This window comes from Syngnathoides biaculeatus, chromosome 17, assembly GCF_019802595.1.
Source record: "Syngnathoides biaculeatus isolate LvHL_M chromosome 17, ASM1980259v1, whole genome shotgun sequence".
Lineage (NCBI taxonomy): Eukaryota > Metazoa > Chordata > Actinopteri > Syngnathiformes > Syngnathidae > Syngnathoides > Syngnathoides biaculeatus.
In genome coordinates, this window is record NC_084656.1 from 10442931 (window position 1) to 10564826 (window position 121896).

A 121896-nucleotide genomic window follows, 5' to 3' on the forward strand; every position below is an offset into this window, starting at 1 on the left:
TATCAAGATACATTTTACAGGAAAAAAATAAAGGATTTAAGTCTTGTATGTCATGAGATACTACAAGTACTTTCGAGGCAGAACATGAAACATTTCCCCACCAAAATTAATTTTTCTTAATTTTGCTTTTTAAGGTGTCATTATCGTTGCAGTGTTTTTTTTTAATAAATCAAAGCTACAATATTACAATATTATAGTTTTTATTTCTGTGAACAAAGTGTTACTATAAGAATACAATTTTATTTTTGGAGTATAAAACATTATTTTTAATTTAGGTCTTGTGAGAATATTTTTGTTATTTTCTTTCAAGAAAAAACGGAAATATTAAAGTCTTAATTGTTTTAAGAAAAAAACAATTGATGCTCATAACAGCTTATGACAAATATTTATTGTTATCGTGCTAATTGAACAAGAAAAGCAAATAAGAGAGAGAGGTTATTTCTCAACTTGTCATTCCTCCTATTTTTAATCATCTCCTCACAAGAGTGTCAATTTTCGTACTTTTCTACAAAGTCGAATGAGAGGCCTCCACGCTCATGCTTAGCGCTACACACTAAGTACATGCCTCGGCGTCTTGAAATTCTCCCTTCCTGTGAAATTGTTCATTCCTTTTTGACATTTACTCTGCCTTTACCATTTGTACGCTTTGTAAAGAATAAATGTCAGGAACTCATTTGGGCTGGGTGTCATTTGCTTGCGTGCACACAGTCAAAGTAAATGTCAGGGTGAATAAAATCATTTAAGATGGAAAAAAGTAAGATAATTTCATGTATATGTTAGGATATTAAGTGGAAGACAAAGGCTAAAGGGCTTAAAGGTCTAATCTAGAGGGCCGAAATTTTATTTATAAATCACACAAACGTAGCTAATTTTTCATGAAAAAAATATTTAAAAAATTCTCACCAGACATTCTCAACAAAAATGAAATAAATTAGCGCCAAAGTGCACATTTTCTTGTAATCCGAATGTCTCCGATGTCTGTTTCAAACCGTTGAATCTGCTCTCGTGTGACGTCACATCCTAGCAATGGCTTCCTGCACAGACGATAGAGAGAGATAGACAGCAGTGATGAAGAGGTTCTTATGGAATGCTCTGTGGAAGAGATAGGAACTGAAGAGGAGGAATTTTGTTATTCTTCCCATGTTCGAAAAACATCCCAGGCAGATGTAATTCAACCATGTAGCTTCAAACAAGAGTTGACAAATGCAACACAAGGACAGGATTCGGCGTGACCTGACGAAGTTGACACGGAACTTCGCACCCAAAACACAGACTGGTAGGTACCTCAAGAAATCTACGTACACTTTGTTGACGAAATAATCCAATTCAAACACGTTTAAACGTCTATTGCTGCTTGCATACAACGGTGAGTCGTTTGTCGTCGTTGTTGTTGTACTCGCGACTGAGTCGGAGTAAAACAAAAATCGAAACCCTCGGTATCATTCCACATTTAAAGATTTAGCCCATATTTTAAATAATGCACCTAACACTTGAGAGCGCACACTGCCCTAGTCGAATTTCAGGAAGACCTCCGCATCAACAGTACTCTAACTCTATGCAGTGTCCAAATTTCGTCACATGGATGCAGATATAGCTGGGTTGCACGTGACGTCACGCTTGTTCATCCGGGTACTTGACCGGCATTGTTGCAGACAAGCAGTCAGCTGTCAAACGTCATCATGCTGGACTTTTGCTGCGTCTACGGATGTGGAAATCGCGGAAACACAAACATTGCAAAGCGATTTTTCCATGTCCCAAAGATTAGATTGCATGAAGGAGAAGATACAATGGAGTTATCAAAAAACGGCAACAAAAGTGGCTTACAAATATACGACGTTCAGATCTGAACGAAGCTTGAGAACGCAAGGCAAATGGTTATTTGAAAGTCTGTTCTGATCATTTTGTAAGTGGTAAGCGTTTGTATTTCTACTCTCCGGGTATTCTACTTCAGGGAAGTGTTTCAAATCCTTTGAAACTACGTTGTTGTGGAGACTATACGGATCGGTATCTTCACAGAGTTTGATCTTCTGCACATATCTAGCTTTGGAGACATCATCGAGTGAATTAAAGTAGGCAGAAAACACCGGCCGCTCGCCCCTCACACATGGGTCTGTGGATGTTGCCAGGGTGATGTCGTCTGCAATGCCTAGCTTGTCTGTAGAAATGGCGGCGATTATCACGTGATTGCAACCCAAGCATTACCTGACATCTATATCTGTATCGGTATTGTACTTACATTTAAAATGAGGTAGATACTTCTAATACTAAACAATTGAACACGTACGTACCTACTTGCTCCCGAAGCCAAGTGAAAGTTGTACCAGGTTTTCAAAGCAGTCCTCATTGAAATGCTTGGTACATATTACTCTCCATTTTGATTTGTAAGTCCAATGCGCCTGCTTTGTCTTCGCAAACCTGGTCCATAACCTGCCTACCCGTTCATGTTTCGGCCATTCATGTGAGCTGACTCCGTCAGCATTTGATGCGGAACAGCCGTATTAAAAACACTTCCTCACCATCTTTGCTCGCTTTTTCACTCAGATCTGTGAAAAATAATGTCAGGATCAGGGGCAGTCGTTTAAATACAAGAACTTTTACAGGCTGCGGATCCGAGCGAGCGCAGACGCAACCAAAGTAAATGGCAAAGGGAATCAAGTCATTGAGAAAAGAAAAACAATCAGAGAATTCACATATTTAGCAAACGCTCGCTCGCTCGCTTGCTCACTTTCAATAAACAAAACTTTTTTTTTTTCCTAGCCACTTTCCAAGGATAGAAGGAAGATAATTAAAGTAAAAGTGGCCGTCTTGCTCGTCTCTGCTTATCGCGTTCTTCCTGCTTTGATCGAGCTCCTCGTATAACAAGGCCCCCGGGTCCGGCGCTACGAAAAACTACACAAATCATAATTGCGTGTGTGTGTGTGTGTGTGTGTGTGGGTATGGGCCCGCGAACACTCACACAAGTGTGCATGCTTAAAGTATGCACTGATTATCGTCTTACTTATGTCAGACACCAAATTTGGCCTCGGGGGATAATTTTTCATGAGTTGTGCATGTGCGTGTGCGTGCATGTTGCTTGAAAGCATTCTGCTCTCTAACAGAAGAGGATATTGCATTACCATTTTTTTTTTTTTGCAGACACTTAATTGGCATAAAAGTGCTGATACTTTTTTTTTCCCCAGATAGGGTTATTAAACTGGATACGGGGGCTCAAAGTGACTCGCTCTGTGGTATGCTTCTTGTCATTATGTTTATTTTCTATTGCAAAGTATTGTTTTTCATGATATAAGAATTATTTTTGAAATCCATGTTTTGAGATTAAAGAGATTTTTTTTCAAGAAAAAAAGTCTTCATACATCTGAATATTACAACTCAACATTCACTTACTTTCGCAACATTAAGATTAGACATTAAGACATTAACTTTTTAGAAAGTGAGTCTTAATGAGTGGGGGGGGCAGATTTTAAAAAAATAAGAAAGAAAGAAAAATGTCTCCATAATGTAAAAATATTTTTTTTCAAGATCAAAATCATGATCTTGGTGCATAAATCTTTTTTTTGTTGTTGTTGAGAAAATGGTTTTTAAAATGTAAAACTATTTGAAGGGTTTAATTTTGAAATCACAATTTTATGAAACTTTTTTTCATTAACAAAGTCACAATATCAACAGTTTAAAATCTCTAAAAGATTTTAAATAATTATGATATTATTTAATATTCAGATTTTTTCCTTTTTTTAGTATAGTGTGTAATTATCTTCAAAGAAAAAAGGCAGAATATTTCAAGATTACTTTTAATTTTTTCTATGAAAACGAAAAAAAAACACATAAGTACAATAAATTAAATTGTTTGGTGTGAACAAAATCAACGTATTAAAATCTTGTTTCTGTCTAAAAAAATTTTGTCAGACTATAGCAAATATAAAGCACGAATATGCTATGCAGAAAAAAATAAGATGAATATGACATATGATGACCAATTCCTCAATCAATTCATATGCATCATTACCCAAAAAAGACTTTTAACTATGGGAATACATTGGTATTTTTTGGGAGGGGGTGGAGGATCTAAAATTTTATATCTAGCTTGTACTACTATAAATATACTGCCTTTGTGATGATGACAATGATGATACTTCCTGCATCGTCAACGTGTATTTTAGGGCTTGTGAATACACATTACAAACGTTTGATTACAGGCTGACCGCTTAAGGGCAACGTCTGGGTTGAACGGGGCTTTTGGGGGTGTTCAGTGGGGGCGGGCGGGGGTCCAGCCAGAGCGTCTCCCAGGCGAGGAGGCTCCTCTGAAGTCTGCCAGCTGCTATCTGGTTACTCCTTGAAGGCCCTGCCGTGATTAGTCCGCGCTCGCATTCCTCGGCGCCCCCATTTACTGCGATCCGGCGTACTCAGCGCTACACAAGGCAGCGCTCACACAAATACACACTTACTAAAAAAAGAAAACTGATTGCGGAACGGTCAACAAATATTTATTAGCATAAATATGGGGCCGAGCTGGAGCCATCACCCCAAATTTCACCTCAAAGTAAAAAAAAAAAAATCTTGGAAATCTGGGAAGAATACTCTTAGCACTGTACTGTAATAAATAATAATCATAGTAATAATTATAATAATATGGAGATAATAACCCATAGGTGTGGATGTGAGTGCAAATGGTTGTTTATGTGTGCCTTGTGATTGGCTGGCGACCAGGTGAGGGTGGACCCACCCACAACCCATGTGAGGATAAGCGGTGCATGAAATGAAATGGGGAAAAATAATACATTTTATTTCAAGGATCTTTTAAAAAAAAAAAAAAAAAAACCTCCAGACACTAAACAATAAAATAGTGGTTAAACTCATTCAGCTGCACAAGTAGTAAAGTAAAATTTTATTTTCTGTATTCAGTATTTGTACTTGAAAAGTAAACACAAGTACAGTGTAAGAATATAATGGGATGAGCTTGAGTCAGTTTACAACAAAGAATTCTTTATTACTATTTTTACAGGATATACTGTATAAAAAAATATATTTAATATTAGTGTTAGTACTGTTAGTACTTGTTAAATACCATTCCCAGAACTTCAAAGGGTGCTCACACATGCTCAACAGGGTTTAGGTCTGGAGATATGCTGAGCCGGTCCATCACACCCTACCTTTAGTTTCTTTAACAAGTCAGCGGTCATCTTGAAGAGGTGTTAGGGGTCATCGCCATGGCGGAATGTTGCCCCGCGCGTAGGAAGCGGATTGCGCTCTGCTCGCTACGTGCCAGTACACGCGGCAATCCTGCAGCCCCAGGCCACGCGTCTTGCGCCTCCATGCTTGACTGTCGGCAGTCAGTCTGTCTTTTGTGCACCTCACCAAGGGGCTTCCTCTGGAAGATATGGTCTGAGTACAAACTGGCTGACCCCCGACCCCTTCAACCTCTGCAGCAATGCCGACACCACCTTGAACGTCAGTTTTCCAAAGATCCCCTCTGGACTTCTTTGGTCAATTATGGTGAGGCCTGTTCTGAGTGATGTCAGCTCCAGTCCATCTTTATGTTGACTAGGAAGTTGTTTACTATGACGTGTATAACTTCCTGTGACGTGTATGAGAGAGTGTGAGAGTGATTCCCACTCACACCTGAGGCCTTGAAACAGGATTGAGTCACATAATGCCGGCTGGCCAAGCGGGCGCATTCTGGACCTTTTCACTTTTGCTCCCAGTGGTTTGAACATTAATAGCTACATGTTGAAAGTAGAACGCCCGATCTCGTCAGATCTCAGGAGCTAAGCAGGTTTGGCCCTGGTTAGTACTTGGATGGGAGACTGCCTGGGAATACCAGGTGCTGTAAGCTTCTCTCTCTGGCTAAACTGCAGAGAGGTTGCATCAGGAAGGGCATCCTGTGGGAAAACTGTGCCAAACAAATATGAGCGTTCATCTGAGATGACACGCCGTGTCGACCCCTAATGGAACACCCTGAAAGGAAATGAAGAAGAAGAAGGGTTATGGGTTATTACCTGTTAACTGAGTTCGGATTTCAAAATCTATCAGTTTGTTTTATAATTGGGTTAGGGTTACGTTCTATAACAAAGTGACAAGACATTTTAATGGTTTCTGAAACCGGAACTACAACAGAAAGGAGTTTGCGAGAAGATGACTACGGACAGACTAACTTACAACATGTCAGTACGGTTGTCAGTTAAGCGTCCTCTAGTATATCAAAAGTAAACAAAAGTCATGTACGTGTGGTTCCTTATGTGAACTTTAAGATGGCAGAAGTAGAACGTTTGTCCAGTGGTTGGGTTTGTTGTTGGCGTTGTGGTGTTACTCGTAAACTGGTGTCAACCACAAGTACACGTCAGTCACCTGGCACAAAAGTGTGAGGGCTGAATAGTGGTCCTCCTCCTCCTCCTCCTCCTCCTCCTCCTCCCCTGCTGCTGAACCAGACGACCGATCGTCATTTGATGACATACAGTCGCTGCATTATTGAAGTCGGCTGTCAGCCGAGGAGGCCGACATCACAAGAAAATGTCTTTTCCCCGCGTCGCCTTATTGAAAATGGATATCGTCGCCTGTCTGGTGGCGATATTGCAGCCATCAATCATATTTCATATGCCGTGTTCACTGACATTTCTCTTGAGTTATCCTCCTAATAATGTACGTATACAACCTATAGGAATGCACCGAGGGACAGGAGGGAAGTTATAGCGTGGTGACGGTAATGCGATGTGACGCAAACAACCATGAAGACGGAACCAGAATCATGATGCGCGTCATCCCGGGTCTGGGGGGTGGTGGGGTGTTGAAGCCTTAGAATACGCTTGAAGTCTGAGAAATCAATGAGGCAACACGTTCATGCCACTTTTGAAATATTTCATTAAACAGTACATAAAGCTCATCTAAGCTTTGGTTGTGTATGAAACGTGAAGAATCTTGTGAAGAAATATGTACATATTCCTTAATCGTTGTCAAATGAAAGTCAGAGTTCTTTTTCACTGAAAAGCCTTCATTGGCGTTTTAGTTTCACAAGGGTCGCTGGAGTGTTGGAGCCTATCCCAGATGTCAACGGGCAGGAGGCAGGGTACACTCTGAACTGGTCGCCAGCCAATTGCAGGGCACATCAAGACAAACAGTCGCACTCACAATCACACCTCGGGGCAATTTAGAGTGTCCAATTAATGTTGCATGTTATTGAGATGTGGGAGGAAACCGGTGTGCCCGAAGATAACCCCCGTAGTCATGGGGAGAACATGCAGACTCCACACAGGCGGGTCCGGGATCTAACCCGGGACCTCAGAGAGGCTAAGCTTTCCAGCTCAGCCACCGTGCCCCATTTTAGTTTCATCCAGGAACATTTGTGTATTATTATGAGACTGAAGTTGTACGCAAGGTAAAATATTTATATATCACCCAAAAAAATACAAGGACAGTTAACTATTTTTTGAGTTATTAATATTAATATCAATTTAATTTATTTAACAAAATGTGTAATGTTATGGGAATAAAGTCGTAATCAAGTGAGAGAGGAAAAAATAAACATCTGATGTTAATCCTGTAATATAATGGACTTTCCCTCTAAAAGTAGTTATTTTTTCTCAGAAAAAATTATGACTATTCTCATGTGATCCCCCCAAAATCCATATTTTTTAAAATAATGCCACTTTATTTTTAAAAAAATTGTAATTGATTTTTCTTTAAAAATTAAAAATTTATTCTTGCAAAATTAGATCGTTTCTCCCCCCAAAATTTTAAAGATGAAAAAAAGAATGAATTTATTCTCATAACATTCATCTTTTTCCTCACACCATATATTTCTTTCCATGAAAAAAAAAAAATTTACTTTGGGGACAAATAGTAGAAAATAATAAATAAATAAATGGAAATACTGATTTGCCATTATTTTTCTCGTAAGATCGAGATTTTTTTCTTTTTACTTATTCTTGTCAAAATTGTGACTATTTTGATTTTTCTTGCGGGTGGGGCTCCAATACAGCTAGTGAGAATTGTGTTTTTCACGAGACATGAAAGATTGCAGTGGACCTCAGCTACATAGTTTCAAAGTTTGCCCCTTCTGCTGTAGCAGCGACTTTGAAGAAAAAGCAGCACATGAACAAAGGAATCGGGGGAGTTAACATCTCGCTGAAGAGACTATATACCTGTGCGTATTCTTATATGTTCTCCTTGGACATGTCAAGGCACTTTTTGTGTTAAAGTAGAAGTTGTTTGGAGGTTTATATTCACCATCGCATCCATGCTAATTTCCATTTACCTGTCTATGATGTTTAACGTCATACGTTAGCGTTTGTTGTTAAATAGCTTTTGGTTAAACATTTTAGTTTCAAAGTATTGACAGAATTTCATTTGGTTTTGTTTTCTGTGGCAGATTTACAGTGAAATTCAACTCGGAGAGATAAATGCTCTTGTTTGAAAAACTGAGTTTGGGTCTATGGAAGTAAATAAGTGCCATCAGGATTTGAATTTCAAATGCCACAGAAAACAGGATTTGAATTTGAAATGTAAAGTGATCAGATTTTCAATAGTTGTATTTCAGCGTAACTTTTCAATGTTAACAATTCAACTGGCTACAATTCGCTGACTAAAATTCACCATCTGTGCCACCAGGCAGAGTTACTTCAGGTCAGAACCGAACACCCAGCCAATCGCAGTTACGCTTTCTTAGTCATGTGACTACTTAATACATAATACTTCTGTGGCATTTCAAATTAAAATCCTGGTGGCACTTATTTAATTCCATAGGGTCACTGTATACGATATACGGTGTATGTATTTATATGACAAAGAAAGTGGATGAGTAAGAATGAGAAGTGAGTAAAAGTTGAACAAAAATAATATACAGTACCTTGCTGATGCCACAGAAAGACGAAACAAACTAATAAAAAATGAGGTTTTTTTAATTAGTTTCATTGTTTCAAACATCATTTCATGTCATGTCATTATCCAAGCTGCTTATTCTCACAAGAGTCACGGGAAAGCTGGAGCCTATCCCAGGTAGTTTCGGGCAAAAGGCGAACCACAACCTGAACTGGTCGCCAGCCAGTCACAGGGCAGATAGCAACACCATCACTGAGAGGGAATCGATCCCACGCTGCCCACACTAAAGGCAGGCGTGTGTACCACTACACCATCAGTGTGTGATAGATATATGGCAGATTTGTATTGAATCAAATGGAACGTATGTCCCACGATAACCGTCGTAATTCTAAAGTTTGCCGAGGATCTCGTGCGCATTCGAGGGGGGCCGCTACACAGCTTCGTGCAGTATTTGTGATCACACGTCTCTTCTATTAAAACATATTGTAGGGTTTTTGTTGTCGTTGTGGTCATCCGTTGATAACAAGTGTGGGATTGCCTCCAGGTTGATGTGAGCTAAAACGTCACTGGAGGAGCTAAAAAAAAAAAAAAAAAAAGCTTGAAAATGCCACAAGCGATCATAGCTGTCTTCAACCCCCCCCCCCCCCCCCTGCCTTCCCCATCTGATTGACACTTCCAGCCTGTAATTGTGGGCAGACTTCACCCCCACCCCCACGATCATCCCCCATCCCGGCTCCTCTCCTGTCTTTTTTCCCCCTCCGGCTAGGAGCAGACAGACTGTCTTATGCGCACCCCCCCCCCACCCCCATTTCTTCCATTTGAGTCTATTGGCACAGACTTTCATGGAAGGAGGCACGTGTACAGGAATCCATACATACACACATATACAGTATGTATCCAAACATATTGCATGTAAGCGTATGACGTACAGCGGGCCCGTGGATGGACGGGTCAGAACCCTTGATCTGGAAATACAGCGTCCACCTCCAAACAATGTTCAACTTTTAAGGGTTGACTCACCTTCCACGTTCAAACAATCAAGAGGACGATGGTTAGATCACACGCACATTTTACGTGTTTATTAGCGACCAGGCTGCAGTGACACTGCTCTTGTTGCAGGGTTGGATCGGAGACATGGAACCGCTTAGGCTGGACTGCGCTGCGAGGGCATGTCGTCCGTGACGAGGCCTGCGACTTCAAGGAACGAGGTCCAGTCACGTTTCCCCCTCACATCCCCCCTCCTTTGGGAATATTCATGCCAACTAACGGCCTCTCTCAGTACATTGACAGGTTTGATTGGGTTGTTATTCCCAACCATTGTGACCTCGTCACCCTTCGCTCTGGGTTTGTTTTCGGGTTGTTTGCAGTTTTGTTGTGCGTGGTGTAATGTTGGCCTCGCCGATGTAGGTCTTTTGAGACAGTGGACGTGGGTAAAGCAGGCTTACAGTCATAATCCGCTTCACAGACACCCATCTGACAGGACGAGGCCCAGACGGGAGGGGAGGGGGGACACACATGCACATCTGAAGCCACACACACACACACACACACACACACACACACGTTTGTCTTGAACGGGTCGCAGTCTAGCATGTGGCTCATTTCCTCAGGCGTGCCACCAAAATTCTTTGTTCGATTCCGTGCGTTCGTCCGCTGATGACAAAGACGGGCACCTTTGTTGACTGTGTGGCTTCCTGATGTGCGTCACGGCTTCCTGTGTGTGATATCGTCAGTCATCAAGGACGCCCGTACCAAAATAACTCGCATCAAGGAGACCCTTTAGCAAGGAATAATGAGGATTTTGGATAAGAAGACGAAAACAATCGCGATAGTAGGACGGAGCGTCGATTAATCATGTTTGAGGAGAATGAACCGAATCAAAATGGGAGTTCACCGGTTATCACTCGCAACTTGTTTGTGGTCAAAAACAACAACAACGCAAAAAGTAATTTTTGTTTGCTTTTCAAAAGAGGAAAGTATCAAGATCAATTAAATTGTTTTTAAAAAAAATTGGTTCTGAGCACTTGGGTTCAGATCTGGCCCCCGCCTGTGTGGAGTTTGCATGTTCTCCCGGTGCCTGTTTTTTTTTTTCCTGGGTATTCCAGTTTTCTCCTAAAAACATGCATGATAGGTCATGTGAAGACTCTATATTGTCCGTAGGTGTGAATATGTTTACCGATGGTTGTTTTGTGTTTGTGCCAAGATGGCGACCACTTCAGGGTGTGCCCCGCCTCTCACCTAAAAAAAAACCGCTGGGATATATATAAAAAAACAATAATAGCAATGTAAAAACAAAATATACTTTGTCAAAAATGTAATTTTAAAAAATTGCAAGAATAGTTGTATCTCCCTTCCCCGCAAAACGCAGTACTAAAAGATATTGTTCCGCCCCCTAATTCAGTCATAATTAATCAGGTCTTGAAGCAAAAACTGTAAAATAAAATTTGCCTAACTGAATAAACAATTGAAAAGTGATGGATATATTTGAACATGTACAAATTATTATTATTGTTATTACAAACATTAAAACAAAAATTGTATTTTGTTTAAATAAATATGAATATATTAAAGAATACAAATGTTTTCTCGTTAGAGGTTGGCATACCAAAATATTATACTCGGTTTACTTGTAATGATTTTTTTCCACGTATAAAATTTGTGTGACTAAGAAACCCCGAAAAAGGTTTAGTTGATGTCTTTCTTGTTGTGTCTTTCGTGTGTTCTCAGTCTCAAGAAACCAGAAAGAAAGATCAGTATTTTATTGTATTTTTTTTATTTTGGCATTTCTTTGTTTTGCATTTATATTAAGCAAAGTGCATCTTCGTTTCTTTTTTCCTCATCAACACATTGCACAATACATAAATAATGATGCATATAAAACATCTTTGTATTTACAATTAATAATATATTTATATATAACATAAAATACATTTCTCGCCTCTATTTTTCATTCACTCGAGTCACTTTTTGTGTAGAAGGTCTTGTGTTTCTTGTTCTCCGTTAACTTTCTCTTGCTTCTTAACAAAAAAAAAAAAAAAGGGTAGATGAGGGTGGGGGTTAGAGTCTGAGGGGGAAGGGGGCAAGGGGGGGGCCGCTGCTATCGAGTGTTGAAGATGACCTCCAGCCAGCAGGGGCAGCTGCTGATGAACTGTCGCGTGTAGCACTGTCCCCAACCCTTCACGAAGCTGATCTGCACCGTGAAACCTGTGCGAGGCTGCTGCGTGAACTCGTGGTCATTGGGCCTCCGCAGGCTGCTGGCCTTGTCGTAGTCGAACGCCTTTATGGAGAACCCGGGAAACACCTTATGCACCAGCAGCGTGCGCGAGTCCGGGTTGTCCAGTGTGGCCGACTTGATGAAGATGGGGTAGCAGCTTCGGTTGTACACCCACACGCCGTCGGGCTCGCGCGTCAGCTGGATACCGTAGCCGATCTTGGCGCGCACCATCTGCACCAGTTGCGACTTGTTGTCCGAGCAAAGCTGGCCCAGGCAGAAGCCGTTGCCTTGAGGTAGATCGTAGAAGATGTCCAAGGAGGACTCCTGGACCGAGTAGAGGCGGCCTACTCGGGTCTTCTCCTCCCAGTAGGCCACCACACACCAGTGGGACCGCTCACCCGACTCCTGTATGGCAAGGGAATCTGGGGAGAGAACAAAAGGGACACAGAGCTTAAAACCTGAAAAAAAAAAAACTCAAACACTTGCATTTCATGGGCAGTTGAAGCTTGAGTTTATAAAAGTCTAGATGGGTTGGTCTTACTTTTAGGACCAATAAATAAGGGCTTGTTCATGGCGTGAGGCCATTCTGAGCAAGGTCCTAAACCCCAGACAGACGACTATAGGGGGGGTGCTCCATACCTCTACATCCTAACCTACAGTACAACAAATGCAACCACATTTCTCTGGTTTGTCTCTGATAACCAAAGCCCCTGGAAAACACAACTCCTACACCCAGATTTCATTGAGTCATTTATATAGATTTTGTTGGACTTGGACAGAAGAAAGAAGGGTTGGCTGATCGAGTGCCCTTGCACCAACCCGACAAGGGCACTGGCAAAGATGGACAACTGAATTCTCTGGTTTGTTTATCTAGAGTACTCAGACGTGCATACTCGTGGTGGAAACTCACATGTGTTACAATTAAAGGATTTAATGTACTCCACACTGAATGTATCCTTGATAAGGAAGACACAATAGGTGGCACAGTAGATGCAGTCGGGTTTTCGAGAGCAGATTTCAGTCCCCCTTCCATGCCTCTAATTGACATGCATGGAACCTGAGGTCGACAATTATGCTAACCATGTACAGTGACTCATTTGTTGTTAACACCACTTGGCACTCTGTTATTGATCTCCGACGATCCCCACAAATATTCTCATTAAGAGCATCAGCATGCAGCAATGTTGACTTTTAGCAGTAGAGGCTTAATCTGGAAGCACTTCAATCTTTGTATCAAAACAGCACCGAAATTAAGACTAGTTGTAGGAAAGAGTGGCCATGAGCAAGATCAAATCCCAGACTAGAGAAGCAATGCCAAAGAAGTTAAGGTTGGATGCTGGGGAAGGACCCTTCATCAGGGACTAAACCCTAGACTAATCCAGGGTTGTGTCCCCACATCGTAAGCCGTTCTCAAGTACTAGCAACAGTCAAGACCAACTGAACGCTGTAGTGCAACTGTGCTTTTTTTCTCTTATCTGTGATGACACCTAAACAAACCATCCTCTGAGGTTCTATCAGCACTAGTCAAATACCAACCAAAAACACACCTGACTTGATTAAATTGACTGGAGACTGGCTAAAAGAAAAAAAAAAAACAGAGATAATGTATGCGCTCCCTGGGGTAGGGAAGACCCTAGGATGGCCACATACCTCTAAAAGGAAATGAAGGCTCACTAATTTCCATGATTATAAGGCATAACGGCTTTCTCCGGCCCATTTTCTGCCACGCCGCAAGCGGCCACGTAGGAATTCCTGGAGTCCGAAGCGGCAGTCGGGAGACGCTGGCGGGCAAGTGTCCACATGCACTACATTATTTGTCAAAGCATTATAGCGGTTATCTTCTGTCTGGCTCACTGTGTTTTCGTTAGCGGCACGGGCCAACAATGCGCTCATGTCGCCACAATCATCCCCCCGCATGCTGCGGGAAATCATTGTGCAAAATAGGTGGACGGACGGCATAGCATTGTCGAGTTGAGTAATGTTTCCATAAACATTCCCGCTCCCCCCACCTTAGTTGGGGGGGCATACATGTGTGAGCAGAACAGTGGAGGTGAGTGACGAGGCCTGGCCAGTCTAAAGTTTCGCCAAGCGTACAAAAGTGTAGCATTGGCCACGCTCCAATTTCCAGCCTCCTTCCTCGTTCCACCTCCTTCCTCATATCTCTATTCTGCAGCAATGTGGTCGCCAATGACAGCCCCCCGCCCCTCAAAAGGTGGGAGCCAGCCAGTGAGCCGCGAGGAAGTGGAGGATGAGGGGTGGGAGGCGTAAAGAGTGGGAAGCACACAGACTGCAACTTTTGCGTCCTTGACTAATTGCGATGTCCTCTAATAGATGTGTGTTTACTTCCGAAAGCAAAAGGAGACCCCCCCACCCCACCCGCCAACTCATCTCACGGCTCTCCCTTCTTCCGTTTCATGTTTCCGTTACGAGACCCCCAGTAAACTGGAAGGTCCCACCACAAACTGCAAGTCTAATGCAGAAGGATCCGTCTGTGGCGGTCCAAGTGAGCCTCGCTGCGGCCCGTCATTAGGCTTCATTAGAAAACTCTGGCAGACGGAATCAGGGAGATGGACGGGGGAGGGACTTTTAGGCAAGAGGTGGTGGGGGGAGGGTGGTAGGTGGCAACTGAAAGCCTCCCATAAAACAAGCGGAGCTGTGTTCTTTGAAGTTGGTCAGAGCCGGGCCTCGGGGGGAGTTTATCGTAAATCCGCCCTTGTCGGGCTTGCAGGGAGGGCAGGAGGTGGGTGGTGGTGGTGGTGGTGGGGGGGCGCCTAAGTATGCGACTATCTACCTTAAACTAAACGCAAAGGGGAAAAAGCCATTTATCTTTGAGATAAGAGACGGAAAACGTCTCTGACACTGCTGGTGACTGCGCTCACCTGGGAGGAGGTGGGGTGGGAGTCTATGTGTGTGTGGTTGGTTGTGTGGGGGGGTGGGGCACAGACATGGAGAGTGTGTCTGTTTGTTATTGCTTGGAGAGACGTGGCCTGGCGTCAGAGGTCATTAGAGCTGGACTGCCTGTCTGAGCATGTCAGAAAACACCCCGCTATTCATGACGACACCAGCCGGGCCCGCTGGACCCCGCCCCCTTCGCCACAGCTCCAGGCAGGAAGATGCATTAAATGCCACAAAGACTGAAGATAAGAACATGGGGGCGGATGAACGGCAACTAGCAAAACGAGATAGAATTTAAAAAAAAAAAAAAAAAAGGGTTGCCCGCAGACTACATTTTTGGCGACAAAAGAAAGAAGAAACAGAAAGAGAGTTGAAAGAAAGAACAAAGTCGTTACATGAATAAAGGCATATTTTGTTTAGAAAAAGAAGTACTCTGAGAAAAAAAAGTTTCAAGAAAACTTATTTTGTTTGGAAAAAATGGTAGCAAGAAAATAAAAAATATTACAAGATACAGAGTAAACCTTCAAGCAAAATCTCTTTTTTTTTTTCTAAAAAAAAAAAGGTATCACTATTACTAGGACAAGCGTTATAAGAAAAGGTATTGTGTGCACAAATAATGACTAATATGACGGCTGGTTGGTTCCCAAGCCAACATTTTGGGCATCAGAAGTGGGGCACATGTATCTGTTGCATCAGAGGCGTTTCTTCACAGAGTGAAAGCGATACGGGCGCCCGTCTGTCCTGTCAGGAGCTTGTTCACAGCTTGTCCTGACAGCACAAGAGTCACACAGACACGGGGGAGAAAGTGCATCTTATTGCTGGATTTTGGACGGCCTTACTGTCTGACGCTATTTGTGGCGTCCGTCATTGGTGCCTGCGCCTCCCGTCTTTTCCATGGCAGGGCAGGACACCCTTTCCATTTGTACATCTGTCTGGACGTCTGCCAGTCCAGGCATTAGTCCGTCTGTCTGTCCGTCGGCCGGACGCTCCACCTGCTCTCGGCGGTTCTGCTCGCCGGGATAATCTGGCTAGCCGGCAGTCTCAAAGCCATCTGTCCGCCTTTTTGAGCCTGTCGGCCGCCTGTGTCGTCCTGGCCTGCAGCCTCGGACGTAACTGGACTGGGTGGAGGGTGGGGTGGTGGGTACAACTCTCCAGGAAAGACGCACAAATTACGGTGGTGAGGTAAATAGTTAGCAGGAATGCTACAGCACTTTATTTTGTATCCTACAACAAACTCTCTATATGATTTATAATTTAGCTTCACAAATATTGCTCACCAGCAGTATTTGTTTATTCTATCACTTGTTGCTAGGGAGAATTTGGGAGGGCTCTGCTTCGCACCACAGGAATGAAAGGACAGAGAAGGCCAGGAATAAAGTTACAGAAAATGGCATTTATATAGGCCAGCCATCTATAGTAGTAGTAATGATCTTAATAAGTACGGGTTGGAAATGCGGACCAGCTCACTAGTCTATGCCATAGTGCATTTATTTTTATTCACAAAAAGTATTATCGCATGATGAATGTAAAGTACGGCTAAAGTTGTATTTTGTTCAGAAAAAATCTGTAAGAAAAAATTCATTTTGCTCACAAAAAGTTGTACTAAAAAAACAAGGATGTTATTTTGTTCTCAAAAAGTGGAGAAAAAAACTCAGTAACACAAAAAAAGTAATGAAAAAAAAAATTTTAGGTTCACAAATGTAATAAGCAATTAAAGTTGCGAAAAAATGTCTTTTTTGTCTCCATAAAGTAGTGATGACAATTGAGTCAAACTTAACACTTAACTATTGTGTTTTGTTCAAAAAAGATTTTAAATAATAATATTAAAATAAAAGAAAAGGTTACAATTTGTAATAAGTTGGAATATTAGGAAGTCTTAAGGTTGGAATCGCAGATAAACTCATGACATCGTACCCGGACAATTCAAATTTGGGGCATCGGGACAAAATAGATTAGATTGATAATTAATCCGACAGTCACGAGATTGATATTTGACAAGTTGTTTCGAGAAGGCATCACAAAAGATGGTGAGAAACCACAGCATTGGTGGACTTTTTTTCTCGCACACTACGTTAATCATCGAAACACCCACCAACCCTAAACAAATGGTAATAATAAAGATGTATTTATATGTAATCATTTTCGTCAAACTAGCACCATCTGTTTGTATCCAAAACTTGGCAAGATGAAGACGACGTGAAGGGCGCAAATGCTGTTAGCACGCTCCTAAAAGCAGCAGATTGTGCGTGCGTCTCACTGATGATGCAGATGATAACTGGCCATTTGGCGCGCCTGGAACAAAATGGCAGCCGGCGGGAGCACACGGGTTAGCCATTTTAGCACGCACCGCTATAATGTCTTCATTTAAAGCGTAAGATGAAGTATGGTCTATGATATCAACAGATGCGTTCATTGATAACCTGGAACTGTTTCACAAACAAGTATTAGCGCATGTCGACTGGTGAGCTTTATTAGCATTGATGCTAAGCTAGCTGGGACAACTGGACAAAGGAGGAAGGAGGGCTTGTTGGTTGTTGGCAGACTGCATCCTTGCAGTCTGAAAAAGTTAATTATTACCCTCGTCAGTCTCCACACGCAGCGGTGCGGGAATGCAGGAATGGGGAAGAGATGAAGGAAACGGACTCTTGGCGGCGGTGCCTTATTTTATAAAGTCAACACACTCTCCCGAGGAGGGTGGAAGAGTGGAGTGTGGAGGGGGGACATTTTGGCGGGGGTCTATTCCAAAAGTTCAAGGGTCACTGCGGAGGCATTCCTTTTGTTTTGTTCCGAGGCATTCGTCTCACTCGTAAAACATGCACAGAAATGTAAGCTCCGGGACTTCACGAGAGCAACTGGAACAAATCAAGGCAACGCTAACTAGCGTGTAACGTGAGCAGTCACCAAGTGGGGCAGAAAAAAAAGGGCTGGATGACATTTTGAAGCTTTTGTGGGAAAAGTGGTTGAGACAATGGGGTGTCTCCTGAGTGGAGTCGGCCAAGGTTATGGCTTCATCCTTCCTGATGTTTGAAAATCTGTCTTAAACTGTGATTTTCGTATTATTAACACTAACTGTCATGTAGAGCGAGTTCATGCAAGTAGTGTGACTCCATCACCGTATGACCCGGAGACAGCATTCAATTAATCTTACAAAGAAAAGAATAAACTAATGGTGCTGTTGAGCCACTCAAGTCTGCTCTCCAACCTTGATATTAAAAAAAATGTTGGAATTACAGCAGCGGGGGAGTCAGAATTTGTAATCTTTTGAAAAAAAAGTCACAAGAATGAAGACGTAATTGGTTCACAAATACTAGTCAGACAAGGTCATAAGTTTACGAGCAGCATTTTCCTCACAAAAAGTACTCATAATACAGAAAAAGGTTGAAGTTTCTAGAATTGGTATTTTGTTTGCAAAAAATAGTGAAGTTACAAGCGAAGGTTAGTTGTATTATGTTAAAAACTCAGGCCAAAGTCAGTTTGTTCACAAAAAGTATCGTGACAAGAAAAAGGTCATAGGGTTACTCTTGTGATATTTTATTCTCTAAAAGCAATAATATTGCACGAAAAAGATGAAGTTGCGTAAGAAAAAAACCCCTATTTGGTTAACAAAAACACTATCGAGAAAAAGCTGCAGTTACAAGAAAGTCGTCATCCGCTAAAACACAGGGGTCAAACTTAAGGTGTGGGGCCCACATCTGGTCTGCTTCATCAGTGAATGTAGTCCACAAAAGCAAATCATGTTGTGTTGACTTCATGTTTCTTGCTAAAATACCACAACTGTAAACTGTCTTTTAATAACATTACCAATCCCCCTTTTAAAATAAATTGATTACATTTGTTTTTTTAAGAAATAACATTTTACTAGCTTCTGATTTTAAAGCAAGTTCTCCACAATTTGTAGTATATGTAAAATAATAGGAGGTCACCATATATTTTTATGGGTTCAATCGTAAAGGCCTTCTGACGGCAACCATAAATAGAATGCGGCCCTCAACAAAAATTAGTTTAATACCTCTGCTCTAAAAAATATATGAGAAAAAGTTGTAAAGTTTCCTTAAATGGCCATATATAGATGACAAAAGCCGTAATACAAGAATTGGGTCACATTTTGATTTGAGAATGAATGACAGACAAAAGTGATTGCGTTGACATGGAAACAGGAGTTCAGAACATTCAGCCCATGCATATATTTAAGAGAAACATCACCAGAGTTAAGCCTTGCTAAGCATTAGTAGACAAAAAAAAGGTGTGTTTTGGCTAAAAGAGGAAGAGAAGCGACAGTAAGTGAGCCCTGATGGCAGGAAAAGCCCGGCATGGGAGTGGCATACTTTCACTATCTGCACATCTTGGACATTGACTCGCAGACATGCGATTTCTTCCCAGAAGCATCCGGGGTGGGAGATAAGGAGCGGGAATGTTTGGCTGCCGCAATCACATGATCTTCACGTCTGGGCCACGACAACACATGCTGAAGAAGCATCATCATCATCATCCTCATGAGAACATTCTGTTCCCGTGTAACTCCTCCTTTCGCTTCATCCAGACTGACTTATTACTATTGTAAAAAAAAAAAAAAAAAATCATCACACTGACCACACACACACACACAAATTTGTTGTACGGCCAGTTTTGCCAGGGTGACAGGACAAATAAACACCACGTCTGCGCACAAGGGGTGCCAGGCAAGCACTGATGATATCATCATGGACTCCCGAGAAGATTATAACCACGCTGAGTAACACAAGTGGCCAATAGGACGCACCCACTGCTTTCTGTGTGCCATTCAGGCGCCAGCATGGAGAACAAAATGCAGACAATCAGCAGAGAGAGTTTATAACGTATGTGTACAGGGAGTCTTCGGTCTATGACTGAGATCCGTTCCTACAGTAGTAACTCCAATTTTTACTTGAGTGGGATTCCACCATTAAAGTCATCAAAATACTTTGTATAAAAAACAAATACATTGAAATAAGATGATGTACTTAGCATTACTGCTGAGAGGTGGATTGAGAAGAAGAAGGGGAGGCTGTGCTTAGCTATTGCGAAGGAAGAGGATGGTCCTCAATCCTCTCCATCTCGACAACAACCCCTTTTCAGGTGTTTTTCTGTCCTGACAAAAAAAAAAAAAAAAATCTGTAATGTTGTATGAATGAAGTCAATCAACAAATGGAACACTAATGGAGCGATGATGGTGTCATCAATTAAACTGAATACCCAAAGACACATCCACTTCTCTCCCTGTGGTGTTGGGGCAGCGTGGGAAAAAGAAGAACCAGCGGAGCCAGTCTGGCCTTTGGTTGTGTTTTTAATAAACAGCGCTACCACCTTGTGTGCTGCGTGCATGATTACGCAATACACTAATGTCATTACACAATCCAGTGCCTCGTTTCCTCTGCCCAGTACAAGGGGGCTTCATACATGAAAAATGTGAATGGGCTGTGGGGCCAAGACGGGGGATCGCCTTTGAGGAATCGAACACACGCGCAGGAATGCGTGGGCATGTATTTCCGTCACCTCTCTGTCGTGTCAGAACGCACTTTCACAGTAACAATGTTCATGTTGTTCTGGGCTAGCCACCAAAAACACCCCTCTTCCCTGCTTAAAGGTAACCGTAAACGCCTCAGAATGGGAGAAGATTCAGTACAAGGCGAGCGAGCTCGGGGCCCACATTCCGTTCCCCTTCCTCCTCCAACTCCTAACCTCACTGCTTTTTCGATTTGCGGCGTAATGACACAGGGTGGAGAAAACAAGAGGACGGCCAAAAACCAAAATGGAGCCGCCCCTTGCCAAGAGGCGGCTTTGGCGGCCTCGCAAAGAGAGGAAGTGGGGAAGTAATGAGAGACGGCGGCCGCGGCCCGACTCGGGGGCGAGGGCCCCGGCCTGCGTCTCCGCTCGCGCACGCCGCTGAAAATTACAGAGGATGGCGCACAAGGACTCCGCCCAAAAGACGCGATCTTGCCTCCTTGAAGGGAACCCGGGTGCATCAGGTTTGGGGGAGAGCACATGCCGAGGATTGTGGAATCTCCAAAGTCCGACACCAACTTCCTTTTGCTCCCATTCAGGCCTCAAAATTTCCCTACGGGAAATGTTGTAAACAGAAATGATCTGTTTCAGGGCCGCGCGAGTGTAAAAAGAAGCTGGATTGCAACAATAAATGGAACAACTTGAACAATCCAATCACAAAAAGGTTGCTGCAAACTCTCGTAAACTAGTAGGGATCATTTTTCTACACCTACTGTACAATGGGACGGCAGATGCAAGCGCCACTCAGTTTAGAAATAAACTGTCGAGATGATGCTAATCTGAGGGAAAAGTGTCCTTAAAAGGACAGGGAATGTCCAAAGTTTGGGATCATTTGGCAAACAAAGAACAAGTCAGTCAACATAACAAACATCTTTACGTAGACATGAGTTCACTGATGCCCACGTTACTCAGCAGGCCAAATCCTGCTTTTTAGAGCCATTCTTACAATCAAAAACTATTATGTCACTTGCACTTCACATATACGTCACCATGTTTAATGTTTTTATCCAAACGCTCAATTAATCATTGGAATATTCAGTCTACCAATCGGTTCTAAAAGTATTCTAAAGCTGGAGCCCCTGTAAAATATTAATAAAAATTACTTGGTGAGGACAACAAAACTGAATGTTTTATGTATATATGGTGAAGTTCATGCATATTTTTCATTGTACTGAAGTTGGATAATGAGTATTTGTTTCAAATAGAAAGTACAAAATTCGAACAAGTGCAGCATGAAGACGGAAAAACCTGCAGTAAATCCTTTCATGCTCGCTGAACAGAGCTCCGGTGAGTTATGTTGACAAAAAGATTCCGTTGTTCTTCTTTCTTTTCGCTTCTCCTGCGTGTGTGTGTGTGTTTTTTTTTTTTTTTTTGATGCCAAGACTTTTCCCCGCCGTCTCAAAGACATGAGGTCATATCCTGCGCGGCCCTTTCCTCTCGCCGCTAACCCAAACAAGGCGGGAATGCCGGGAGTGCATGAGCTGGAACGCGAAGGAACACTGAGGGCGCTCTGTTCAGCAGGCGAGCTGGAAGTAAGTTTCCGGATTTAAAAAAAAAAACAACCAAACAAAAAAAAAAACAATATATATACATACACACACTGGGTTATGAGGGTGACACTTTGCTTCCCGTCATTAATGAATGTAAAAAGAAGAAAATAGGGCAGTCGTCATGACAGCCGGTTTGATTTAATGAGCCTGGACTAAATTTAATCCCCCTCGCCAGAGACAATGATGAAGCTCTCACCTTCAGCAGATTGAGCTCCCGGCTAATTGACGCTGTGACTTGGATGTTGAGTGTGTGATGGCATTTTTTTTTTTAGAAGCGCCGGCGTCATTGTATAACGTGGCAATGGACGTCAGTTGACAGTTAACTCCTGTACAATTTAAAATTTTAAAAAGAAGGAAAACATGATCTCGTGATATCGTGAAGATAAAATGAAAATGCATGGCAATGCTGGACAAAAGGATTGGGACAAAAAAACAAAAACATGTCTTAAGAAACTCCATTTCTGCAAACAGGCCGCTGAGTGATGTGACGAGATTTTTTTTTTTTTTTTAACGTGGTTGAATTTAAAACTGGTGGGAGGAAGCGACTGTGTGACTGAGCAGCGTGCCAGGGGATGCAGCGTGGGTCATTCTAACTCTACTTGCGTATGTGCTTGTGCACGTTTGTGCGTGAGAGAGAGACAGAGACATCGCAGCCAGACTGGATCCCAGTCGGTCCCCGGTGGCACCAGGGGACATGCCACTGAGACACTGATAAGAACTTAGCACAGTCCAAATAAAAACAGTGCCTGATCCAAGTACACACAAACAAAGCCAAAATGCCCAACTGAAGATTCTCTTCCTAAATGACAGCATTTCAGAACGCATGCCTCAACACATACAGTACATACAAACAGACAACACACATACACACAGCGGCCCACGCCTGCGTCACGCCGGGTATTCGGGCCCGTCGCCAGAATTTCAACAGCCCTCTCATCAATTCTCGTTAAAAACAGAAGCAGACGTGGGCGCAGCCTCCACACGCAGGAACCACGTGGGGGTGGGGGGTGGAGAAAAGCCAGCACGGATGCCAAGTCCAGCAAGGACCTCCGCCAAGGAAGGCCAGACAATCCTAATTTAGATCAGATTGGACACAGACGCGGATTTTCTGGCGGGCCCACTTATCATTGGGATTGCTGTGTTAGTTACTAAGACCTAAATGCTATGATGATGAAGCTAACAGATGTTAACAAAAGCAACACCGACAAATACCTGACAAAACAAAAGAAAAAATCCAATAACTACCAAACATGGCAATAGCGAACTGTCAAGAGATTGATAAACAAAAATAGCAATATGAACAAAACTAAATCCCAATCCAAAATGTTACATAGTTTTATTTCAGTTGGACAATGCTACACTAACAAAGCTAGGAATACAGGCAAAACCGTCTGGCGCTGTAGGAACTACATGCATCGGTCCTATAAAATAGTTGACCTGCAATGGACATTCGTTGAGTTGTTTTTGCAAAATTCAGTAACAGTTAGGAAAATGCTAGTCTAACAAAGCAGTAGATTCTACTTCGCTAACCTACAGAAAATGATCATCCATCTAGCCACTATCTAAGCTGCTTATCTTCACTAGGTCCTATCTCAGCTATCTTTGGCCAGGATGCGGGGTACACCCTGAACTGGTTGCCAACTAATATTTTTTTTTTGCAAAATTCAGCAAAGAATTGTCCAAGAGTGAATTGTTGTCTGAAGAATAGTATGCCAACCATGCTAGGCAATGTAAACAAATCATGCTGAAACTATAATACATGCAGCTATATTAAAATATGGTAGGTTCTATCTGTGGTTAAGTAGATTTTTCTCCCACAAACTAAAAACAAAAAGCATTTTAGAAAGGATTCATATTGGAAAAATGTTAAGCGAACAAAAAGTAGCAATGTAAACAAACCGGAACTCAGTCTGTTATTCTGGAATAAAATAAATCTACACCCCTCCAATATGGGAAATGGTCATTTTTGCATAATTCTGACAACAGATAAAATATTATGTGGGTGATTCACGTCCAGAAAATGCTATGCTAACATTGCTAACAATGTAAAGAAATCATCCTGAAAGTATTATATGCATGTGTATGACAATAAAAAGGGGGGTTCTACCTCACTATCTTCGAAGGGAATTGCTTAAATAATTTTTGCCGAACTAACTCCGGAGAAAACATCCTTGGCGGAGGTACTAAAAGTCCCTACCTCTCTTCATTCACAAAACAGTTGGTGATCCCTCTCATCAGTTTCTGCTCTCAACTGAAACCCGATCAATCAACTTACTTCCCCCCCCCCCCCCTCCCACCCAACTTCCCCAACTGTTCCTCCCTGTTCTGTGTCGTGTTCCAAGCGGATGACGCGAGGCGGCGAGAGGCCGCTACAGAGCCGCTAGCCTGGCAGGCAGCCTACTTTGCATTTGCGCTTGTCACTGTCGCAGCAGTTCACTTAACTCGTTCCCACCCGCATTGCTCTTTTCCCCAAGTTTGTGGGTCGTGCGCTGCAGTCAACAAGCACTTTAAGATTCAACTATGATTCAAACCCCCCCCTAAAAAAAAAACCTTCCCTTGCTGCCCCACCTCTCCTCTTCCTCTGTCTAGAGAGGAACACAAAAAAAGGGGGCGATTGAGGAAACTGGAAGGTCAGCGCCAGGCCTTCTGGGAGTGCCATGTTTCTTTTGTTACGGCCCCAGAGGGAGGGCATAGAGGAGGTGAGAGGAACTGGGGGAAGGGTGTGGCGGCTTGCCAGTGAAAACCATGAGGGCACCAGTTTTCTGCCATCTTTGCTGAGAAGGCTCATTCACAGAGTTGCTTGCTACTAGGAAGGAAACCAGGGGAGGAGGGCACTCCCCACTCAAGATTGAGCCCCCAACCCAAGTTCTAGGGTTTCACAGTTTAAAGTAAAATCTGTCGACTTAATACATGCAAGGACATCATTAAAGTCTAGAACGAGAATGATTCTGGTTCTGAGCTGCCCCCACCAAACAAAGGTGGGTTAAGGGCGGTGGTGGTGCTGTGGGGTAGGGGTGGGGGGAATATGGGCAGCAAACACCAACTGACATAAAACAGGCTTTAAAAGGCCCCGGTAATGAGAACCATCTGAGGGCCCAGAGAGAACAACTCTGCCCGCGGAAGCGGCGCCGGCTCGGGAAGGCAGCCAAAGTGGATTATGGGAAAGGAAGCCGAGGAAGCCCCGAACTCAGGCCTTGAAGAAAAAGAGAAAAGCGCTTGTGTCTCTCGCTTGCTTCACTTGGCTTCAGGTTTGCACATGAACAGAACCCAGTATCAGTTCCTGCCGGGTAAAACTGCTGCCTTTTTTTTCATCCCTCTTTTCTGCACAATACCAGAAACAGGGCAGAAAAACACCACCCTCCATCGTCCTACCCTTGGTTTACAGTGAGGAAACAGTTATGTAGGGCACAAAAAAGATATTTACCCGAAAGCCCCACAGGGGCCGAGTAGGTTGTTCCCCCGGTCTCACTGGATGAGGGTCCTGAATCTGGAGAATCTGGAGCAGAGACAGAGACTGGGAATTAGTTGGGGGAGATGGCAAAGAAGCATCTGCAGGGCTATCAATCAACAAGATGAAATCAATGCCCAATGAAGACGAAGACAAACAAAATGGAGCCTTCATAATCTACCATAATCCACTGCTTTGGGAGAATCGGTAACAATACGTGGGGCTGCAGATTCTTGTGGTTTGTGTGGCAAATAGACGATCTAAAAAGGGTAATAATTCCAAGGCATGATAGCATGAGGTATTCTTGGAGAGAGATTTTGCTGGCAAAATCCCACCACCGCTGTGGTCCCGTAAACGAGCGGCGTGGGCAAACAGCACCTCTTGGCCACTGCCGTGCCCGCACTTTCATTGGCTGCCAGCGACCTTGCCCTGGTCGCCAGGGCAACAGTTCACAGTTGACCACATGATTGAGGAAGGGAGTGGGAGGCCATGGGGGTAAACACTACGTGGATTATATCCCACCAGAACTAAAACAAGGTGCTGATTTACATCAGGGCTGCTTTCATAAAGACTCATGCCAGTTCCGTCGTTACTTGTGCATCTGCGGACACTGACTGTGACACGTGCTACCTCCTCTTCCCGCTTGCGAGAAGCATAAATTCAAGGCATTGTATGATAATAACAACAACAACAAAACCACAGGAAGCAGACCAGCACCTGATTTTATGACAGGGACGGCCTTCTTTAGGTAACATATTGTCAAGGTGTCATTTATGCCTGACTCAGCGGATATTGTAAAAGGCAGTCACAGGATCAACTTGTACAATGCATAGAATTCTAGGTACTTGGTCCATAAGTACAAGGACTATAGAACAAGTAACACGAAGCATACAGGTCTGGGTACAAGGTCTCCAAGAAGAAGGAGTAAAACTATACTTCCGTGTGCTGGATCCAAAAGAACATGGAGTTCGAGCCAATACAAGCAATTTTCAGTGTAGAATTCTGAGTACTTGTCACAATCACATTACAGTTACTTCTTGGTGCAAAAATCAAAAAGTGGATTCCAACCATTTGCTTGTTTATGTATAATGTTAGCATTCAAGTCCCAGGAAGGTATCGCTGATGGGGTGACTGATAGCTGCCCGAGGCTAGTGGCAGGGGGGTCGGGACTGTCTACATCCTATTGTTCTATTAATACATCTATGCACTCGTTCCCTTGGTAGTGATGGTCATAGCAGCTGCGCCCACTGACTTGCGACAAACGGCGGAAAAAAGCATGACAGATGATTTAGGGGCTAGGCTAGCTGCTAATTTCCTGGTTATCCCATAGCGCTCCCAGAGCAACTCCAGGGTCTTTATCCAGTTGCATAATCACTTCCTGTATCCGCACGAGGCTTCCTATTTACTTCAGCCTGTGGGATGCTGGCTGTTAGCATGACTGACAGCACTGACGTGTGGCTTTACCATGACACCGAATAAATAATGGTTGAGAAGCAGACTGGGAGGGGGCGGAGGGGCAGGTGCAGAGTGGAGCGGGGGGCGGGGGGGTGGATGGGGTGGGAGTGGAGGGTAGTTGCACGATGGAGCCACAGCTGCAGCTGCAATGACTTCCTATTGTTCCCACTCACTGAAAGCCACTTTCTCCCTTTTTGGCTGGCGGACCCCAGCCAGCTGCTCGTCTGGTGGGGGTCATTGTCTGGACCACAAGCTTTCTTATCCCGGACTGACACACACACACACACACGTAAAGGACCAGGCTATGTAGGGAAAGAAAGAGACGACACCCCCCCCCAAGCGTCGTCTACATGGACCCATCCCCTCACTGTGCACTATATAACACCAAGTGGTAGTTCAACTGCAGCAGTACTGTATCAAAGGGGCGGGGCAATACACAAGGCAGTTTGTTGGTTGGTCTGCATAGATGACTGGTTGATGTGCTTTCTTTAAAATGTTATAGCCCCGCCACAATTTTTAGTCCTGAACCAGAAGACACTGGCAATAGCTCAGCATTTCGGTTTTCTTTTCACACTCAAGCTGCATGGTTACCAGGCAGTTTTCCATATGAATCATCGTTCTCTTTCTTTATTACTTCTGAACTGGTGGATTGTTTGCGGTCTACAGCGGGAGAAGACAACAATTGCTTTGGATTTGCGAGACACACTGTTTCGATTTTCTCCTTGCGCTCGAGCAGCATGGTTACCCTGCGGTTATCATTAGTATAATCATTTACTTTTAAAACTTTTGAGCTAGTGGAAAGTTTCTAGTCATTAAACAGGAAGAGATACAGTGGTTGCTCTGAAAAAAAATGCTGTGCGTGCTCTGTTTTGATCTTCTCTTGTGCTCAAGCAGCATGCTTACCGGATGTTTAGTGTGAGATTCTGCAATATTTTTCATTACTACTTCCTCGCCTTATGTAATTCTAGTCCTAAAGCAGGAATAAACACAAATGTTATTTTGAATTGGTCTGGCATAAAATGTTTCGATTTTCTCTCTTTATTACTGAGTGGATTTCTGCCAGAATCACCGTTCTCTTTACTTCTACGTAAGCTTTCAGCATTTTTGGGACCCATCGCAGAGTTGAAAGAAAAACAATAAATGATCACTGATTTGATCACAAGATGGTGCAATGAGTCTTATTCATTTACCCTAGATACTTCTGCACTTAATTTGTCCAAAAATTATATTTACAATAAATAATGTGTTAGTAATCACACTCGCTTGCTTAGGCTACATAACATTTTGTTGCCCGTTTGTAAGAAGTACTGTATTAAAGGTAAACATACCTCAAGCAAGCCTTACACGAACGTCATCTGCTGAGCACAAGTGACCACGAACACACGTTTTCCCCCATTCTGTCCTGATAATACAATTGTGGTGATCCATTTGTGTTGTTGTCACCACGGTAACGAGTGTATTCGCTTGCATTTAAGTTGACAAGATAAATCCCTGTGATGGTATAAAAGGGGATTGACGTCAATACATCCTAAAGTTGTGATGCACATATGTACACACATAGTACTGATTATATTTACGCTCACACTGTAAGTATGTATTAATATGAAAGTCAGCATGTTGAGCCTTGATTTCACTTTCAAAGGCACTGCAGCATCAGAGAAAGGCGACAAGGCAAACTTTTGCTGTGTGCACGCCACACGAAAATCACATCACTTTCATCATGTGATCTTTGGGTTTGGGCGCAAATGTTTGTTGTCGTTCTAAACCAAGATTGGACAAGGATGCTCCGGAACGGCAGACCACGTTGCTTCGTTTTTCGATTCGTGCTCAGGCTCCACAGTCACCATCAGAATGGTCACTCTCTTTCTTGAATACATCCAGTTAGGGGGGTTGTAATCAATAGCAGGCAAACGTCGTTGATTTGGAAAGACAGGACACACTGTTTTTATTTTATCCTTGCGCTTGAGACGTAGGTTGTGAAAACTCTTTGTTTCAAACTTCAGACCCAGTAGTCCAGTAACATTTGCTTTTAGATGATGCACATGATGTTCTGTTTCGATTTTCTATCTGCGCTGAAGCCACACGGTCAGCATCAGAATCACGATTATCTTCCTTTGATCATTTCTAGCTAGTGGACTGATTGGAATAAATATTAGCTAGTGGACTGTTTGCGCTCCAAATTAAGAAAGAATTGCTTTGGAATGACGGACACTGTGATGGATGAGCTGTTGTGAGTTGTTGTTTACACTCAGGCTGGGTGGACAACATCAACATTATCATTCTTTGACATGTTCCAGCGAATGGACCAGTTGCAGCACAAAAAACCCCCATACAACTAACTCCGCAAGGTATCCAAGTATCATGCCCAGTTTTGATTTTCTTCCTTGAGTGCAAGTTGCACAGCTACCAGTTGGTACGATATAGCGATATAAATCAGCGTTCTCATGGATTGTTTTAAGGTCTGGAGCGGGAAAAGACAAGATTTGCTTTGGAATGATGCTCCACACCGGTACATAACCGGTTTTAAATTTCTCTTTGGCTCGAGCTATGAGGGTATCCCCAGCAGTGGGGTGGATAAACCTTTTGATGACGCCAAGTAGTTCCACCAGTCTGAAAACACTGGTCTGGCGGGATGCTGATAGACGCGATCATCAATCAAAAGTGACATACCAACAAAGTCCACAAAGAAGAATGTCATGACATGTTACAGTGCCGGGTTTTGATACTATTAGACTGTTATGATCAACCGTAATTAAGACTTAGGGTCCAACCCCTCTAGATACTGCACCATTATGATTAGTACCTTTATAGGAGGGTGACAAAAGACCTCAGTAATGTTTTCTAAATCCATCCATCCATCTATTATCTACCGCTTTTCCGGATCAGGTCACGGGGGAAGTAGCTTCAGCAGGGATACCCAGACTTCCCTTTCCCCAGCCGCTTCTTCCAGCTTTTCGGGAGGGATCCCGAGGCGTTCCCAAGCCAGCCGAGAGACATAGTCTCTCCAGCTTGTCCTGGGTCGTCCTCGGGGTGTCTTTCCGGTGGGACATGCCCGGAACACCTCACCAGGGAGGCGTCCAGGAGGCATCCGAATCAAATGCCCCAGCCACCTCATCTGGCTCCTCTCAGTGCGGAGGAGTAGCAGCTCGACACTGAGCCCCTCCCGGATGACCGAGCTTTTCACCCTATCTCTGAGGGAGAGCCCGGATACTCTGCAGAGGAAACTCATTTCGGCCGCTTGTATCTGGGATCTTGTTCTTTCGGTCATGACCCACAGCTCATGCCCATAGGTGAGAGTAGGAACGTAGATTGACTGGTAAATTGAGAGCTTCGCCTTTCGACTTAGCTCCCTCTTTACTTCTCCCTCTTTTTGTTTTCTAAATCATTTGCAATATACAAAGTTGTTGTGCATCATCATGAAAAAAGCACAGTAAGAAACAAGCTCTCCAAGCGCGGCTCTGAGGGCAAATGCTACGCTTGAAACGTAACACGCTTCACAAGGCGACGATGACATAACCCGCTGCGCCTCTCTGGCACCGAGGTGACAACCGTCGTCTGGCTCAGGCTGCTGTGGCGGCCAACAAACAAACAAACAAAAAAAAAAAGTGAAGACTGAGCCCCTGCAGGGTAAACAACCAAAGATGCTAAAAACAGCCCATGTGCTAACATTAAAGGCATCCAATACCGGAGACACGTCCCGCTAACATGGCTGAAGTGTGAAGTGCGCATGGCTCCATGAAGACGGACTGGCAAACAAACATGCTTGCAGCCCGCCAAGACAGCCAGCTGGCCACCGGCCATGCTACAAGTGCACAGCCATCCCTGGTGCTATAAATCACAGCTGAACACAGGAGCTGCTTCCTGCACACCCCGACACGTATGTGCACACGCAAGCGCTGCAATGCGCTGCGCGGGCTACACTAAGGGAGATTTCCAAGTGAGAAGTGGATTTGTGAAGTTGGGGGCTGGGGGAAATGCAGGAAACACTGAAAGCAACCAAGGGTTAATAAGAACATAGCCAAATTATTTTGTTATGGTTGTCAGGCAATGTAAAAAAATTATAGAAAATTTGTAAAGACACAATGATTACTTAAAATGACACCGGTGTCATTAGCAAGCAAACACTGAAAATGGAAGTGTGCATCAGTACGCAAACCAAAACATTTTGTTTTGGTTGCTTGCTTAACAAGACAACAAAACAAGAAAATATGAAAACAGCCATCGAAGTGCAACTTTTTTTTTTCTTTTTACCAGCGAGTATTATTTGCTTATAAATTTTAATAACTGAATAATTGTGTGATTTCACTGATCTTTTTTGGGATCGACCAATGCAAACATTCTTAAAAGCGTTTTAACAGCACAACATTTGAACCAGTTGACATTATCATCATCAGGGTCAAAATTCTGAAAATTTTAAAATTGTGCCATTTTGATCTCAGGTCACAAAGAGTGATTTTTTTTTCAGCAACCTTACAAAAACTGTAACTTGAATGCAAAATATTGGAAAAGCAGCATTGGCGAACCTCAGGGCCAGTAACGCCTGTCTTGCTTACACTGCTAATGAATGTGTCCAATGGACATGCCACACATACCCCAACAAATGTTATCCAAAAGCTGTTTTGGAAAAGACTGAGCAGTTGCAGCGCATTGTCAACTCTTGGCCTGGTATGCACAGCAGGAAATAAAAAGCGCAGAATAGCATGCAGCATCATCCAAATCATTTAGAAAACTGACGATGGCTATGTTGAAACGATGCCATTCGCAACTTGCACTTGTTAGAACAGACAACCTTTTTTGATGATGTCGTGGCACCCGAGCCACGCTGTTGAAAGTGGTGTAAAAAAAGCTACTGGGCCACTCGTCGGCAATGTTAAAAACGCAAACTACCGATGCTCAAAACAGTCGTTTGAACAGCATTCAGCGGAATCTATGTAATTGAAGACGAGGCTGTGTTCTTCAATTATTTAGACTGCAACATTCTGTGGGAAGTTATTGTTCGATCTCATGTTAACTCTTAAATGTGTGTGAGGGGGTGTGTGAGCTCACCTGGTGATTTAAGATAATCCATTGGATAACGGGAATACGGAGGAGGAGGAGACTCTGCGTGAAGAGAGAAAAAGCGTATGAAAATACCAATGGTGATAAACATAAGGCACGTGGGCCAGATATGGCCCACAAGACTACTTTTCACGTCATGTAACGCTATGAAAACAAATCTAACAAAAATGCTTATCAGACCTAATTATTAACATAATCACATATTCCCCACAGGTTTAGAACACCCTGAGAGGACTTTGTGAACCACAGAGTGAGGCCCTGAGGGGCTGGCTATTGCCTTACACTGACAGCCAGATAAACAAGGGGGCCGCCTGGCGCCAGTAGGGCCACTATCAGGTCTAGGACAAACTCAGATAGGGGCCTCTATCTCGCTTCTCTCTCTCTCTCTCTCTCTCTCTCTCTCTCTCTCTCTCTCTCTCTCTCTCTCTCGCTCTCTCTCGCTCTCTCTCGCTCTCTCTCGCTCTCTCTCTCTCTCTCTCTCTCTCTCTCTCTCTCTCTCTCTCTCTCTCTCTCTCTCTCTCTCTCACACGCACGAAAATATCCCTGTGCACATTTGGAAGTGTTTGATAAACAGGGACAAAACATGCATGTGCCTTGATGAATTAAGTAAAATGGAGAGTTGAAGCATTAAGTAAGGTTATATATATACCTACCATTTTCATAAATGATTAAAAAAAATGGGTTTTTTTAAATGAAACATGCATGTGTCTTGATTAAATAAAACCTTGAGTTAAAGGAGTAGAGTGACACTAATTCACCTTTAAAAAGTTGAAAAAAATTCATAAAGATATATTTCACAAGTTATTTTACTTAAAGTGCAATGACATCAAAGATACCAAAGCCTTATACAAAAATAGCTATTTTATACATTTCCTAAAACATGCATGTCTTGTCAGAAACAGAAGACAGCCAAAAATAAAAAAAAATGCGATTATTGTAAAAAGTACATATAGATTCATTTCAGTAAAAAAAAAAAAAAAGCTATGATTGTAAAAAGTACATATAGATTCATTTCAGTCAAAACAAACAAACAAAAAAAAAAAGCCTTCTTTTTTAACCGAGAAGTCCCCTCACCGAGTTCACAGAGGCGGCTCATGTGGTGCGGGTTGCAGCAGACGAGCTCCGGGTTGACTTTCCCGTAGGATTCACAGCACGACAGCCTCTTGAGCTCCGAGGAATGCCTGAGGTCGGGCCACCTGAACACCTTGTAGAGCAGCATGGGGAGGGAGTAAGACACTTGACCCACTTTGGCGTCCACTTTGCCCGGCAGCAGCAAGCAGGGGCTGCGGGCGCCCCCCTTGGACTCCACCGCCTGCAGAAGCACCTCCAATTGTTTCTCTTTAATCTTCTTGAGAACGGAGTGAGTGAGCGCCTTCAATTCGGCCTCCGACCCGCCGTGGGACTTGGCCGCCACCTTGGCCGCTTTGCCCATGCAGCAGCCCCCGGGGCCATGCGTCCCTCTGTCCGCCTCCCCGTCGCCCTCCACGGGCGCGCGGCTCCGCCACAGTCGCCGGACGAGCCCCGATCGTTTGGTCCTGAACATGCGGGACGAGATGAGGGTTCCCCGGCTAAACAACGGGCATGGTGTCCGCAAACCATGAAGATTGCCGGGTCCGAATCCGGAGGAGGAGGCGGACGAGGGGATGAGGAAGGCGGCGGCGGCGGCGGAGAGGCGGCGAGCCGGAGGAGCGCGGCGGCGGGGCAGCAGCAGCGCGACGTCGGGGACGGGAGCGCGGAGCCCGGCCAGTCGCTGGGCTCGCTCGCTTTCAGTAGCACCCCGTGAACATCGAGGGCGCTTCTTCGGTCGCGCTACAACAAAGCAGCGTGACGTGGAGGGGCCATAAGGGGCCTGAAAGAGCTTTTAATCCACGACCACTAAGAATCCCAAAAACGGCAGGCTGGCGCTTTTCTTTCTTTTTTTCGCAAGATCCGTGATATCCTTCAGCTTGGAAATCCTGCAGCCTTTCTCTCCACGCACACGGAGAGTGTCTGTGTGTGGCAACCGAGCGAGCAGACGCGTGTGAGAGAGTGCGTGTGCTCCCCCTCTCCACCCCCCAGGAGTGTGCGCGTGACGCGGATTGGTTGTATACATGTGTGCGTGCGCGTGTGTCAGCTCCACAGTGCGCATTGACGCGCCCGGTCACATGGGCGTCTAGACAGCCTGTCGCTTGACAAGAAATGGGATTGTGTTGTTGCGCAAATACCGAACGCGCATAATCGACTAGGCCGCGCACGCACAAACGGCTACGAGCACGCCAAAAAAAAAAAAAAAAGTCTCTTCGTCGCCTTTTGACAAATCAATAGACGTGTGCGTTTAACATCAAAATAGGACATTTCTTCCCAAAGCCTTGTCATGTTAATGAGGAGTTTCCCCACGCATTGGAAACGAGATCCGCCACGATGCCCCGTCGCTGCTCTTCATCTTGGTGACTTGATTTTTAGTACTGTTCAACTTTAGCTGCCCTTTGAAAACGTGTGTTCGGTTTTGGTTTTGGAAGGCAAAACATGAGTCAGGTATGCGTGTGTGGCTGTGAGATCAAGCCAAGGGCGAAAAAAAAAAAAAAGAAAAAGAAACAATTACAACTTTGGGCCTGCTTGCTCGCTGCTGCCCCCCGCTGGACGCTTCGTACATCGTCCAAAAGTGCAATTTTCCCCATTTTTGTCGATGAAGCAGAGCACCCACTTCCGGTTGTGGGTTCAAGGACGTGACGTGCACCAAGTAGCTTCACTATGCACTCTATAAATACATCATATTCACTTTTATATGTATGAAGGATTAATAAGGCCGACGCAAAAAGAGCAAAATTATGAGGGGGAAATCACTACATTCCATGGAAATATAATTAAGGGAAAAAGTTCCAGTTCAAATTTAGGACATTAATTTTTGTTGTTGTTAATTGTTGAGAAAAAGTCCTTACAAGCATTTTAATTCACTAGACCATTACAAGAAAGAAGTATTGCAGGGGAAAAGTTGTAAGAGAAAAATCTTTCAGTGATGAGTCATTTACAGGTTGAGTCATTCACATTTTTTTTCATATTGCAAACCTTTTTTTAAAAGTAAAAACTCACTGTTTCTGAAAATAGTTTTTTTAAATACTTCAATAAAAAAGGTCACATTTCTGAAGAGAAATATTGCAAAGTTACAAGAAAAAAAGAAGAGTTCAAAAGGAAAGGGCAGTCGTTTACAAGTTACAAATTAAAGAGGATTTATTTTATATTCCAAGAAAAGTTGAGTAAACGTGAATGTTTCAGTTATAGTACTAGAAAAGGAAAAACAATTCCGATTCTAAGTATTCTCACGAATCCAACTTCTTGTATTATCAAGAAAGGTACAGAGTTACTTTCGTAATATATATATATATATAATATATATATATATATATGGCCTCTTTCTTCATAAAAGGATGGCTTTCACATGAAACATGATTTGCCTTGTAATATTAAAACTTTATACTGTGTTACATGTTTAAGTTAGAATGAGGTACTTTTCCCCCATGGAAACAATAACTTTTTTTGTAGATTAATATTTATTTCCCCACAAATCTTTTTTTTTTTTCATTTAAATCTTTACTTGTTTTTCTTCATGGTATTAGCGAACCGCAACAGTGTTTTGTGGATAGTAGTCCAGACAGTCATTGTGCTGAATTTGCATTAGCGCCTCGTAGACAGACAAGGAGGAGTTGTATGCCGGCATCACTATGTTAATGTGGTTGCGGCTTCAACTGACGGGGGAGAGGTGGGGGATGTGTGTAGTGTGTGTTTAGATGGTGGGAGGTGGGGTTGTGGGGGTTGTAGTCAATTGCTCATCCCCATTGTCCCGTGTGCCGGCAGTGGCGCCGTTTAAAACAGCCGAGCGGGAGGAAGCTGAACGGGGTTTGGGGAGGGGTGGGGGTGGGATAACATGTCTGAAAGTAATCAGTCACCAGGGCAAAAGAGAGCTCTGTGGAAGTGACTGCGTGTTGTCCTTCCTCTTGGTGTACAGTGGGAATGTTAGCCACGCAGGAAGCGTGTCTGTCAGTTCCATACAACTGCACACTACATTCCACACTGCAGTATTTCTATCTTACTGAGTGTGCAGCAATTAATTGAATATTTGCTCAGCAATAAAATATAGACTCAATATTTGTTATCTTTATTTTCAGGGTGTAAACGAATGCAGTGGCCTTTTGTCATCCCCTGATCCCTTCAGCATCTACATATTTTGTAATATTTTGTTTGAACCCCAGTCCTCACATCAGTAAGCCCAACACTCTAACCAGTTTTCTTAATCCATACATCTATTTTCTTTGCCCCTTATCCTCACGAGGGTCACCAGGGGTGCTAGAGCCTATCCCACCTGTCAACGGGCAGGAGGCGGGGTACACCCTGAACTGGTTGCCAGCCAATTGCAAGGCACATCGAGACAAACAGCTGCACTCTCAATCACACCTGGGGGCAATTTAGAGTGTACAACTAATGGTGAATGTTTTGGGGATCTGGGAGGAAACCAGAGATCCTGCAGAAAACACACACAGGCATGGGGAGTACATGCAAACTCCACACAGGCGGGTCCAGGAATGAACCCGGGACCTCAGAACTTTCAGGCCAACGCTTTACCAGCTGATCCACTGTACCGCCCAGCTTCTTAGTTTAAAAAAAAAAAAAAAAAAAAAAAAAAACACAAAAAAATCCTCTATTTAAATTGTGATTTCCCCCTTGTTCTTAGTTCTTTTTTCCATCCTAATACTTTTTTTCACACAAAATTATTTTTCTCTCCAAGTGATCAGTTAATTTCTTTAAAATAACTTTTTGTTCTCCAAGACTTTACTCAGGTAGTAATTTTGACATGACATAATGTATCGTTTCCACAGCCAGAGAAGTAAAAAACTACTTGAGTTAACTCCCCCCACCGTCCTACTTTATTTTATGTAGTAACGACTCTTTGCATCCACCTTGAGGTGGTGGGTGGGGGGAGCAGCAGTTTCATCCATCTTGCTGCAGTCACGTGAAACGAGAGCCGTCGGTAAGGTGACCCCGGTGGCATGGCGGCCCACGGAAGGCCATGTCTCTTTGGAAGTACCTCCATTCAGCCATCTGCCACCTCAAACCCCCCCCCCCCCCCCCCCCCCGTAATGAAGCCACGGGCATGTGAGAGTGAACCACTACAGAGAGAAAGAAACATTAGCATTGTCCTTGACCGCACAACAATTTCAGGCACAGAGGAAAATCCATACAACGGCGTAAAACTCTCTTGGGAAGTGGCAGCCATTGTGTCTTTTTTTTTTTTTTTTTTAAACCTCCCTTGCCCCCCCCTCTCCTCTCCTCTTAACTTTTTAGCCATTCTTGTAAAATTCAATTATGACTCTTTTCATTTAACAGTTTAATTTCACCCAGGTGAAAATAAACAGACAACTCTATTCCCATAAAACTGTTACGTTGTTTCTCATACTGCAACTTTATTCCTGTAAAATGACAATTCTTCATGTCAAATTATCATCTTTGCCACAATCTTACAACTCCAGTGCTGTAAAACTACCATTTTCTCGTCATTTTTTTTAATGCTTGTAACCTTTGGTATTACCCAATGACACATTGCATTTTATTTCATTATACTTTCAAATACTTTTTATTCCCCTAAAACTACTTTTAAAAAAGTAAGATCCTCACTTGTTTCTCTTGATAACATAGCTTTTTTTTTTTTTTTTTTTAAGCAAAGTGAAAATTTTTCCCACAATATTTGCATGTTCAAAAGCAAAAACATCCACACCCATTTTTGGGATACATGAGCAAATCATTGGGTTTCCTAATGGAAGCAGTTAACATTTCTTTCACTTTCTTCAACTTTATTTTTGTCAAATTTTGACTTTTTTCTCATGATACAACTACTTTAATATGCAATAATATACAGTTGAAGCTAGAAGTTTACATATACTGTGCAAAATGTTCTTTTTTTTCCTCAATGTCTGAAGTCAAATCAGACTAAGCCTCTCCTGTATCAGGTCAGTCAGGATCACAAAAGTTATTTCATTTTGTTAAATGCTGTAATAATTAAATAATTCCATATTAATTTCTTTATTTTCATCAGACCACATCTCCAGAAATTAAGATCTTTGTCTTGGTGTTTTTTTGCAAACTGTAACCTGTGTTTCTTTAAGAGTAATTAATGACTTCATTCTGAGTGAGAGAACTTTCAGCCCATGCCTGTGCAGGACTCTTTTCACTGTGGATAATGAAACTTACCAGCTTCATCCAGAATCTTAAAATGTCTTTGGCTTTTATTCTGGGGTTGATTCGCACATTTCGGACCAAAAGATGTTCCATCTCTGATACAGAGCCCGTCTCCTTCGTGAGTGGTGTGATGGCTGGACATTCCCATTGCATATAATTGTTTGAACAAATGAACGTGGCAACTTCAAGTATCTAGAAATTGGAGGATGAGTCGAGGAACCAGCGTGTTTTAGTTGTGGCCTTAAATACATACCTAGGTGTGCTGTCAATTAATTCACCTTGTCAGTTAACCTATCAGGAGCTTCCAAAGCCATGACCTCTTCATCTGGGCTTCCCCATGTTCTTGAAAGCATTTTTAATGTGTATGTAATGTTTAGACCACAATGCAGCCCTATGGGGGGCACAAACCAGTGCAATCTGTAGGCCGGTCCCAAGCCCGGATAAATGCAGAGGGTTGCGTCAGGAAGGGCATCCGGCGTAAAAACTGTGCCAAACAAATATGAGCGTTCATCTAAAGAATCCCATACCGGATCGGTCGTGGCCCGGGTTAACAACGCCCGCCCCCGGCACTGCTAACCTGCAGGGCGTCGGTGGAAATTCAGCTACTGTGGGTCGAAGACAAAGAAGAGGAGGAAACCGGATCCAGCGTCAGAAGAAAAAGAGGAATGAACAGAGCCTACAACTGAGTGTAGGGACTTTGAATGTTGGGACTATGACAGGAAAAGCTCAGGAGTTGGTTGACATGATGATTAGGAGAAAGGTTGATATTCTGTGCATCCAAGAGAGCAGGTGGAAAGGTAGTAAGGCTAGAAGTTTGGGAGCAGGGTTTAAATTATTCTACCACGGAGTAGATGGGAAGAGAAATGGAGTAGGGGTTATTTTAAAGGAAGAGCTGGCTAAGAATGTCTTGGAGGTGAAAAGAGTATCAGATCGAGTGATGAGACTAAAATTTGAAATTGAGGATGTTATGTATAATGTGGTTAGCGGCTATGCACCACAGGTAGGATGTGACCTAGAGTTGAAAGAGAAATTCTGGAAGGAACTAGATGAAGTAGTTCTGAGCATCCCAGACAGCGAGAGAGTTGTGATTGGTGCAGATTGTAATGGACATATTGGTAAAGGAAACAGGGGCGATGAAGAAGTGATGGGTAAGTATGGCATCCAGGAAAGGAACTTTGAGGGACAGATGGTGGTGGACTTTGCAAAAAGGATGGAGATGGCTGTAGTGAACACTTATTTCCTGAAGAGGGAGGAGCATATAGTGACCTACAAGAGCGGAGGTAGAACCACGCAGGTAGATTATATTTTGTGCAGACGATGTAATCTGAAGGAGGTTACTGACTGTAAAGTAGTGGTAGGGGAGAGTGTAGCTCGACAGCATAGGATGGTAGTATGTAGGATGATTCTGGTGGTGGGTAGGAAGATTAAGAAGACAAAGGTAGAGCAGAGAACCATGTGGTGGAAGCTGAGGAAGGAAGAATGTTGTGCGGCCTTCCGGAAAGAGGTGAGACAGGCTCTCGATGGACAACCGAAGCTCCCGGAAGACTGGACGACGACAGCCAAGGTGATCAGAGAGACAGGCAGGAGAGTACTTGGTGTGTCATCTGGTAGGAAAGGGGAGAAGGAGACTTGGTGGTGGAACCCCAAAATACAGGGAGTCATACAAGGAAAGAGATTAGCGAAGAAGAAGTGGGATACTGAGAGGACTGAGGAGAGGCGAAAGGAGTACATCGAGATGCGACGTAGGGCAAAGGTAGATGTGGCAAAGGCTAAACAAGAGGCATATGAAGACATGTACACCAGGTTGGACACGAAAGAAGGAGAAAAGGATCTCTACAGGTTGGCCAGACAGAGGGATAGAGATGGGAAGGATGTGCAGAAGGTAGGGTGATTAAGGATAGAGATGGAAATGTGTTGACTGGTGCCGGTAGTGTGCTAAATAGATGGAAAGAATACTTTGAGAAGCTGATGAATGAAGAAAATGACAGAGAAGGAAGAGTTGAAGAGGCAAGAGTGAAGGACCAGGAAGTGGAAATGATTACTAAGGGGGAAGTCAGAAAGGCATTACAAAGGATGAAAAATGGGAAGGCAGTTGGTCCTGATGACATACCGGTAGAGGTATGGAAGCAATTTGGAGAGATGGCTGTGGTTTTTTGACCAACTTATTCAACAGAATACTAGCGGGTGAAAAGATGCCTGAAGAATGGAGGAAAAGTGTTCTAGTTCCCATTTTTAAGAACAAAGGGGATGTTCAGAGCTGTGGGAACTATAGAGGAATAAAGTTGATGAGCCACACAATGAAGTTATGGGAAGAGTAGTGGAGGCTAGACTCAGGACAGAAGTAAGTATCTGCGAGCAACAGTATGGTTTCATGCCTAGAAAGAGTACCACAGATGCATTATTTGCCTTGAGGATGCTCGTGGAAAAGTACAGAGAAGGTCAGAAGGAGCTACATTGTGTCTTTGTGGATCTAGAGAAAGCCTATGACAGAGTACCAAGAGAGGAACTGTGGTACTGCATGCGTAAGTCTGGTGTGGCAGAGAAGTATGTTAAAATAGTACAGGACATGTATGATGGCAGCAGAACAATGGTGAGGTGTGCCTTAGGTGTGACAGAGGAATTTAAGGTGGAGGTGGGACTGCATCAGGGATCAGCTCTGAGCCCCTTCCTGTTTGCAGTGGTAATGGATAGGCTGACAGATGAGGTTAGACTGGAATCCCCTTGGACCATGATGTTCGCAGATGATATTGTCATATGCAGTGAAAGCAGGGAGCATGCAGAGGAACAATTGGAAAGATGGAAACATGCACTGGAAAGGAGAGGAATGAAGATTAGCAGAAGTAAAACAGAAATATGTGCGTGAATGAGAAAAGTAGAGGGGGAAGAGTGAGGCTACAGGGAGAAGAGATAGCGAGGGTGGACGACTTCAAATACTTGGGGTCAACAATACAGAGCAATGGAGAGTGTGGTCAGGAAGTGAAGAAACGGGTCCAAGCAGGTTGGAACAGCTGGCGAAAGGTGTCTGGTGTGTTATGTGACAGAAGAGTCTCTGCTAGGATGAAGGGCAAAGTTTACAAAACAGTGGTGAGGCCGGCCATGATGTACGGATTAGAGACGGTGGCACTGAAGAAACAACAGGAAGCTGAACTGGAGGTGGCAGAAATGAAGATGTTGAGGTTCTCGCTCGGAGTGACCAGGTTGGATAGGATTAGAAATGAACTCATTCGAGGGACAGCCAAAGCTGGATGTTTTGGAGACAAGATTCGAGAGAGCAGACTTCGATGGTTTGGACATGTTCAGAGGCGAGAGAGTGAGTATATTGGTAGAAGGATGCTGAGGATGGAGCTCCCAGGCAAAAGAGCGAGAGGAAGACCAAAGAGAAGGTTTATGGATGTGGTGAGGGAAGACATGAGGGCAGTTGGGGTTAGAGAGGAAGATGCAGGAGATAGGCTAAGATGGCAAAAGATGACACGCTGTGGCGACCCCTAACGGGACAAGCCGAAAGGAAAAGAAGAAGAAGAAGAAGATGTAATGTTTAGACCACAAAGACAATAATAATAAAGTTCACTAAGAACTTCTGTCTCTCATTATTGTGGCCTTTAACAAAATTTAACAAAAACAAATTTTACTATCGGTCTTCTGATGGCGATTGTTTGATCCAGGAACACATGAAGTTTCACTGCCCCCCCCCCCCCCAATTTACAATGGGAAATAAATCCAAACCTGCACGAGAAACATCTAGTACCTGATTTGTGTTCCACTGTAATTGCTCAACTAATCCAACAGCGTTTCACTTTGTTCATAATTTGACACCAAGGATCTCCCGCTTTGATACAATTAGTTTTTTATTGAAATCCCTTCTTGTCAAGTAAAACTCACCTCTTCCTATATGTTCAAGTGTGTATAATGTGTACCTAATACATATTTTTTTTTGGACACATTTGGAGGGGCCCAGTTTCTAAAAAATAAAAACAGAAAATAAATAATGCAAATGCCAAACATGCATAAAAAGCGACAATGTGAAGTGAAAGTAACCTGCTACTGTAATGCAACTTAAATCAAAGGTCAATTACCTTGGCTTGCACTGGGTTGTATAATTTCTTATTTTTAAAGATCAAAGACATTCACGCAATACAGAGAAGAATAAGGGGAAAATCAAAGAAAACCATTAAAAATTACAAAGAAAAATAAGTCATTCAAGAGTTAGAGTATGGAGATAGTATTTTTTAAGTTCATTTTTAAAAATGTATTCTCATATTAGTTATATTTCAACTTTCTCACATCTTGGATTCTCAAATTCATAAAGTATTTTTAAAAATAATGTGATCTATATTTTTCAAAAGACACTGTCTTATGAGGAACTGTAATAATAATAGAAATAACTCAAAAGTATTTTAGTTTGTTAAAATTGAATTTAGCTGATATTCCCATTCATGTAGTATGGTATCTATTTTCAGAAAGTTTGTTTAGGACTTTTTTTAAGAACAGTTTTTACAGTATATTATGAAATCATTCTTGTAATATTTTACCCATTATTTCATATTCATATTTTTGTCATGAAATAAATGGAAGAGTAAAAGTAAAGCCACTTGTTTTTTTTGAAAACTTGCGTTCATGGTCAAAACACTGTGCATCTATTAACGATAAAAGGCAATTCTCGAAATACTTCAACTTTATTCTAGCAATATTTAGATTTCTTGTAGTCTTGACAATATTTTATGAGTTGTCATGACAAAAATGAAGTATTAAACTACCAACAAAACCCGTAACATTTCAAGAGTAGAACTGCAGTCTAGACAATTAAGTTTTATGTTGATAGTCATATTATCCATCTACTCATGGAGTAAGTTAATGCTCATTTAATTAAAACTTTGATTCTCATAAAAAGTAACATTTACCATGTTTTTTTCACACTTTAATTCCTCTTGTAATGTTTTGACTTTGTAGCATTTTCTTGTAATATCTGGAATTTGATAGACAAAGTAAGGAAAATAAAGCATATTTTGCAAGGCGGGGGGGGGAGTGTAATTTATGAGTGTTAACTTAATACAAGTATGTGTTCATAGCTGTACTGTTATGCCCTCAAGCATATTTGCAGTTTCAAGTTCACATACTGTTTATTCACTGATTTAAAAAAAAAAAAAAAAAAAAAAGGAGGGAGGGGTCCATTACCTGTAGATTTTTGTCATTCGTGCCAGGGCTCAGTCCCTATCCTCTGCAAATAGTGGGGGAACAATATTCATGAAGAAAAACCAAACTATTTTTCCTGTAAAAAAAGATAACTCATCTTGTTCTACAAACACACTTTGATATTATTCTTGTAGTCACGTTTAGTTGTTCACTGTGGCCCTAATGCTCTTTCAGCAGCGACACAGGCGCGAATAAAAAGCTAACTTACCATTAAAAGTGAGCATTTTACAGAATATTCATGAAATCCCTGGTGTATAGTTTTGCCATTCAGTGCATCTGTAAATGAGTTATTCAGAGTGTTAAGTCCTCTGTGCATGTCTTATATGACCTTTTTTAAAGAAGAAAAAACAACCAGGATTATTATCTGTTACTGGTCTCTGCAGTGCCCCCCACTGCCACCAACGCAAGCTTAAGCTTTGGGAACCTTTAGCATTACTGTGGAAGCAGGTCAAGCCCCCCGGAAGATTCCCAGTGAAGAAGCCAGAGGGATTGTTTTGGTTTACAACAAAATGAGGTTGCGCTGCGACGCCGCTTAACACAAGGTCGAGGCACTTCCAAAGCAATGTCCTATAAAAAGCATCACCCACTCTTTACACAGACACACACTTGTACAAAGTGTCAGTCTCTACTAAGGGATACACACTCAGCCAGAGTCCATGCTGAAGAGCTCGATGCCATGCGGGCTCCAGTGGAGGCCCACTCCCGAATTGAAGACCAGCGACCAGACGTACGGGATGAAGAAGTCCTCGGGCTGGTCCTCCTCCACATACTTGAATTTCAGCTCTGGAAACTTCTAGAAAATGAGAGGGATGTTCAGGAAAGTGATTATGATGCACAGAAAGGGGTGGCACATTCCCAAAAACTGCAAAGAAGGAAATCTCCCATTTCAAGGTCTCACGTCTCAGCACTCCAACTCGGGAGTGCTCTAGGGGAATGGAGAGGGAAGGAGGGGAGAGTGGTGGTTGTGGGGGGGCTTTCAGTGCAGTGCCAGCCCTTTTGCCCTTGATGTCCAAGGTGCCCCTTTGTCATAGTTTCATTTTATTAAACGTGTGCATGAGTGTGTGTGAGCCTCTCTCGGGGCTTTCATCAATAAAATCTAAAGTAACCGTCTTGGGAAAAAAAAAACCCATTAAGTTATAATTCATTAAGGAATAATAGTGATACGCATTTGATTAGAGAGAGTGCATGTAAGTGGGGAGGGGCCATGGCCAGTCCATGCACGTGTGAACCGTTCACCTACGAGTAAGATTCACTTTTATATCAAAGTAACAAAAGTTTCACCAGAATCAGGAGCCCATAAAAGAGCAAGAAAACCAAACATCAATGAAACTTGACTACGCTATGCCTAACTCATACACACAATCACAATTTTATGTTCATTAAGATTCTTGAAATTGTTTTTAAAATGCAACAGCACAAATTTCCAAGCTATTCTTGAATGCACCATATGCCATGCCTCACGCATAACTAGATTGATCAAATGTTGGATGAAAAAGCTATGTTAGTTGAGTAACTCTTTACGTGTGAATGTAGACAATGTGAGAGAAAATAATAATGTGCCCACAAATGACAATATCAAGGAAAAGTCAATTTATTTCAATAATTTGTTTAAAAAATTCAAACTGTTACATTAGTTGACCACACACAAAGTGAAATATTTCAATTTTCATGGAGGTGATCAACCTTTTCCACAGTTCATGTGTGATTGTAGCCCAAGTTGCTTGAATATTGGCCTTCAGATCATCTGCATTTAAGGGCTTCTGTTGCCTCATTTGCCTTCTGACAATACCCCATAAATTTTCAATGGGGTTCAAGTCAGGAGAGTTTGCCGGCCAACCAGGTACTGTTATTCCAAGGCTATTAAACCAAGTACTGGTAGGTTTTGCTTTGTGGGCAGGTGCCAAACCCTGCTGGGATGTAAAATCAGTCTCCCAAAAGCTTATCGCCAGCGGGAAGCATTAAGTGCTCTAAAATTTCCTGGGAGACAGTGGACTTGATAAAGACAATGGACCCACACCAGCAAATAACATGTTTACCCAAGCCAATACTGACTGGTTAAAGTTCATACTGGACTTTAAGCAGCTTCACTTTTGTGGTTCTCAGAATTTTTTTCCAGACTCTGGAAACTTGAAGTATAAATGAAATGCAAAATGCACAGTACTTTTTATCCTTAGCCCAGCATAGAAGCTTTGGGGTTAGACGTATCCAATGTCTTGAGAAATGTATTCTAGCCAACATGACCTAAAAATAATTCCTTTATACCAAAATTTATCATGTAACAAATTGTTTTTATTCTCTTGATTATTGATTCGACCGACAACGCTTGCATTGCATTGTAGCATGCTTGCCCCAGGTAGTTTTTCCAGATTGAGGATAGGCACCGATCGCACTTCTTGAGCTACTGCAGTAGTGGCAGATGTAATTCCACCTGAGGGCAAGGTTAAATTGGTTACAGCTTCCTGAGAGACACAGACCCAACTCTGGGGTCTGACGGCTTCTGAACCAATCCGGCCATGTCACTTTTTGACCCAAGCAAGTCAATGGCTACTGTTTGCCAAATAAAAGCGATGGGGCATGGCTCGTCCACGGGGGAAATAAGAGGAAATAACACTGCTTGATCTGCCTGACCTGTGCTCATAACAGGTAAACACATCGGGGAGTGTAATAAAATGAAGCCAAACATAGAGTGGTGTCATTTTACACAACAGTTTGACCTTATTGTTTGAGCCTGCGGCGGCGAGGTGCCGAGTTACATGATTACTCGCTAACAGCAGTCAGACTCCCACTGGTCTCGGCTAGTGTAGACCACATTTGTTCTCTCTCTCTCTCTCACACTCACACTCACACACACACACACGCACGCACGCACTATTTACACATGCAGTACAGACGACATACAACACTGGCTTGGGTGTTAATAAATAGCTATATGTTAGGGTGGGGAACCCTTGAGTAAAAAAAAAAAACCATTGGGGTGTTCACAATGCATTTGTTACTACGTCGGTGAAGTAACACGGAAAGTCAGGCGGTGCCATAGTCTATCACTAACATAGTGGTAACATAATAATTACAGTAAATAAATGTATGAAAAACACTTTCAGGCCACAAATATAAAACATCCAAACGGAAAAACATTAAGTACGGCAGTAACTGCACATGCATTCTTGCGCCGCTGTGTTCATAAATCCATACACAGTACTGTGAAAACGTATTCCCCCCCCTCCTTCTCAAATTCCTATATTTATGCATAGTTTCCATACTTGGGCCAGCCGTCCCCCAATCTTTCCTTTGGTTCCGACACGCAGTCCGGCCAATGCAAATGCCCGGATGAGAACAGACTCTGCTTCCCAGCATCTACGTGGCCCACCGGTAAGCGGTCAGAGCAGGTGCCACTAAAAGTACCAGGTATGTTTCCAGCCAAGGGTGATCACGCTGAAAATGCCACCAAGTCCCTGATAAGGCAGGAAGAGAAACAGTCGCAACCGACCACAGAATGCATAAAGAACAACTTAATTCCCTTTATTCACCTGTTTTTTTTTTTGCGTGTATCACGTTCATCACCCAAACCTACCTCCTCACGGACCGAGCCGACTAAGACAGACCACAACACCAACCAGGTGATGTATATTTGTGAGTACTCACTGTAATAGTGCCTTGATGTGCAGGATGAGTGCCTAATAATTTGGGGGAAATTACTGGCGTCACACAAAATTCCAACTTTGTTCTCTCACCCGCTCACGGGAGACTAGACGCATTAAACGCTCAGCTTTTCAACTTTCGCCCAACAGACGTTCTATTTCCCTTGTCATATGTATATTTTCTTTCGTTCACCACGGTTTGTGGATCCTCGTCATAGTCAGATGCCTCTTTGCGGTTCCCTATAGATCCCCTGCAGATTTAATTAAATATTCTGTACAATTCCACTCTTGATTGTGTTTTGTGTGAGTTTTGAGTTCAAGTAAGCCTCTGTCATCTAGAGATCATGTTTCAAAAAATGTAGCAAGCTTTATAAGATTAAAAAGTTTTTTGCTTTCTCCCAATTTTTCTTATGCACGTAAAAAGTGACATGGTTCCCGTTTACGAGAAATTATGCTATCCACACCAACACACACACACGCACACACAAACTCCATAATGTGATGCTTTTTTTAAAATAAGTGTTTTTATTTTTGTCCTCAAACCATGACTGCAATCCCACATTTATTTGTTCTTTAAGCCACTTAAATTGATACTTTTTGGGATACATTTTGCCTCACCTCCCAACTAAGTATTTCTGTTTCCTCAATGTCATGGTGGTCATCATGAGCCACAGAGTCATTTTGTCATCAATGATAACCTGGGTTAGCAGTGAATTAGCCTCCTAAAAGTTGTACCATCATAAAACAAATCCTTTTCCAATTCTTATTACCAAATATCACAAAACAGGTAAGGTTTGGCTCATTGTTTCTTTCTTGGTTTAGCGAGCTAGCAAAATACTGCAGAAAATAAAGACTTCTATGAAACTTTGCAGTCATTTTTTTTGTATTTTGAAAGCAATTTCAACCGTTTGATTAATTGATTGCTAAAAAAAAACCTGCTTCGTTGCAAACAAGCAAGAGTGGCTGGTGTTGAACAATTGATGAGCTGGTGTCTACGAGAAAGTCGTCTACCCACAAACACCAGTTGGATAATAGCGATCCTGCCTTGTCAACACAATGTACGTTGTGTGTGTGTGTGTTGTCTGGCATATGGCCTGTGACCCTGTCAGCCCCGGTGTCTGGGTCATTATGATAGCGATAGTATAGCATTGAATAGGACAAGCAGGACTCGTGTGCGTGTGTCTCACAACACTTGATTACGGGTTGCAAATGTATTTCTACAATATGTATGTGGAGACAGCAGAATATAATGAGGTACTCGTGTATTATTGATGCCCTACTTCTATCTACCTGCTATGTACTGCGTTTGGCCCGCGAGGTGGCCGTTAAGTTTTTCTGCCAGCCTGCTTGGCAGAAGCTGTCCAATTTTAGTTGCATCTAACCAAGATAAGTTGGATTCAGTGTTTGGATGATATTTTAGCTGCGCATGGATGTACAAAATCTAGATTACATGAAAACATTGTGTTTGTCTGTTGCACTCTTAAACATGGGCCCATAATGGTAGAAAATTTTATTTTCCATCCATCCATCCATTTTTCTTTGCCGCTTATCCTCACACGAGTGGCGTGAGTGCCGGAGCCTATGCCAGCTGTCAACGGGCAAGAGGCGGGGTACACCCTGAACTGGTTGCCAGCCAATTGCAGGGCACACGAACAGCTGCACTCACAATCACACTTAGGGGCAATTTAGAGCATCCAATTAATGTTTCATGTTTTTGGGATGTGGGAGGAAACCGGAGTGCCCGGAGAAAACCTATGCAGGCACGAGGAGAACATGCAAACTCCACACAGGGAGGGCCGGGCTATAACCCCGGACCTCAGAACTATGATGGCAATGCTTTCCAGCTGCACCACCGTGCCGCCCTTTTATAGTAACAATTTCACACAAAATCTAAAGGAAACCAACTTCTAAATGTGTCTAGATCGGCTTGCAAAAAGAAAAATATATAAATAAGAACGTGGAAAACAATGTGGTCATCTTGACCCATCATCGATGAGCCTGTTTTTTGTCCAAAGCTAATTTGGATTAGTTTTGGAATAGCCTTGATAGATTTTCACACACCTAAATTGTATATATTTGTATAAAAAAAAAAAAATCTGAATTTTAAAAGTGAAAAAAAAAATGTACACAATTTTATTTTTACATCCAAACAATCCTAACTTGGGTTATCAAACTATTCACATCCATATCTACTTACTCTCATGCGCTTGGCTTTATGTTTCCATTACATTTATATACTTTTCACTGAGAATGGTAAGATGTCAAAAAATATAAAATAAAAATGTCTCATTTTTCACCAAGAAAGAAAAGAATATGAAAAACCAATATGGTTTTAAAAGTGAAACAAAAAGTTGTCACCACAGTTTTCTGGGTTCTTCCTTAGCCCATGTCCATTGGATGAGACAATGTGCAATCTTCCCAAGATAAAGGAAAGGAACAGTTAACCCCCCCCACATATATACGGAAGCCACAAAAGCTAATCGCTGATCCGATCGTTCACAGCATTGTCATGCCAACTACGATTTTAGCAGACATGTGACTTAGATTGCATCTAAAGCCTTCCCAGTAATTCATATACTTGAATTTGATCTTTCAATCCCCGAGTATCTCAACAGCGAACACAAGGCACACATCATCGGGACGCCACTCGCGGTTGACAGGAACAGATGGAACAAATCACTGTTTCCGACGTCTGGGCGAGCCCATTTCCCAAAATGATAAAAAGCTGTTAGCGTGGCGTGCCGTCAGGACGGTGGGCCAGCGGTTAATCTGAAAAGCTGTCATAAGAGCAAAATGGGAGCAGAAATGATGCGCTTTACAGCAGGTCACAAAAACTCATGCCTTCTCAAAATGAGAGCTTTTTGACTCTTTCCCGCGGGAGGGGGAAAAAAAGCAACTAAAATGGCAGCAACAGACCATTCATGTATTGAATTGCTATCTTTTCCGGTACATACAGCATATACTATTAAAATCATGGGCAAAATATGGTGATAATATTGTACCATGAGTTACTCTCGCTGCCTACCAGCTACTCAAATAAAAAGCTCGGTTCAGGATTTTGAAACAGCAAGACTTTTCCTCCCCCTTTGCAATTACTGGAGCAAGCACAAAAAAGTATCCGATATGGCCACATATCTCAACAAAAGAATGTTTCCTCTGGGTTCCAGTGCTTTCTTGGAATATTATCTTGGTGCCTCGACTGTCTGCACAGCGCCTTCCTCTCTGAATATATCTGCACCATCCAGCCCCGCCTGGCAGTCACGACGGTTGTCTGGGACCACTTGGCCTGAGCTCCTATCAGTTAGTGTAGGTCCTGGTGGGTCATGCCCTTGCCTCTGGATACAGACTGGCTGGCCTCATGTCTTCACTTGGGGACACCGTGTTCCCTTCTCTTCCCTTTCCTTTTCTCTGCGCTTATACTGTGCTGTCAAATGCTAGGCTAGACAGAGAAGAATGTGAGCCATAGAGCAAGTATGAACCAGCCTTGAACACACACACAAGCAGCGCATGGTGATTTGTCAAAAAACAAGCCCATCTATTATTAATCTTAAAGGTTCACAGTCATATTTAGCTGAGGTCTGGGTTCCAAATGCACTGGAAAGACAAAAAGATTGATAATTCCTAAAGGTTGAACAGCCAGAAGTGATTCTGACGTTTTCCCTATGTGGTTTGTTTATCATACAGTAAAAGAGAATGAAATGGTAAATGGGTTTTCACTTGCATTGTACTTTTTCTACCTTCAAGTCAAGAGCAACTGGGCGTTCAGTATGTTGCTCAAGGACATGGTCGCAGGCGCTGAGGAATGAACCTACAACCTAATAAAATAATTCACAATGGAATGAGATAATTACCATTAGCAACATTTTTTTTTCCTGAATGCTTATCTTAAGTGGATGATGCACCTAGTAAAACTGTACTCCTTCCTGAATAAATTATTATAAATTAGCATTTTGCACTGACAAATTGCAAGCCAGTAAATAAATTGCAGATCCAAAGCTTAGTGAAACCTGTCCGAGTGGCAGTCTATTATTGCTGATTGGCTAATCATTTTTGAGCCCATCTAAAACTTGGATTAAAGCGATTTGGGAGTGTGAATTCATGTGAAACATTGTTGTTATTGTGAGAAGGTTGCTGGCAACTTGTCCGACAGAGGCCCAAACACAAAAGATACTTTGCTAACTAAGCCCTCCTCCTCCATTTGCCCCGTCACCAGGAGCCAGAGAGTCTGGAGGCTATCACTGCTCAAAAAGGAAGATTTCGGTCGGCCTAAACAACATTCCATTGCAACTGCCCATGAGAGTCATATACACACCCTGAAACAACACACAATGCACACCCACAAACAACGAAACTATGACAGTGTCATCCCCGAGGCCGTCGTTTTTTTAAATCTCTCTTTCACTTGGGACAGACTGTGTAGATCTTTCTAGCATTCCTTATGCAAACAGGCATCTTTCAGTCTTCTGACAACAGTTTCACTCTGACCGGGAACAACAGTTTGTTTTGTCAGGTCACAATCTGTACAAAAACTATTAACATCATCGAAATGCCTCGGGAACACCAGTACAAGTCTGTTTTCAAGTTCTGATGCTTTTAAGGCCGTTTCCTGCATCTACATAACAGGAAAGTACCAAAATGCATTTCTGCCTAATCTTTCAAACCGCAAAAAGATAAAATTTTAAAAATGATCTCTTGTGAGGAGTGTGTTAGAGATTAACTAGAAAACCCCAAATCTTCTGTTTAGTCGTTTATATGTTTGTATTACTGATGTCTCCTGGAGATTAGATAATTGGGTCAAGACTCATCGGTGTTACCTATAGTTAAGGTTTCTAAAAAATTGTGAAATATACCAATATTAACAATTTGTGTACTGATGCTATTTGAGGTACAAACACACGAGTGATTTTTTTGGATCATGTAGATTTGTAGAACTATTCTTAGGATGGTTACATAATAGCTTATCACCTAAACAAGCAGCCAAAGAAAATTCTTCTTAGGATGGTTACATAATAGCTTATCACCTAAACAAGCAGCCAAAGAAAATTCCTCAGAAGAGGGAATTGTTGGAAATTCCAGCTTGCGTGCTTTTTGTGCATGCAATGTTCGGATGTTGTTGAACTTTGATTGTTTTATGCCAGACACCTTGTTAGGAAGCTAAGGCCCTGGAGAAGACGTGTGAATTTCAGTCACAACAAACAGCTGTTTTTTTTTTTTTTTAAATCATCGAAGACTGTGCATTTGTGATGAAGTCAGAAATACCCAATGCAATACAATGTAGAGAGAGGAATTCCCTATTATTGCTGCATTTGTGCATGCATTATTTGTACGGATGCAAGGGATAAAAAAAAAAAAAAAGAGGGCTCGAATTGGATGAAGGTGTCAACGAAACAAAACTGAATATTGTCCTCCATTTTGTAAAACGCCTTTTGTTAATTAAATGAAAACAAAATGTAAAATATAGACATTTATATGATATGACTTAAAGTGCAATATAAAGCATGACACCCTCACCTTCTATAAAGTGCAATTCAAGGAATAAGCACTTCCTTTAAACATGCATGGTAAATTGAACAGCAGCCTTTGTCAACAAGACATTTAACAAAGCATACCTGATTTTATAATTTTGTATTCTCTTTGGTGACTGGGATATTAGTATTGGGTCACTACGTTCAACTCAGTCACTGTTTCAGCTATGGGGCAACCTGCACCAGATTTGTGCCTCCGTGTCTTTCGGGATGTATGTGTCTGTTGTGAGCGTAATAGACAACACCCAGGATCATTCCACAATTTTGATTTTCTCCTGCTGATGAAGACTTGCCTTGATCGTTACACCGAAGAAGGTGTGCGACAGGATTTCATAACCTGTTTAGCATGATGGAGTCTGACCTCATGTTTTCAGCAATACATGGCCCAATAGCTTTTGTAATTGGTTAAGATTAAGGAATGTGGAGCAACGTACTACTTAAATGCCAAAATGCTAAGTGGTTCTTGGGAAGACTTCGTATTACATGACACAGGATCAAGAGTTTTCAAGTTTCTCTGCTCCTCCACTATGCTTGCCATGACTAACATCCACCGCTGTACTTGACTATCCATCCAAACTGTGTTTCTGTGGGTCATTCAACACCAACAAATTAAGACAGGGACACAGGAAGTCAGCGCCACACTTTTCTGCTGATAGGCGCCCGCCACCTCTTTGCTCACATAGAGAGTTTAGTTTTGAAAATAGGATATTTAATATTGATTCATCACGGGCATGTCACATTATTTTGAAAGAGTATTTCTGCAAATGTAGTCATTTGCTTATAACACCTGAAATTAGGTAGTTGTGGGCTTTGGGATCTTTTCATGCTAATGCTTCCGCCGAATGAGCAGAAACGTTAGGAGGGGATGGCACACTGCACAAATACTTTTAGACAAATCGCTGACCAGGTGTGTGTCGAACCGTGGAGAGTGTGACCCGGGGGGGATCAAGGATGATCCTTTGCACCACTAATTAGTCAGTGCATGTATTATACATCAGGCACCTTGTTGGGCAGCTAAGGGGTCCCCAGAAAGAGATTTCGTTCCCCTGCAGCAATTGTTTGTTATACAGTATTTATTGTGTGATAATTTTTCTCCTACAGAAATGCAAAATAATATATTTAGTGAGCTTTTTAAAAAAGACAAGGGACCATGCTCCAGCTCCGGGCTGTAACTTCCGTTATGTCATTTTCAGTCCACCAACAAGTGAGCCAGTGCAGGAACTGATTCGGGCATTCACTAAATTAAAAAATAAAATACTGAAAATTACAGCATCTTAAAAAAAAAAAAAGTTTGCTTTTAAATGGGATGGCAAACCTGTCAATTGGGCCAAAATAAACTAATACACAGGTCTGAAAAGGATTTTTGATATCAGGAATAGTCTGGTTTTTGCGGCAGATGAGAGCCGGATAGGCTCCAACTCACCCTGAGCCTGAGCAGGATAAACAGTACAGAAAATGCATGGCAAGATGGGGAGTTTTATTAATCTAACCTTTGAAAAAGGTTATGGTCACCTAAATAGGCTGCCAAAGAAAGAGGAAACATGTGAATTTCTTGTCTTTTCCCAAAGAAATTGCGTGGGTTTGTCTGTGTCCACGTGGACAAGCGGCAGGCAGTTTTGTTTTTCTTTGGTATTTTAAAGTACTTTATGTTTCTCACCTTTGTATGAAAAGCACTTACAAATAATGTTTGAGCGATTAAAAAAAGTAATGAGGTTAAATGCAATGGGGTGAAATTAGTTGGAACATAAATTATTGTAGCTTGCAGCTTATATGGGCTGCTCAAAAAAATGAAAGATGATGCCACAACCTGGCAAGGAAACCCAAGTTCACAAAAAGAAGTGAGCAAGCCTCAAAGTCAATGATATTTGACCCAATATAGTGATTACCCTTCACCGCTACCTTGTCAGCATTCTCTGTGCATTCGCTGCCAAGAGCTTTTAGCAGCAATTACCAATTCATTGATGATTGCATACAACATTAATCTAGCCTATGGATTTTCACACTGGGGGCTGAGTACTTCAATGAGCTCATCAGACGAAGGCATGCGTGAGGCATGGAGAGAGACAGCTGTTTGTTTGAGCGATGGCACCATCAAACAGTGGCCTGTGTCTCCCCGAGGAGACACTGGCCAAATTCGCATGTCATTTCACGGCGCCCTGTGGAGGTAGAAAAGCAGCTCAGATGAGGGCAGCAGGTCAACGTGATGGTGAACCACATGTGCAGATTTAAAAACAAAGGGAAATGCAAATGGATGCACAATGGTAGAGGTTGGTAGTGTGTTAATGGTTAAACTGGCTACCCACATTGATTTCAAAGATCAACGATTTTATAAAATGTCAGTGACCCCACATATGACGAGGAAAAATCGCCAACTTTGCGCATACTGCTCTTGTGTGTGGTAAACTTGAGATGACCAACATGGCACAGCATACACACGACAATGTCTGTTGTAATGCCAAGACTAACCTGGGAGAGGCAGCACGGTGGCAGAGAAGATCGTGACTCACAGAAATACAAAGAAGAAAAAGTAGTAACTGGCGAAGTACTGAACCCTTGCTATTCACGAGGTTAGAATCAAGGACCCGCTGCACATATAAAAAATTCACAAAGAATGCATCACTCGAAAAAGTTTCTAACTGCCTATTTTTATAGTTTAACTGTACCTCAAACTATAATACCGAAAAACTTTAATATTAAACTTCTCTTACAACATTTCTAATAAAAACGGAGCAGAATTGCGAGGAAGCTGGCATACATGTCGATGCGTCGCAATAAGCAAGTTCCTAATTTTCTATTGGCTGCTTAATTACACTTGTAATTAAGCAGCCAATTTGTCAACCAGCCTACCACTGCCAAGAATGATGTGGATCTTCCTCTGCGTCACCTTGAGAGGTTTACCACCCTTCCTTTATCCTGTGTCAGCAGCAGAAGCAGCCTCTCCTGCCTTTCCAACCTCGACTGGAATGTTGACTAGCAAACAATGGCCAATGCCAGCTACTTACAGGCAATACAGAAAAAGCACAAAAATATGTGGATAGGCGCAAACAGGTTAATTTCTCAGCAATGTTCTCTGTTATTCAGCCTTATTGCCGGAATGCATAACCCGCTTTAGAGCAATTTAGGAGCCAGAATGCATATCTTGCTTTAGAGCAATGTAGATCTAAGCGACAGCAGGCTTGTCCACATGATGGACACATGGCTCATCGATGGCTATATTACCTCACGCATGGATGGCGATAGCAAGGGCCACGTGCCATCCCTCTTCCATGTCATGCTAGCAAGACAAATGCTTGCAGTCTGTATGGAACATGAAACACACAAAGCATGCAATTAAGAGCTTTGGTGGCGGTGTGGAGCTGAGCAGGGAAAAGACTGGATACATATTTCCTTGCTGAGTAAAGGTGGAGTGCCAGGAGGGGGTGGGGTTCACAAAACCGGCAGGGGTGGTGGAAGTGTTGGTTAACAAGGCATTGTGGCAGATTTAAACCTGCCCCTCATTCCTCCCCATTTCCCCACGTCGCATGTGCCCGTGACAAAGTGCCCCCCAGCCATCATCATCTCCTTGAAATATCTTTACATGCTCACATGGAGCAGGCCATCAGAGATGAAAGGAAGATGGGCAGTCTGGATAATGAGAATGGGGTTTGGCCTTTTGTCACCTCCGAATGGCTATTTCTATCTTTCTCCCAGTTCACTCTCCCGTGCCATAATTCCTTTCCCACCTGAGCACACAACCCTACAGCGCTGAGTCACCACGGCGGTCCCTATGCATGAATCATGATTACGGACAGCTTTGGGCACCCATCTTACCTTCAGCCTGTCTGTAGGGAGCGCTTGGGCTCCTTTCATGATCACCTCCTGGACCCTCTCAACAGATAAGTCACTTCCCGCCTGCTCCAGACGCTGGCTGAAGAATGTGATCACCTTAAAAGGTTGGAAAACAAATATTTCATGAATTGAATAAACTACCTTGTCAAAATGATGCCCGTTTATATGGGCCTTCATAAACCAACTGAAAACAGGTTTCTGTCACCAATCCAGAAGAAAATGGTACTTGTAAACTTCACATTACAGAAGGAAGGATTCACAGGCAAATCTAACAAGATTCTTGACAAAAATCAGCTGCCATTTACGAGGATAATGAAAATGAAACAAAGGTGGACTGTTTAGCCGGATAATGAATAAAAACATAATGCCAAGTAAAATCTCAATTGGTTAAAAAAAAAAAAAAAAAGATGGTAGATTATATATATATATATATATATATGTGTATATATATATATATGGAACACACACATCATTATAATAAATGACCATTGAAATGTGCATTGGTTAAAGCTGGATAATAAACACGGTAGGTATCTTTCACGGTGTTAAAAAAAACCTCTTGGCTTTTTCTTTGAGACACAAAGGCACTCGTTTCATGCTTATCTTACTGAAGTTTAGTATCAGTTGCCAGCCCTCACTTGATCAAAACTGAGCGCCGTCGCATCACGCCCGCAGCAGGAGCGACCCTATATGATGACACTCTGTGCAATATAGTACTTTAATGATCCATACAGAACCACACGACAAAGCAGCCATTTCCATATATACAGTGTATGGAGCTTGTTTGGATGGCAACTGATGGAGCTTTAATAACACGCTGGCTATAATCACTGATACAGATGCACAAAGGCTGGATAAACATTGGTGCAAAAGCTTGTTAGTCTGGGGAAAAATGTTTGATATAGAAATGCTGTCAGATATTTTATTTATTTTTCAGATGCTTAATGCTGAAACTTTTCCCCATAGGAAATATGTTCCAACGTCAAAACATCATTTTCGATCTATTAATTGCAAAGGCAACGTTCATGGTAACTTTCAAAATTATTTTACCATAGTAAAGAGATGATAACCACAAAGTAATAAAATTTAATAAAACTAAAATAAAGTCCAACTACTGACTCTTGGAGGATACTCAACTGTCACATCCCGGATCATTGCCTCTCACCTGTTCGCTTGCTTGGCATGCTGGTATTAAAATTATTGAATTAGTCAGTCGACAGATCCTTTCCTATGGTGCAGTTAAATTCAGTTTTATTGCTGGTTGTACGGTGATCACACCTTCATTTTTGTCAGGAGTGTTAACCTTGTGTAGTGGGGGGGGCGGGTATCTGTTTGGGTTTTCACTTCATGTTGTACCACTTTTGGGACATTTCAAGCTGGAGTTTTTACTGTCTATCGATTTGATGCTGTATTATTATTGATGAGATAGAATCCAACCAAAAAATGGACATCCATGTAGTCAAATAAGCCAATTCTTGGTCAAATGATCTAATATTTTAACTGTTTAGTGTGGAACTGTGGATTTTTTTCCCCACAATTTAAAACAATTCCCTTTTCTGACATGCTTTTATGAAAATACCCTAAGGATAAAGAGTTGAAGCAGATTTTAAATACCCAACTCTTGCAGGCAGCAGTTCACTCTGTGTATGTAGCAAATGGATACGTCACCACACGCGTATATTGAACATCTGTGAAGTTTTTCCAAATTGGTTATCAAAAGTCTATATTAATTTCAACATGTTGTTGGAACAATTATTTATTAATACATACAGTATTTTCTTTTCCAACATTTGGCCTTTTGAAATTTTCTCTACTACGAAGGCATCTAACTCGAGGCCCGCTTCACTGTAAATGGTCTGTCAACTCGTACCCACATTTTTTTCCTATAAATATGTTCCAAATAGTCATAAAATATAAAGTAAATTTTTTGGGGTAATTACCAAATATGATGGGGTGATTATTAGTATTCCCTCCAAGGAATATGTCAGTAAGGGACAAGAAGTGTAATTGCACTGCCCTTGAGCTACATTCCCAGTCTGTAAACAAACAGTGCAGCCCAGCTACTGTACTTGATGACATGTCTCATAATACTTAAAAAAAAAAACGACATACTAACATGACAAAAAGGCAACTACAGGCCTCTTTTATGTCAACATTCTGACTGGTATATTGCCGTTGCACTTATCCACACCCTTCATTTCCTGAAAAGAAAATGAAAGCAAGATAGAAACCCAAGGAAAAGGACATGTAATTACACAGATGTTCGGATTTCAAATGATGTCAATTATTTTGGGACACCACGACTACGAGTATTATTCCCTGTCCAATTAACTTTGGCACATTGCTAAAAACACAAATTTTGTTGTTTGCAGGTCATTAGCTGAAGTAAGTATTTAGCACTTTCCACCAACGTTGGAATGAACTATTCCCTCCATTATGTCATGCCCGGTGGGTTTCAGCCCAAACGATATCAAGCACATGCTGTGCTTGATCTGCACTAGGTTCTCGCCTTAAGATATGTTTGATACTGCATAATTAAAAATCCCTTTTATACAGAGTTTCTTTTTTTCCCCCAACATATATATTTTCCAAACCGACAGCACTAAACACATCCACATGCAGTGTTTTCTTCTTTCGCTACCAGAGCCCAAAGGACCATTCTCTATAGAAAAAAATACTAATCTCTTCATAATTTCTGAAGGCTTGCTATATGGGGTTAATTTTGAAGACCAGTTCCCAATCAAGCATCACATATGCATGCGGATTTGCTAGGAGAGAGGGGGAAGACTTTGGAGAATTACCTCGGGGAAGCTGACTTAACCAAGGGATTCTAGCAAGCAAGCTTGCTCATATGGATAACAACAGTGCCGATAGCGATGTACGCTGGAACAACCCCCCCAATTGCACAAACATATACACACCCACGCAAAGAGAGACTGCATGGCTTCCTTTCACGTTTTTTTTTACCCAACTGATCAAGCCACGAGCGACAAGTTTCACTTGTCCCTTCACAATCATTTGTAAAATATATTTGACACTTGTTCTGTCCACAAAAGGGTCCGACTGTTTAATTTTTCAATGCTGTGCAACGCTCCTGTTATATTATAAATCAAATTAACGTAAAAATCTTCATTCGTACAACAAGGTCAATTTTCTTTTTCAATCAGGATACACATACAAAGTTGCTGCATTGCATTGTTTATGAAAAAAATAATAATGGTTGCTAAAATAACTTGAAATTGAAAACTCTACTCCATGCTATCATTGACCTGGGATTTCCAAAAGGGAGTAAATTTTGCAGTTAGTCACTTTGAAAAAAATCACACATAAAAGCAGATGCAGTTTATAAATAAATGAAGCATCCAGAGACTAAAGCTTGCATCAGATCAAGTGATTTGGAAATTTCAGGGACCAAACAGTAATACAATGAAGGGTAATTTCCGGAAAAAAAAAAAAGCCTCGGTGATGTCGCTGAAATGTTGTGTCCTGATAACAAAAATCTTAAACAAATGGTATCAACTGGGCCGCCACACTGTTGAACAGAGAATATCAGACATTAGCATGGCTCATGATTCACAGTTGCACTTAGACCTCCAATCGTGTGAGTATTTTAGTGTTGTATTCGATGAAAACTGTGACATACAATACTTGGTTGAACAGGTAGATTGTCTGTGTGAGAGAACACACAATTTGATTTGATTTTTTTTTTTAATTACTGGCCTGTAGTCTTGGTACTCTGTTGGAGTAAATTTTTTGTATGTTGCATTTACAATAAATCTGACTGAGCAAAGATATGTGTGTGAGGAGAGAATGATGTTTATCTGTATGATGTGGCGCTTTGGCTCTTTGAGTTACACAGTAAAAATATATGGCTTTTCATCTCTGGTTGCCCACCCTTGCTCTAGGCCGTTCCATCACCACTTCCAAATAGGAGATGGGCAGACCCTCGCTGTCGCCGTCACGCTTTGATGAGGGGGCCTTTAACACTAAATGCAGTGTAAATAGGCCCTCTGGGTTAAGGCCTCTTTATACTGACGCGTGCGGCGACTGCACTGACGTCAGTGCGGCTATCCCGCGCATAGTTTGCCTTGATACAACCCATGCGGACAGTTTTCACCATGTGCTGCAGTTTTTCTCCTAATCAGAGAGGTCGCTACAGTTGGTATTGGCTAGGATGCCACCAGGCGAAGTTTCCTCAGTACATTTTGGTCATCTCTGCTAGGCGTTCTTCCTTTACTTTCCAAAACAAGGAACAAAGCAACAACAATGGCGACCGTGGAACAATGTCCGCTTGAACAAATGGACCTAAATGATCAGACGATATACATTACATCGATATAGGCGGTGGCATCATAGGTGGTAATTGGAGCTGGGAGGAACAATGAGTACATCATCATAGCTACATGGAGCAACTATTTTATTATTATTTTTTTTTTAAATGTGCGCGGCTAGCTACGCAGCGTTGCTGTGTGGGGTAAATGCATAGGTCACGTGATGCAATACGGGCATTGTCAAAACCCCGAACGCACAAGTATAAAGTTCAATCAATCAATCATTGAAACCAAAACAAAAAACCGGGTGTACGTACTGTCCTAAGTTTTACTGTGATGTTAGAAAGGGCACATACAATTACTATACTATGCTTTCAGGGTGACTTAAATAAAACAAAGACTCTTGTTTGGTTGCTGGCTTCCACCAAATGATCAGTTTTTGTTTCATTGTTGTCCCTAAACAAGTCCCCGTCTTCAGAGATTTAAAAAAATAAATGAAAAAAAAAAAACAAATTAAATGGGTTTCTACTCGAAAGCACCACAAAAAGAGGAAAAAAAAACCCAGGTTGTATTGATTTAGTTTCCTTTGCCTAAAGACACTTGTAAAATTTGAACAATTGTGTCATCTTTTGAGCGGTGACCAAAGAATGAGTGGGCTCAAGTGAGCAAACATTAATAGCTATGCAAGCTACAGATTAGACGATCGGTCCATATCAAAGTCAGTATCGACGTGCATCATTCATCTTCCGTTCCGCTTATCCTCACTGGGGTTTTGAGCTTGCTGGAGCCTATCCCAGCTATCTGCTGGCCAGAGGCAGGGTACACCCTGAACTGGGCGCTAGCAACGGACCTTACCGACCTGTCAATCACTCGTACAATAACAGCCATTCAGATAGCCGCATTGTCTTAACCCCTGGCTTGACCCACCCCTCTTCTTGTCATGCCTCACAAGCAATGCTGGTTATTGGTCGCATGCGGTTGGATAAGTTAATGTTACGAACAAAATGGTCCTCAGATGCGGTTGGGGAATGTGCTATTCTGATGAAAGATATCTGGCTAGGTTACAAGGGGTCCGGTTGATTCATTTTCCAAAGCCTAAAACACAGTTGAGGTCTGTCTACGATGAGTGTCTACGATGGATTAAGGCTCACGGAAGAGCGCGCATACAACTTGTGTGTGGACAACAACAAACACAAGATTGTATGTTCGAAGGTAAGTGAGGGAGAACTATCTTCTCTGAGTTTGATTGCATTATTATTAGTGCTTTTTATTTCACTGCTTTTTTTAGCGATCACCAACGTTTCGCTGTAACTCTGACATTGTGTCCTGGTCCGTCCAAAATCTTAATTCCATGTACATATCCTTGCGTGAAATAGTTGAGACCTCTCTGTAGAACTCTCTTGGACAAGTCCGACGCATTTGGCAAAAAGCATACCCCAATATTATCTGGAATAAACCTATTATGTTCAGTCGCCATCTTGGAAGATTGTGCGGCATGGCAACAGTAGCTAAGGGGGGCAGGGCTGAAGATCGCCAGTCGGAGCGGTACATTGGAGAGCACATAGGAAGAAACAACAACAACTCGCACTCACATTCACACCTCTTTTCAATTTAGCATCTTCGATTAACCAACCATGCATGTCTTGGTAATGTTGGAGAAAACCATAATGGCCGGAAAACGCCAATAAAGGCAGGGGGAGAACATGCAAACTCCACACTAGGGGATGGGGTGGGGGGTGTTTGGGTGCAAAGTGGCTAGTGTAATGCAAATTAGTGAAAAAAAAACTTTTTTTAGGTGGTGCTGTTTTGACTAGCAAAGGAATTCAAATGGTCTCAATTACAATGTGTAAACAACAGCATCAGTCTATGAACTGACTAAGTGACTGCTGAGTCTAACTATATAGTAGTAGGACTCATTGTCAAGAAATTACAGCAATCACTTGCCCGTTATTCCTTTAGTCATGTCCATGATTTGAATAGGCAATCTTGAGTTGGTTTCATGTGGGATACTGACCGTGTCCAGGTTCTGCATTATGTCCTGGAATGATGGGTGCATCCTGAACTGCTCAAAGAGCTCCCGCTTGTAGAGCAGTGCGTACACCAGGTTGGGGTTGTGGTGCAGCGAGTTGCAAAGGCAAGAGTTGATGATCTCCAGCATCATGCGGATCACTTCCTCAATCACATTCAGATCCTGTGCCTGAGGGGGAAAAACAGAGGCGGAGGACATAAAAGGTTAATTGCCTTCCCACAACATTAGTTTCACGTATAATAGTGTTTTTAAATGATTTTTCCACACAGATTAATGTGTATACTTTGGGAGGTTGAAGGAGAAAAGACGGAAAAAAAATGGAAGCTGTAAAATATGATTTCATTTGCTAAACTGTGTGCGAATGCCAGGTGAGAAGTATTCAATATAAAAACGGGTTACTTGCTATCCCTTGACTAGATTCTTAACTCAGGAGTGTCAAACAAATGTTAGCAGGCCAAATTGTAGTTACAGTTTCCCCAAGAGGGCCGTGATGAATGTGAAACCATAAAAATATTTAATCATTTCATCATATTTACATCAATTTATGAACTAGTTTTGGAATTAGAAATCAAAGGTCGTGGGTAATGTTGAATTTTTTGGGGTTCTATCAATTATTTAGTGATTAACTTGATATTTTCGTGTGAACAAAAGACCGCACACCCAAAGACCAGCCCGAGGCAGACATCTTGCAGTGACAAGTGGAACAAAATGTACCCACCTCATTTACTTTAATTGGACGGATGTAAAAACGGTTTTACGTGCTTGGTTCATTGAGCCTGGATGTACATAATGTACCATAATATTATTACTTCAAAGTGGAAACATGCATACAACCACATATCAAAAATAGCACATACATATCAAATCAATCACTCTGCTCTACATGAAGAACGTTTGTTCTCTTCATCTGTGTGGGTTCATCACATGTCACTGCCCCAGAAGGCCAAGACTAGATAACATTCACCATCTGCGTGCACAGCTATTCAACGGAGCGATGACAGCATTGTAGATTAAAATCTCGCCGTGCCATGGTTGGTTCCCACGCTCCAAATTCATGAGAATGCGCCACATTCATGAGAACAAACTGCATTTGGTTATGTGTGTAGAGGTTGCACCGAATGTTAAGTTTGTGTGGAAACCATAAAACAGTGCTCAACTGTTTCTGGTGTCCAAACTATTAGCGAGTTCTTCACTCTTCAACTATCCATGAAAGGGAACTGGTTTGGAGAAACTACATCTGCAGACCACCAACTTAAAATGCAACTTGACCGATTGAAGAAAAAGGCAAGCTTTGGTGGAAAATAGTCATTACATCTTCATTAATGCAGTTTACGTTACCAGCATACAAGGATTCAAAGTTAGGAATGGTGCATAATGAACTACTTTGCACAGCAGCCCAAGAATACACTCAGTTACCACCACACTAACTGATTTTCATCACTGTTTTATATTAATGTCCCAGAGGTTTTGTGTGTGCGTGTTTTTTTTAAACATATATTTCCTGAAATTATAACTTCGCTTGTACTGAATCAGTGATACAAAACAACTTTGTACAAATTCACCTTTCATCGGCGCTGATTGGAACTACAGTAGATCATGATGAGTGCTGGGAGATATGGTGTGAAATTGATTGTACAATAACCCCCCCCTATATTTGTATTCAATATGACAAATTTATTGTATCTAAGTTTATAAAGAAAACAAGGCCAGACTAAATTAAGTTACACTATAAAGCAGTTTTGTTTAACAATTAGAAATATCACAAAGAAGTTACTTTTTCCTGCAGGTATTTTAAAAATATAATTATCTAAAAATAAGAGAATCCACTGTATCAGCCTGACCTAATTCTGTTCTGCCCGCTTCTTAGAATTGAGGCATCTTCAAGACCTTCTGCAATTCTCCCCCCAGGATGATTTTTTTGGTGCATAGCTGGTCTGCAAACTGATACTTTCAGCTCTCAGTAGTTAGCGAAGTACAGCAGCTGAATTAAGTACTTAACACGTCACTATTTTTCCATTAAAATGTATTTTCAAAGGTGCTACTGACATGAAAATTTCACCAGATGTTGAGAACAACAAGTAATCCATACAAAAAAATAGAACAACTGAGATCAGAAAATAAGTTAAATGTAATATTGTGTAATGACACAGGGAAAAAGTATTAAAGTTCGTCTGTATTAAAATCTTGCTAGCAATTTTTAAACCACAAAATCCCCCTTAAGATAATAGAGCCTTGCAGTCTGTTTCCCCCTAAAAATTGAATGTTCTCCCATTTCTATGAGCTGCTTCTTTTGTAGATGTTATTGAAAAGCAGTAAAAAAAAAAAATACTAATGAAAACTTAAAAAAACAAAATGTTTTGTCAGCAGACATTCACTCAAACTGGAATGTTTTGTTTTGCTTCTTGCATAAATTGTAAAAATGTTGTGATACTCCATTTGGTGCATGACCATTGTAAGCCAAAGTGTAATCCCTATAAACATTCTAAAACAGATATTGTAATGAAAAATACATATAACATTATTCACTTCAATGTCTATACGAAAAAATAAATGTGAGCGGAGAGTGCGTCATCCATGCGCAAAGTTGTAGAAGTGTCATTCTATGATATCCAAGTGGTCGCCATATTGGCTGCATCCTCCGTTCGTGACGTCACCCGGATATTCGCCAATGAAAACACACAGTGCACCCTAACTATGGGAAACAAACGCACCCCTTCTGACACGGAAGCTCTTTTTGAAAAGGAGAACACCACACAACCGAATGAAGTTACCTTGGCAATATTACACTATTGTTTCGAGCCCTCGGGGCAATATTACACTATTGTTTCGAGCCATATTAAGATGATGTGCGATCACGGCCGAACCCCATCCCCGTCTGATCCACTTTCGCGGCGGAGATGAGCCATCGCGGTTCATCGCAGCTGGCCGGTGTGGCTTATGACAGAGCGGTGCTGCTTTAGGGGGTTGTTCATAGGCGCCGCAGTAGCGATGAACAACACAATCGAGCCGGGGCGCTTTACCGCGCACATGCAGCTGTGTGAGGCATTCTCGGCTGGGTTATTCAGATCCGACGAAGCCCGACGCGCAGCCTTCGCGGAAGCAGTGACTGCCGAACATGGCACCTACCTGTCATTCGGAACCCACGAAGCTCTCATCCTCTGCACCAGTGCAATCAATTTTTCACAACGGACCGGGTCTCTTGCAAACTTATGAAGGGTAAATCCATTCTCCCGAGTGTTCAAGCAATGTCCAACAATGCAATGAGCCAGCATTTTGGCTAACACAAAGGAACAACGAGCCATCTTCCCGGAGGTAAAACTAATGGAAAGAAACGAGTCCACTTGCCGGTGCCGCTGTCCTTTACGTCACTTCGTGCTTCTTTAAAACAAATCCCTCGAGAGGATTTTCATTGCGGGAGATACAAAAAGCTGTATACGTCGAAATCATGTTTTGTGGTGGAAAAACACATGGGCACATATTGGCTGACATTTTTTCATTAACAACATACTAAAAATCCTCCATTTCACGGCAGTAGCCCTTTAGCTACATATACTCACTTTGTAAGTCCGAGTGTAAAACAAACTTTAGCGCCTCACTTACACGTAGACATACATCTCTATGCAATTTAAAGCAGGAGTCTCAAACTCAATTTACCTTGGGGCCGCTTGAGACAGAATCTGGATGAGGCTGGCCCGATGCACATGCACTCTTGCGCAGTTTCATTCCAAAAAAAAAAAAAAAAAAAAAAAAATCCTATCTTTTCAAACACATTTCTTATTTATTAACACAAAAGATAAGCAAGGACGCTGGACAAGTTTTGTACAAAACTACTCATAAAACTATGGCAACGCTGCTGTAAATTTCCCTCAATGAAAAATGTTTTTCTGCTTGTATTGATGTCAATCCCCCAAGAGCCATATACCCCACTGTGACGGCAGGTACGTTAGCTCTGCAAACAACACTGTGAAACTGCAATTCATATAGAAAGTCAACGGCTGCACACACAAACTTTCATATTAAGGTGGCGGCCACAAAATATTGTCTCACAGGTCGTATTTCGCCCCAGCCCGCTAGTTTGAGACCCTTGATTTAAAATCCTCAATAAAACGAGCATGCATGTTTTTGAAATGTGGTCTCTAATTTGTCTTGAGAATTTTTAAGCAAAGCAGCTCAAATTTTCTCTCATTTTCAATACACCTGTAAACTTTTTTTCCGGTTATACACGATTGACAGCCAACACAATCTATTTTGGTCTCCACCACCAGACGTCCGTGACAAACATCTTTGTTCGTGTGATGATGATGATCTGTTATGAACAAGAACTCACTAATACCATCTCAGACCAGTCTCAAAACAGGAGTACGGCGAGACGGCAAGCTGATTGGGAGGTGAGATTGCGGCTCAAATCTGGGCTAACCATCTTAAACTCAAATGCAAGTGGGGGCCCTTATCTCACAAATAATGTTGGTGGTAGAAAACACAAAAGCACATGGAGTGGGAAGATGTTAAATAACTGTAGTTTGCAATTCATGATGCATTGATTTTTACAAGGCTGGAGGAGGAGGTGGTGCAGGGCAGGCACTACAACGTTACGCGACAGACCTGAGGAGGTGAGCGCAATACAAGAGCAGCCAGAGATAATGAGGATTGATTGTGTGTCTGGAAGGAAAGGAGGAAGCACTCGGGGCTTGACTACGCTTTCTGGCTTCAGTCCGTTGCGGCAGCCCATAATTAGACAGAAGCGAGGGGGAACTGAATTGGGAGACAGTCGAGTAGGACGCGAGGACTAAAAGGGACTATGAGATGAAGAGTAGGAGTGAGGTGTCGACTGTGTTTTGTTCTCTTACCCCGGCTTAATGAGATTGGCCTGGCAGGGGAAAAAAATGCCACGCTAGGGAATTCAGGTCAGAGGAAAATAGGCTAGCTAGACGTCTGCCTGGCCCCGTGTGTGTATGTGTGTGTCAAGTGGATGAGATTAAGAGGTCTGCTTGAAATCCAGACAGGATTTAAATATCTTAACTCCTCATTTCTTTTCGTTCCCCACTTTTGTGCTTGTTTTGAATACCCCAGCCTGAAAAACACCTCACGCACACATCCACATGCTTGTCCTTGTGTTAGTGTGCAACTTCCTTTCCTCGCCTCATGTCTCTAGCGTACCCGTGATGTCGTTGAGTCACAAACCACTCCTACTGCTGTTTAATGCGTCCCAAAACCGGGGAAAATACAGGCCTTAGATGTGAGCTGTATCATTATTCTGCCCCATTTTACAGTCACTTGCACAAAAATGACAGGAGCCTTGTCTCTAGTCTACCCGCTGAGCGCAAACGGGTTTTGTCGGCAGGTGTGTATGACCTCCGCTATAGGTCTGACAAGGTCAATCACTGGCCGTATGGTGGACTAAATACCCTTCTTGTGTTGATTTCTTATTTTTTTGCAAGCGCTACTGTGTGGAACCGAGTAGCACTAATAGGCAGTAGGCGTGTAAATCCCTGTTAAAGTAGGCGCAGGCATCATTAAACCAGTAAGCTTAGTGATTCCCTGGCTGTTCACCGCAGGCTGTTGCAAGGCAGACAAAGCAGACGGGCCTATTGGGAAGCCGAATTGAAAAAGACAAGGACAGGGTGACAGACTTTAAAAGCATTTTTTTTTTATCCTTCTTTCCCAATGCTGTTTATTTATTATTGATGATGGTAGGGTAGCTACAGTAAAATGTTTCAATTTAATTACAATTTCATGTTGGAACTTTAGGCAATAAACCTCCAATACAATCTCTCAGTAACACAGTTTCAATTTAAAAAAATTTTATTCAATAAAAAACACCCATCCTTTTTCTATAGCACTTCTCTTCATTAGGGTTGTAGGTCAGCTGGAGCCTATCTCAGCTGACTTTGGACAAGAGACAGGGTATACGTTGGATCTATTGCCACCCAATAATAGGGCGCACATAGGCAAACTTTTTTATGAAGAAATACCCGAGACAATAGCTGAAAAGTTTAAGGACAATGTTCCTCAACATACAATTGCAAGGAATTTAGGGATTTCATCATCTACAGTCGATATCGCCAAAAGGTTCAGAGAATGTGGAGAAAAAAAACTGCATATAGGCAGCAAGGCTGAAAACCAAAATTGAATGCCATGACCTTTGAGCACTGCATCAAAAACTGACAATGTGTGTTGAGGCTTCGGGAACACTTCAGAAAATCAAATGTCGGTAAATAAAGTCTGGCGCTACATTTCTAAGTGCTACTTAAAACTGTATGATGCAAAGCAAAGTCCATTTATCAACAACACCCAGAAATGCCATCTGCTTGTGCATTACGAAGTGTAAAATACAGCAACGGGGACCCCGGACTGTTGAACAGCTTAAGCTGTACATCAAGCAAGAATGGGAAAGAATTCCACCTGAAAAGCAACAATTAGTGACCTCAATTTCCAAACATTTATTGAATGTTGTTAAAAGAAAGGATGATGCAACTTTAGTAAATATGACCACCTCCCAGGACTTTTGGCATGTGTGAAACCCATAAAGTTCCAAGCTAACGATTATTTGCTAAAAACAACATTTATCAGTCTCGACATTAAATTTCTCCGAATTACATTCAATTAAATATAGGTTGAACATGATTTGCAAATCATTATATTTTGTTTTATGTTCAACACAATGTCCTAACTTCATTGGAATGGGATTTGTAAAACAAATGTGAACATGGACGAAAGAATAACAAATCCAATAAAGCCTGAATATACACATATTGGAATGAGAGATAAATAGAAGATGGAGGATGAGTGACCGCTACTTGTCATGTGAACATGAGAAAGACAAAGTGGATAGCAGGAGGGAAAACAAAAACGAATAAAAATGGATGCTGGAAATGACTGGGGGGAAGAACAGACCATGTAAACACACGAGAACGTGGGTCAGAGTGACTTAGCAACCCCATCAGCAGCTTGTCTGTCTGTCATGTCTTTGGGGACTTTTTAAAAATAGGTCATTGTCTGACCTGCATTTACAGTATGTCGCTACAGCCGTGTCATAATCGGGATGTTTTTGCCAGGCGACATTTTCTCACAAAGTCTCTGCCTGGGGCCCGTTTTAGAAAAAAAAAAAAAACATGGGAATTTTAACATCTTCCCATACCAAAAGAAATGGAATATGAATGTTTTTTTGAACCAATTGTCACCATCAGTGAAGAGAAAACTTTCTAATTAACATTTTAACTTGTTAAAAATGAGGAAGAAAAGCTAACCATTGTGTAACAGAGACTTACTGGTGTGTCGTGTATTCATTGAAGCGTCTTAGGGGGCTTTGGCAAGCCTGTTAACTCACAACACCCTGGAGAAAATGTAATGTAGGGGTCCCTAAAATAACACACTAGAAGTGTTACTGAGGAAAAAATGATACCCCGACACCTGTTTCGCTAGTTGTTGTGAAACTAGGTGGACATTTCTATCATTACATGACACACCAAACAGTCTGAAGGATCCATACTAAACAGGAAGTTGGCCATTTTGATTTGATGCAGCCATTTTAGACATATTCCAAGACTTCAAAACTTCTACAGCAATCATCCTCATAAGAGTCACAGGACAGCGGCAGCCTATCACAGTTAACTATGGAGCGACTGAGGGGGTACACCCTGGACTGGTCGTCAGTCATCGGCAGGACATACAGTATATGGAGAAACAATTCAGTCACACCAGTGGACAATGTGTCAATGAATGTAACATGCATGTTTTTGCAATGTGGGAGAAAGATGGAGTAGCGGGAGCTCACTAAAACAGACACCGAAATAAAGGATATCTGATCTAACGGACCCTCGGGACAAAACAATGTGTCCAAAAATAGTTTACTTTTGTCACTTAATCTGCTGTTAAGAAAGTCTGTTCGTTCCAAAATTGGCTGCTGTTTTTTGCTAGTGCTGTGGCGCAATATAGGCAGACTGGGGGAAAAAAAATGTGTTTCCGGGAAATAGTTACCCCGTATGACTAGATCCTTACAAACAAACAGATGTGCCTACATGGAGGCAATGTTGAATGAGGGGAAATTTCCAAATGCCTGCCTAGATGCCAGGAGTTTATCTATTATATTAGCATATCTAGCAAAGTGCTAATAGAGCCCAATTGGGGGAGGCGGGTGTCACAAGCCAGCGCAAACTGTAGGCCAGTCCCAACCCATGGTAAATGGAGAGGGTCTTGACAGGAAGGGAATCCAGATTAAAACTTTCCAAACAAATATATATATGTGTAAAAATGAAAAATTTCAGACCTAATCGTTGCGGCCTGGGGAATAACGTCCACCACCTGCACCGTTAACCTAAAGGTCTCAGTCAGGTGTATAACATGACAGAAGAGTCTATGCTAGGATGTAGGGCAAAGTTACTGCATTAGAGAGTGCTGAGGCCAGCCAGGATGTGTGAATTTGAGATAGTGAAGCTGAACTGACAAATGGAAGCAGAAACGGAGGCGGTGAAATGAAGATTTTTTTCCCCCCCCTAAAAGTGATGAGGTTGGTTAGAATTAGAAATTAGCTCACCAGAAAGACGTCCAAGGATAGATATTTTGGAGACAAAGTCAGACACAGAAGACTGGTGTTTTGGACACGTCCAGATGAGAGATCGTGAGTAACTTTTGTCATGTTCAATTTCATACAGGTGGTCCCAACATATGGGGTTATAAGGTAACAAGAAGGTTGTTACTGCCCCACTTACATTTTTTGTTTTATATTTTTGCCTAAAAGTGTACTTCATATGAATATTAACTACAATTGTGACTACTATATGAGCCAAGGTTAGTGACAGACTAAGGCACGACTTGCAGAGAAATTTAGGTGACATCGGAGCCGTAGGAATGCAAATAAGGACCCACCCCGTATGTAGTCAGCCCTGATGGTAATTTTGCAGAGATACTGTCATTAGGACCTAGGAGCACCAGCTTCTCTTCCGACTAAGAGCACACATGGGAGTCAAGGAGGAGAGGCCAGCTTGTGTCGAGGCAGACAGGGAATCACTGCTTGGGCTTGGATCGTTTTAATTAGGCAGGTTTGGAAAAAAATCTCCCGAAAGGAGACTGAAGAAATAGACTGTGTGTGTGTGTGTGTGTAGGTGTGTGTGCATGCATAAAGTGGCCAAATTAGACATTTTAACACAATATACATGGCTCTGAATGATATCACTGAAAGGTTTAAGGAAAATTCACTGACAGTTCTGCTGACCTTTTATTGGACAGTGATATATTCTGCTCCTACTGCTTTTTGGGTATTTACAAGTGACTCGCAGCATGGGTAGTGAGGAAACAAGACTTGGTAATCAAACGCTAAATTACTGGAAGACGTGACGAGGAATAGGAGTCATTTGTTTATTACCTGATGTGTCCTTGGGCTGGACCATTACCCTCAACATGATGAGGAGCACTACAAAGCCAATGAACATCTTTAGTCAAGGCTATTAAAACGAGATCACAGTTCGTGACTCAACTGCCGCACATAAACACTGACAGGGTGGTCCTGCTAGCTTCTGGCTCCGTACGTGTTCCTTCATATGGGTGTTTGTGTGTGTCTTTTCCCAGAAAGGCAGTAATAATTACAGTAAACAGACAAACAGACAGAAGCACCATTAGCACAACCCCTGGGCGAGAGTGTAAACAGTGACATACAACGCAGCGCACAATCACATCTTTTAACGTTTGCAGCACGTCACTGTCTATAATTCAACCGCAGAGAGAGAGAGGAGAGAGAGAGAGAGAGAGAGAGAGAGAGAGAGAGAGAGAGAGAGAGAGAGAGAGAGAGAGAGAGAGAGAGAGAGAGAGAGAGAGAGAGAGAGAGAGAGAGAGAGAGAGAGGAGAGAGAGAGAGAGAGAGAGAGAGAGAGAGAGAGAGAGAGAGAGAGAGAGAGAGAGAGAGAGAAAAGCAGGGAGCCTTTGGCTGTCCCCTGGGGGGCTTCAAGGGGCCATTGCCTGTCACTCTAGCCTGGCTGATGCTAACCAGACACAGCAGCATAAACAACACATTCAGGGATGGGGATATGGGCAGGGGGCGGATAGTTGTGGCATGGCAAAGAAGACTACATCAAGAGGAATTAAAAAAAAAGAAAATGGAGGGAAAAGACTGACAACAGAGGAAAACGACAGATGTTTGCACTCCGCAATTTTTTTCCCTGATATCCTCCCCACTTAAAGACCCTCCCTTGTAAAGAAACCTATTACATGTCCAGGCAATCCCACATTAAACAAACATTAGTTCTCTCTGCAGGGCTAGACTCAGCCAAATGACATTGTTTCCAGATGCCCTGTCTCCATCAGGCACCCTGCCCCCCAACATACACACCCTTCTTCCCCACTCTTTCCCCACTCCAGCCTGCTTCTCCTCTATATGAATGCTTTTTTACAACATACACTGTTACAAGCAATTATTAAAGGCAAAATACATTAAAAGCATCAAATACTAACATCAGTACCGTCAGTAATCTGGTATCAACAAGCAGATGTAAAATATTGTGTCAAGAATTTTCCACCAATTATTTTGCAGTACACCATGTCAAACACATTTTCGTGGTTTTTGACCAGGGCTGAAGTACGATATTTTAGCTGTCATCAATGGATATGACAAACGACAGTTATGTTTTAGCAGGGTGTGCGATCACTTTTTCACACAGGGTCAAGTAGGTGTGGATTTTTTTTTCCCCCCAACCTTGAAAATAAAATCCAATTAAAAAAAATGCATTTTGTGTTTACTTAATGCAGCCCTATGGGGGAACAAACCAGTGCAATCTGTAGGCCGGTCCCAAGCCCAGATAAATGCAGAGAGTTATGTCAGGAAGGGCATCCGGCGTAAAAACTGTGCCAACCAAATATGAGCATTCTTAAGAATCCCATACCGGATCGGTCGTGGCCCGGGTTAACAACGCCCGCCCCCGGCACTGCTAACCTGCAGGGCGTCGGTGGAAATTTAGCTACTGTGGGTCGAAGACAAAGAAGAGGAGGAAACCGGATCCAGCGTCAGAAGAAAAAGAGGAATGCACAGATCCTACAACTGAGTGTAGGGACTTTGAATGTTGGGACTATGACAGGAAAAGCTCAGGAGTTGGTTGACATGATGATTAGGAGAAAGGTTGATATTCTGTGCATCCAAGAGAGCAGGTGGAAAGGTAGTAAGGCTAGAAGTTTGGGAGCGGGGTTTAAATTATTCTACCACGCAGTAGATGGGAAGAGAAATGGAGTCGGGGTTACTTTAAAGGAAGAGCTGGCTAAGAATGTCTTGGAGGTGAAAAGAGTATCAGATCGAGTGATGAGACTAAAATTTGAAATTGACGGCGTTATGTATAATGTGGTTAGCAGCTATGCCCCACAGGTAGGATGTGACCTTGAGTTGAAAGAGAAATTCTGGAAGGAACTAGATGAAGTAGTTCTGAGCATCCCAGACAGCGAGAGAGTTGTGATTGGTGCAGATTGTAATGGACATATTGGTAAAGGAAACGGGGGCGATGAAGAAGTGATGGGTAAGTACGGCATCCAGGAAAGGAACTTTGAGGGGCAGATGGTGGTGGACTTTGCAAAAAGGTTGGAGATGGCTGTAGTGAACACTTATTTCCAGAAGAGGGAGGAACATATAGTGACCTACAAGAGCGGAGGTAGAACCACGCAGGTAGATTATATTTTGTGCAGACGATGTAATCTGAAGGAGGTTACTGACTGTAAAGTAGTGGTAGGGGAGAGTGTAGCTCGACAGCATAGGATGGTAGTATGTAGGATGACTCTGGTGGTGGGTAGGAAGATTAAGAAGACAAAGGTAGAGCAGAGAACCATGTGGTGGAAGCTGAGAAAGGAAGAATGTTGTGCGGCCTTCCGGAAAGAGGTGAGACAGGCTCTTGATGGACAACCGAAGCTCCCGGAAGACTGGACGACGACAGCCAAGGTGATCAGAGAGACAGCCAGGAGAGTACTTGGTGTGTCATCTGGTAGGAAAGGGGAGAAGGAGACTTGGTGGTGGAACCCCAAAATACAAGGAGTCATACAAGGAAAGAGATAAGCGAAGAAGAAGTGGGATACTGAGAGGACTGAGGAGAGGCGAAAGGAGTACATCGAGATGCGACGTAGGGCAAAGGTAGAGGTGGCAAAGGCTAAACAAGAGGCATATGAAGACATGTACACCAGGTTGGACACGAAAGAAGGAGAAAAGGATCTCCACAGGTTGGCCAGACAGAGGGATAGAGATGGGAAGGATGTGCAGCAGGTAAGGGTGATTATGGATAGAGATGGAAATGTGTTGACTGGTGGCAGTAGTGTGCTAAATAGATGGAAAGAATACTTTGAGAAGTTGATGAATGAAGAAAATGAGAGAGAAGGAAGAGTTGAAGAGGCAAGAGTGAAGGACCAGGAAGTGGAAATGATTACTAAGGGGGAAGTCAGAAAGGCACTACGAAGGATGAAAAATGGAGAGGCAGTTGGTCCTGATGACATACCGGTAGAGGTATGGAAGCAATTTGGAGAGATGGCTGTGGAGTTTTTAACCAACTTATTCAACAGAATACTAGCGGGCGAAAAGATGCCTGAAGAATGGAGGAAAAGTGTTCTAGTTCCCATTTTTAAGAACAAAGGGGATGTTCAGAGCTGTGGGAACTATAGAGGAATAAAGTTGATGAGCCACACAATGAAGTTATGGGAAAGAGTAGTGGAGGCTAGACTCAGGACAGAAGTAAGTATCTGCGAGCAACAGTATGGTTTCATGCCTAGAAAGAGTACCACAGATGCATTATTTGCCTTGAGGATGGTCGTGGAAAAGTACAGAGAAAGTCAGAAGGAGCTACATTGTGTCTTTGTGGATCTAGAGAAAGCCTATGACAAAGTACCAAGAGAGGAACTGTGGTACTGCATGCGTAAGTCTGGTGTGGCAGAGAAGTATGTTAAAATAGTACAGGACATGTATGATGGCAGCAGAACAATGGTGAGGTGTGCCTTAGGTGTGACAGAGGAATTTAAGGTGGAGGTGGGACTGCATCAGGGATCCGCTCTGAGCCCCTTCCTGTTTGCAGTGGTAATGGATAGGCTGACAGATGAGGTTAGACTGGAATCCCCTTGGACCATGATGTTCGCAGATGATATTGTGATATGCAGTGAAAGCAGGGAGCATGCAGAGGAACAATTAGAAAGATGGAGCCATGCACTGGAAAGGAGAGGAATGAAGATTAGCCAAAGTAAAACAGAATATATGTGCGTGAATGAGAAAAGTGGAGGGGGAAGAGTGAGGCTACAGGGAGAAGAGATAGCGAGGGTGGGTGGACGACTTCAAATATTTAGGGTCAACAATCCAGAGCAATGGTGAGTGTGGTAAGGAAGTGAAGAAACTGATTCAAGCAGGTTGGAACAGCTGGCGAAAGGTGTCTGGTGTGTTATGTGACAGAAGAGTCTCTGCTAGGATGAAGGGCAAAGTTTACAAAACAGTGGTGAGGCCGTCCATGATGTACGGATTAGAGACGGTGGCATTGAAGAAACAACAGGAAGCAGAAATGGAGGTGGCAGAAATGAAGATGTTGAGGTTCTCCCTCGGAGTGACCAGGTTGGATAGGATTAGAAATTAGCTCATTAGAGGGACAGCCAAAGTTGGATGTTTTGGAGACAAGATTTGAGAGAGCAGACTTCGATGGTTTGGACATGTCCAGAGGCGAGAGAGTGAGTATATTGGTAGAAGGATGCTGAGGATGGAGCTCCCAGGCAAAAGAGCGAGAGGAAGACCAAAGAGAAGGTTTATGGATGTGGTGAGGGAAGACATGAGGGCAGTTGGGGTTAGAGGGGAAGATGCAGGAGATAGGCTAAGATGGCAAAAGATGACACGCTGTGGCGACCCCTAACGGGACAAGCCGAAAGGAAAAGAAGAAGAAGAAGATTTTGTGTTTACTTCTGTTGTTTTTAACAAATGCATTTGAATGATGACGGGAAACACGTGTGACAAACGTTCAAAAAAAAAAAAAATCTGAAATCAGGAAGGAGGCCAACACTTTCACACAACTGTTTCTCTCACTGGTCAATCTTTGTAAGACAACAGATGTGGTTTGGAGGAAGGGATTTGGGGTAGTCAGTATAAATATGTGTTGAATTGGTCATGTTCAGAAAATACACTGGGAGAATTAAGCATAATCGTGCCGTGCACTCCAAATTTAAAAATCTGTGTGTGTGCATCATGGTTTAGCAACCACAAAGTGTGTGCTTTTCTCACATAGTCGGGTAGGACCATGTTGTCCTCCTCTCTGCCTCTCAGACTCTGCGTTGCCTGCTCCAGTACCTTGTTGTGCTTCTTGGAAAGCAAAGCAAATAGACTGCAGTAGACACACAAAAAAACACACACACACAAAGGAAGCACAAAGCGTTAAGTGAAGCGCTGACAAATACCATTCACAATAACAACAGCGTGGTATTTATTCATTTTATTCCGCAGCAACTCTAAGTTTATCAGCCTTCCACTTGACAGAGATACTAACAGCTTTGTCCTCAACTCATTGGTGTTTTCATATGAGTGTCTGTGCGTGAGAGGAGTTGAATGTTTGCTTGTGATGGCTACACATGAATGTAAATCAGGAGTATTGGAATGTGCTCCGGGGACCTTGGACAGATGGACAGACAGACACCTCATATGTGAGATGACATGGTCAACAACCCTATTTACATTTAAAGTGGAACTTTGACTTATGAGTTCAAATTGTTTCCTATACAAGCTTGTCACTCAATTTACTGATATGAAATCAATTGCATATGAACTGTAAAGTAATTAATAATCCTTTCCAGCAACCAGGAAATACTTGATAAAATGGCAATGTTTTACAATAAAAATAAACCCATTTTATGCATATATATATATAAAATGAACATTGTGTAAAGCTTCAAACTGAAGGACCAGGAAATACAGAGAAGGCCTTTAACAGCTACACCTGTTCATCTGTCATGTCGCACCCGAGAAAAAAAACCCTCATGACTCAAGACTCATGGGCACTCTTTAATTAAATAAAACAGGTATTTGAGCAGCGTTGTCTGAGCGCCTGTTAAGCCAGGAGGACTTGTTGTACTATTAGGATGTTTGAGCTCCAGCTTTGACCCTGGCGCACAATAACGCTGTGTGTGAGCGACTGTCATGGAAATGAGGGACACGGCCGGACTTCCACACAGCCGCTCTAAGGCACCAATCATTCATGAGAGCGAAAGTAATGACAGACCGCTTCGCTGTCCAATGTTTCCGTGTGTCAACAGGCTTTCTGTTGTACTTGCATGCATACACATACACACAGCCCATCCTTTGTACAATGGATACAGGAATTATGTAGACACCTTTTCACTTTTTGTTATATTGCTGCCATTTGCTGAAATCATTTAAGTTCATTTTTCCACAATGTACACACAACACCCTATGTTGACAGGAAAAAAAACATTTTTTTTTGCAGATTTAGGGTGGCCTCCATTATCTTTAAATGGAAGACATTTGGGATGACTAGGACGCTTCCTAAAGCTGGCAGTCCAGTCAAACTGAGAAATTGGTGGGAGAGGAGCCTTGGTGAAATAGGTAAAGTAGAAGATCACTGTGGTTGAGCTCCAGAGATCCAGTTGGGAGGTGGGAAAAAGAAAGTCATGTATAGAACAAGACAAGAACTCAAAGTACACAATAAAAATAACAAAGGAGTAGCTTCAGAACAACTCCATGACTGTTCTTGGATGGCCCAACCAGATCCCTGACTGAAACCCAATTGAGGATCTTGGAGAGACCCGAAAAAGTCCGTCCACCAATATTCACCATCCAAAATGACTGAACTGGAGATGATCTGCAAGGAGGAATTGCAGAGGATCCCCAAATCCAGGTATGGAAAAACCTGCTGCATCATTCAGATGAAGACTCATGGCTGTATTAGCTCAAACGGTTGCTTCTAATCAGGGTTTTTAGAGATCAAGACTCACATTTCAAATTCGTGTACCGGCATTGCAGTGTCCTGCCTTAGTTGCAGCAGTAATGCTACCTCTTTAAAGAAAAAAAAAAAAAAAATCCGAGTCAACTTTGTCCCCTGCCTTCCATTTGCAATGTTTATGTTGAAAAAAAAAAAAACAGCAGCAGGTAAAAAAATAAAAAACACCTTGGCTTTTCGTACTCATCTCGCTGTGCCTGTACTGTAGATTATCAATAAGCACAGGCTGCATACCCTGCCTTTGTTAGGCCTACTTTTGAAGACAGAAACTTTCCAGGTTGTCTTTGTCGCTGTATTATGTGTCACTGCAGTTTATACAGAATAATGACAAGAAGGTGGGAAAATGACAGTTTTTACAAGCCAGAATGATGTGTCACACTCCTGTCCCAACATTGGGGAATCATGTTATAAATGGGGGGGAATCCTGCCTCTAATTAGAGATCGCAATACTACATCCGAAGGTGGAAAAGTGTCAGGTTGATTTCAGCACCCCTTTCAATGTCAGGCTCGCTGATACAGCGGCACAGAAAAAGGCAAAAAAAAATGCCCAATTGTACAGGTGAGACTTCACACAATTGGCCCAGCATCGCATACTGTTTGCCCATTTCGCAAAGTTTGAACCAAACAGTGTCTCAGAAAAAAAGCTCAAAAAACACAGCTTTTCCTGCTACAGTAAAATGAGCCCTAGTGACAAGACATAACAGAATATGCGACTTTTTCTACTAAGAATTAGGATTGCTTGACCTTGGTGGAGTTCAGCTCTTGGCCATGTTGCTCTTAATTTTTTCTTAAACACAAATAAATGGAATTTAAAATCTCTAATGTGGCACATTTGAAAAACATGTTTCCACCAGCCCAATGGGAGGGATCAATTTCCCCATGAATCCCAATGAGGTTATTTTTATGATAAATGGAAATGTGCTGTTTGGTGCATTGATGACTCACATCCAACGTGTGTAGACGAGAGCACCAAGTGAATGAATCTACCGAGAGACAGAAAGAGAGAGACTGTGGAAGTGATTTAATGCAGCAAGGGACTGTGTAATGGGAGAATGTGTTATCTGTGGCAAAAGAGGATGAACAGTAAATAAAAGGAAATTATGGCGTGGGGTGTGCTGTCAGCAGGAAATTCATGCGGCGGTGTGTAAATAAACAACACCCGCTATGGTCCTTGTCTGGGAGTCCATTAAAAGGAAGCCGGGGTCTACGGTTTGTCTTACTGTCGGGCTGTTTGGAAATTCTAGCCAGGAAAACCCCTTTTATCTGACCAGACAGTACATTTAGTTCATCGTGGTTATCACTGCGGACGCCGTGGCGGGACAAACAACGTCGGCAGACGTTTTTTTTCCCCCTCTCCAAAAGTGTCACAGATAGGCAGAATACAGATCAAGGATGCTGGTGCCTGCGTGCGTGATGATGCACGCGTGCGTCTACGAGGGGAAGAAGCGCACTTTCCTGTTCGGTAGGAAGTTGACAATCAGAAGTGAATGGCTCAACGTGTGTGTGGGTCCTCACCAATCTCAACTGCATGTTACATAATGTTCTCCTCTGAACACAACTGCACTACAAACTCAATAATTTATGTTATGTTCTTTTCTCCAGGCACACACACGAACACACACATACTAAAAATTTAAGTGTAAGACTGGATGTGTTGTGCCGATTCAAAATCAATTATTAAAATTACATGGCTGTGTTTGTTTGCAAAAATTGTAATTGTAAAAAAAGGTTATTTTTTTACAATTACAGATTCACTCATCATTTGTATTAGTTTTGTAGACCATATATGTATTGGATCCTGTATCTATCACCGTATTAAATCAATTTTATTTTATTTTTCCATCAACTACCATATACTGTATAACCACATCCATCTATTGTATAGTATATTTCTATTGTCAAATATCCTGTTGTGATGTGCCATATGATATCTATCATAGTACGATATATATGGTATAAACCCCTACTGTTGATAATATCGATGTATAGGTTATTAGTTTAGCTCTGTTGTTACACTAATGCTTTATCAGAGACAGTAACACAAAAACAGTCGACTTTCTATTACACCATCCTTGTGCCTCACTCAGTCTTCAAGCATAACTACAGTAATTCATTTACAATCAATACAACAGGTACAAATAAATAACAGTTCAATGAACTGTGAGTTGATTGGTCATGCCTGGAGAATATGGACAGCCATAACATGTCAAAAATCGTGACTGTTATGCTTCGCTGGTCGCTTGTGGGTCAGCCTCAATATATGAAATCTATGCAATATAAATATTGCTCCAAGAGTATGTGTTTTTGAGTTATTGTGGGACAAGAGTGACTTTAAATGCCCAGCACTTCATGTAACACTAACATTGAATGAAAAATCAGTAAAGGTTAACGTAAGCGCAACAATGCTACAACTTTGCAGAAGCATGTGTACGTCACACACAATTGTTGAGCCCAGCTAGTGCAGCACGGATGTAATCATTGCGAATTACTACTGGTTTGACACACAAACTAAAACCCCATTCGTCATTCGTTATGTCGAATGAATGACAAATGAATCATAAACAAATGAGACTTCTTGTGCCGTTCCGAAATAATAGTCCAACCAATAAAAATCCAATTTGATTATTTGAAAACTGTTGAACTGGCAGTAGAGGATGCTGGCATGTTTTCACATATGTTTTAGCTGCCACTTCTCTGCCGAGTAAAGTTTTAATAGAATCCCAGGTCTATTTTTCACTCGTCTTTGGCACAAATCCTTGTGGATTGGACCGAGATGCCGCCTTTCATGCTAGCCTAACTAGCTATAGTACTTAGTCTGTTGGCTACCAAGCCACTTCCATCATCTTTCATGCTGTTTGGCTAAACCTTTGTTTTGTTTTTTTTTTTTTTTTTTTTTCTTCAAACATCACCTCTGTTGGCAACTTAGTCTGTTTTTTTAAGCATAATAGCTAAGTGCTGCTTCACCATGTTTGCCTTGGACTCTGCACTCCACACTATTTGACCTGAGTCAGTCGCTCTGAGAGCGTTTAGTATAAAAGTGTCAATTTATTTCAAAATAACATCTTGGTTTTCTCATATGAGAGTCCAGAAAAAGCCAATTTGACAATTACTTCTGGTTGACAGAGTTTTGTAACCTTTGTCCATATCTGGCAAAGAGCTGTTCACCAAATTATGATGAAAAATTGGCATTTGCATGACATCCTATCCTATTCATGTATCGCCTGATCCATCCAGGTAGCTGACACAAGAAGCTGCTACACAGGAGGATTATTACCTGATGATACGCTGGGCAGCGTACTGGTGGAGACATCGGAACTGGGCAGACATGTTAGCAAGTGCGGCCAAACAGTTGGTGTGGAGGTATTTGTCCTAGAGGAGGAGGTACCATAGGTTTATCAAACAACATCATCAGTATGTGGATGATTCTTCAGTGACAGAACTATAGCTTTACCCTCATGCGGGTCATGTTAAACTGAATAGTTCGGATCACCACCAGGATGAGCAAGCTCCCTAGGGAGATCTCGGTCAACGACCTCTCTGTGTACCACGTTACGTTCTTTAAGACCTGCAACGATTGGGAGGAATTGAAAAGAAACAATGAACAAGTGCGCACTTCTTGGCTGTATGCAACTGCACGTCTGACTCACCACTTCATGGACGGAGCGGTTGAAGGCATCATCTTCTGTGAGGATGAGGAGGATGATGAGCGCCATATAGACATGGTGGGAGTTTCTCTCCTCAACATGATAAAGGATCTCCAGGATGGGCAACACCTGTTGGAACATAAGCGTGGCATTATTCTGCCTCAACAAAGACAATAAATAAAAGTTTTGATTGACTCACTCTGTTTCTAACCAAAACATCCCCACATACATTTGAGAAATCCAAACAGTATCATATACTCACCACAAACAGCAGTCGAGTCTGCCCTGGTTATGGCAGTTTATGGCAGTTATTCTGCATGTCTCTGTAATAATTACAATTTCATTGAAAAGACAAGAAACCTTTATAATAGCTAACTAACTGCTGAGCCCATTTGTAATTTATTGTTAGTCAAAACTGAAGTCCCTATAGAAGTAAGTAAACAGTGCCGCCTTCCAAGTTGACTTTGGTTCTTGCATTTTTTCTGCTTGCCTCTGTAATAATTGTATTTTGATACAAAAGACAAAGAATATTTCTAAATTCTCATCAGATACTGAACCCATTTGAAATCTGTTGCTAACCAAAGCAGCAGGTTAATACATGCTGTAATAGAGTTCCCGAAACAGTAGTACAGATGATCTTAAAACAGATGGAGCCAGTGTCCAATAGTTGTGTAAACGTGATTATTCCAGTGTTGTGAGCGTCAATATTTATGTTTTGTTCATCAACTCTTTTTTTTCATTTAAAATGGATGCCTCCCCCAAATTATTAATTATGTTATATTCGCAGTTGAGCAACTAAACACCAGCGACCACTATTTGTGGAAACATTTGCCCTGACGCGACCCACCAGATTATCCATGTCTGTTCTGGAGAGCATGTAAGTCCTCATGTTGGCATTCTGGTGGAGCAGCGTGTAGAGCAGGAGCGTGGCCTGGTCAGAGCACTGCTGCTCGCACAGTGCGGTGTACAGGCTGTTGAAATTGATCTGGAACGTGTGTACTTGCTCCGTGGAAATGGATGATGTGTCTACACAGCCCAGAGAGAAGGATTGATCAAAGCGAGAAAATCATAAAATCACCTTCTGATACCGGTTCTACACAGGACTCCATTTCCACCGATTTGGGTGAAGGCAAAAAAATTAAGAGGTCCATCATACACTACTCTTTGGCAGCTTTCTGTCCGTCAGGATACCAGGATCTCAAATAAATACAAACAAATCAGATTGCGAATCATATGAGCTAACAAAGTTTCTTTTTTTTTTTTTTTTTTTTTCAATAAAATGTTTAAATTTTACACTTAAAATGAAAATATAAATCTCCCTTCAGGCGCACCAATGGACTTCAGGGGGTGACCCAAAAAAAAAAATAAAAAAATACAATTCACAGAAATAAGAGGGTGGAGGGGGAAGGCAGAAGGATTTTTTAAACTTGCTAAATGAATTTAGGTTATATGGTGCACAGAGATTATTTTGGGGTTAAAAAATACTGACTTGAAATTTCACAAACGTTTTGCGATGAGTTTTGAAACATTCATTATTAGGGTTTTTATTGAAATGTTTGTAAACTTGTTTAAAATCCATTCGTGGGCAGCGTCCCATTTTTGGGACATCATGATTTTCACGCATCATATCCTTCAGTATATCAAAATATTTAAGTGTTTTAATCTGAAGCTATAATTTGGCCAAAAATTTCCACCCTGCCCATGAATGAGTTAAAATCAACAGTTCACTCACTGTCCTGCCCTGCTTTACACTATGAAAATTAGGATTACAAAAACAAAATGGCTGCCGATAAACCAACCCCTGCCCCGACTCGCACATTACCTTGTGTGTTTCTGAAACCGGTAATCGCCTGGCGGTAGGGGTTTGGACAGTCAGGTCCGTCAGTCAAATTGGCTAGGACCAGCAGTAACAGGAGGCTCTGATTGGATAACGGTAAAGGGTTGTTCTCCAGGTCCACCCCTGCTTTGCTGCCTCCTCCACCCAAGGTGAAAACACTCCATAAACCACCTGAGGATATACAAATAATGTTACAAATACAGTGGAGACCCTCTCTCCCTTTTCATTACAATCAACAAGCATATGGCACACCACCAATCAGTCAACATAGCAGTCTCCTCTGCTCTCAGCTTTGTCTTTTTGAACAGCTCAAATGGACTCAAATTGACAACACCAGACAGAATATCCAAAAATGTCCCTTGTTTACAAGACCGAATCTGGCTTGGATACCGACCAACTGAACGAGAACGGGAGCAAAAACAGGAAGGAGAAACCCACTAAAATATAAAATAAGCCAGTTGCATAACATTACTAAACAAAACCAGCATTTTTGCGCTGGCATCCACACGACTACCAGTTAACCTTTCCAACCATAGTTGCATCGCTACCTATAGTTCCAGGAACTATTACTATTGATTTTATAATTGGTTACTGGGTATAGAACAGCACACACATTCTGATTTTTTACATATTAAGTATTTAAAAAAATTGTTTTTTTAATGCAATACCATCACACGTGAGCATGCGTTTACTGCTATTAGTGTGTGGTGAACTTGAGATGACCAGCACACAGTGGACCATACACAAAACAATATCTTCACGCACTACTGTGAGACTGTTGTAGTGCCAAAACTGATCTGTGACAGTAAGCATAGTTCGATAGGGAATGCAGATTGCTGGAAAACCAGAGGATGAAATAGAAGTTATGATGTTGTTTTAATATCATGTGGCTCAATTTTAGGTTCATATTCTTTTTATTACGTTGAATAACTTGTAAGACAAGACAAAACTTAAATTTCTGTCTATTATCGCTTCTTTATTGGGTAATGTTCCAAATCACTTCATCATTGTCATTCCCAAATGTAAATAGGCAACAGGTTCAACAATTAGGCCCCAACTATTTTCTGAACAGTCTGCCAAGGGAAGAAAAAAAAAAATCCAAAAATTTAACAGTAAGGCACCCCCCACAGCACATGATAATCAGTCAGTTTTATCTTTTGACATCTTACAATCAGACCTTTGCTGACTTTTATTGCAAGGAAGAGAAATTGCTCAGATATGGCCCGTATGACAGTAGGTGTGCACCCACCTTAAAGGGTTCCAATCAGGTATGTTGAGTACTGGAGGCCCAATAAATAACTCCTGAACTAAGTTTAGACAACAGTTATCATGATTAAAACTCACATCGGTACTATTAAGGGTCTGAGTTCTGAGATAAAGTTGCAGTGGTCGAAATACAGCAGAACAAGTCTCTTGCAAGGAACGTTTTATTAGGTATGCCTGCTTTGCTTCACGGTTCAAGTGGAGAGCATCAAAAACAGGCTGTAAATTGTGGCGCCACCGAGCAGTAAATTAAAGGTGCACCTAATATTCTGTCATATCTCTCTAATCTATAGATCTCAAGTGCCAACCCTGCTGTATATTAAAGTCAAGTTGATTCATGCTTGATGAAAGAATGAATGCAAAAGGAAATGAGCCGCCAGACGATGTAATCGAGACCAAAATGGGCACAATGGAATGGAATCATGGGTGACCCTTTAACAGTGCTTCCGATGTGAAACAACATAGACGGCGCCAGAGAACAAAAACTACTGAAGCTACTTCAGTCTGTTATTTTTTTGTTCTTGCTGGTGGTGGGGGGATGTGTTGAGATTTTTTTTTTTTAAATCAAGTCCCGGCGCACTGAGGCGTCATGAGAAGCATGAGCATCAAGGCACACGGATGACCGCCCTCTGGCTCCTGGACGTCTAGCCACAGGGTAACTGTGATGATGCAAACGTGCGTGTGTGTGTGTGTGTGTGTGTGTGTGCGTGTGTGTGTGTGTGTGTGTGTGTGTGTGTGTTCGGTCTGATAGCCAGTCTGCTGTTGGTCGAGCCTAATAGTTCAGGCAAGTTGACAGGTTGCCATCTAGTGGTGAAGATAAGAGGGGAAGGCTTCTACTGACTGAATAATGCATAGTTTGTTCATTATCAACACAAAAGGAATACTATCTGAGGTTTGGTTTTAAAGTCTTGTTGTTGTAATAAATTAAGTGTGGATCATTCTTATTTCCTTTTGGATGGCAATTTTGCATCCAGGGATTTTTTTTTTTTTTTAGTTTAATAAGGTATCCCTGGTGTTACTGGTCTGTATAAAATGGCATTGACATGGAATGCTGGTGAAGTTGAGCAGAGCTGGAAATTTTCCACCTTTGACAGTTGTACCACAACCATACAAAAAGCTAGACCACACTTGTACATATGAGTATTTCAAAATGCAGCCATTCATTTCTCAAAGCAATATCCCATTTCTCTGAGAATCCAGTCTGAGCCAATTCCAAAAGATTACATTTATCGGTTGAACCCATTTGGACTCATTGTCACGCTAGATGGTAAATTCCTTTTCCACTTTCTAAATATTGGGGGGTGGGGGGGAAATAATTAATTCAAAGTGGACTTCAGTCACTTCTCAATGACTTGAAGCAATAAAAAAAATCCCCAAAGAACTATGATGCTGTCTCACCGTGGGTAAGGCCTAGCTGATGCTATATTCATAGAATTGTGGCTCAAGAACTTAAGTGGTCAGTGAATATTCGTGTGTAATGGCTGTAAGGGAGGAGGAAGACTACACCACAGAGCCAAAATTGTTACACATTCATGCAGGCGTGCACGCACATGCACACTCTTTCTGGGAGAAAACAAGATCTCAAGAGAGACGGCGCCAATGTGTGACGCAGCCTCGTTCACAACATTACTGGCACCACTGTGACTGGCCCGACTCTGTCACTGAAGCCAGTCAGGCTGCAACATTTCCTGCACTCTCACACACGCATTCACTGAGTTTTATTCTACACGTCACCTTAGCTGCAGCTAATTGTTATCCCTAAATAACTGCTGTGATTGATTTGTCTATGGCCCGTTGCCCGTTGGGGGACGAAAAAAGGTGAAAAGAGGAAGGGGAAGTTGAGAGCAAGGTATTGAGAAAGTCACATGGCTGACAAACTGAAATAAGAAACTGCTACGCTATTCTCAAATGCGTTGTAGTTAAATTTCTATTCCATTAAAGATAAAATAAATGTGTTTGTCTTAATAATGGCATGCATGGGAGGTTAATTGAAGACTCTAAATTGCCTGTAGGTGTGATTGTGAGTGTGACTGGTTTGTTTCTGCGCCCTGTGATTGGCTGGCAACCAGTTCGGGATGTATCCCACCTCCTGCACGAAGACAGCTCGGATACGCTTCAACACTCCCATGACCTTTGTCAGGATAAGCGACTCAGAAAATGGATGGATGGATGGATGGATGGTGCACATTGAAACTTCTGCCAGGGTACTTTACGCCGATTTGGTTGGCTGATAATTGGCATTTTTTGCTTATCGGCTGATCTTTTTTGAGGTCATAATTCGCCAATCTGATCAGTGATGATTGATCAGCTCTGAGAAAGACATTTATTCCGCGTTGCTGTCCTGCACGGTATATCGGAATCTAAAAGCCAGTTTATTTTTTTTATAGTATTTATATACAGTGGAACCTCTGAGTTCAAACATAATTTGTTCTTGTGACGTGCTCGAAATCCAGTTTTCTTCAACGGCCGAAAAAAATTTTCCCATAGGAAATCATGTCAATGAGTTTAATCCATTCCCAATCACCAAAGAGTAAATTCCCATTTTAATTCATATATATGTAAAAACATATACACGCTGTATTTGAGCAATAAAAAATGCATAAACTCAAAGCAACTTCATCATTTAGTCAAGTCAAGGAGTCAAGAGGCATGGAGCAAGTGTTACGGCAAAGTCACCATAATTTGACATGGTAATTCTCCAGTAGCTTTGCCATTTCTTGTATTATCTGTAACCTTTCTTTGAGATGCTACTTTGGAAACACTAGTTGCCTTTGATTACATTTTTATTCTTTAAGAAATTCAAAATAGTTGACTTAGTCGTACTTAGTGATACTAGTTAAGAAGCATTGTAACAAAGACGCACCCGATTATCATGCTTAACGATTATCACCTTCCTGAAATCCACTGTGGTTCACGCAACTTTCCTTTTTCCTTTGCACCGCTGTCTTTCTTTGTGCCAATGGAAAATATTGGATTTCGTTGTTTTTTTTTTTTTTTAAATCTTAATAAGCACGCACAAATGTGCATATCAGAGCCACCTAATTGGACAGTGACTTGGTCATTTTGTTGGTCGGTTGGTTATTATTTAGACATCTCAGTCTGCAAATAAGATATGCTTTAAACTACAAAGAACAAGGTAATAAATACATGTACATTGCGACCAAAACCAAGCATCATCATCTTCGTAAAGGGAGACACTTTTTATACACCTCATCTTGGGTCTGATTAGCAAGTATGGTGTATAAAACAAAGATGAAAGAAGACATGCCAGAGACTTGGGATGTGTCTGGTGCTGTCGAGAGAGGATGCCAACACGCTGTTCTGATAATCTCGTACACATGAGAACATGGCATGTTCAAAGGCCCACATTTTCCCTTGATGCATACATGGCAGCACAGAAAAGAAAAACGGGGGAGAAAAAAGATCTCTTAAAAACATGGCACTGTGAATAAAATGTCTAAATGTAGAAAAATTCGCCTTTAGGAGTCTTTGCTTTAAAGCATATGCTTTGCTTTAAAGCATTTCTGTTGTTTATGTTACAAAAAACACATTTTCCACACGGAAATGGAATGCGCACACTTGGGCCGAATAAAACAAGTGTTGTGTCCTTGTAATGACTTAATTATTAAGAGTCTCCCTGAGTTTTTGTTGATGTGCATATGTGTACAAGGGAGGCGTTTGCAGACAGACGGCCTATAGGGGATTACGAAAGAGGACAGGGCACCATAACTCATCATAAGGCCAGTCTGTGGCCACTGACACACACACGCACACAGATGCACACGCACGCACAAAAGCCAGTGAATGCGGATGCCTCAGTGGATGTAATCTGCCACCAGACTTCACAAAGAGTGCTTATCTGTGGGGGGAAACCCGTGGGTGCACATCTATGCTCACAGGCTTTCACACAAGACAGACATGCATTCAGTACACAACAACCAGACTGGTGCCCACAGACACATGCAGGCTGTGCTGCTCATTTTTGACCCATCGCTTTCATCCACGCTCTCATCCGCACTTCTTTGCATGCCCTCACAGCGTGCACATTCTTTCCTCTAATCATTTATGGCTTGGGCGTCAGATGAAAGACAAAAGAATAGAAGAATTAACTACACTTGCAGTTTTTCGAGTCAGTACTACTGTTATTTTACTGTTGCTACAAGAACTACTTAAAAAGAACCGAGCAAAATAATTACATTAGAAAGCAGTTAATGTTTAATGTTAATACATGACCACTGATCACAGGAATGGATAAAAAACATGCTGTTAGATAAGAGGCCCAAAAAATGATGTACATAATTGGTGATCGAGCTACATTTCAACAAATCAAATATGAGGTTAGGAAAACGTAATCGCAACAAGTGAACTTGATTATGATTGAAAGAATTTAGAAAAGAAAAACACTTCTGGCAAAGGGGAAAATACAGTAGAAGATCTGTTTACAAATTATTTGGTTTACAAACAACTCAGTCTCTGAACAATTTTGAAAGAAAAATGAAACATTTTTCAAACTTATGCCTCAATTTCCTAGGACAAAATTCTGACATATGTTTAGGTGAATTTCATGCTATTTTAGTGTAAACAGGTGTTTGTGCTTTTTGTGTTTTCTTACTTGCAACGCCAGATGCCAGGCCATAAAGAAGGCCGCTCTCTGCTTTGGGCTCAAAGATGTGTGTTGCTGGGGGCGGACATTTTTCCTGCCTGATGAAGTTATAGAGCAGTGTCTTCACCAGACGACTAGTCAGTGACAAACTGGGGGAAAAAAAAAGAAAAGTACTATTTGATCAATACAACTAAAATATTTATGAAAGATCAGCTATCTTTTTGCAATACTGGGTGCTGTTTCTTTTCTTTGTATATTTTGGGAGCGTGAGTATGTAAGACAGGAATGAGCTGGGAATTTGGGTCAGAAACTTATGCAATGGATGTCATCCCTCAAAATTCAGACTTAGCACTCATCTCCCAGACAGCGAGGGAAAGGTCACAGAGGAGACGGCGGGGCGATGGACACTTCCCTGTTTTTAAGACACTAAAAGAATAACACAAGAAGTCATTGTTTGTGATGTGCGTAATGAAAATGTCTGGCAGCGCAGACAACCAGACAAAGGCTCGCGACAGTCCAACGACCGAATGGAGGAGTGTAATCGCCAGAATGTGGATGGCCCATTGCAGAAACCAAGTGAAAACCTTTGCACAACTTCAACACGACACTCTGTAACCCTAATGTAAGGAAAGCTGTGATGAAAAACACAGAACCAGAAATTGCAATTTCTGAAAGTAGTGCAAATGTTTTCGTAACAGCTCCAGTGGTTACAATGTTGTTTTCCTTTTCGTTTTTCATTATTTTTAAAGGAAACAATGTAAATCACACGTTGACAAGCATTCTGGAAAATGTGTGCGCATCTGTGTGAGCTCACCATCGTCCCTTCATGACATGCCGGTAGATCAAACCATCTCTGAGGATGTCCTTGCAGAACAACTGGTAGGAGAAGAACACCAGAAGGGTGGTGACAGCTTCAAACAGAATGCTGTAGGTGATGTCACTGCAGGTACACAAAACAACGGTGTGAACATTAAACCCACAGCATATAACTTGCTTTTTATAGCTTGTCGTGGAAAGAACATCAACTTTGTGGTTGCTGTGAAATACTGCATTAGCTTCTATAGGCCAGTGAGAGGCAGGATTCGGCCAGGACAACTCAAATATTTTCAAAACTACTTATCCTAAATACGGTCGCAGGTGTCTAACCCTGTGTGTTAGTCTTTTGTTAATTCATTGTTTGACACCATTTACATGCATGGTAGGTTAATAGAAGACTCCAAATTGCCCATATATCTGAATTTGAGTGCAAATGGTGGTTTGTGTATCCCACCACCTTCCCAAAGATACCTGGGATAGATAAGCTCCAGCATGCTCCCCTTGTGAGGATATGCGGCTCAGAAAATGAATGGCTGGAGTACAGTATTGATAAATGACTGAATTTGACAATATTCATTTGATACTAATAATAATCATGCATTACCATTTATCTGGTGCTTTACATGATACTTAAAGACACTCGACAATCACAACCTTGTGGTGGTAAAGCTACTTGCACATCCAGAGCCGTGGAAACATGGCTGCCATTGCGCGTCTACAGAGCCACCGGCCACCAGCAAACCTTCAACCACATTTATGGGCAAATTTCTACTTACTGTACAAATTCTTATTCCTCCCAGGCCAAGTCAATTATATAATGTCAATAAAACAATAAATATTCAGATAATATTTCAAGGCACAAAATTGAAAGAATAACAAATTATGAAAATCTCACAAATAGAACACACATGCAGTTTGTGTTGCTAAAGAGAAGTTAAATCAGTCTACATGTGTAAATAGGTTTAGACGGATTGAGAAAAACAGCCATGTACGTAAGAGCATGTGAACAGCGGCTACTATGTCAAAAGGCATCAGTGGAAAAAGTGTGCAAACAGAATGACGACTAATGACATTTATCTTGTAAAAATTCAGCCCCCAAAATTGAGAAAAAGAAAATAACTTTTCTTCCAAGGCTACGATCAAAGCAAGAGAACTGTGTAACCACAAAGGAATGACTGCATCTGCACCCCGAGCACGTACGACGGAGGAAACGGGCCGAAAGCCACAAAGTGGTGGAGGTCGGGAGGGGGGAAAGGAGGGGCGAGAGAGGCAATGGAACAGACTGAGTCTGGACGCCAGGAACAATGAATAATACGCTGGAATGTCCAATGCGTTTATGTAAGCGCGACAAATTAAATGATGGCCGTGAACAGAAAGGAGGAAAGGATGTCTTTCATTATGACAAATCCTCCCGACGCAAACAACACCTCTTCAACAATCATTTCTTCAATCAACCAGGAGTTGAACTCGATCCCTTACGTCATCAACCACTTCTTCATCTAACCAGAGATTGTTGACAATTGTGCGCTTCCAGGACAGCATGGCGAGATAGTGGTTATTCCATTTGCCTCACGATTGAGATGTTCTGGGTTCGAATCTCAGCAGCATGGAGCTTACAGTGCTTGAGTCGATTTTCTTTGGGGACTCCCCCCCCCCCCCCCCACACACACACACGTTAGGTTCATTGAGGAATGAGAGTCTGAATGGTTGTTTTTCTATATCTGCCCTTTAAATGGCTTGGCAACCAGTCCACGCTGTAACTCGCCACTCATTCCCAAGGTCTTCTTAAGTTCATTGAAGACTAAATTTTACATGGGATTTATTGTAAATGTGAGTGTAAATGTTTGTTTGTCAAATTGAGCGATTGGATAGATAGCGTGGGGGCTCCCCTCCCATGGGGGCTCCTTAGGTTTCCATCATTCTCTTGGCAGGTGCCGCTATCCGCTTTCCCAACAAATAACGGAAATTCTCCCGTTCATGGGCTGGGGAGGGACTGGCCGCATCACGGGGCCTTCGAGTTGTGGGGGGCTTCCTGTTCTCCTGGGGGTGGAGGAGGATTGGCGGGGTAAGTTGGTCTGTGGTGGAGGGGGGTGGCATTGGGTTTACGGCCACTGCCCAGTGCCCAGTTCACGAGGCGCGTTGGAGGGACAGGCGGACCACCCAGGGTCCTTCGGCGTGGAACAGCTCCTGTCCACAAGTTTGCTCTCGGGTGGACCGCTGGTCCTGGTTCTGTGCTCAATGGATTGGATGATGTCCTTCACCTCCGCATTGCAGACAGCAATTATAGGACATTTCTATCAGCCTTTTTGCATGCACAATAGTGTGAATTCACTTGCATGTGCCCGTGGGCAAACACCCTGGGATTCTTTCACTAGGTGTGGGAGTACTCACTTTTTGCAACAAATAACGCAAGTATACGTATGTGTACGTAAGTATCCCCCCACTTAATTGAATTGAATTGTCTTTGTATATTGAGATGTAAAATAATACAGGATTAGTTTTGGGAAAGCTCGTTTTCTACACAACTAGTTCAAACTTGAGTTAACCATTCCAAAAATAAACATCACTTCAGAGTTAATAATCCATACGCTGGTTTCTAGTAGTTTGAGCTCTCATTGTTATGAATTGCCGCACGGCTTCGGCGTTACCTACTTCTTCGACAGGAGTGATGACACTTGTCTTAAAAGTGGCTGCATAACTAGCCCTTTGTAGTCGACTTTTTTTGTCTTAGTTTGAGTTACAACAAACTCACGGGCAGCCATTTCTGATGTTTGGTGCGGTAGCAACAAATATGCTACGCAAACAATCATAAAATGGCAAACTCCTGCGAGCAGATCGGGAAGCTCAGGTTGTTGGCGCCAATTACCATAATACATATAAATGTGGAGCATAAAACATGGAATATCATATTGAATTACAAATGTATAGCTTTCTATGTATCTGTATACAACCATACAATGCTATTTTATTTTTATTTTTAATCTATACCTAAATATAATCCACTCTTGATTTTTCTAAAAATATTTTTGGAAATTTTGCCCATTATACACGAGAAATTACGGTAATTTAACAAAATGGGCCAACTTCATTGGAATTAGGTCCTCATATATTAAAAATTGTTAAATTATTGTTAAAAAAGAACAATATATTGTTATGATGGGCGGCACGTTGGATCACCTGGAAAGAGTTGGCCTCACAGTTCTGAGGTATCGTGTTCAATCTCAGACCCGCCTGTGTGGAGTTTGCATGTTCTCCCCACGCCTGCATGGGTTTTCTCCGGGCACACTATGTGCCCTTTGATTGACAGGCAACTAGTTCAGGGTGTACCCCGCTTCCTGCCCATTGACAGCTGGGATAGGCTCAAGCACTCCCCACGACCCATGTGAGGATAAGCGGCTAAGAAAATGGATGGCTAGATTGATATTCTTATGACTAACATAACATTGAATACAAATGATTAATAGAGGGACTCAGGGAGTAACAAACTCCATAAGCGACACCGCTACTTTGTCGCTTTTGAAGTCGGCTATGTAAAATGTCAGACAAGTGACATTATTAAATAGCTGTGTGGGAACAGTCAGGGCATTGTGAACATCCCGGTCAGCATAACTCTGTTCGACCCCCCCTCTAACAGTCTGAGCACATCTTGACCTTTTTAAAATGTGTGCAAGTTACTTTTATGACTCACATACATACATACACGCTGAAAGTACTTACAGCAGCGGCACTTCAACGATCAGGTGCACCAAGTTGGATAAGAGCTCCTCGAGGAGGTCCTCGTGGCTGGCTCCTAAAAGAGAGAAAAAGAGATGTTGATAAGTCCCTTTTATGCTGCCTGTAAAAGCTGACATTTTCTGTCTTTGTTCTGTGTTTCTGTTCTGTAGTAACGGCACAGAAGCAGAATGGGGGATACAAAATGGACCTAGCAAATTGTGGCAGCTTTCTGGCTATCAAGGTCATATCAGAGATCAAAAAGAGACTCGTATGTAAAGCCCTTGACAACCTTTGAAAACCAGACATTTTTTCTGCTGTACTATTGCTCTGTATGAATAATAACATAATGGTATGGAGGGTAAAAGTTGACCTGGCAATTTTCTCTATTTGGAGGTAGTATCAAACACTTAACAGAGACAGGACAGTGCCATGAAAGGGCAAAACTTATAAACTTCTTGAATGCAGCACAACCCACAGTCATTTATGTCACATCGTTTCCCGGTTTTCATCACCCCTCTGACAACAACTCCCTGACCCAGTTCGTGTGTGTGTGCGCGCGTGTGTAGGGGGGGAACAGCTAGAAAATACTCACCTCCACAAGAACCTAGCGCCCTCTCTTGGTAGGTGAACTGCAAGTGCAGCTCCTGCTCAGTTATCTCCCGGATGAGTACTTTGAGCAGGCAGCGGATCATGAAGAGAGCGTTGTGGGCCTGCCAGATGAACAGCTGACTGCAGAGGAGAGGAGACAACACATTGTATCACATTTTGAAGGCTGCTTAATTTAGTTTTATACTTGAAAGATAGATATGAATAGTAAAATGCGACATAAAACTAGGCTTAACGTAGTCAGGATTTTCAGGACCGATCACCAGTCGGCGAGTTTAAAAAAACGATAAATAAACAATCAATCACAAGATGGAGTAATCTGTCTGACTTCACTTTCCCCAGCCACTCCATTCAGGTCTTCCAGGGACATCCCGAGGCAATCCCAGGCCACACACGCCTTTTCAGTTATGCCCACATATTTTCCAAGGGATTGAGATGAGGGCTTTGCTATGGCCACTCTAAAACATTGAATTTGTTATCCTCAAGCCACTTTTTAACTATATTGGCAATATGCTAAGGGTCATAGTCCATTTTGAAGACCCATTTGCGCTCAAATTTTACCTTCCTGCCTGATGTCTTGAGATGTTGCCTTAATATGTCAATTAACCTATCATGAGCTTCCAAAACCATGTATGACCTCACCATTTTTGGTTTTATACCTCCTTTAAAAAAAATAAAATAAAAACATTTTAAAATAGGTCCATCAACATAAATGTACACCAGTACTCAGTTCAGTATCCATCTAAGGATTCATTTTGTGTTTTAATTTGTTATATGATGGCAACAGTTTCCCCTGGAACAGTTTATTTATACATACATTATCTCCTGTGGGGAAACAGTTTATAATTCTGGACAAATTGTGGCACCAATTTTCCCCATAAAGAGTTGTTGACTTAGAATTGGCATATTCTACTTTGATGAACTCTCCCATCTCAGACATGACGACAAGTTACACAAAAAAAAGCTTCCCAAACTCACTCTTGGCATTCTGTGGAGATTTTCAGCTCTTTGGTTCGTCCAAGGAAGATTCTAACCAGCGCACCAAAGTTTCCAGTTCTGGGATTGTTTTCAACTGGGAAAAGGGTGAAAATAGATTACAAAAAGGTGTGATATGGAATAAAATTTTGAGTTTGACTGACTGCATTATTGATCAATTTATCAAATGAGTAAGTCGACATACTTAGGAGCTTAGCCAGTGGTAACACAGCCTCGTCAAGCAACTTTGAGTCCCCACTGTTTAAAACAGAACAAGAAATTTTGTAATTTAATGTCTTAACATATGTTGCTTATTTAAAATGGGCATGCCTATCATGATGCATCATATTTGTCGGCTTTTGCTGTTGTCTATTTTTAAGGCGAATGTTTTCAAATGTGTTTAAAATAAAAATTAAAAGCCTTTAATTTGTCATGTTTGAGCAGCTGTATGTCACTGACCGGTGAATTACAATGACATCAAGATGTCATTGGAGTGCGACATACAATTTTCAAATCTAAACTGCATTCATATAGAGCTCGTGCAACTACGTCACCGAAATCACATGACTTGCCATATTGACGGTCTAGCAAAGCACTCTTCAGTCGGTTGGAGACGGCACGAAAATATGTCTTATAGCATGACACCCAGAGTTTTGTCCGATACAGTTAAACATTTAGAAGGTGATAAACGAAAGTACGTGAAAAGATGAGACACTTGGCATAGGGGACCCACATTTAATGTCGAAGTTATGTTTTCGCCAATAAGAAATTGGACTGTTAATTCGCTTCCGCTTGTCTTGGACAACTGGATATACACATGTATCTGGTGAGTAAGTCGTTGAGATTTACACAGAAGAGTTTGAAAGCGTATAAAAGTCTGGACGCATAGATATAAATAAATACTAAACACGGAAGAGTACTTGGCTACACGTTAACCTTTGCCAAAATCCATTGATCCTTTCACCTAGTATTCAATACAAACACCAATGTTTAAATAAATGACCCCTAGTTTTATACAAACTGCATTCATTAACTATGATTGGGGAAAAAAAAAAGAGGATGGGGAGTCAGCTCCTCCATACATGGAAGGATATTGTGGCCACACGCACACACACACAACTCTAAACCTCTCTGCAACAGATGTTTTTTCTAATACGCATTGTTCTCAAATGAGTCCTCTTGGCATGATAAATACTTTGTAATTTGAGATTAAGAATAATTCCTGCCTGAAATTAAGTGATGGCTACACAGGCGTGTGTAATTGGTTGGGCACCAGCCATCACGTTTGATTGCCGAAATCTATTGATCTTTTCTGGTCTTTTCAGATGGTATGCTATAGAATGATCTCTTTGAATATCTGTCTCGTCTGTTTTGATAACCAACAGCACAACAGGTCTCAGGTATTGTAAATATTCTCATCCGGTTCAATGTCTTCCACAATGTTTAGCAGCTGTTTGACCAGCAATATGGCGCCCTGAAAATTGTGACGTCACGTGCACGAGGTCTGTAGGCAGGTATCCAACATGTATTAGGTTTTTAGCCACATATGATTCCTGACATCTCTAAAATCACTACTTTTCAAGGAGACAAAAAAAATGACTGGCTTGCCTTACCAAACATCACATTATACACGATGCCTCACAGAGTGAGGGAAGAGGCGGAATTTTACAAAATTTCACCAAGAGGGGAGCTTTCAAGTACATTAATAGATTTCTTTACCATGCTATGTTCACCAGTCGAAATGGCCGGCTGGAGCCAAGAAGCACGTAGCTGGGAGGGAGATTGAGCTCTGACATCTGAGTCTCAAAGCCGAGTGGCATCGCTAAACATCACTGGTGAAACATTGCAGTAATGGCTGAAGAAGCTCTCGCTTTGTCTTTAAAAAGTAAAACCCTTTGGAAGAAATTTAAACATAAAAAGTACTACTACCAAACTACTGAATATACCAAACTATTATACAACCCCACTTTATCACACATTGAAGTTCTTTCTCCAGGTGGAAGTAAACACTACACATTAACTAGTCTGACCCCTTTATGCAAAACCAGGAAAATTGAACCTGATGAATCATTACTCAAGTGGCAGCTGCCTTTGCAAACATCCTAGAGTAACATAGAAGATCCTGTGTGGGACTTAACCAGTTCAGACACGTGACTCGACTTTTGTGTTGAGTACCTGCTGGTGGGACTAATGACGGTAAAGGAGATGAGCTGGTTCCAGAAAGGGTCATTCTGCGATATGGACTCAGTGCCCACCAGAGCCTTAAGACTGGGGTTGTCGGGCAGGTCACTGAGCTGGCTGGTGTTTGCTCCCATCTCCAGAGTCCAGACTCACCGCTGCCTTACTGCTTGTTTGGGTGACATAGGCTAACACCTGCAGGCACAAAGCACTTCAAATATTATCAACACCACACCTGTTTGAAATGTTAATATTCCATGTCATATTGTTCATGGGTCAATAAAAGTTAACACTGGTTGCTGGCCAATGGCTGGTCACAGACAAGTATTCACACACACATTCATACTCAACATCTCACGTCTTCAGTTAACCTAAAAATACATTTGACGAGAGAAGTGGATTACACCTTGGACTGGACACCAGCTAATCGCAGGGCACAGACAAACAAGCATTTACACTCACTCACACCTATTGAAAACTTAGTCTTCACTTGACAACCTAACGTTTTAGAATGTCGGTGGAAACTCACACACTGGGAGAACGTGCAAACGCCGCACAGGAAGGCCGAGATTAGAACCCTTAACCTCGCAACTGTGAACAGACGTGCTAACATCTCGGATCACCGTGCTGAACTGTAGACCTCAGATTATGTGAAGTCAAATGAAAACAAAAATAGTTCTAAGTATCCCATTGTATATTATTATATCACTAACTAAAATGGACTGTAGTGTTGATAGATTTTCATTAGACATAACGTCAAACGTGCACATACAGGAAGTACCGAAAGGCTAATTGACGTGATGCTGCAGTCGTTGTGACCGTCAACAAGCTCTCCGGACACCGACATAGCAGCGACATTTGACTATCTCGAGCAAATTGAGGTTGTTGTTGTTATGACAGCTAACGCTAGCTGCCAGTTCACATCAGATGGCGGTTTATTTTACCTGTCACAAACGCTCCTAGCAGCTTCCGAGGCTCTCTTCGCGAGTGTAAAGGCAAAATAAGTCCACCCGGCGTGATGCTAGTTAAAGCTACTAATGGCTACTATCTGGGGGTATATTAAAAACGTATAGGATTCAATTGCGGAGGAATTTCAGAGCGAGTGGAAGTTTTAATCTACCAACTCCATCGCCTCCATGTTTTCCACGTCGCGACCTCCTAGCGTCGTGGCGTCATGAAGGGCGTTCACTTGCGTCGTGACGTCTTACTACGTTGAGGGACAGCTCAGAAGTTTTTGAACATTTTCAATGTTTAATTGAAAAAAAAAAAAATCGAACATTTTCAATTTACTACCGAGTGCTGTTTTTACGGTGACAATGTAACCCGACTTTTTCCGTAAATTACAGACATCCATTATTACAGTAAAAAAAAAAATGTTGAAGTTCTCGGACACAAAGCTAAAAAAAAAAAACCCAAAAAATAATAATTTGAAGAAGAGTAAGTAGCCTACAGCAAAACAGCGGTAACTGGGGGTGTCTTCTTTTGAGGGGGCTTCATGCAACCGCAAGAAAGCGTTTCAGATGAGCGGGGAAAATCACTAATGTGATATGTGTAATGTGTATCGTGTTAACGCGTGGGAGAAATATCAGTAGTGTGTGGTCAAGATTTCTCAAAGAGTTTCTCGGACCCACAGTTGGCAAATATTGCTGACGTGCGTTTGTGTTGCGTTAATGAGTGGGGGGTGTTTGTGTGGTGTTTATGAGCGCTTGAGGAGTTTGTGAGCAGAAAAATAAAATCAGTTATGTGTGCGACAGCATTTCAGAAGTGTGTGAAGTAGTTTGGAATGACATAGAATGGCCCTTGTAACATATGCCCTGTTTGTGTCAGTCGGAACACACTGAAGCCTATCACAAACCTATGCAACACAGTAGTGAAGAAACACTGGTGTTAATAAATAAATCAATAAAATGGACATATATCTAACATTCAAATGAAATAACATTAAATATTGTGGTAACGGAGCATGCTTTCTTTTTTCAGCATGTACAATGCCTTCACAGATGTGCAAGTTACTCATCCTTTGGGCACCAACGCATCTCCGTAGTATCAAAGATGCTGTCTTTTGAACTTTGCACTGAAAACAATCCAAATTTCGCTTTTCCTCTGGCCCAGAGGACACAACATGCATGGTTTCCAAAAACAATTTCAAATGTGGACTTGTCAGACTATAGCACACTGTTCCTTTTTGCGTCAGTCCATATGAGATGAGCTGGGCCCCCAGAGAACTCAACATCGTATCTGGGTGTTGTTGAGATATAGCTTTTGCTTTACATGGCAAAGTATTAACTGGCATTTGTGGATGTCAAAGGTTTACCACATCATGTTCTTCTTGAACAAAATTTTTAAATTGGATTCACTTTAAAATATTAAAGTGAGAAGTGACACAGGCAAGCAGATGCGTTTAGTCTGGACCATTTTCAATTGTACAAAAATCAAGCTGAAGCTAGTGAACAAAAACTAGGATAAATATTGGTTACAAAAAAAAAGTTTAAAACCCTATCGTATGAAAACAACGCCATACAAAAACGGAAGTTCCATTGTATATCTAATGATATAATGCAAAAAACACAAATCAAACCAAACAAAAAAAAATGTTAATTGTTAAAATTATTTGTTGTGTATTCAATAGAATACAGTTTGAAAAGATTTTGCAAATCAGTGTTTTTAATTTAATTTACATTTCACACAACAGAACATCCCAACTTAAATGGAATTCAGGTTTGTATTTCGATTTTCTTATTCTAAAAATATTAAACACCACTAAGTATAATGCAGAGCTTGTTTTTATATCGTGCTCGAGGATACTTCTTTTTATACAACCGCAGAGAACACTAACCATTCACAATCAAATAAGTTGAAAATTGACACGCACACAAGAAAATCTCAACCTGTTAAAAGTAGTCCAAAATAATGTTTCTTGAGGACATTTTGTTGCCTTCATTTCATAAGAAGTCTGAAATTAATACACATTAATTCACTTTATATACATAATTTATTTTCTTCAACATCATGTTTGACCTTGATAAAAAAATGTTATAAGATGTAATATTCAGAATTGTGACAGAATTACTAATCTAATAAATGGCATCTATAACATTATGAATCCAGTATTAGAAATATTTACAGTTGTATAGATGTGATATGACAAGCAGTTAGAAGGATTAGTCTGTCTTCTTATCGCCCGCGACAGTGGATCCATTAGCTGTAACCTCTCCATTGTGTTCAAGCTGAAAACAAGAATGAGTGAATTCTTTTTATTATTATTATTATTTAATTGGATGTGGTAACTTCATTCTCCATCTTACCCCCTTGGATGCCTTATTACACCTCTCACCCATAGCTGGGTCACCGGTGCCGGACTCTTGGACTGCTTTTTTAGGCCAAAATGTATTGATGAAGGGTGAAATGAAAGGATAGATGAAGGGCTCTAGGAACCTTTTGTAGACCCACAACAGAACAGGGATGACAATGCAAGGGATGCACACCATGGCTACAGCAAAGCGAAGACCCTGTAACACGGAAAGATAATGTCGATAATCCTTACAGTCGTATTGCTGCTTCTTTCAAAGCTGTAGTAATTCACAGGCTAGATTACGAATATATTAACTCATTTAATACAAAGGTTTCTCATTTAATCGTATACATTGGCGTTTGTGCTAATCGACCGTATATGTTTACGTTACTGTTTAGCGAGAATTACGTCACAGGACTAGCTGCGAGGCTAAAGCTAAAGTCATATTGCCAGACACTTTGGTGTTAAAATTGGGTTACACAGCTAAGTAGTGAAGGTAATCACGTATTACCGAAGCTGTCTAACCTTTTGGAGATGAAAAACCACAATCGGGTGCTCACAGGTTATCGATCACGTGAAGCGAATGCTCGCGAATCCAATAAGCATGCGCAAATGAAGTTCCGGACAAGCGGAAGTAAGGCGGAAGTAGTACTTCTCAAAAACGGAACCAAATGGATGTCTGAATTTTTAGAACGTGAGTGACTTGTAATCATTTATTTTTACATTTTCATGCCGTTAGCGCTAATTTAATTAGTGGATATTGTCAAATTAGCTTTTGCTTGCTGTTTTGCGTGTAAGCGCATTTCCGTGAGCAAATGTGAATTAGCTTTGTGAAAGCGTCGCTTGCGTTGTTGTTGTAGCGCTTCAAAAGTTGACTCAAAATCTATTCGTGTGTGTTCGACCGATTGCTTGGCAACTACTTTTTGGCATCCAATGAAGACTAACGCTCATGAAAACTCACAAGTGACGTGAATGACCCATCGTTGTAGCTAAAAACGATCCTTAAGTATGGTTGAAAATTCTAGTTTCTTGGGTTTTCCTGGTTTGCCTACACACCGAAATAGTGGCATTCTTAAAGAATATACTGTAAATAGTTTGTTTTACCATGACGATCAGGGCAGAGCGGTGGGGATTGTAACTACTTAAAGAGCAGTGCACTCCTGTTGTAAGAGAAAAAGAAAGCACTCAAAGACCTTAAATAGTTTCACTAGTTTCACTCATAAGGCAGAACGTCATCACCGAGCTGCTGAACTACACTTGTCAATTGATGGATTGGATCTGTGCATGCAGGAGACACATTATACCACCACCCATACCAAATACCTTTATGTCACAATTTGACAAAATTCACAACAGTGTCATATTTAGCGGTTCTTTCTTTTTAGTGCGACAATGCCGCTATTGACGGAGTTGCAGGGCAACGATGAACAATATGTGTTGTTGGCCTGCTTGGACAATGCACGCAATCTGTCCAACATCCTGAAAGCCATTGCATTCAAAGACCATGCCCTCTTCACTGCCACATCCAACGGTCTCAAAGTCACAGTAGAGGACTCAAAATGTCTTCAAGCAAATGCCTTCATCCAGGTTTGTTTGTTTTCAAAAATCCTTTGTTTTCAGGATTGTTGAATTTTGATGTCAGGATGTTGGCTTTTTATTTCAGGCTGAAATCTTCCAGGAGTTTACTATCAAGGAAGATATGGTATCATTGCAGATCAACCTCACAGTTCTGCTGGATTGTCTCAGTATTTTTGGAGGAAACACAGTACCAGGTGTCTGTTTAGTTACAGATTTTAGTCAGGGGTGTCAAACAGCCCACAGACCAGAACCAGTCCATCAGGGGTTCCTATCTGGCCACGAGGAATGGAGAACAAATTGACTGCTTTTTTTCAGTAAAACTATTGTTGCTAATGTTGTCCACCGAGAGGTGCAGTGACCATCCATCCATCTTCTAGTGCTTTTCTGGGTTGGGTTGTGGGGGCAGAAGGTAGGAACATAGATTTACGGGTAAATTGAGAGCTTCGCCTTTTGTCTTAGCTTCTTCTTTACCACAACACAGCGATACAAAGTCCACATGAATAGATGCTGGACTGATCTGTCTGTCAATCTCTCTCTTGTTCCATTCCACCCATCACTCGTGAACCTCCAATCATGTCCTTACAGGTCTCACTATTATTGCTCACATGAGCATTAAAATCCCCCAACAGAGGAGTCCCCAGCGGGACGACTCTCTAGCAACCCCTCTAAGGATTCCAAAAAGGGTGGGTACGCTGAACTGCTGTTTGGTGCCTAGCCACAAAACAGTCAGGACCCGTCCCCCCACCAGGAGGTGGAGGGAGACTACCTTCTCGTCCACTGGGGTGAACCCCAATGGACAGGTGGCAAACCGGGAGGCAAAAAGTATACCCACACCTGCTCGGTGCCTCTTACCGTGGCCAACTGCAGAGTGGAGCAGAGTTAAAAAAAAGTTACTATTTATTGACCATTTAGTTAGTACTTCAGTAATATATTTAATGTAATTTTTATTCCTAGCAAAGTAATGCTATTCATGTGGCACAACTTGAAGCAAGCATCGGCAGGTGGAGATGGGCATGAGATTTTAGTTAAATTTACCTTTTTTCTTTCCTTTTGTTGTTTTGGCCTCCAACTTCTCAAATTTATATATTAAAATGTTGTGGAATGGTGTAAAGGTTTTTTTTTCCTGAAAAAAATGTTGCCTGATTGTACTCTATTGTACAGTGTTTGGAGATTGGTTAATTTGTGTTAAAATAAAAAAAAAAATCTCTGGGGGCCCAAGGGATCCCCCAGTATTCCCCTCCCCCTGTTTTTTTTTTTTTTTTTTTTTTAAATCCCTTTGGTGTTTGTATGTCTGTTATCAAGCCAATATCTCGGGCCACCGCACTTGAGTGAATGTAGCACACAAACTTGTGAATTTGACACTCCTGGCTTATAGTATCTTATCGCTTATCGACAGCAGCTGTCTAAAGTATCCATACTGTTGTATTGATGTGATCTATTTACAGTACCTGTCATTTTTGCTTCAGGCGTGTCAACTGCCCTCCGACTATGCTACAGAGGCTACGGTTACCCCCTGACCCTGTTCCTGGAGGAGGGTGGCGTGGTGACTATTTGCAAGATCAACACGCAAGAGCCAGAGGAGCCAATTGACTTTGAGTTCTGCAGCAGCAACGTCACAAATAAGGTGGAGGTCAAACAACGGGATGCGAGCAGGACCCCCGATATCAATGCAGATTGGTAGCAGTGATGGAAAAAGTGTTGTGATCACAATACAACTGGAATTCCCTTATCACAATGTTGTAGCTTAGAGAGGAAAGTGATACACTGTCCTGGTTGGTTAGTACAATTATGGATAAAATAAGTTCAGTGTACATAATGCACCTATAGTGCATTGCTGGTAGCCTAACAACGAGAGGTATAGAATGTATACAGTAAATGGAGCTTTTAAGTCATACAGTGAAGATACACGTCTCCCAAGCAGTCTCGTGCTATCAGTTAAATCTATTTTCAGATTTGAATGGGTGTTAATGCGATAATGTTACCTAAAAATTGTTCAGGAATAACATATATAGTACTCTTATTAGTCACGCAAAGATCCAGTAGTTTAATTCTGGAATTAATTGATTTACTTGATTATTACTTCTTATAGGTAGATATAGATGATTTGTTTCTGTTTAAAGGTGATCCTGATGTCTGAGGGTCTGAGAGAGGCTTTTTCTGAACTGGACATGACCAGTGAAGTGCTGCAGATCACCATGTCCCCCAGCCAGCCTTACTTTCGGTCCAATCAACGTTTGACCTTTTTATTAAAAGCTATAGAACAAGAGCGTAGATTTCAATGCATCCTCTTTGCTACAGACTCTCGACGTTCGGCAATGCTGGAAGCGCTTTTTATGACTACTCCAAAGATTCTGACATGATGGAGCTGTTCCAATGCACTACCACGCAAAATAACAGGTTAGTGTAAGTGGATGAAGTACAGGGGTACCCCTACTTAGAGATTTAATGTAGATACAGTGACGTAAGATTTACAAGCAATTGCTTAGCTTTTTTATTTTTTGCATTGTTGCAAGCTCAAATTTGTGATATTGGCTAGCTAAAAAAACCTGACAAAAGAATAGGTCTATATGTTGTGTATGATATCTTTCCATAAAAGTACCCTCAATTACAAGTTAATTCCCGTAGAACATTTCCACCCATTTTCCATACCACTTATCCTCAGTAGAGTCATGGGTGTGCTGAAGCCTATCCAAGCTGTCTCTGGCCAAGAGGCAGGGTACACCTTAAACTGGTCGCCAGCCAATCGGAGTACACATATAAATAGCCATTCGCACCCACATTCACACCTATGGGAAATTTAGTTTTCAATTAACCCACCATGTACATATGTTTTTGGAATGTGGGAGAAAACCATAGCACTCAGGAGAAAAAAAAAAAAAACAGGTATCGGGAGAACACACAAACTCAACACAGACCAGGCAGGATTTGAACCCCGGTTCTCAGAGCTGTGAGGTAGATGTGCCAACCACTTGTCAGCCGTGTCACCTGGGACATTTGCATTTTTAAATATTTCCAAAATAAATTGCCATGGAAAAAATTTTCCACCTCTGTAAACCAGTTAACACAAACTGTAAAAAAACAAAAAATGAAGAGGGGATGGCAGCAGGATAATACCATCCCCAATTGTTTTTGAGGAACTGCCGTAGTAATTATGTATTGGTAAAATTTTATTTGGTATTTAATTGCATTGCTCAGTGTTTTGAGCAGGCATACTGTATTTTCCTGTTTCCTGTTCAATAGCATTAATCACACTTTTGCTCTCTTTTAAACCGTACCCTTCTGTGGCATCACCAAAAATGCCAAAACAAAACAATTCATAACAGTTTCTGATATTCACTGAGCAAAAGCCTTCCAAGGTTTACTAATCTTGTATTTAACACCCAAGAAATATTTTCCCCAAAATGTTATGACATTAACGGTGTGTCCAAACAGGTACAAGATGGCCCTGCTCAAGCCGTCCACCAAAGCACTGGCATTGTCCTGCAAAGTGTCTGTGAGGACCGACAGCAGGGGTGTCCTGTCGCTGCAGTACCTGGTGCGCAATGACGATGGACAGATCTGCTTTGTGGAATACTACTGCTGTCCTGATGAGGAAGTGGATGATGACTGATTTATTTAAACAAGATGTTTGGACAAGTACATTTTGGACGAAATTTGTTTCAAGCTAATTGAAGTTGTTATTCATTCTAGCGATTTAATTTTCTGCATTATTCTTTCTGTATATATTTGTATATACTGTACCTAGATGTATTATAACAGGCCATTGTATTTCCAAGGATTTTGATAAAAATCTGTACACACAAAAATAAAAAACCTCACAAACGTGGCGTCTGTTGGTTTCCAAATTTTTGTTCACGAGAAGATGCGGTAACTGCAGTTGATCTATATTGCTAATTTGCACAAGTCAATGAACATACAGTAGCGTACTTACACGAATTGTATACCGCCCATATCCATTTAGTCTTGTTTTGATGAACTGTAGCAATTGGTCATCAATAGAAACATTTAACAGCATTAACTTTGAGCAATGCCTATTGTGTTATAAATTTGTAATAGACTATGGAGATGCTGTACTTATGTCCAGCCAAAATCATTTGGAAATCTTGGAAAGGGGAAACCACAATCATCCAAATGAGATGACAAATAATTGTATCAGTTCATCTCTTGCATAGAGCTTTACAACTGTGGTACATGTCTTGGTCCTGACATGTCAGCACAATATGACTCAAGCAATAACTGGCTGACAAAATGAACACCTCAAAGTTTGCTAAGTCTTAAGGTGACGAGGCGAACTTGCCAAGCAGAAATTCGACCGAATGCTTGTCATGCATCAGAAATCCCTTTAACAATTATTTGAGAATTTTTTTTTTGTATATATAAAATGGAGTAGAAAATATTCATGCTTCCCCTGCTCCTTTCATTTTTTTTCCTCATTCAATCGCAAAAAATCGAATTTTGGTCCCATATTTTATTCCAAGTACTGTCCAAACCTTGAGTAGTAACTTTAATATGTTGCATTCACACATAATAAAAACAAATGAAGTGAATAAATGTGTTTTCTATTCTCGGTCATTGTTCACTCCCTCCAGTTACCTACGCCTCATCTGCATCCTGTTCCTTTTGAACGGTTTGCGAGACTTCTTTTTCTCTTTTGGCTCCGGTGCTTCAGTCTCGATGATCACAGGTTTTTCTGGCGCCGGCGTGTCAAAGACAATGTCTGTCACATCACTGATGACCTCCGGCTTAACTTGGGCCCTCTTTTCCTTTAGCGACTCCTTCACCATCTGCCTCTCGCGGACACGGGCCGCTGCCGCCAGACGGAGCTCACGCCGGTGCTGCATGGATAGGATATCATTTTAACTTTGTTAGATCTTTGACGTACAACTGTTTTGCAGTCACGTATAAAGTGGATATTACCATATTGGGTGACTTGAAGAGTGTGTTTTCATAGAGCGTGGGCCCCCCGAAGCTCCCCTGAAAAATCTTTATAAGATTGAGGACGAAGCGAGGTCCGATTTCCACCAGCGCCGCATCCTCCTCGATGATCTGGAAGCCACCAAAAGAAAATCCATCTATCCATTTTCTACAGTCAAATTTGACGAGGCCTTTTTCTAACGAAAGAGAAAAGTTACCTGGTAGTTCCTGAACCAAATCCTGTTGTCTGCAATGGTGAAGGTGATGATGTGGTCCACAAAGGGCTGGCTTTTAGGATGATACCGCGGCGTGGAAAATGTCTGCAACAAGACTACTAATTGATAATGCCCATTCACTTTGATGACTCCTATTTGGTACAGCTGAGATAAGGATCATCTCAAAAATGCACAATTGGACTATGTCAGACTACTGTAATAAAATCCTGTGTTCTGATACCACCACATCCAATGTTTTACAATCACTGAGCTTTATCTTGTCAAACCAAGTGCGACTGAATATATTCATCACCGTGGATATGACAACACACGTGGATCTTCCCCTGAAAAAAAATCCTTCTACAGAAAAGACGATTGAGAGCATCCTGTGCAGCAGCAACACCGTGTGGTACGGCGCCTGGACCACCTACTGCCACCACATCCTGCTACACACTGTGAAAGCACCTGATCATTGGTGTCTCTCCCCTCTCTTCTGTACATTCATCACACACGTCTCACCCGCAAGGCAACCAGATCACAGGTGGCCCCAGTCACCCACCACACCGTTTCTTCAGACTGCTGCCATCAGGGAGGTGACTGCAGAGCCTTTGGGCCAAAACCTTCAGGCTCAAAGACAGTTTCTTTCACCAGGCAGTCAGGATGCACAACTGCCTCTCCGCTTTGCCCCATTACCCCTCACATCACCCATCAGCACTGACTCTAGACCATAAATTCGGCTCATGGAAAAACCGCACTTTACCGTTGCAGGACTGTGTATATTACCCAACGGATTATTCTATTACACTGTTTGTGACTATAATATACTGTCCACAATACTCAACTGTGTGCATTGCTGCTCATAATGTCAATATATATGAGAAATACAGTTCGTCTTAACTTAGCCTGATTGACCAAATTGTTTATATCTATAGTATAGTGCACTATGCACATATTTTAGACAGAACAGTTTATCCATCCATTTTCTGAGCTGCTTATCCTCACAAGGGTCTCGGGGAGTGCTGGAGGCTATCCCACCTGTCAATGGGCAGGAGGCGGGGTACATCCTGAACTGGTTGCCAGCCAATCGCAGGGAGCATAGAGACAGACAACAGTTGCATTCACAATCACACCTAGGGGCAATTTAGAGTGTCCAATTAATGTTACATGTTTTTGGGATGTGGGAGGAAACCATAGTGCCCGGAGAAAACCCACGCAGCCACAGGGAGAACATGCAAACTCAACACAAGGAGGGCTGGGATTGAATCTGGGTCCTCAGAACTGTGAGGCCAACGCCTTCCAGCTGATCCACTGTGCCACCTCAGAGAAGTTCATTTATTTATTTGCATTTCTTGTAACATCATTGGCATCGGCCCTGAAAAAAATCTATCACTAAAATCATCTGCCATGAGAGGTTGTACCAACCTGTATGAAAAGCTCCTTCAGTAAAGCAAAGTGGGCTTCCTTGTCAAATGTCTGTGTGGGGGGGTGGGGGGGGTGGTGGTGGTGGGGGGAGACAAAATTCAGTGAAGCCTTCCTACTCTGACAGCCAACTTGTTTCTGGCAGTACTCACGGGATCAAAGGATAAAAGTGGCCTGGATCCTTTCAGGCAGTTTCCTGTCATCTTGAGTTCAGCCAGGGTATGAACTGGAAAGAAGTTTACATTTTTTACATTACTCCTGGCTACTCATTGTAATAATCAGAGTGAAGCACAGTCCCACTCACTATTTTGAACCAGGAACTTTGCAGAGGGGCCATGGGGACTATTTGATATCCTGCATGACAAGAATGTCTTTAATCCCGTTTTGAGGAAAAAGATGTTTAATATCTCAAAAGTAAAAGGTGATATTATACCACATATAGAGGTCCTGTTTCTTCTTGGCTTCAAAAAAGAGGCACTTGTTGCAGTTTTTGATCTCGCACACCTACAAGAAAAAATAATAATTTGTATCAATTAATTTATCCATCCCCTTTTTCTCTCGTCCTCATTCAGGTGGCTAGTGAGCTACAACTCATCCCAGCTTTGAACTCATGACAGGGCTTGACACTGCGGCCAATTTGGTCACATATGCAACCCTTTTTCCTGCTTGTCTGATCAAAAATTCCGTCATCCCATTTGCGCAGGTGCATGTTTTTATTTTATATAGTTGAAAGTCTTTTTTGTTTTGTTTTTTTGTCTCTTTTGGTAAAAGTGACGTATGATGGCTAAAAAGACTTTGGAAACTTATCGGTGCTCATTTGATGTTTCAAGAAACCATTACGACAAGAAGTGTGCTTTGATCGACAATATTGACCCATATGCCTTCGAGACACAAATGGAGTACACAACTATGGGTGTCGGTAACCTATCCAGACATCGTCCACTATCTCTTTTCTCGTCAAGCGCTTCTACTGTGGACCAACAAAAGAATTACAAAAGATCTGGAGGGCTACAACCAATTCATCAATGGCTGGGTTTGTCATGCAGCGGTATCCATTGTAAGCACACTGCTAAGGTTAGTGTACCGTGTGATTATAGTCAGCGTTGTGTTAATTATGTTGATTATACCAACGAAAGAGGTGTAGATTATTATTTTCGCTTTTGTTACCGAGGGAAAGAGAGAGAGGATCAACCGGGACGAGTCTCAAGTGGAGCCCGCACCTTTTTCTCCACTTCCACAGCTACATTTTCAACTCGACTCACGAAACAGCTAGCGGTGCGGTAACTCGTTTTCGCAAACTTATTATAATAAAACAGAAAATACAGATTTTAGAGACGAGCATTGCATTCACATACGAGTGTTGTGCTTGGGTGCTAGATTGGCTCTGCTAATACGAGACAGCCACAGTTGTAGCCGTTTGGTTGCTAAATGCTCCATTTTCTCGCACTGGTTCTTGATCACAGCTGGCAGTTGAAAGAAAGACACTTTACAACACCTGTTTGAGTGACCAATAACATAGCAGTGTACCTCCATTCATACGCCTTTCTGAAATGATTCCTGCTTAGTTACGTGTGTTTACGTGAATTCACCAAACCAAGATGGCGCCCGCGTTCCAAATCGGAAGGTGTGTGTCGTCAGTCGAAAACAGTCTATTCATCTAGAATACTGGCAAGCACACTAGCTAGCCTGCACATACCTTGTAAACTCCAGTAAGCTGGTAAACTCTGCTCGCTGCAAGTCACCTACAGCTAATGTTTTTACATACATGAACATAATCAATGGTCCTTCACTTGTCATGGGAATAAAAACCAAAGGTTGTTTTCTCAACTGACGTCACACGTGATTGTCTCAAAATTACAAGGCTGTGTGCATCTGGGTATTTGTGTGGGGGTGCTTAATTTGTCTGGTTTTCACTTCTCTTCTTATTACACACAGTCGTGTGCAGAGGTTTACTAATTCAGATTTGTTAAGTTTACTACATTCATAAACAATTGTCAATATATTTAATTACATTTATTAACAATTTTATAGCCAGTTTATTATATGCATGAAAAAACTCACCTCGTTAATAACAAATAGTTTGTCTTTTCTGTCCATTTTGGTATCTAATGGGGATTAAAAAAAACATGATTATAATACTAATAGATTTGAGAATCACAAATGTACGCATATCCGACCTGCTTTCGAATGTGGCATCAAGTTCCTTAGGTCTTGCATCAAGTGTCTGGTTCGAAAGTTAATGCCTCTCGAAGAGAAGATGAGAACTCTTTCCTTGTTGATCCATTTGCCCTGCAAACAATTTAAATATAAAACAATCAAAACACGAAAAAAGAAGTTCCCCTCGAGACAACCTAATCATTCACAGGGCTAAACTTTATGAATTAGTTAGCTTCTCGTGAGCTAGCTAGGGCCCCATGCACCAAACAACAATCTCTTTGGCTCTTGTACCCACCATAGAAACAGGCGGTGGTGGAACGTTGATTTCATCCTTCTTCTCCTGTTGGTTGTCAGCGGGTGACTCGCCTCCTTCTGCAACATGTTTGGCTTTCTTTGCCTTTTTTACGCCGGGTAACCGTCCTCCACGTTTTCTCTTGAGAGCCGACATGATTGTTTGAGGACAACTCTCGCGTGACTGGACGCGGTTAGAGAGAGCGATGGCGCCCCAAACGGCGCCTAGATGCGGATGTCCTGACAAATTTTTGTTTTATTTGATCAGTTACCTTGACGAAATACGCAATAACTACATAAAAAAATATTTTAAATCGAAGAATCTCATGTTTGAGGAGGAACCTTTTTTAAACTGTTCGTACGGTTTGACTGACAATTCCGCATTTTGACAGAGGGAGCAGCAACGAGTTGTCGTTGTGTTTAATTGTTGAGCCGAGAAAGGGGGAATGATCGCGAGAGTTGGCTGCACGTTCGAAAGGCCGGTCTGTCACTTGTATTTTTGTAAATTTTATATTCCAGGATTTAATTGAAAACTTATTAAGATACAGAACAAGGTTTTCTTTTGTTTTTTTGCCGCAAATAAATAAATCATAACCCTAACCCTCTAAAAACGTATTTTTTTTTACCAACAGCAATGACGGTAGTTAGCATATGGAAGCTAGCTAAACGCTAACGAATGAATCCATTGAGTAGTAAATGTAATCGCTTAATAAAAGAACAACGATGAAGTGCCATTACGAAGTCCTGGGAGTGAAACGGGAAGCAAACGACGAAGATTTGAAGAAAGCATATCGTAAATTAGCCCTGAAATGGCATCCTGGTAAGTGGCAGAGGGGTCCCTACAAAGTATTTCAATCTTATGGTTGTGAATATATCAAATGATTGTTTTAAAACTCTCTAGATAAGAATTTGGATAAAGCCGAGGAAGCAGCTGAGCACTTCAAGCTGATTCAGGCAGCCTATGATGTCCTAAGTGACCCACAGGAGAGAGCATGGTAACTACTGTGTTGTTGACTCACTACAATCATAGGAGAGTAGGAAATACAAGCGTAGACGTTCGTGTGTAAAACACTTTTTATACATACTTGAGACTGATATTACTAAACACACTATAAATGGATTGAATCGTTAATGCCTATTCACTTTTAACTTTATGTTCAACAGAAAAACAGATACAAGTAGATTCTAATATTTGCATAACACGTATTTAAAAGCACGTAATTGTGTGTTTCTTTCGGCTTGTCCCTAAACTATTTAAAAACGTTTTTGAAACCATCAAATACACAATGTAAAACGAACGTAAATGAATTCATTTGTACACAGTTAAGAAGGCTGTGTGAGGACCTCTCTTATGTTGGGAACATTAACACTTCTTCCTTAGTTCTGGAATTAAAACCAATGTCTGGAGAAAGGATTTCCTCCAAATGTTCGTCTGCGCATTCATCAACCGCCGTGAGTGGCAATGTTGGCGAGGAGCCTTCTTGTGTGTCACAGGCTCCTAAGTGTGCTCAAATAAACTGAAAAAGTAGTGACACAGTTCATGGGGTGGTTCTCTTCAGTAGACTTGGTATGCAGAAGTGCAATGGAACACTTCAACTGGTTCCACTTTTAATATTTTCTGTCCTCTTGTGTACCTGGACACCACTTATGTACATCTCTGTGTAAAAGGTGTAATGGCAATTTTGAACAAGGCCGTCTTTGGAAACTAAAAAGATATATATATATAAATTTCCTCAAAAGGTCTTATTTTGGAGTTGGGGTAATTCTCACCCAACAACAACAATATAAAATGAGTAATATGAGTACTGCCACTTTAAAATATAGAACATTCCTTTTGTCGACATCGGCTAGACCAGGGGTGACCAAACCCGCGGCTCTATGTCTCCTAACGTGCGGAAGGCACAAAAGCATATCAAAGTGCGTGTGCACTCCAAGTAAGAGAAATAATAGCTATTGGTGAAATGACACACAGTGTCCCATGGAGGCAGGTAACTTGTCAAGCAAGCATTTTCAAACCCTGCTGACATCTCTACAGTTCACGAATGAGACAAAGTATTGTCCATGGGTTCATATGTTTAGGAGATATTGACTGGATGTCACCCCACAGGAACACAACATATTTCGTTAATGTACATTTTTCTTTAAGAATAAATAGATATGGGTTCGTATAGGAATGTTCCACCACCACTTTTTGTCAGGTATGACAATCACAGGGAGGCTCTATTGAAGGGCGGCCTGAGCGGCGACTACGAAGATGACAGCATCGACCTATTGCAGTTCTTCACCGTCACGTGTTATTCAGGCTTTAGTGATGACGACAAGGTTGGTTACACCAAGTAAGAAAAAAAAGACCTTTTGAAAATAGGAAAGCTAATTTTTTTTTGTTTTTTTTGTCCTCAGGGTTTCTTTGCAGTCTACAGGAATCTTTTTGAGTCTATTGTGAAGGAAGAGATGGAGCACGGAAAAGCAGAAGCCGACAATGAGGACGAGGACTTTCCTCCTTTTGGGGATTCTCAAAGTGACTACGATACTGTAAGTTTCTCTCAAACAATTTGACGATGTCCAGTGGGCCGCATTGTGCTCACCACTGATTACATATTTTTTGATGCTGTTTTTGAGTCAGATTTTATGGCAAATGCTTCTCACTTTGTCTTGTATCGAGATGGAGCTCTGTTTTAAATAAAGGTGGATAATTCACGATTTTTATAGTTACAACTTTTATATTGTTTCATTCATTTTCTGTACCGGATATCCTCACTGGGGTCACAGGTGTGCTGGAGCCTTTCCCAGTTGATTTTGGGGAAGAAGTGGGGAACACCCTGAACAGCCAATCGCAGGGCTCATATAAACAAACAACCATGTCTATCAATGGGCCATCAGAGTCTTCAATTAACCTATCACACTATTTTGGGATGGGGAGGAAATTGGTTCACCTATAGAAAACCCACACAGGGACTGGGAGAAGATGCAGACTCCACACAAGCAAAGCCGCCTTTGAACCCGGGTTCTCAGAACTGTGAGGCAGATGTGCTAACCAGTCGTCCACTGTGCTACCTAATACAAATATCTTGTTTCATTTGTATTTTGTCATTATTATTTATCAATATATTTATTGGTGTATAATTACTGATGACTTTTAAGCTTTGGTATTTCTGCAACGCAGGTGGTCCACGTCTTCTATGGGTACTGGCAGAGTTTTTGCACAAGGAAGAATTTTGCCTGGAAGGAAGAGTACGACACGCGCCAGGCGTCCAACCGTTGGGAAAAGCGTGCCATGGAGAAGGAGAACAAGAAGACCCGGGACAAGGCTCGCAAGGAGCGCAACGAGCTGGTACGCCAGCTCGTGGCCTTCATCCGCAAGCGTGACCGCCGTGTGCAGGCGCATCGCAAGGAAGTGGAAGAGCGCAACGCAGAAAAGAGCAGGAGGGCACAGGAGCTCAGGCGCAAGCAGAAGCTCAGTCAGGCCAAGTAAATATTATCTTTGGCAGCTTGGTTTGGTTGTGGTTATTGTGTCTGCCTGGGTTTGGGTTATGGCTCAGACTATTCCAGCGTCCTCACACATTTGCACAAAACATGAATGCTAGGTTATTTGAAGACTTTGACTTCCATAAGTGTGAATGTGAGTATGATTGCTTGCCTACATGTACCAAAGATTGGCAGGCAACCAGTGGTAACAGATCTCTGACCAAAAGTCATCTTTGAAAAGTCAAAATTGTTGCAAAAATTGCAAATCTGGTGACCAATCCTGGGTGTACCCTGCCTCTTACCCCATGTAAGCTGGGATAGGCTCCAGGTTACCCATGACCCAAATTAGGAAACGCTTGATCGAAAATGGATAGGATTTCTAGGAAAAGGCAGCACGATGTTACAGTGGATAGGATGTCTATGTCACAGTCTAGCAGTTCTGGGTTTGAATCCACTCTGGTCTTCCTGTGTTTAGAGTGTGTGTTTGTGTCTCAACGTAGTCTGGTTTCCTCCTTCATTCTAAAAACATGCATGTCAGGTTGATTGAAGATTCTAAAGGGAGAAAATGTGTGATTTATTTATTGTTTTTTTTTGACACCTGAAAGTGGTTGCCGACCAGTCAAGAGTGACAAGAAATGAGGACAAGGGCTATGTATAAAATGGATGGATGCATACTAATTAGCCTACATGTCACGTGTGTTCTAAGGCTGGCAGAGGAGTACAAGGAGCAAAGTTGGGCGGCCATGTCGGAGCTAGAGAAGGAGTTGCAGCAAATGGAGGCTCAGTATGGCGAGGAGTTTGGAGACGCTTCCGAGAGTGAGGATGAAGCGCTAGAAACACTACAGAAGACTGTTGAGGAGCGATTAGGTTCGTTGAGCTCTACATTCATCCGCGGGAGCCGCGGTTTATGATGGTCCTAATAGACTAGTGATTCCCAACCGTTATTGAGCCAAAGCATATACCTTACATCTGAAAATTCTCACGGCATGCCACCATACAAAAGTGTTACAATAAAGTGGATGCATAAGTCAACTATACATTTTCTTCCATCAAATAGAAGAACATTTATTTGTTTTGTCTTAATAGGCCTGTGCTATAAATAGTTGAACAAATATAAATTTTGTTGTAAAAAAATAATATTTTGACCAATTTGGAGAAATTTGATAATTTCCCACAGCACACCAAAACAGTTGTCACGACACACTGGTTGGGAACCACTGTAATAGATTAGGAGGTTTCATATTTCTGAGCTAGTTTGCTCTAAGGTGGTGGTGGTGGTGGGGGGGGGGGTATAGTAGTAGGTTGCCATGAGGACAAGAAGACATGCTCAATTATCATCACACATACAATTTTGCATTTGGTTATATTCTATATCTGGCCTAAATGTGTTTTTTCTCCAAACATTTATTGTAATTCTGACTTTACTACTACATAACTGTAGGTTAGTGACATGCTATGGTGTCTTCTGACTTAACATACAAGTTAGGGTTTCATCGGCGTCACAGAAGTTCATCTTAAATGGAGGACCCCCATTATGCATATATATTTTCCTTTGCAAGGTTTCCTGGCATATTTGGGATTAGCTTCTCACGGATTTACCTGTTTGCAGATTTATTGGCGGGAAATACTCTCCATTATTTGCAGAGGCCAAAATACCGTTATATAAAAGTGTTGCTTGGCTGCTGTCGAATGGCTTATTGGTACCAAGGAACTCTGCTGAAGTGGCTGACGAATGAACATCTTATACTGTAGTTGTTTTCACAAATTGCTTCTTCAACCCTCAGCCTCTCCCAATGAGTTTATTAATGTTCTTCGTCAACACACACATGATTGTACAGGTACACATGAAGACCAGGTAGATGCAGATGACATCAACTTTGATTATTATGATGATCTCTACTGCCCAGCCTGCGACAAGTCCTTCAAATCAGACAAAGCGTAAGTCTACCAGGATGAGTTTTTCATGTTTTTATCTACTCGAATCTCCAAAGTCACATACAATCTATTTGAAAGTTATTAAACAACATATGCACATTTTGCCACAGAAAATTATATACAGTTAATTAATCCAGCTTTTACCATGTCAGGCAAAATTTTAAAGCAAATACTTACAGAAACTCGCATTGATTAACTATGATTGGGAGGAAAAAAGCGAGTCGACTCCTCAAATGAGTCCAATGCGTATTTAAAAAAAAAAAAAAATAAAGTAAACCGCTGGGATAGGCTTTAGCCCCCGTACATGGAAGCGTGTTTCGGCCACACGTTAACCTACGTAAACCTCTGTGTGACCGACAGTGTATTTTCTTTTTTTAAATACGCATTGGACTCATATGAGTATAATGCATATTAAAAAAAAAAAAAAGTGTCCGGGAGAGGTTTACCAAAGTTTAACGTGTGGCCGCAACACACTTCTGTTTATGTTGGAGACGACTCCGTCTTTTTTTCTTTTTTAACGCATTGTTCTCAAATGAGCCAACTTGGCATTAGAAATACTTATTGGGAATTTGAGAAGAATAATTCCTACCTGAAATGAAGTGATCCCGACACAGTTATGTTTTTGGTTGGGCACCACCCATCAGGTTTACTTGGCGAAATCCATCGAATTTTTCTCGTCTTTTCAGCTGGTATTCTATAGAATGACCACTTTGAATATCTGTCTTGTCTGTTGTAAGAACAAACAGCACAGCAAGTCTCGGGCATTGTGAATATTCTGCTCCGGTTCAATGTCCACCACACTGTCGAGCAGCTCTTTTTGACCGGCAATATGGCGCTGTGAAAATTGTGACGTCACGTCCACGAGCTCTATATGGCTATAAGTTACATTTCCTGTTCTGTTTTTAACATCACATGAAAATGCCAAAAAGGACACTTATTGCTGTCCTTTGCAATTCTCGTCAGTGCCAACAGATGTTTCTGTTGGCCACGTTCCTGTTAACAATATTCTCCAGTTCTACGTAATAATTTACACCTCTCGCTACCTTTTAAAGGATGAAGAATCACGAGAAGTCCAGAAAGCACAAAGAAATGGTCACGTTGCTACGGGAACAGCTTCAAGGTGATGATTCACTCGCTCTGACCCTGGACCAGCAAGAGGTTGCCGCGCAGGAAAACAAATATATAGAGGCCCAAGAGGAGGAGGAAGAGGAAGAGGATGAGGAAGATCGACCGAGACAAAAGTTGGTCCTTGTGAGCAATATTAGCAGCACGTTTGCCCCCTTTTTTTTCCCAGTAATGTTGCCTTTCTCCAAACAACACAGATTGTCCAAAAAGCAGAAGAAAAAGAAGAGGCAGCAGAAAGCTGGCAGTGTGAGTTACCACCATAAGCCCCAACAATATTTTGTGATAGTCATCTTTTTTTCAAGCTCTTTTTTCCTAGAAATAAATGTATATATATTTTGGTATAACGTGTATATACCAATAATAATAATATGGTATGTACTACAATTTTTTTCTTTTGATGTTCCATCTAGCTATTCATTTTCTATGCCACTTATCCCCATTAGTATCTTGGACATGCTGGAGCCCATCCTTTTTTTTCTTTATTAAATAAAATGTACAAATATAGCGTTAACACTGCATCAAGACAATTCAGCATTCAAGATTTCACTTATTCGCAGATTTGAGGGTGACTCCTTGTGAAGGAATTCTGTACACCATATTTCTAAACTCCTAGGGACTGTGTTCGACTTTACAATGTGACAAATTTGTTTTCTTTATACCAACAGTACGTATACTGTGTTCCTTTGCTATATCTCGGTTCACGTATTGAGCATTCAGTACATTGCGTATTTTTTCAGCATAATCAGATCGAGCCGAAGTCAGCATATCGCAGACTGTGTTGTAATTTTTTATTGTGAAATATAAGCTTTCTAGTAAAAATATTACAACTGGAAAACAACAAGAACAGAAATAATTAAAACACATATTACAAGGAATAAAATCTACATAGTGTGCAATACCATTATGTACATTACTTTATGTTTAAGACTTTAAAATTGGTTTGAGTATAGGACCTATTTATAAGCTTCTCATAGAGGTTAATAGGAGTGTGGGGAGCATCATACAATTATTTATTTGGTTGATAATTTGCATATTACACCTATTGTGTGGTTGGTCCAGAATTTAACACCTGAGATTAAAAAGGGGATTGTTATACTGAAATACACTCCCCATTTTTGCTGAAATATCCTCCAATTGTGAAAAAAAGTGTGAATCTATGTAAACCCTGTAAACCTAATGGCCTTTAAAACGTGGGTAGATATTCTTTCATTAAAAAAATGAAGGCAGTGTATTTATGTCTTTTTTGGAGTTTGAAAATTTGTTGTAGTTAAAAAAACAAAACAAAAAAGCAAGCACACTTGCTTCATACTTATTATACCTGGCCTCTAATACAGAGCAGTCCAGTGGAGGAACATGATGAAGTAGAGAAGGTGACTTCAACCACAGATGGCAAGCATGTCCCTGAAGAGGATCCTGAAGACGTTCCGGACGACTTGTCGGGACCTACTGAAGCCAAGATTGAGGACCTTCTTCCTTCTGATGAATCCAAGAAGTAAGCGGTTTTGTTTAGGCTTTTCCATCGTTACGATACATACTGCATTAACCATTTCCTCGACTTACCCAGCGCTGTGAAGACCAAAGCCAAAAAGCCAGGTGGAAAAGATAAACCAAAGAACATCAAGGCACATTCGGGAGCAGAGCAGATTTCTGAGGTTGGTACAGGAACATAAGCAGGTTTTGTCGTTCAAATTGAAATCATTCCAATTGAAGTTCTCTAACTGTTGACGTGATGTGAGGTATTCCGATCGGATTTATACATGCGCACTACATGCAATCGCAACAACTGTATCGCATTTGAACATCGACATCAACGTCACGTCATTTACCAAGCTGGAGGTCAGTCATTATTTAGCATAGTGACTGTTTTAACACTTGAAAAAAAATAAAATAAATAAACAATAGCTTGATTAAAAACAAGTTACAAATTGCTCAAAACAACATCCGTTGCATACAAATTCCAGTTTGAAGCTGCCATATTTCCTTAGGTAAACGATTATATCACTGCATATTTACATCGAGACAAAGCATGCACAGACGGCAGAGGCCAGCACCATTCCACTTTACACTTTATATGATAAAGATTTGCCTCTGATTGGTTTTGGCAAAAGGAATTTTTCACCCCAGTGAAATTTGGATCTGTTTTGTTTATTCTGATTGAGGTGCTTATTTGGAGCACTTTCATTCTGTTTGGGCTTCTAAACTGATTGTAATCGTGATACAAGGCTCTATGTCAACCCCCCTTTTGTCAGACAGTGTAATTTCACTCCAGTCCTGTACGAGGTGGTAATGCAATTCCAAGCCAAGTAAACTTCTGTCTCCCTCCCCCAGAAAGTGGTAAAGCTGCGCTGTGTGACGTGCAATGATGAGTTCTCCACTAGGAACAAACTCTTTGATCACCTCAAATCCAGTGGCCACGCTTCGGCGCTCTCTTCCAATCCCGCACAGGCAGGCTCGGCCAGCCGAAGCAAGAAAGACAAAAGAAAGAATAGATGACAACAGTTTTGGTGGACTCCAATACAAGTGGACTGGCCCAGTCAGGCAAGGAACTGTTCCCAGAAATGGTCAGGAATGAGCTGAATTAATAACGATGTGTTCAAAGTAGCTGTTTTTATGGGCATCATCACATGCAGCATGGCTTGGATTGCAGTTCACTTCCTTTTGTCAACTCAACTTGTCCCAAAAAATAAATACAAATTACTTCACCGTTCACAGCCTCGCATATTCGTAGAATTTGCTGTACAAGTTTTTTTTTTTCTTAAATTCTCCGTATTTTTGCGACCATAGTGGTGTTAAATTCTCTTCTAAATAGACAAGGTGCCACATTAGTTATTGCATTTTGAGTTCCAACATTTGCAAATGTTGTTGTGTGATTTGTCCAACAAACTACAGAAAAACTACAGAAGAAGTTTCGATTGCCCCACACATTGCTTGTGTAGGTAGGTTATTACTGACTACTGTAATTTCTCGTATATCGTGCGCACATTTTTCTAAAAATATTTTCAAAAGGTCAATAGAGCGCATTATATTTAGGTATGGATGAAAAATAAAAATTCACATTGTACAGTCGTATACAGGTACACTGAGTGGTTAAAAAAAGGTATACATATACATTTTGATATGATATTTGATGTCTTATGTCACACATTTATACGTATTACAGTAATGTGCGTCACTACCCTGAGCTCTATGACCTCCTCGGGGAGCTTCGCATTTTACGATCGTTAGCATAGCATGTCTGTGCTACTGCACCAAACATCAGAAATGGCTGCCTGTGAGTTTTATTTAACTTAAACGGAGAT

At 41.7% G+C, this 121896-nt stretch overlaps 6 protein-coding genes and 1 non-coding gene across 11 annotated transcripts; 2 read left to right on the forward strand and 5 right to left on the reverse strand.

The window, feature by feature from the left end:
• Positions 1 to 11593: 11593 nt before the first annotated feature.
• On the reverse strand, positions 11594 to 34735 carry smad7 (SMAD family member 7). 3 transcript variants are annotated; one of them, XM_061801262.1, is made up of 4 exons: positions 33023 to 34731; positions 31937 to 31990; positions 25412 to 25483; positions 11594 to 12444 (listed from the first exon to the last, which is right to left on the reverse strand). In XM_061801262.1, exons 1-4 carry the CDS (start codon positions 33489 to 33491, stop codon positions 11906 to 11908), a joined length of 1134 nt encoding a protein of 377 aa, XP_061657246.1. In that variant the 5' UTR covers positions 33492 to 34731; the 3' UTR covers positions 11594 to 11905. The 3 variants fall into 3 exon arrangements, with proteins under 3 accessions (XP_061657246.1, XP_061657247.1, XP_061657248.1); XM_061801263.1 differs by lacking the exon at positions 25412 to 25483 and having other exon boundaries at positions 33023 to 34735; XM_061801264.1 differs by lacking the exons at positions 25412 to 25483; positions 31937 to 31990; positions 33023 to 34731 and adding an exon at positions 19243 to 19997.
• Positions 28503 to 28636, reverse strand: LOC133491306 (small nucleolar RNA SNORA68). Its single transcript, XR_009792386.1, has one exon. It is a non-coding gene; the product is annotated as a small nucleolar RNA SNORA68 (small nucleolar RNA).
• Positions 34736 to 42121: 7386 nt separating the features above from the next.
• Positions 42122 to 99428, reverse strand: dym (dymeclin). 2 transcript variants are annotated; one of them, XM_061800452.1, is made up of 17 exons: positions 99151 to 99427; positions 98204 to 98401; positions 96234 to 96286; positions 96032 to 96125; positions 95040 to 95176; positions 94451 to 94523; positions 90732 to 90857; positions 89927 to 90066; positions 84037 to 84222; positions 83062 to 83240; positions 82218 to 82343; positions 82022 to 82135; positions 81845 to 81939; positions 76842 to 76941; positions 62622 to 62804; positions 56319 to 56432; positions 42122 to 44138 (listed from the first exon to the last, which is right to left on the reverse strand). In XM_061800452.1, exons 2-17 carry the CDS (start codon positions 98341 to 98343, stop codon positions 43989 to 43991), a joined length of 2010 nt encoding a protein of 669 aa, XP_061656436.1. In that variant the 5' UTR covers positions 98344 to 98401; positions 99151 to 99427; the 3' UTR covers positions 42122 to 43988. The 2 variants fall into 2 exon arrangements, with proteins under 2 accessions (XP_061656436.1, XP_061656437.1); XM_061800453.1 differs by lacking the exon at positions 56319 to 56432 and having other exon boundaries at positions 99151 to 99428.
• Positions 99429 to 100971: 1543 nt separating this feature from the next.
• On the reverse strand, positions 100972 to 102159 carry LOC133490425 (UPF0729 protein C18orf32 homolog). Of its 2 annotated transcripts, none has more exons than XM_061800458.1 (3): positions 102024 to 102159; positions 101512 to 101715; positions 100972 to 101433 (listed from the first exon to the last, which is right to left on the reverse strand). In XM_061800458.1, the coding sequence occupies exons 2-3, from the start codon at positions 101692 to 101694 to the stop codon at positions 101368 to 101370; spliced, it is 249 nt and encodes an 82-aa protein (XP_061656442.1). In that variant the 5' UTR covers positions 101695 to 101715; positions 102024 to 102159; the 3' UTR covers positions 100972 to 101367. The 2 variants fall into 2 exon arrangements, with proteins under 2 accessions (XP_061656442.1, XP_061656443.1); XM_061800459.1 differs by having other exon boundaries at positions 102010 to 102147.
• On the forward strand, positions 102054 to 106903 carry rad1 (RAD1 homolog (S. pombe)). The gene is made up of 7 exons (XM_061800457.1): positions 102054 to 102192; positions 102884 to 103085; positions 103162 to 103270; positions 104543 to 104700; positions 105197 to 105297; positions 105375 to 105473; positions 106509 to 106903. The coding sequence occupies exons 2-7, from the start codon at positions 102891 to 102893 to the stop codon at positions 106684 to 106686; spliced, it is 840 nt and encodes a 279-aa protein (XP_061656441.1). The 5' UTR covers positions 102054 to 102192; positions 102884 to 102890; the 3' UTR covers positions 106687 to 106903.
• Positions 106904 to 107557: 654 nt separating this feature from the next.
• Positions 107558 to 112379, reverse strand: bxdc2 (brix domain containing 2). Its single transcript, XM_061800455.1, has 10 exons — positions 112077 to 112379; positions 111802 to 111913; positions 111686 to 111729; positions 110058 to 110128; positions 109929 to 109978; positions 109777 to 109850; positions 109628 to 109678; positions 108209 to 108310; positions 107994 to 108122; positions 107558 to 107911 (listed from the first exon to the last, which is right to left on the reverse strand). The coding sequence occupies exons 1-10, from the start codon at positions 112227 to 112229 to the stop codon at positions 107666 to 107668; spliced, it is 1032 nt and encodes a 343-aa protein (XP_061656439.1). The 5' UTR covers positions 112230 to 112379; the 3' UTR covers positions 107558 to 107665.
• A 134-nt stretch (positions 112380 to 112513) lies between these two features.
• dnajc21 (DnaJ heat shock protein family (Hsp40) member C21) lies at positions 112514 to 121304 on the forward strand. Its single transcript, XM_061800454.1, has 12 exons — positions 112514 to 112892; positions 112974 to 113067; positions 114271 to 114394; positions 114473 to 114604; positions 115236 to 115540; positions 116244 to 116404; positions 117376 to 117475; positions 118525 to 118713; positions 118795 to 118843; positions 119932 to 120089; positions 120162 to 120249; positions 120926 to 121304. The coding sequence occupies exons 1-12, from the start codon at positions 112796 to 112798 to the stop codon at positions 121088 to 121090; spliced, it is 1662 nt and encodes a 553-aa protein (XP_061656438.1). The 5' UTR covers positions 112514 to 112795; the 3' UTR covers positions 121091 to 121304.
• The last annotated feature ends 592 nt before the right edge of the window (positions 121305 to 121896 follow it).

Excerpts from the sequence above, each read along its gene's own strand:
- dym (XM_061800452.1), bottom strand. The coding sequence starts at position 98,343 with ATGGGAGCAAACACCAGCCAGCTCAGTGACCTGCCCGACAACCCCAGT. Across the intron at positions 96,126-96,233 it reads ACCACTGGCTAAGCTCCTAA|TTGAAAACAATCCCAGAACT; the intron begins GTATGTCGACTT and ends CCCTTTTCCCAG. Across the intron at positions 83,241-84,036 it reads CGGTTTCAGAAACACACAAG|ACACATCATCCATTTCCACG; the intron begins GTAATGTGCGAG and ends TGGGCTGTGTAG.
- dnajc21 (XM_061800454.1), top strand. The coding sequence starts at position 112,796 with ATGAAGTGCCATTACGAAGTCCTGGGAGTGAAACGGGAAGCAAACGAC. Across the intron at positions 118,714-118,794 it reads GAAGATCGACCGAGACAAAA|ATTGTCCAAAAAGCAGAAGA; the intron begins GTTGGTCCTTGT and ends CAAACAACACAG. Across the intron at positions 120,250-120,925 it reads GAGCAGAGCAGATTTCTGAG|AAAGTGGTAAAGCTGCGCTG; the intron begins GTTGGTACAGGA and ends TCCCTCCCCCAG.
- bxdc2 (XM_061800455.1), bottom strand. The coding sequence starts at position 112,229 with ATGTCGGCTCTCAAGAGAAAACGTGGAGGACGGTTACCCGGCGTAAAA. Across the intron at positions 108,311-109,627 it reads TGAAGGAGCTTTTCATACAG|ACATTTTCCACGCCGCGGTA; the intron begins GTTGGTACAACC and ends GTCTTGTTGCAG. Across the intron at positions 107,912-107,993 it reads TCTTCAAGTCACCCAATATG|CACCGGCGTGAGCTCCGTCT; the intron begins GTAATATCCACT and ends CTATCCATGCAG.
- rad1 (XM_061800457.1), top strand. The coding sequence starts at position 102,891 with ATGCCGCTATTGACGGAGTTGCAGGGCAACGATGAACAATATGTGTTG. Across the intron at positions 103,086-103,161 it reads AAGCAAATGCCTTCATCCAG|GCTGAAATCTTCCAGGAGTT; the intron begins GTTTGTTTGTTT and ends TTTTTATTTCAG. Across the intron at positions 104,701-105,196 it reads GCAGCAACGTCACAAATAAG|GTGATCCTGATGTCTGAGGG; the intron begins GTGGAGGTCAAA and ends TTCTGTTTAAAG.
- LOC133490425 (XM_061800458.1), bottom strand. The coding sequence starts at position 101,694 with ATGGTGTGCATCCCTTGCATTGTCATCCCTGTTCTGTTGTGGGTCTAC. Across the intron at positions 101,434-101,511 it reads GTAATAAGGCATCCAAGGGG|CTTGAACACAATGGAGAGGT; the intron begins GTAAGATGGAGA and ends TCTTGTTTTCAG.
- smad7 (XM_061801262.1), bottom strand. The coding sequence starts at position 33,491 with ATGTTCAGGACCAAACGATCGGGGCTCGTCCGGCGACTGTGGCGGAGC. Across the intron at positions 31,991-33,022 it reads GAGCCGCCTCTGTGAACTCG|AGTCTCCTCCTCCTCCGTAT; the intron begins GTGAGGGGACTT and ends CTCTTCACGCAG. Across the intron at positions 25,484-31,936 it reads GGATTATCTTAAATCACCAG|ATTCTCCAGATTCAGGACCC; the intron begins GTGAGCTCACAC and ends TCTCTGCTCCAG.